Below are 144,179 nucleotides of genomic sequence, written 5' to 3' on the forward strand. Positions count from 1 at the left end.
TTGTCAATCCAAGAATGTAGTGATAGACACTAAGCTATGTGATCAGTTTCTCAATTCTAGTAAACAGGTGAGGTTTTGATTGGTTAATTACAACTAAGAAACTTAAAACAAGATGAATGACTAAAGAAGTGATTAAACAAGAATTAAGCAAATGACAAGTGATGTGAATGTGAAATGATTGAGGCATGAGATTGTAGACATGATAGTTAGCTAGGGTGCTTTGGTGCTAAACTAGAAATACTAATGACAATGATGAGACATGATTCAAATGATTAAGAACTCTAATCTAGATTAATCCTCTCATGAAGGTATCAACCCTTACACTAATCCATTTTTAAACCAAATCATCATTTGTGAAATATGAATCAGTGAGCATTAATAAACAGTTCTAGAAGATCATTCAAGCAAATAACAATACATCATCATGCAGCAAATGCTTAAACCTCTAATACAGCTCTTTCAGGATTTTCATCAAACATTTTTGGTGCATGAAATTCCCAGAATCTAGATCTCAAGTGATGTGCAAGGATCTAGCCTAGAGAACAGCTGTTTAGAGAGATGAATTAATGAATCTAGCCCTAAGCACTCCTAATCTAACACTTTAGCACCCTAACCTACACATCTAGAACCTCATTAAGGTGACTACTCACTAATCATACTAATCTCTCTTAAACCTTTGCAAGTTGAGAAGATTGGCATGATTAATGATGAGAAATGGAGATGTGGAAGATGGATAATGATGGATTTGCAGCTTTAAACACAATGATCTCTCAAACTCTCTTGATTAAACACTTAAAAATCGATATTTCTCTTCTTAAGTGGAGTCTTTTCACAAAAGAGGCAAGAGACAAAAGGAATAAAGCTTAAGTTCTTTGGGAAAAAACCCTAAATACTATATATAGTCTTTAAAAACAAACCGGGTACTGACCTGGCTTTGGTGGGTAAAGATGAGGTTTGCCACGGTCTGGCAGGTCTTGGACGAACCGTGGCATGTGACCGTGTCAAGTCCCGAAGCTTCTGTTCTTGGATGGATCTTGGTGCCACAGGTTCCCTCTGGTCGTGATGCATGGCCGTGTCAAACGCCGAAGGATTGCATAAAGTTGCCACGGCCAAGTCCAAAGTCGTGATGCATGGCCGTGTCAAGTTCCGAATGCCTAAAGGATCCCAAGTGTTGTCTTGCCACGGTCAAGTGTAGACCATGGCATTACCTCGTGGCAATTCCCGAATGCACATATGATTTTGCTGCAGCCAAGTGTTATCTTGCCACGGTCAAGTGTGGACCGTGGCAGTTCATCGTGACTTGGACCATTCGTCTGTTAGAACGCTTCAGAGGTTGCCACGGCCAAGTCTAAAGCCGTGGTGTGGAGACCGTGTCAAACCCCGAAGAACTGCAATCAAGTTCCACGGTCAGATGTGGACCGTGGCATTCCACCGTGCCATCCTTACACTTAGCACAATTTTCATGCTCTTGATGCTCGAAGGATATGTGCGTCTCTATCCTTCCGGCACTCACGCCTCACAACTCCAAATGGAACGATCTCAACTGTTCTGGAAATAGGACTCAGTTATCTCAAATCTTGATGAAGGAGATGTAGACTGAATCGGTCTGGAAATGCGTCGTCCTTTGCAATCTTCGGAGCTCATCGAGTCGGTCTAAAATGGCAGCGAGACGGGCGTGCCTTCCGACGAGCTTAACTCTCTGCTGCCGACTCCAAATCATATGATTCCAACTGTTCTGGAACCATGATCCAATCTTCTCCACCTTTGATGAAGCACCCGACAGCTGAATCGGTCTGGAAGGTTCCCCGGACAGGCGATCGTTCAGGAGTATCGGATTGCTCCGGAATGGATGGGAGAGAGGTCTATCTTCCGGTGACCGTATCTTTCAGCTCAGTGATCCAAATGCCCTGATTCAACCTGTCCTGGGTTCTTCACTCAATTATCTCCAACGTTGCAGAAGATCCTGTAAGCTGAATCGGCCGGCAAGATCTTCCGGTGACGCGATTTCGTAAATGTATCTGCACCCGGGATTTTTGGCCGAGAGACTTGACCGCTGGTATGTGTTTTTGGCCGAGAGCTCTACCCACGGGAAGGATTTTGGCCGAGAATCTTCGACCATCAGTAACAGCATTTTGCCGAGAAACCCAAAATTGCTCCTTTTTTGATCATTTCAACCCCATTTCTTCATCTGAATTACATCCTCCACTCCAAATAGGCTCCAAATACACCTGATAAACACTCCAAAAATGCAGTACATTCTAGGACCTAATGCAAATCCTAGACATGAGACTCAATCTTTGGACAAAAATGCAATCCTAAATATGAAAAATTATGAATATATCAACTCCTCCACACTTGTCCTTTGCTTGTCCTCAAGCAAACAAGAACAAATGAGAGAGAGAGGTTGGATGCATGGGAGTTCATATTATTTTAAAGAGAGATCATCATTAAAAGAGTTCAAAGCTCATTGTTCAAATTACCAAAACTGGACTGCAATGCAAACTGGTTTACTCATAAAAATTAGCCTTACTTGTCACCAAATGAACCAAACTCAAGCACCAACCTTCACAAGCACTCCTAACCTCAACCTTTTGACATTCATTTAAAGTATCAAGTGGATCATGTTCATGCAAATCAAGTGAATTCATTGGCTTGGGACTGGGTTTTGAGATTAAAATGATCTCAATCAAGTAACTGGTACTCCATGCAAGGGGATCACTAAAAAATTAGCAGACTTTAGTAAAATGCTAAGGGTAAAAAGCAATGGATGCATACAAAGATAGAACTACATCTACCCCACACCCAAAATGCTTTTCAAACTCAACTTTAAACCTCTCAAGACTCTTTCTCTAGTCTACTCACCCCAAATGGTATTTTACCGTTGACACTCAAACAGCTCTCATCACTCTCTTCATTTCATCTCTTAGGGGAATGCTTTCTTTAACAACCACTTAGTGAGTTTCTTTTCTTTAACACACAAGCTCTTCTTTAATTCAGCCTCTTTTTGAATCTTTCCTCTTTTTTTTTTATGAGACTTTTTTCATTTCAACACATAAGCTTTACATTTCAGCACACACTCACTTTCTTTCATTTTAGCATTCATTCCCCTAACCAGTCCGGTTCTTTCCACTTTCCTCACTCAGATTTTTTTTTCTTTTCAGCTCACACACTCAAAATCAATGCTCTCACTTTCACCTAAACCTGGACTATCCCTTGATGTTGGACTAGTATCTACATGCAGCACTATCTTTGTCGCTCTAAACCCAACACTTTTTACCAAGTCTACTAGAAACAAGGCCTCACAAATCATGCACACAAGAAGGGTGTTTAGGCTTCAAAGAAAGGTTTGGCTAAAGGCAGGGAACTGTCTCAAGATGAGAGATCAGCTATTTGAGCTAGCAAGAGTGATAAAAAGGGATAAGAAAGCTCAAATATGTAAGTGGTAACCATGAATTCACAATGATATGCACAGACATGATAATTGGATGTCAAATTCAAGGGTTCTCACTTAAGCAAGGTTGAGACTATTCACAACTTGATTCAGCTAGCACAGAAGTATTGAGACACCAGTTCAAAGCATGGTTCACACTTGATTTCATACCAGTTTTGCAATGCCTTAAGGGACCCAGCTCTTAAAATGATGCTCTCTTCAAGAAAAAATCTATCATTACTACCATTTGCATATGATGCAACCTATATGAAAATGCAAACTAGACTCAATCTAAAAGGTGAATGCAACTACATTAGCATTTTTTTGTGAAAATTTTTCTGATTTTTCCATTTTTTTTTATATGCACTTAGATGAATCTACATGAATGCATGTATGCAAGAATGTGACTCAAGACTCAAAGCATAAAATAAGAACAGAGAAAACATGATTAGTAAAAGATAAAAGATGAAACTCCTCCCCCACACTTAAATAACACAGTCCCTTGTGTTATAAAAGCATGAGAAAGGAGTTAAAGCAAAGCAAAGCAAAGAGAAAAAGAAAATCTATATGCATATGTACAGAGTTTGGAGTGTTTACCTCAATCGCTGAGGTCTGATCCCAGGTAGTGGGATGGGTTGGAGGTGTCGCAGGATGGAGTTGAGTGTCTAGGTGGGCTGCTCTCAGGTGAGTCTGGTAAGAACACTCTGGCCGGGTTGATCCAGTCTTCTTTTCCTGGTCTGAACACAAGGTCCTGAGCTGCTGAGCTTTCTCCCACCTCTTCTCTTGTATCTCGTTTTGGTGAGGTGGCTGGAGCTGTGAGTTTCTTCACCTTCTTCTTTAGTTGCCTAACACAGTTAACTAGCTTGTGGATCGTTTTGTCTTGCCATTTGCACCATTTCTGAAGGCTGTTAACTCTTGAATACAGCTTCTTTGTGTGATACTCAGGTTCACCCCAAACATAAGGATCAAAATGGTACCGGCCTGCTCCCATCCTTCTTTCAAGATCTCTTGGCTCCTCATTCTCACAACCGGCAGCCCTAGCTGTGCTCTGCTCTTCAACTGGCTCTTTACCCTTGGATCCTGCGGTCCTCTTGTATTTGCGAATTGGAGGGTCAATGGCTAGGTTGTAGAGCTGATCCTTTAGAACAATAAAGGAGACATTGTGTCTTTCTGTGAGAGTGGTGATGGCTGGGTGTGGCAACAGAACTTGAACTTTCTCATTTTGTAAGAGCTTGAAGGTGTACAAGAAGTTTTCACCATTGATTTCTGTTAAAAACCCAACCTTGGTGAAGGTGGCTTCATCACTCAACTCAGGCTTGACCTCAACACCATCAAAGACAAAACCTCTTGCTTTAAAAATCTTTGTCACTAACCATCCATTGTGAAACTTAGTGAGCTTCTGCCTTTTACCCTCACTCCAAGCAATGTCTTTGTATATCAGCATATGACGTGCCAAGAATGCACCACCAGAAGGGATGTAGTGTGGGAGATGAAATTCTCTCTTGCTCTTCAAGTGACTGATGAGAGGATGTAGACCCATACCAAGTAGCTCCATGTCAGCTAGATGCACCACACCATCATTGTGTTTGGTAAAAAACATTTGGCAAAGAACTTTGTGAGCATAACAGATGGCTGGGTTTCTTATCCATGAACTCTTGCATCTTCCTCCTCTGAAGCTCCCAAAAGCAATTGTATCCCACAGGTCAGTAATCATGTGATCAGGGTATGTGAACTTCAATGTCTCATCCTGTGCAGGTCATGGAAAGGCAAAGATCTCATCTAGTTCCTTGAAGCTTACATGGAATTGTGTACCATTGACTGTGAACTCTATGTGCAAAAGACCATTTCCCTCTTTGATCCTCTGATCTCTGGGGCCATATCCACAAACTTCAAGGGATGCAAGAAACTCTTGTGTTACTCCATCATGAGCCACATCTTTCATCTCAAAGAATCCACCAAATCCCATGTTGTTAAAAATGAGCTGAACTTCTTCAAGTAGCCCCATCTTTTTCAGCAGCTCCGTATCAGGGAACTTGGTTTGCAACACCTTTACATCCTTGAACATAGAAAAGTAGTCATCAAAAGTTGGTTCTTTGTCTTCAGGTTCTGGTTTTGTCTTTGCTTTCTTAATCGGCTGCAATGCTACTTTAGGATCACTCTCTGTTTCATCTTCATCCTCAGCAACAGCCACCTCTTTTCCTTTCCTTTGAACATCTCTAACCAGCGCCAGTTCTTTACCAGAATTCCTTGAAGCAGAAGCCTTGGTTTTCTTTGGTGCAGCCACATTCCTTACTTTCTTCTCAGCTGGATTCTTTGGCTTTCTTGGTTTCTTCTGTTTCTTAAAAACTTTATGCCCAAAAGGTAGAATCTGATCCTCTGAAGCTCCAGCTCTCTCTTGTTTCGATTTCTCCATGGCCGCTGTTCTTTTTGTTCCTCCCATCCTGCTTTTTCTCAAACAGCTGTGAGCACCAAGGCAAGAGAACAACAAAATTTTTCCAAAAATTCACCAAGTTCAGGGGTGGTACAGATCGATCTCACTAGAAAAGAATGTGTCTTTAGCCGGTTAAAAACTCAACAAACCCAAGTCAATGGCTAGAAGCAATGCTCACGAAGAGTTCAGCTTGAAACACAATTTCTAAAAAAAAATCGAAATAGTTGATGAGTTTAAAGAAATTTCTCAAAAATTCCAAGAACAGGTCATTCTCAAGCAAGATCCATGCATTTCCTATCCATTCTACTTGCACAACACTCACAAAATGATTCCAAGGTATCAAGCGGCCTATTAGAATCGATTCCATGTATTTCAAGTTCATGAACAGTACAATAAGACATGGAAAAGGTGAGTTTTAACAGACAAAAATACCTTGGAATCTTCAAAGTTCGAGTGAAAAACGAATGTGCAGCAAGAAACTAGACAGGATTACAAGTTCAATGCAGTTGGAATTCCTCAATTTGGTTCAAGAACGAGAGAGATATGAGTGTTTCAAGTTCAAGAAATGAAGAGAAGAAAGCAAACTCGTGTGAGGAAGAAGACCACGGTGGGGGACAGCTGTAAAGGGCGCGTCTTTGACCGGTCAACGTCCGTACGGTCAAGGCCTTTCAAAATTTTTGCCGCGCCTTTGTTGACCGTGGCACGTGACCGTGTCAAACACCGAAGACTCGCATGTTTCTGCCGCGGCCAAGAGCATCCCGTGGCACCGTCCTCGTGTCAAATCCTGAATGAAGTCTTCTTTGTGCCACGGCCAAGTCTTTTCCCCGTGGCAAACTCACCGTGTCAAGCACCGAAAGATTGTCCATCCATTTTTTTTTCTTGCCACGGCCAAGTCTTCTACCCGTGCAGGATGACCGTGTCAAACACCGAACCTTGGTCAATCCATTCCTCTTTTGCCACGGCCGGCTTCCGTCCCGTGTCTCTTGACCGTGGCAAACGCCGAGAGTATGTATCCTCTGCCACGGTCACTCTTCAAGACCGTGATTCCTCTCTCGTGGCTTAGCTAAAAAGCTTGCCACGCTTGATATTTGACCGTGGCCGGTGACCATGGTCAAGAACAAGCATAAGCTTTTGCCCACTCCTTCATTCTTTTTCATCTTGCATTCACTTTCCAAGGGTTCAGACTCAAACCTGTAACCTGTAGACACTAAACAAACCCATCAAAACATCCTAAACATAAAAAAAAGAAAGAAAGGAAAAGATTAAAAGCATATTTACAAAGGATAAGCTTGGGGTGTCTCCCAAGAGCACTTTGTTTAAAGTCTCTAAGTTTGACTTTGGAAACCTGCTTCACAGGCTGGTGGTGGATTAAGAAGGGGAACTGATGTAGCTTCCTCCTTCCCTTGTGAAACTAGGTAGTGCTTGATCCTTTGGCCATTTACCACAAACTCTTGACCATTCTTGCCCTCTAACACAACAGCTCCATATGGCCTGACCTCAAGAACCTTAAAGGGACCAGACCATCTAGACTTAAGTTTTCTAGGAAACAACTTAAGCCTAGAGTTGAACAGCAACACCAGATCACCTTCCTTGAACTCCCTTTTCAGAATCTTTTGGTCATGCAGGGCCTTGGTCTTTTCTTTATAAATCTTGGAGCTCTCAAAAGCCCCAAGCCTGATCTCTTCAAGTTCATGGAGTTGAATGACCCTTTTCTCTTGAGCTGTGTTGATATCAAAGTTCAGAAACTTAACAGCCCACAAAGCTTTGTACTCCAGCTCAACAGGAAGGTGGCAGCTCTTCCCATATAGCAGATTGAAAGGTGATGTCCCAATTGGAGTTTTAAAGGCAGTTCTATAAGCCCACAATGGATCATCTAGCCTTTTGCTCCAATCTTTTCTGCTTGAGCTAACAGTCCTCTCAAGAATGGCCTTAATCTGTCTATTAGATACTTCAACTTGGCCACTATTTTGAGGATGATAAGGAGTAGCCACCTTGTGTTTCACTCCATGCTTTCTCAGCAATCCCTCCAAGGTCTTGTTCACAAAATGAGATCCTCCATCAGAAATGACAACCCTGGGTACTCCAAATCTTGGGAAGATAATGTTCTTGAACAACTTCACTACTACCTTGGAATCATTGGTAGGGGAAGCAATAGCCTCAACCCACTTTGACACATAGTCCACAGCCACTAGAATATACTGATTCCCATAAGATGAAATGAAAGGCCCCATAAAGTTAACTCCCCAGCAATCAAAGATCTCAACCTCTAGTATTGGGTTTTGAGGCATCTCACTCCTCTTTGAAATGTTCCCATGCCTCTGACAGGCATCACATGATGAAACAACTAGCTGAGCATCTTTGAACATTGTGTGCCACCAAAACCCACTCTGAAGAACCTTGGCCACAGTCTTGAATGCTCCCATGTGACCCCCAAAAGCTGAACCATGACACTCTTGCAACACAGGTTGCATCTCCTCCTTAGCAAGACACCTTCTATACAGCTGATCTTTGTTCAGGACATACAAGTAGGGCTCATCCCAATGGTATCTTTGGACATCTCTGAAGAACTTCTTCCTGTGGTAAGCATCAAGTTCAGGTGGTTCCACTCCACAAGCAAGAAAGTTCACAATATCAGCAAACCATGGCATTCTCTTTTCTTGGATGCTATCCACTTCTTCAAACTCTAAATAAGAGTGGAGCACCATCAGTGATTCCTCAGGAAGACTATCATTAAGAGGGACTTCAGAGTCTACTCTTAACCTAGAGAGATGGTCTGCAGCTCCATTCTCTATACCCTTTTTATCTTGTACTTCCATATCAAACTCCTGAAGTAGAAGGACCCATCTCAATAGTCTTGGCTTAGCATCTTTCTTGGTCATCAGATACCTGTGGGCTGCATGATTAGTATATACAATGACTTTTGATCCCACCAGGTAGCTTCTGAATTTATCAAAGGCAAAGACTATTGCCAACATTTCCTTCTCTGTGGTAGCATACTTCTCTTGGGCAGAGTCAAGGGTTCTACTAGCATAGTAGATGACATGAAGCTTCTTATCCTTCCTTTGGCCAAGTACTGCTCCAACTGCAAAATCAGATGCATCTGTCATAACCTCAAATGGAAGGGACCAGTCTGGGGCTTGGACAATTGGTGCACTGACTAATGCCTCTTTGATCATCTTGAAGGTCTCTTCACACTCAGCATCAAAGATGAAATCAACTTCTTTACACAACAGCCTTGTCAAGGGTCTGGCTATTCTTGAGAAATCTTTGATGAATCTTCTATAAAACCCTGCATGCCCAAGGAAACTCCTTATCCCTTTGACTGAAGTGGGAGTTTGCAGATTCACCATCACTTCCACCTTTGCTCTGTCAACCTCTATGCCCTTCTTAGATATCTTATGCCCAAGTACAATTCCTTCCTGCACCATGAAGTGGCATTTCTCCCAATTCAACACCAAGTTATGCTGCTCACATCTCTCCAAAACCTGTGACAAATTAGAGAGACAATCCGAGAAGGAGGAGCCACAGACACTAAAATCATCCATGAACACCTCCACCTTCTCTTCAATTATGTCATTGAATATATGCATCATGCAACGTTGAAATGTGGCAGGAGCATTACAGAGACCAAAAGGCATGCGCCAGTATGCAAATTTGCCATAAGGGCATGTAAATGTTGTTTTCTCTTGATCTCGGGGATCTATTGGGATTTGAAAGAAACCCGAGTACCCATCAAGAAAACAAAAGAAGGGGTGGTTTGCAAGCCTCTCTAACATCTGATCAATGAAAGGCAAAGGAAAATGATCCTTTCTAGAGGCTGGATTGAGCTTTCTATAGTCTATACACATTATGTGTCCTGTTACAGTCCTAGTAGCTATCAGCTCATCCTTCTCGTTTTTAACCACTGTGATCCCACCCTTCTTGGGCACAACATGAACAGGAGATACCCATCTTTTGTCAGAGATTGGGTAAATTATCCCTGCCTCAAGAAGTTTGAGTCTCTCCTTCTTAACCACCTCCTTAAGGTTTGGGTTAAGACGTCGTTGATGCTCAATAGAGGACATAGATTGGTCCTCTAGGTGTATCATGTGGGTGCATATGTCAAGAGAGATCCCTCTAATATCAGCCAAAGAGTATCCTATGGCTCTCCTGAACTTTCTTATCTCACAAAGCAATGCACTCTCTTGATGCTTTAATAAGCTATCATTGATGATTACTGGATATGTGGAATTTAAGCCCAAGAATGCATACCTGACCCCTGTTGGTAGAGGCTTGAGCTCAACAGGGGGTGCATCAGCCTCATTCCAATCCTTGTCCAAGCTGCATTGGCTGGTATCTGATCCTTTGATAGCCAAAACCTCAGAGCCACTTTGTTCCAGTTCCAAAAACCTTGTCTCAGGACCAAGTTCTCTAGCATTGTCCAATACAGCTTGTACCCTCACTTTCTTCTGCTAAGAGCCCATTGTCTCCTTGTTCTTGAAATAGAGCAGCTTGAAGAGGGTCCTCGAAATTCAGTTCCGCAAGCAACTCATCGCCAACTGATCCATTGTCTCCACATAGAAGCATTGACCTTCAATGGGGGGTTTCTTCATCAGCTCATTCACAGCAAACTTTGAGCTTCTCAGACCCAAGTTGAAGCTCTATTATCCCACCTCTCACGTCAATAATAGCTCCTGCTGTGGCCAGGAATGGCCCTGCCTAAGATAAGAGGATCAACTGCTTCCTCATCCATTTCCAGCACAACAAAATCAGTTGGAACCTCAAAACCACCATTCTTGACAGGCAGATCTTCCAACATCCCAACAGGCAATCTAACTGATCTATCTGCAAGGATAAGAGAGATCCTTGCTGGTTTGAAGACTCTAAAGCCCAGCTTCTTTGCTATGGAAAATGGAATCAAGCTGACTGATGCTCCTAGATCACAAAGACATCCAGAGAATAGAAGAGGTCCAATGGCACAAGGGAGTGTGAAACTCCCTGGATCAGTCAACTTTCTTGGAATGGACTTCTTCTGAATGATAGCACGGCATTCTTGACTTAGTACCACCATGCCTTGAAGCTCTTTAGTCTTGTTCAGAATGGCATCTTTCAAAAACTTACCCATCTTTGGCATCATTAGAAATGCATCAATGAGAGGCATTGTGAGGGGTGTCTCATTGAGTGCCTTCTCAAATACAGCTCTTGCCTTGTCCACAAGTTGCTTCTTAAATCTCCCTGAAAATGGGAGCTTGGGTTGGTATGGAGGTGGTGGCACATATACCTTTTCTGGTTCAGGTTCCCTTTCTACCTCTTTACCCTTTTCTTTCTTTGATTTCTCAGCAACTTGATCATCTTTTAAGGCTGTCTCCCCCTCAGTTTGATCATTGTCCTCAATGATCACATTGTTGTTCTCAATACCAGGTAGCTCCTTTCCACTCCTCAGTGTATTGGCTTTAGCATATTCCTTGGGGTTGGGTTCAGGTTTTCCAGGTAGATGGCCTTGGTTCCTTGAGCTTGAGGCCTGGTTTTGCTTCAATTCCTTGATTTCCTGCTGCATGGCTGCATTCTGGCTTGCAAATATCTGTTGACCCTGAAGCAGTTGTTGTAGAATCCCAACCATATCTGACCCCATCTATGGCTGCTGCTGAACCGGTGGTGGCTGAAACTGGTGTTGAACCGGCGCCTGCTGTTGGAACTGCGGTGGACCAAACCCTGGTGGTGCGTTTTGCTGTTGCTGTGAACTGAAACCAGTACCCTGAAATGGTTGCTGTTGCTGACCAAAACCCTGATTCTGAGCAAACTGATTCTTGGGTTGGAATGACCCTTGAAAGTTGTTCTTGGGAACAAAGTTCTTTGGAGCTTGAGAATTGGGATAGACCTGGTCTTGTGGGTTAGCTACATTGGGATTCCTGTAAGAGAGGTTCTGATTTGCATTGCCATACTGATATCTTTGGAACCTCTGATTCCCAATGTAGTTAAGCTCCTCTTAGGTTAGACCTTCTTCACTTATGTTCTCAAAGATCTGAGAAGGTTCCTCATACTCTCCTACAAAGTGCATTGGCTTTTGAGTGGTGAATTTCAACTTGTCCAATTCACTCCTCAACTCCTTAACTTCTCTACTGAGCCTCTGTTCTGAGCTTGAACCTTCAGATCTATTTGATCTGTCATAGTCTTCACCATAAGTGTCATTGCTCATTGCTAAGTTCTCCACTAGCTCTAAAGCAGCATGAATCTCTGATGTGGTGTGTGACTTGATGTGTCGAGGGTTGTCAATTTTTACCCTAATTGAAATCAATAGCCGCAAGTGCACAGCTGATCAATTGTAGTACTTAGGGATCGAATCCACAGGGAAGGAGGATCTTTTCCTACAAAAAGTCTTTGAAATAAGTTAAAGTAAGGACGTCTAGAACAAAAACGGTTTAGTGGGGGTTTGGTAGTGTGTTTAAAATGTAAAAACGAAATATTAAAAAAGAATACGAGAATTAAATGACGTAATAACTAAACTTAATGAAAATGACTAAAAATGATAAAAACGGATATTCTAATGCTTATATGAAAATGAACTAAAAAGGAAAGACAATATTGAACTAGAGCTTTAAAGAAAATCGGTGTAAATCAATGGAAAAGAAAGCGTTGGGGTTCAGGGAAGTTTTCTCAGGGGTACGAACGATTCAAAACATTGCTAGAGAGTAAAATTGATAAGATCTTAGCTTAAACTTTTCGAACTGGAGTCACGGACGTATGAATACGTCACTGTCGTGATCATAGACAACTATCTCTCTCAACCCTGACCAGTAGGTTTCCACTCTGGCCCTGGAAGAGAAGAGATGCATTATGTTTGAGACTCGTCCTAATTCACAAATCGCCCATAGGTAGGTTTCCACTCCTATGTTTGTTTTGCTCTCCCAAACTAGATCTGATACCTGATGAACACTTTCGTGTCACCAAGCATCTGGATCAGATTGTAGTTCATGACGCTACTCTCATGCAGTAAAAACGAATTCAGAAGAAAAAGTTCTAAGATTCGGCTCAAAAGCTCATGGAATCCTCATCGAACATATAAATCCCCATCGAAAATCCCTTAATCCCAACAATAAAACTAGTCAGACATAATGAACGAAATTAAAAACATAGTATTAATAAGTAGAATAGAAATCGAAATTGAAAAAGAAAGGGTTCAAGAGAACAAATCTCTCTCTCCCTAAAAGCTGAAGCAAAAACAATAAAAATATGAAGTAAATATTTCGGTGGTGATAGGTTATACAATTTAGGGTTCCTAAGACATGTATTTATAGTGTTCAAGACCTCCCTGGACGTCACTTAGGGTTTCTCTAAATGTGGGCTTCAGAAATGGAATTTTTGGGCTCGGAGGTTGATGGCCGCGGTCGGGAGTGCTCTGACCGCGGGGAATGAGTGGTTTGCCGCGGTCGGGATGCTCCTGACCGCGGGAAATTGCTTGTTGGCCGCGGGTGGAAGTGCTTGCCGGCTGGTTTACGGGACATCTTGCTCTTCGTGTATCTTTTGATTGAACCGTTGGATTGCCAAGCTGTAAAGTGCACTGGAACTACATATAGTAGAAAAGCGTGATAAAAGTACTTAAAAGCAATTAAAAACATAGAAAAATTATTTCAAAACGATCCATAAAAGTGGTCAAAATACGGTGTTATCAACTCCCCCAGACTTAAACCTTTGTTTGTCCTCAAACAAAGCAAAAACTTAAACTGGTTAAGTGAAAACAAAAATAGGAAATGCACAAATCTCATAGACGTGAACTCCTAAACTAGGACCAAAGATAGTGCATCAATCCACAACTTAGTCTAGAAAATTCTCACCAATGCACAAGAGATACTAGTCCACTTTTTCCGTCATGCAAAACTTAAACAATCTAAATCTTGATTCCAGTCAACTAGCTCTCTACATTCATTAAGTTCAATAGTGAGTTCTCATTAAAGACATCATCCAGGGTAGACGGCGTTTGGCATTAAGGGGCTATTTAAGTGGTGGAGTTAAAGTGTTTCGGGTTACCTGAAGATCTGGAGGATGCAAGATAATATGCAAAACAGCAAGAGAGATAAGGACCCGTTGATGACCACAGTTTTCAGTCACTTCTTCTTGCCAAATGTTGTTGCATAATCCTTCCTCCTTTGTTGTAAACAGCTGTTCCCCCAGACTTAGATTCTTTCCGGGAATCAGAAAACAATCTCCAAAACTCCATAAAATCGAACTCCAGTTGCCTTGGGACTTAAAATTCGACCTCTCTAGACTCTCTAACGCTTTTATTTCCTTTCTTTTCTTATTTTCAGATTTTTTCTTTTTTTTTTTTTTTTTTGGAAAGGAAATGCGTTTTAAAGAGAGAGAGACTAGAGAACGAGATTGTACCCAAATTTGAGATTTTTCTAAGGCAAACTAAGCTTCCTCTTGTGTTGGATCCTTCTAGGAAATCATGTGGTGGAGGGTGATGAATGAGGTGGAGGGTGGAGTCCTGAATGTATGATTCGTTTCCCTGGTCTAATGCTTCAATGAGAAAATTAAGTCCAAGTTAAGTCCAAATAAAACAGAGCTAGTGTGTCCCTTCATCTAAATCGAAATCATTCAAATTCCTCTAGGGTACTTCGTTTCAAATGTGCTTAGCTACCGCCTAGTCTAGTCCTAAATCATGAATGAGCAAGTCACTAGGAACAGTCTAAAAGCACACAGTCAACTATCATTGATTTATGTTCACCATTCCCTTTTAAAACGTATTTTGTTTTGAAAACCGATTTTGAAAAACTTTAAGAAAAATGCAAAAAGTGTAGATAATGCAAGACTCATGAAAGAAAGGTGGTTAGAAAGGGATGAAATCCTCCCCCAGACTTAAATCACACTGTCCTCAGTGTGAAACAAGTCGAGATTGGATGAGAAAAATGCATAGATAATCGAATTGGTAAGGACAAAGAGAACTTACCTGGATCCGGGATGCTGGTGGAGATGAACCGGATTCATTCGAAGGGGTTTGGGAAGGTGATTAGGTGGTGATGAAGGTGGTGGAGGGTGATGAATGAGGTGGAGGGTGATTGGTGAGGTGGAATGGGGTGAAAGGGGTGGTTTGGGTCGGGTTTGGATCTCAACGACCAAGTGCCGCGGTCAGGGGCCATACGACCGCGGCAAACAAGCACTTGGCCGCGGTCATATTCACGCGACCGCGGTCGATGGGTAGTTTCCCGCGGTCAGAACATCTGCGACCGCAGGGGCTTATTTCGCGGCCTCTTCCTGCTGCTCCTTGGTTCCTGCTGGGCCGAGCAGTCAGGTACCATCCTTCTTTTTGGTTTTTTCGGGTTTTTTGATTTTTTTGGCTTTTTGTTTTATAAGAAACACCTGAAACTAAGAAAAAGAAAAAGATCAAAAGAAAAAGAAAGAAAAATTCTAAAGAAAGCAATACCTAATGGGTTGCCTCCCATTAAGCGCTTCTGTTTTAAGTCGTGTAGCTCGACTTTTGGTGTTGGACGTGACTTATTCCAATGAAGAAGACCTTGTCCTGAGACAAGTCTTTTTCGACATCTCTTTGCTTTGCTTAGCAGGTTCTTCGTCACTCCAAAGTTCTTCTTCAAACTCTTCTGCTGCAGAACGTTTTCCTGCTTTGCTGTTGTATGGAACAGCTTCTGTGAAGACATCTTTGTCGATATTAGCAAATGAAATCCTCCGGTTTGGCCAGTCCATTATAGCTCCGGAAGTTGCTAGAAAATACCATCCGAGAATCACTGGATATGTTGCATCTCTCGTTTCGACAATGTAGAAGTCGACAGGCACTATGCAATCTCCTATTCTCAAAGGAATTTCATGAGCTATTCCTTGAGGTGTTGCATTTGAATCATCAGGTAGGCTAATCTTTGCTCTAGTCCTGCGTAGGTGTCTGATACCAAGTCTCAAAGCAATTGCCTTGGACATCATGTTAAGACAAGCTCCAGAATCACATAGCACGTTTTTAAACATTTCTCCTCTAATAGAACAAGAGATAAGAAACTGACCTACACATTCGATTTTTTGAAGTGTTCGAACAGGTTTACCTCTTCTAGCATGATTGAACAAGTCTTCTATCTCAGGGATTGATTCTTTGCTCTCACAGAAGTAGTGGCCTATCATAAAGTCCTTGCAAGCTTTGGCAAACGTGATTCCTTCAGGTAAATTTTGAACCACATCATTGAATTCGTCGAGCTTTTCCTTGCTGATTTTGTTGGTGTAGTGGCTGCACTCTTCCGGTCTTTGGAGGTGGATTGAATAAACAGCAGCATCAGGTGATGTCCTGGGAAAAGTCAGATGTCTGGCCCTCCCAAAATAGGTTCTGATATCCTCCTTTGTCTCCTTGCTGTACCTAAAGAAAACTTGCAAACAACTAAGATGCCATATATTATCGAAACCTGTGTAAAGAGGGATCGATTTCACTAACTTGTTATTCAACGAGCCTTTCTCTGGAGATTGGTGCTCCTAATTCCATCATTTTGTCTGGATTTCCTCCTTCTATGAACATACGATAGTCTTCGTCCTCGAGGTAGTGCCCTTCATATTCATCCTCATATGCTAAAACTATGTTTCAAGGGAGTACCTCATTTTCTTCTTGAGATGTTTTGAAGCTGATAGCATACACCGTTTGTTCCTGAAGAGGGGTTTTAACCATCCCAGCAGATGTATCAAATGAGCATTGACCTGTAGGGGTGGAAAAGGGCTGAAAGGTATCTAAAGGAGTGCTGGCCGCGGGTAGAAGCTTCACGACCGCGGGTGAAGATGGTTTTGCCGCGGTCAGGAGGCTCACGACCGCGGCTGGAAGCTTGTTGGCCGCGGTCACGTGAGTTCCGACCGCGGGAATGAGGCTCCGAGTTGTTTCCTCCGTTTCTTCTGCTCCTTTGCCATCTGAACTGATTTCTGCACCTTCTAACTCTGTCTCCTCCTCTTTTAGGCTAAGATCTTCGATGAGAAGCGTCGAACCATTCATTTCACGTCCATGCATAAGTTTTTCGACCTTCTCTTTGATTTCATCGAGGGTATAGACTACTTTGTCCACGGTTGAGTCTATTGCCTCTGCTTTCTCTTGAACCTTATGTACTCCATCCCAAATCTCTTCCACGTAGGAATAGGTTTGGTTGTTGTGGTAGTTAATAGTCTCTTCTGCTTCACCAAGTTTGATCTCTAAGGTGCGGATGCTCCAACCGGCTTTGCGAATGCGAACTTCGTGTGCTCCAACTCGTTCTTCGATTGTTTTCATCCTCTCCTGGACGGTTTCAGCACCTTCGTTTAGCTGGCTTTCGATGGTCTTGACTTGAGCTGAAAGATCTTCAAGCTTTCTGTTAAACCGTATAGACAAGTTGTCAATTTTCTCGTCGATTGTGGATCTTGCTTAAACGTCGAGTAAGTGCGAGACCTCCAATTCTAGAAGTTCCAATCGGTGAATGGGTCGGACGTTTTCATTCTTGTGAGGTAAACGACGAGCAGGTTGTTCAGGGTTGGTCATTTGAGGTGCGTAGGGCTCCTTCTGGGACGTTCCGTGGTCTTCGCTTTGAGTTTTTTCGTAGAGATCGCGTAGATGCTTCTCTCTGCGTCTGGTGGCTTGAGGAGTGTTATAGAAACCTTCCTCATTTTGTATATTTCGATTTATAGGATCCATATCTTCTGAAATGGAAACAAAATAACCGAAAAATGGAAAATTGCAGAAAAATGGTTCTAGAGTCGATTTACTAACCTTTCTCGGGGTTTTGTAGAAAAGAAAACGCGTGCCTTCCCCGGCAACGGCGCCAAAAACTTGATGTGGTGTGTGACTTGATGTGTCGACGGTTGTCAAGTTTTACCCTAATTGAAATCAATAGCTGCAAGTGCACAGCTGATCAATTGTAGTACTTAGGGATCGAATCCATAGGGAAGGAGGATCTTTTCCTGCAAAAAGCCTTTGAAATAAGTTAAAGTAAGGAAGTCTAGAACAAAAACGGTTTAGTGGGGCTTTGGTAGTGTGTTTAAAATGTAAAAACGAAATATTAAAAGAGAATACGAGAATTATATGACGTAATAACTAAACTTAATGAAAATGACTAAAAATGATAAAAACGAATATTCTAATACTTAAATGAAAATGAACTAAAAAGGAAAGACAATATTGAACTAGAGCTTTAAAGAAAATCGGTGTAAATCAATGGAAAGGAAAGACAATATTGAACTAGAGCTATGAATACGTCACTGTCGTGATCATAGACAACTATCTCTCTCAACCCTGACCAGTAGGTTTCCACTCTGGCCCTGGAAGAGAAGAGATGCATTATGTTTAAGACTCGTCCTAATTCACAAATCGCCCATAGGTAGGTTTCCACTCCTATGTTTGTTTGCTCTCCCAAACTAGATCTGATACCTGATTAACACTTTCGTGTCACCAAGCATCTGGATCAGATTGTAGTTCATGACGTTACTCTCATGCAGTAAAAACGAATTCAGAAGAAAAAGTTCTAAGATTCGGCTCAAAAGCTCATGGAATCCTCATCGAACATATAAATCCCCATCGAAAATCCTTTAATCCCAACAATAAAACTACTCAGACATAATGAACGAAATTAAAAACATAGTATTAATAAGTAGAATAGAAATCGAAATTGAAAAAGAAAGAACAAGGGTTCAAGAGAACAAATCCCTCTCTCCCTAAAAGCTGAAGCAAAAACAATAAAAATATGAAGTAAATAATTCGGTGGTGATAGGTTATACGATTTAGTGTTCCTAAGACATGTATTTATAGTGTTCAAAACCTCTCTGGACGTCACTTAGGGTTTCTCCAAATGTGGGCTTCAGAAATGTGCTTTTTGGGCTCGGAGGTTGATGGCCGCGGTCGGGAGTGCTCCTGACCGCGGGAAATTGCTTGTTGGCCGCGGGTGGAAGTGCTTGCCGGCTGGTTTACGGGACATCTTGCTCTTTGCGTATCTTTTGATTGAACCGTTGGATTGCCAAGCTGTAAAGTGCACTGGAAAGCTAATACTTCCATCTTTAAGGTCTCCAAATGTGAGCTGGATCAGACGGTGAGAAGGCCTTCAATCAGGGGTGAACTTCTGACGGTTTGACTCTGAGCTGAAATCTGGTTTTCTATCCATTTTGTTAAGCTTTTCCCTAAGTTACCTGAAAAGAGTCTTGGAACTACAAATACTAGAAAAACGTGATAAAAGTACTTAAAAGCAATTGAAAACATAGCAAAAGTATTTCAAAACGATCCATAAAAGTGGTCAAAATACGGTGTTATCAACTCCTCCAGACTTAAACCTTTGTTTGTCCTCAAACAAAGCAAAAACTTAAACTGGTTAAGTTAAAACAAAAATAGGGAATGCACAAATCTCATAGACATGAACTCCTAAACTAGGACCAAAGATAGTGCATCAATCCACAACTTAGTCTAGAAAATTCTCACCAATGCACAAGAGATACTAGTCCACTTTTTCCGTCATGCAAAACTTAAACAATCTAAATCTTGATTCCAGTCAACTAGCTCTCTACATTCATTAAGTTCAATAGTGAGTTCTCATTAAAGACATCATCCAGGGTAGACGGCGTTTGGCATTAAAGGGCTATTTAAGTGGTGGAGTTAAAGTGTTTCGGGTTACCTGAAGATCTGGAGGATGCAAGATAATATGCAAAACAGCAAGAGAGATAAGGACCCGTTGATGACCACAGTTTTCAGTCACTTCTTCTTGCCAAATGTTGTTGCATAATCCTTCCTCCTTTGTTGTAGACAGTTGTTCCCCAAGAGTTAGATTCTTTCCGGGAATCAGAAAACAATCTCCAAAACTCCATAAAATCGAACTCCAGTTGCCTTGGGACTTAAAATTCGACCTCTCTAGACTCTCTAAGGCTTTTATTTCCTTTCTTTTCTTATTTTTGGATTTTTTTTTTTTTTGGAAAGGAAATGCCTTTTAAAGAGAGAGAGACTAGAGGACGAGATTGTACCAAAATTTGAGATTTTTCTAAGGGGATTACTACACTAACCTTAGAAAGTATCTATATTACTTGTTTGGCGCACTTTTATTTTTTTTACAAAACTAACCTAGCATACCCAAAACACCCTTTTAGCCTTTGTTAAAAAAAACATAATTACGAAAATGCCATTACTTTTTAATGCCACGTAGGCAAAATATAGCGCTGAAAATTTGATAAGTCTACCAAGCTTTGACGGTAGACTTATCAAATTTTGGTCAACGCAAAAATTTTGTCGGTAAAGTTATTAGGTCGATGGTAGATTTATTCGAGAGTTGGTAGAGTTTACAAATGTTGGTAGACTTATCTTGGTAGAGTTTTGATGATGAGAGGTAGATTTATTATGTTTTGGTAGATTTGTTGTTATGAATGGCAGACTTGTCAAACGTGTTGGTAGATTTGTTAAAGAAAGCGCTGACTTTGTCGCATAGTTGACTTTATCGGTAGATTTATTGACAATGAGGTAGATTTAATTTCTAAGTTGGTAGACTTATGTCCTTTGGCAGTAGACTTATGTGAAAAAAGTTGTCAATATGTGACGGTAGATATATTTGTTTCATGGTAGAGTTATATTTAGTTGGTAGATTTTATGCTTTTGTGGTAGATATGTTTGTTTTGTGGTAGATTTAAATTCAAGTAAAATTCCTTCCGGTGAGTGGTAGATTATTTGTTACATGAGGTAGACTTACAAAATGTTGGTAGATTTATTTGTTTTGTGGTAGATATGTTTGTTGTGTGGTAGATTTAAATTGAAATAAAATTTCTTTCGGTAAGTGGTAGATTATTTGCTACATGAAGTACACTTACAGAATGTTGGTAGATTTGTTTGTCAGTTTGGTAGAGTTTATGTAATCTGGTAGAGTTATTGTACGTATGGTAGACTCCTTATAATAATCATGTGGTAGATTAATTAAGTTTAGTATTTACAAAGATAACCTCGATCTGGTAGACATATGAGGTGCTTATGGTAGACTTGTTTCTATGGTAGAGTTATTTTCAATGCTTGAGGTAGACTTAGTTGTTAATGTTTGGCAGACATTTGACTTTTTAGATTGAAATTACTTTTTTGTCCTAAATATATTCTCTTATCTACGAAAAAACCAGCGGTTTGGTAGACTTGTTTTGGAATGTTGTATGTTAAACAGGTTTTGTACATATGGTAGACTTGTTCCATGGTTATATTTGACTTGGTTTTGTTACCATTGAAGTTTTCTTTGCATGAGTTTGCTAAGATTATGTCAGTTAACTGTGATTCGATCACAGATGAGTATTGTTCTTTACGATATAGATGCCATAATCAATGATCAAAAATTTCTAACATGAATATTTTTTCTATGATATATCTTTTCTCTAAGATAACTTTGCTTTTCATATTAACTTTGAACATATGTGTCATATTTGTAATAACCATCTCTTAACTTATCATCTTTTGATTTTTATTTTTGAATATTTGTTACATTTAACTCTATTTAGATAAACTTTTACAACATCACAATGTCAAATGATTTCAGTTATGATATACATCATAATGAAAGTAAAGAAATAAATTAAATTGAATAATAACATTACTAGCAAATGTGATAAAAATGTGAAATGTCTGGATCAATGTTTTACGACAAATATAATTTGAAAACAAAAATATTATCATTCAAAATCTAATTATCATTTTTGCAAATTCAAATATAGATATACCATCAATTTAATAATAAATCTACCATCATTTCAAAACAAATCTACCAAATGTAAATCTATAATTCATAGTAAAACATGTCGGATCGGTGTTGGATATCCCATCAAAGATTTGTTCACCATGGCAAAGCCCATAATCTGTCAGAAAAAAACAAATATTGTTATTCATATATAAAATTCAAATATAAACGACTGATAAATCTACCATAAATAACTAATAAATCTACCAAACACATATCATTTTTCAAATAAGTTATCATTAAATGACTAATAAATCTACCAAACCACATCGTTTTACAAATAAGTCTATCATTCGATGACTAATAAATCTACCAAACGACATCGTTTTTTAAAATAATTTTACCATCAAATAACTAATAAATCTACCAAACCACATTTCGTTTTCTAAATATATCTACCATCAAATAACTAATAATCTACCAAACTACATACCGTTTTTCAAATAAATCTACCATCACACATTATGAACTTTACAACCAAAAAAATACAAAATCGATTTCCAAATATATCTACCAAACGTACCTGAAAAAAAAAATTTATGCCGCCGACAACCTCCACAACACCACCATTCCATCAAAACAACGTCTATCCACTGCGGTTGTGCGCGACGCGGCGAGAATGCTGCTTAAGAGTCACCGCCAACCGCCATATCTCCATAGTTTATCGTTGATATTAGATCCAAAAACCCAGATCTAGAAAAAAATCAAAGAATTCGAAAAAGTGAAAAAAAAACTCACATAATAGCAGAATGAATTGTAGAAACCATAGGAAGATCTAGATCTCCGAGCTTGGAAACGTTGGAGGCTTCTTGATACAAAAAATCGGTAGAACTAGTTGTGTTTTTCTCGATCTGAAACATCGAAGCTTTGAAGTTCATAAAGAATACATCTTCATACAACAAAATTTAACAAAACAAAAGAAAAGATAAAGAGGAGAGCAAAAGAGGAATGAAAAGGTTAAGAAGAAGAGCAACTCCATGGGAGAAAAAAAACGGCGCAGGAGAAAGAGAGAGAGAAGAAGATGAATTAGGGTTTACTTTTTTTTTTAGTTTTTGGTTTTGTATTTTTTTTTTTGCTTTTTTCGTTTTAAAAAAATTTTTTTTTTCGTCAAAAAAAATTTCGATTTTTTAAAAATTTTATTCGAAATGAAAGTTTATTCGAAAAAAAAAATCATAATGGCATTTTCGTAATAATATTCAACATCTGGATAAAATGGACTTAAACCAACTTTATAAGGTTAGTCTAGTAAGTCCTTCAATATGTTAGGCTAGGTTTGTCATTTCATTAACCTTAAAGGCTAGTCTGAGGAATTTTCACTTTTTCTAAGGCAAACTGAGCTTCCTCTTGTGTTGGATGCTTCCGGGAACTTTTCCGGCAAATCGTAGGTTTCTGTCCTTTGTGACTGAAAACTGCGTCGTTCCTCTTTCTCTCCAACGTTTTTACATTTATCTGCATATAAGACAATAGAAAACAAGAGTGCATGTGGTTTGAAAGAGGATTGGTTAAGGTGGGGAACTAGCTAAAGATGAACTAGCCATTCAGGATCAACAGAGAGTGGTAAAAGGATAAAGGAGTCCTGAATGTATGATTCGTTTCCCTGGTCTAATGCTTCAATGAGAAAAATTAAGTCCAAGTTAAGTCCAAATAAAACAGAGCTAGTGTGTCCCTTCATCTAAATCGAAATCATTCAAATTCCTCTAGGGTACTTCGTTTCAAATGTGCTTAGCTACCGCCTAGTCTAGTCCTAAATCATGAATGAGCAAGTCACTAGGAACAGTCTAAAAGCACACAGTCAACTATCATTGATTTATGTTCACCATTCCCTTTTAAAACGTATTTTGTTTTGAAAACCGATTTTGAAAAACTTTAAGAAAAATGCAAAAAGTGTAGATAATGCAAGACTCATGAAAGAAAGGTGGTTAGAAAGGGATGAAATCCTCCCCCAGACTTAAATCACACTGTCCTCAGTGTGAAACAAGTCGAGATTGGATGAGAAAAATGCATAGATAATCGAATTGGTAAGGACAAAGAGAACTTACCTGGATCCGGGATGCTGGTGGAGATGAACCGGATTCATTCGAAGGGGTTTGGGAAGGTGATTAGGTGGTGATGAAGGTGGTGGAGGGTGATGAATGAGGTGGAGGGTGATTGGTGAGGTGGAATGGGGTGAAAGGGGTGGTTTGGGTCGGGTTTGGATCTCAACGACCAAGTGCCGCGGTCAGGGGCCATACGACCGCGGCAAACAAGCACTTGGCCGCGGTCATATTCACGCGACCGCGGTCGATGGGTAGTTTCCCGCGGTCAGAACATCTGCGACCGCATGGGCTTATTTCGCGGCCTCTTCCTGCTTCTCCTTGGTTCCTGCTGGGCCGAGCAGTCAGGTACCATCCTTCTTTTTGGTTTTTTCGGGTTTTTTGATTTTTTTGGCTTTTTGTTTTATAAGAAACACCTGAAACTAAGAAAAAGAAAAAGATCAAAAGAAAAAGAAAGAAAAATTCTAAAGAAAGCAATACCTAAATGGGTTGCCTCCCATTAAGCGCTTCTGTTTTAAGTCGTGTAGCTCGACTTTTGGTGTTGGACGTGACTTATTCCAATGAAGAAGACCTTGTCCTGAGACAAGTCTTTTTCGACATCTCTTTGCTTTGCTTAGCAGGTTCTTCGTCACTCCAAAGTTCTTCTTCAAACTCTTCTGCTGCAGAACGTTTTCCTGCTTTGCTGTTGTATGGAACAGCTTCTGTGAAGACATCTTTGTCGATATAAGCAAATGAAATCCTCCGGTTTGGCCAGTCCATTATAGCTCCGGAAGTTGCTAGAAAATACCATCCGAGAATCACTGGATATGTTGCATCTCTCGTTTCGACAATGTAGAAGTCGACAGGCACTATGCAATCTCCTATTCTCAAAGGAATTTCATGAGCTATTCCTTGAGGTGTTGCATTTGAATCATCAGCTAGGCTAATCTTTGCTCTAGTCCTGCGCAGGTGTCTGATACCAAGTCTTAAAGCAATTGCCTTGGACATCATGTTAAGACAAGCTCCAGAATCACATAGCATTTCTCCTCTAATAGAACAAGAGATAAGAAACTGACCTACACATTCGATTTTGTGAAGTGTTCGAACAGGTTTACCTCTTCTAGCATGATTGAACAAGTCTTCTATCTCAGGGATTGATTCTTTGCTCTCACAGAAGTAGTGGCCTATCATAAAGTCCTTGCAAGCTTTGGCAAACGTGATTCCTTCAGGTAAATTTTGAACCACATCATTGAATTCGTCGAGCTTTTCCTTGCTGATTTTGTTGGTGTAGTGGCTGCACTCTTCCGGTCTTTGGAGGTGGATTGAATAAACAGCAGCATTAGGTGATGTCCTGGGAAAATTCAGACGTCTGGCCCTCCCAAAATAGGTTCTGATATCCTCCTTTGTCTCCTTCCTGTACCTAAAGAAAACTTGCAAACACCCAAGATGCCATATATTATCGAAACCTGTGTAAAGAGGGATCGATTTCACAAACTTGTTATTCAACGAGCCTTTCTCTGGAGATTGGCGCTCCTAATTCCACCATTTTGTCTAGATTTCCTCCTATGAACAGATGATAGTCTTCGTCCTCGAGGTAGTGCCCTTCATATTCATCCTCATATGCTAAAACTATGTTGCAAGGGAATACCTCATTTTCTTCTTGAGATGTTTTGGAGCTGATAGCAAACACCGTTTGTTCCTGAAGAGGGGTTTTGACCATCCCAGCAGATGTATCAAATGAGCATTGACCTGTAGGGGTGGAAAAGGGCTGAAAGGTATCTAAAGGAGTGCTTGCCGCGGGTAGAAGCTTCACGACCGCGGGTGAAGATGGTTTTGCCGCGGTCAGGAGGCTCACGACCGCGGCTGGAAGCTTGTTGGCCGCGGTCACGTGAGTTCCGACCGCGGGAATGAGGCTCCGAGTTGTGTCCTCCGTTTAGTCTGCTCCTTTGCCATCTGAACTGATTTCTGCACCTTCTAACTCTGTCTCCTCCTCTTTTAGGCTAAGATCTTCGATGAGAAGCGTCGAACCATTCGTTTCACGTCCTTGCATAAGCTTTTCGACCTTCTCTTTGATTTCATCGAGGGTATAGACTACTTTTTCCACGGTTGAGTCTATTGCCTCTGCTTTCTCTTGAACCTTGTGTACTCCATCCCAAATCTCTTCCACGTAGGAATAGGTTTGGTTGTTGTGGTAGTTAATAGTCTCTTCTGCTTCACCAAGTTTGATCTCTAAGGTGCGGATGCTCTAACCGGCTTTGCGAATGCGAACTTCGTGTGCTCCAACTCGTTCTTCGATTGTTTTCATCCTCTCCTGGACGGTTTCAGCACCTTTGTTTAGCTGGCTTTCGATGGTCTTGACTTGAGCTGAAAGATCTTCAAGCGTTCTGTTAAAGCGTATTGACAAGTCGTCAATTTTCTCGTCGATTGTGGATCTTGCTTAAACGTCGAGTAAGTGCGAGACCGCCAATTCTAGAATTTCCAATCGGTGAATGGGTTGGACGTTTTCATTCTTGTGAGGTAAACAACGAGCAGGTTGTTCAGGGTTGGTCATTTGAGGTGCGTAGGGCTCCTTCTGGGACGTTCTGTGGTCTTCGCTTTGAGTTTTTTCGTAGAGATCGCGTAGATGCTTCTCTCTGCGTCTGGTGGCTTGAGGAGTGTTATAGAAACCTTCCTCATTTTGTATATTTCGATTTATAGGATCCATATCTTCTGAAATGGAAACAAAATAACCGAAAAATGGAAAATTGTAGAAAAAGGGGTTCTAGAGTCGATTTACTAACCTTTCTCGGGGTTTTGTAGAAAAGAAAACGTGTGCCTTCCCCGGCAACGGCGCCAAAAACTTGATGTGGTGTGTGACTTGATGTGTCGAGGGTTGTCAAGTTTTACCCTAATTGAAATCAATAGCCGCAAGTGCACAGCTGATCAATTGTAGTACTTAGGGATCGAATCCACAGGGAAGGAGGATCTTTTCCTGCAAAAAGCCTTAGAAATAAGTTAAAGTAAGGAAGTCTAGAACAAAAAAAGTTTAGTGGGGGTTTGGTAGTGTGTTTAAAATGTAAAAACGAAATATTAAAAGAGAATACGAGAATTAAATGACGTAATAACTAAACTTAATGAAAATGACTAAAAATGATAAAAAAACGGATATTCTAATGCTTAAATGAAGATGAACTAAAAAGGAAAGACAATATTGAACTAGAACTTAAAGAAAATCGGTGTAAATCAATGGAAAAGAAAGCGTTGGGGTTCAGGGAAGTTTTCTCAGGGGTACGAACGATTCAAAACATTTCTAGAGAGTAAAATTGATAAGATCTTAACTTAAACTTTTCGAACTGGAGTCACAGACATATGAATACGTCACTGTCATGATCATAGACAACTATCTCTCTCAACCCAAACCAATAGGTTTCCACTCTAGCCCTGTAAGAGAAGAGATGCATTATGTTTAAGACTCGTCCTAATTCACAAATCGCCCATAGGTAGGTTTCCACTCCTATGTTTATTTTGCTCTCCCAAACTAGATCTGATACCTGATGAACACTTTCGTGTCACCAAGCATCTGGATCAGATTGTAGTTCATGACGTTACTCTCATGCAGTAAAAACGAATTCAGAAGAAAAAGTTCTAAGATTCGGCTCAAAAGCTCATGGAATCCTCATCGAACATATAAATCCCCATCGGAAATCCCTTAATCCCAACAATAAAACTACTCAGACATAATGAACGAAATTAAAAACATAGTATTAATAAGTAGAATAGAAATCGAAATTGAAAAAGAAAGAACAAGGGTTCAAGAGAACAAATCTCTCTCTCCCTAAAAGCTGAAGCAAAAACAATAAAAATATGAAGTAAATATTTCGGTGGTGATAGGTTATACGATTTAGGGTTCCTAAGACATGTATTTATAGTGTTCAAGACCTCTCTGGACGTCACTTAGGGTTTCTCCAAATGTGGGCTTCAGAAATGGGCTTTTTGGGCTCGGAGGTTGATGGCCGTGGTCGGGAGTGCTCTGACCGCGGGGAATGAGTGGTTTGCCGCGGTCGGGATGCTCCTGACCGCGGGAAATTGCTTGTTGGCCGCGGGTGGAAGTGCTTGCCGGCTGGTTTACGGGAAATTTTGCTCTTTTGATGCGTGCTCGCTACGTGAGGGAACACGTTTTACCCTTAACAAAACAAAAGAAAGCCGCAAGTGCACAGCTAATCAGTTGTAGTATTTAGGGATCGAATCCACAGAGATTTGTGTGCCTGGTATTCTTCTACGGTTTTTAACTTTATGTCTAGACTAAATTGGTTTTAAAGGTTGGTTGTTTTTTCTCGAATTAAACTAAAGCAATAGAAAGCAAATAAATCTATCCTAAAAAGCAAGTAACAAAAATCGAATGAAATGCAAATGGAATAAGTAAAATATCGAACTAAACAAAAATAAGGCAAGTAAAATATCGCATGAAAGGTAAATAAAGCAAGTAAATAACGAACTAAAGAAATTGAAATGCTGGTCTAAGAAAGCAAGTAAAAATCGATGGAATTGTAAACTATGGCTAAAAACGCTGAGCTTTTGGGAACTCTAAGGGATCATAATAGGTTTTGACATTAAGGTAGATAGATTGGGATTGACGGATAACAATATATGGGTTCTAGAGCTAGAGTACGGCGGTATGAATACGTCACTGTCGTGATCATAACCAACTGTTTCTCGCAACCCTGACCAGTAGGTTTCCACTCTGGCCCGGGAAGGGAGAGAACGCAAGAGCTGCACAAGACTCGTCAATACTCACGATCTCGCCGCAGGTAGGTTTCCACTCCTACGGAAAAATCGCCTGTTTCATTCTAGGGCTGATACTTAATGAAAACTTTCGCAACACTAACTATCTAGATCAGATACTAGGTGAACAATCAAGCATACATGCAATAAGAACAAGAATAAACAGAGAACAGGTCGAAATCCCAGATCTATAAACCTAGATGTCTTAATCGATTATGAGAGCCCCTTTCGGGAACCCTAAGCCCAACTCGGGATCTACTCAGACATGGCTTAGTTCGACATCATCATTGGTTTTAATAAAAGTAATGAAAAACAGTAAAGAAAAGAGATAAAGAAAGCTTCTCTATTGGAGAACTCGGACTTGAACAATCTTCTACAAAAATCTCATAAAAACGGCTAAAGGAAAAGGGTTTCTGTAAAGTGTGAAGGGTCTGCCTAAAAACGACTTAAATGACATGTATTTATAGTCTCCAATACTCCATGGTCTCTAGGGTTCAGGAATTGAGGCTGGGAATGACTTTGGGCTTCAGATAAGTGGGCTTTAAGTCGGAGCTTGAATGCCGCGGTCGGGAGTGTTGTGACCGCAACAATTGGCTTGTTGGCCGCGGTCGGGAAGCTTCTGACCGCTGCAATTAGCTTGTTGGCCGCAGTCGCGTGAGCTGCTGGCCTACTTCGAGTGGCTCCGGGGCTAATGAAATATCTTGAGATCCAACCGTTGGAATGTCTCCAAACCAAGTGCAATTGAAAGCTGGTTGATTCTTCTATAAGTTGTCCAATTTTGAGGGTGATCAGACGGTGAGAAGGTCTTCGTCTCTCCATGAGAGTTCTGACGGTCTGCATTTACCCAAAAGAGTCTTTTTGTTCCATTTTGTGCCTCTTTATCCCAAATTACCTGAAAAATCTTTTAAAATCCGGAAACATAGAAATACTTTGAAAACCTTTGAAAATGGAGTAAAAACACCTGTAAAAGATATTAAAGTGATCCATAAAAATGGTCAAAATCCGGTGTTATCAACTCCCCCAGACTTAGTCTTTTGTTTGTCCTCAAACAAAACAAAGGCTAATCTCGGCGAGAGGTTTGAAAACGCAAGAACTAAAAAAAATCTCAGAGACCAAACTTCTAGACCAATATTAATCGGTATGCATCAATCGGGAATAGCCTAGAAAATTCTCACTAGCAATACAGGCATAACTAGTCCGTTAATCCGTCATGCAGAAATCTATGCTCTAAGATCTAACTTCCAGTCAACTAGCTCTTAACATTCATTAAAAATCTCGGTGGTTCTCATCATAGAAAATCTAGGCAAGGCAATCTAGGCTAGGTGTAAAGAAGGATTATTTTGGGGGTATGGCTTAAAGTGTTTAAGGGTTACCTGAAGATCTGGAGGGTGCAGAACATTATGCAAAACCGCAAGAGAGAGTGAAGCTGTTGGTATCCACAGTTTTCAGTCACTTTTTCTTGACATAGATTTATGGTCTTCTTCCTCAAGTTCTCTCCAAACTCCCCCAGACTTAGATTTTTGTAAATCTTTCAAAACAATAGCTCCTTAAACGAATAGTGGTTGCTTATTGCTCCACAAACTTCGACAATCTAAGACTCATTAGGCTTTTTGTTTCCCTTTCTCTTTTCACATTTTTTTTTTTTAAAGAAAGGGAACGCCTTTAGATATAAAGTCTTAGAGAGCACGAATTTACCAGTTAATATCTGTCTTGTAAAGCTTTATTATGCTTCTGATACTCTTCCTTCCCAATTCCATTCAGTCTCTTTTGCGAGTGACTGAAAACTGCGTCGCTCCTCTTCTCTCCGACGATTTTGCACATATCTGCTGATATAAACTAAAGAGAGAATGCATGAGGATTGAAAACAAAGGTTTTGGGTTTAGGGTATGGTACCAGATAAAGATAAACTGGTCATCTAGGACGACAAAGAGTGGTAAAAGTGATGGTGAAAGACGTCCTAGATGTGTATGTCGATGCCTGCCTAAAATCAATGATGAGAAAATTAGATATCAATATTAAGTCCAAATAAAATGAGCTAGTATATCCTGTCAGAAAGAATCTCCATGAATAGAAGTCCTTTGGTGGGAGTTCGTAGTGCAAGTACTCTAGCTACCGCCTAGTCTAGTGCTAACCACAAATGAGCTATCATGCATAGTGTAGAAGTGTGCAGGTCTAAATCATCATAGTTTTGCGTCAAACATTCCTGAAAAATACTTAATGTCGAATAGGTTACATACTTAGATTTAAAAAGTACTTGAAAATTAAAAACAAAGCAGGAAAATGATTAGTACGGATAGACATCCTCCCCCAGACTTAAATCACACTGTCCCCAGTGTGAAAAAGTTGGTGAGAAGATGGTGAATAAAAGCGAAATAAAATAAAATAAAAGAAAAGAAAATGATGATAGAACCGTGATGGTAGTGAAGTGCTGATCAATCACTCATCCTCCGAAGTGTCGTCTGCGAACTGGTGCTGCTCCTGTAGGAAGGTGACAACGCACTCAAAGCGTCGTCCCTGTCTCTCAACTCTGCGCTCCAGATCGGAATGAGTGTGAGATGATGTAGATGATGAGGTGTGGCCGGTCGGAATGGATGGCTGAAAATGAGCACGGGCCGCAGCTGCATCACGCCTCGCCTTGGCCACTATGTACTGGCCAATGGTGAATGGTAGACGAGGTACGGATGGCAGAAAATCATCGGATTCCGGAGTCCATCGAGGGCGTCCTCCGTTGCTCAATCTCGGGATAGATGATGAAGGTAAGCGGACTCGGTGCTCCTCAGTGCCAGTGCAATACTTGTAACCAAACCTGTCTGGATCGAAAGCGGCACGAGAGATAGTGTGATTGCGAGAGAGATAAAGTAGATCATACCAGACATCAGGAAGTGGATCATCAGACAGCCTGTAGTATCGCTGTAATAGCACGGCCGAAAGCTGGAGTAGCGTCATCGCAACCTGTAAATCATGCTTTACCTTTGCCATATTCTGCGATATGATCCAGGCAAAGCAGGCAAGTCGTGGATCATCCATAAACGGAATCTGAAGTGTAATGAGCTCAGTCTTCAAAACACCTCCCATGTTGGCTCTAGAGAAAATCGTGTGTGCTAAGAGTTTGTGCACAGCTCTCACTGCTGGGTGGCTAAGAAGGGCTGACTTAGATCTCCCACTATCATAGGCTCCATGACCCATCTCTCTCCACATGTTAAGATCAGGTTCATCTTCAAGATAAATGCCATCAGTGTTTGGAAGCTTAAGAGCTTCACAAACCTCGGAAATGGTGAGAGAATAAGGCTGTCCACGGATAGAGAATGACAAGATGTCATCTGATGCTCTGGGGTTCCTCCTCTTCGTGTAGTGGAGTGTAACGGTCCCTAAAAGCTCACGGACTAGCTCAGGATAAGTCAGAAGGTTCAGCTCCAAGTAGGATCTCAGCCTGAGTGCATCGATGTACCAGATTACATCCTCTCTGATTCCAAGCATCTCGAGTGTATGATAATCAATGCAAGGCATGGGTTTGATGTTCAGCTTCTTGAAACGCCTTGCATAGTCCACTCTCGGGTTCGTCTCCCTCCCAATGTATCGAATCTGTGGTGGCTCGGGAGGTGCTCGTGTTTCTCTTGAGTGCTGGAGCAATCTCATCACATAGCTTCTTCTTCTTGGTCTGGCTTGGTTCAGCATGTACTCTCCTAGAGTAGCATCGTTGGGAATGTCATCGGAGCTGCCACCAGTTCGACGGCTCCTTCGGGATCTGGTTTCATCCATTTTCTGCAAAATGAAATGATTCTTGGAAAAAGAGTGAATTTGGGTGCTTATTTTAACACATTAAGATCTGTTATACTAATAATAGTATAAAGAGATTAATTAAAATTATTAGCAAACAAAATTGATATTAAATCAGAGAAATCAAGTAGTTCATGACTAAATTCGGATTTTTTATGTTCTCAACATAGAATCTTCTAAAAATCGGTTTTTATGAGCAATTTCCATGTGAATTCTAAAGATTACCCAATACTAATCACTAATCACACAAGACTAAATCAAATTCATCAATTTTGCTGTTCCAAATTCGATTTTTATGAAGCATGTAGAATCCAAATTTCAAAAATTTCAATTCCTCTTAAGCTAGGTGCTAAAATCGATTTTTAGATAACCTAAATGGGTAATCTATCATTCTTAAGCTATTTCCACCATCAATAGACCAAGATTTGGGTTTTTAAAGAAAACCCTAAGTTCAAAATCGAGTAAGAATGGTGAGTTTGAGGTTCATACCTTGCTGGAAAGAGAGAATTGATGGTAAAATTGAAATCAGCTTCGAAAAAGAGTGAGGTTTGAGCCAAAAATCTCTTAAAAAGCTTAAGAATTGAAAATGCGTTCTTTCTCCTAAATCTCTAAGTCTTTTGGAAGAGAAGAGAAGAAACAGTTTTGATCCAAAAAGTTTGTTTCTTTTCTTTAAAAAGCGTTTTTGAAGCAAAAACGGAAAATTTCTGAAAATTTTTTTTTTAAGTTTACGGGAACTTACCTTTTCTTGTTTGCACACCAAGCAACACCGGGAATCACCAGGCAAACACCAGGCAACACCGGGAATCACCAGGCAACACCGGGAATCACCAGGCAAAACCGGGAATCACCAGGCAACACCGGGAATCACCAGGCAACACCGGGAATCACCAGGCAAACACCAGGCAACACCGGGAAGCGGCAGAAATCCGCAGAATCATCTCAACGACCAACGGCCGCGGTCAGGAGACGCGCGACCGCGGTGGTCGAGTGTTCGACCGCGGTCACATTCACGGTGCCACGGTCGATGCACCTTTGGCCGCGGTTCCATCATCTGCGACCGCGGGTCTTCCTCCTGCGGCCTATTGTCCAATCTTCTTGTCTTTGCCGGGCCGAGCAGCTAAAGACCTACCTTTTTCTCCTTGGTTTTTCTAATTTTCTGATTTTTTTGTGTTTTTGTTTTATAAAATACCTAAAACTTAAAAAGAAAAAGAAAGCATAAATTCTAAAAGGAAAAGAAAACTAAAAGAAAGAGTACCTAAATGGGTTGCCTCCCATTAAGCGCTTTTGTTTTAAGTCGTTTAGCTCGACGTAAGCATGAGGAATCAGGCTGATTTGAATGGCACTCCACTTGATGTGCGTTTATCACTTCCGGTTGGTGGAGGTTTTACTTCTTCTCCTTGAAGAGAAGTCTTCTTACCTTTAATCTTCTTTTGGACTTTAATGTTGTTCAGAACCCTTTTTGTGTTTTTGATCAGCTCCTGGATTTGGTCCTCACTAGTTTCTGTTGCGTCCGGTGGAATGATGATCTTGATCTTTGCAAAAGCTTTCGGCTTCTCCTTTTCTTTCTCTTTTGGCCTGTTTCCTTTGTTTGGAAATTCATCTAAGATAGTAGGATAGTACCTTTTTCTGTCCACATTGAGGAAAACAGCATGCCGGTTTGCGTGATCGATTATTGCTCCTACTGTAGCTAGGAATGGTCTCCCAAAAATGAGTGGCCTCTCCTTGTCTTTATCCATTTCCAGGACTTGGAAATCTGCTGGAACGATCTTATCTCCCACTAGAACTTGTAGATCATCAATCGCCCCTTCAGTATCTTTTTGGGATGAATCTCCAAAGATAACCTTAACCGTCGATGTCCTTAAGGTTTTTATGCCCAATTTTTCGGCAAATGTCTTAGACATGATGTTGACATTGGCTCCGGAATCGCACAAGCAGTCTGTAAACTTGATTCCTGAAATGAAACACTGGAAAACAAAACGTCCCGGATCATTGGTTTTGGTAAGCCTTTGAAACGGTGATCGTTCAGGTACCTTAAACGGTGGCTGCTTGGGATCGGTATCCGTGTACAGTGGTACAAAGATTGGGGTTTCTTCTTTCTTTCCATCGGTTCCGGACTCTTCTTCGGGCAATGTGGTTATGGCGTTGCAAAACTTCTTAGGGTTATCTTCAACTCTTCCTGGAAGAACTCCACTTTGCCTCTTCATATAGTCGGCTGTTTGGGCGACTTGCACATCTAACTTTTTTACGTGCGAAGATAAAGATTCAAACTTACCATTCAGATCATTGTACATGCAGTCCACTTTCACGTTCACGTCTTTAGATGCTTTTTCGTTCGTCATAACGAGCTGTTGGATTGACTGCTCAAGTCTACCGATTTGTGAAGCTAGCTGGTTCGTCGTAACTCCCTGCTGTTGTACAAATTGATTGTTAAAATTCGTACCTTGGTAGTTATATGGCTGTCGCGGTTGATATGGTACTATTCCTCCAAAGTTTCCGCCTTGAAACTTGTTTTGGAAGGATTTTTGCTGAGGTGGGTAGTATTGATCTTGAGGATTCTCCACATTTGGATTGCGGTAAGAGAGATTGTTATAATTTGCATTCCGGAAGTTGTTGTTGAAGTTGTTGTTGGAGCGATTTTGGTATGGCACCAGTGCTCCTACATAGTTCACATCTTCTTCTTGAAATGCTTGATTAATGTGATCGATATCACTAGGTCCTTCCTCTTCTGCGCCACTGTTGGTTTCACAGGCATGGATCGGGCGATTGTTGCTCTTCAGAAGCTGGCTCACCATGTTCTTCAACTCGGTTATCTCCTTGTTATCTGTTCCGGCTTGCTTCATCGATCGATCGTATTCAGGACAGTCATTGCTATTGGCTTGAGCCAAATTTTCGATGAGAGCTCTTCCTTGGGTTATCGTCTTTTGCCCAAAATCTCCATTGCTAGCTGTATCAAGTGAAAGTTTGTATTTTGGTTGCAAACCAAGGTAAAATGTGCTCAGCAGGCTTGATCCATGAAATCCATGATGAGGGCAATCATGTTCATACTCCTTAAAACGTTCCCAAGCTTCATAGAAAGATTCAGTTGGCCCTTGTTGAAAGGTTGAGATCTTCGTTCTCAAATTGTTCGACCTTGACTTAGTGTAGAAGTGGTTCAGGAAAGCAGTTCTACATTCTTCCCAATTAGTAATCGATCCTGCAGGCAAAGACTTCAACCAACGGTGAGCTTTATCTGCTAATGAAAAAGGGAACAACTTACACTTTAAATAGTCAGGTGGAACTTGGTTTGTTCTCATCATGCTGCAAATTTCTTCAAAAAGCTCGATATGGTCCATTGGATGCTCAGAAGTAACTCCATGGAACTGGTTTTGCTTCACCAATGAGATGATTTGAGGCTTGACTTCAAACTCATTCCGGTTTGGAAATGGTACTTGAATCGCAGATCGATTCTGAAAATTTTGAGTAGGTGCATCAAAATCAGCTATGCGATGGTTCCTAGCTTGTCTTCGGTGTTGATTTGCTGGCGGAATGGGGCGGTGAACGCGTTCATTCGGTTGCATTGCTGGGTGGTCACCATCGGCTACATTGATGGGTGGATCTAGTTCTTCACGTCCTTCTCTCTCTCGGTTCTGGTGGTTTCTTGGAAGAACCTCATCCTCCTCTCCATCTTGTCGAGCATGATCACCTTCTATGTGATCATTCTCTTCGTTTTCTCCATGTTCGGACCCGTCTTGGTCCATATTTAAATTTCGATTAATAGGATCTCCAGGCTGGTCGTCGTTGGCCATTCCTTGCGTTCGTCTAAGTCTTCGAAGTTCTCTTTCGTGTCTGTCTATCTCAATTAGAATTGGAATGTCTCCTGCAGGTCTACGCCTGGTATTCATGCAATTCAGAGAAACACAAAAGAAGGGAAAGATAGTTTAGAAAAACTTTAAGAAAGAACTAGAGATCAGGTGTCTAGAACAGAAGTTAAAACAAGAAAAATAGCAAAAGGCAGCGAAACAAATCCCCGGCAACGGCGCCAAAAACATGATGCGTGCTTGCTACGTGAGGGAACAAGTTTTACCCTTAACAAAACAAAAAAAAGCCGCAAGTGCACAGCTAATCAGTTGTAGTATTTAGGGATCGAATCCACAGAGATTTGTGTGCCTGGTATTCTTCTACGGTTTTTAACTTTATGTCTAGACTAAATTGGTTTTAAAGGTTGGTTGTTTTTCTCGAATTAAACTAAAGCAAAAGTAAGAAAATAAATCTATCCTAAAAAGCAAGTAACAAAAATCGAATGAAATGCAAATGGAATAAGTAAAATATCGAACTAAACAAAAATAAGGCAAGTAAAATATCGCATGAAAGGTAAATAAAGCAAGTAAATAACGAACTAAGGAAATTGAAATGCTGGTCTAAGAAAGCAAGTAAAAATTGATGGAATTGTAAACTATGGCTAAAAACGCTGAGCTTTTGGGAACTCCAAGGGATCATAATCGGTTTTGACATTAAGGTAGATAGATTGGGATTGACAGATAACTATATATGGGTTCTAGAGCTAGAGTACGGCGGTATGACTACGTCACTGTCGTGATCATAACCAACTGTTTCTCGCAACCCTGACCAGAAGGTTTCCACTCTGGCCCTGGAAGGGAGAGAACGCAAGAGCTGCACAAGACTTGTCAATATTCACGATCTTGCCGCAGGTAGGTTTCCACTCCTACGGAAAAATCGCCTGTTTCATTCTAGGGCTGATACTTAATGAAAACTTTTGCAACACTAACTATCTAGATCTGATACTAGGTGATCAATCAAGCATACATGCAATAAGAACAAGAATAAACAGAGAACAGGTCAAAATCCCAGATCTATAAACCTAGATTTCTTAATCGATTATGAGAGCCCCTTTCGGGAACCCTAAGCCCAACTCGGGATCTACTCAGACATGGCTGAGTTCGACATCATCATTGGTTTTAATAAAAGTAATGAAAAACAGTAAAGAAAAGAGATAAAGAAAGCTTCTCTATTGGAGAACTCGGACTTAAACAATCTTCTACAAAAATCTCATAAAAATGGCTAAAGGAAAAGGGTTTCTGTAAAGTATGAAGGGTCTGCCTAAAAACGATCTAAATGACATGTATTTATAGTCTCCAATACTCCATGGTCTCTAGGGTTCCGGAATTGAGGCTGGGAATGACTTTGGGCTTCAGATAAGTGGGCTTTAAGTCGGAGCTTGAATGCCGCGGTCGGGAGTGTTGTGACCGCGACAATTGGCTTGTTGGCCGCGGTCGGGAAGCTTCTGACCGCGGCAATTAGCTTGTTGGCCGCGGTCGCGTGAGCTGCTGGCCGACTTCGAGTGGCTCCGGGGCTAATGAATTATCTTGAGATCCAACCATTGGAATGTCTCCACACCAAGTGCAATTGAAAGCTGGTTGATTCTTCTATAAGTTGTCCAATTTTGAGGGTGATCAGATGGTGAGAAGGTCTTCGTCTCTCCATGAGAGTTCTGACGGTCTGCATTTACCCAAAAGAGTCTTTTTGTTCCATTTTGTGCCTCTTTATCCCAAATTACCTGAAAAGTCTTTTAAAATCCGGAAACATAGAAATCTTTTGAAAACCTTTGAAAATGGAGTAAAAACACCTGTAAAAGATATTAAAGTGATCCATAAAAATTGTCAAAATCCGGTGTTATCATCTTCGCGTATCTTTTGATTGAACCGTTCGATTGCCAAGCTGTAAAGTGCACTGGAAAGCTGATACTTCCGTCTTTAAGGTCTCCAAATTTGAGCTGGATCAGACGGTGAGAAGGCCTTCAATCAGGGGTGAACTTCTGACGGTTTGACTCTGAGCTGAAATCTGGTTTTCTATCCATTTTGTTAAGCTTTTCCCTAAGTTACCTGAAAAGAGTCTTGGAACTACAAATACTAGAAAAACGTGATAAAAGTACTTAAAAGCAATTAAAAACATAGAAAAAGTATTTCAAAAAGTGGTCAAAATACGGTGTTATCAATCTTCTTTCCCAGAAAGTTCCCATTGGAAGCAGTATCCAGCTGGTTTCTAATCTTGGGAAGAGCTCCTCTATAAAGTGTGCTGAGAAGAGAAGCCTCACTAAACCCATGGTGTGGGCATTGGTTGGTGTAGCTCTTGAATCTCTCATATGCTTCACCAAAACTCTCATTGCTGTGCTGAGTGAAGCTAGAGATTTGGTTTCTCAGTTTAGCAGTTCTAGAGGTGGAGAAGAACTTAGATAGAAAGGCTTGCTTGCATTGCTCCCAGGTTTGAATGGAGCCTCTTGGAAGATTCTTCTCCCATTGGTGAGCTTTGTCACCAAGACTGAAGGGGAATAATCTGAGCTTGAAACTGTCCTCAGAAACTCCATTTATTTTTGTCAGGTCACACACTTTATCAAATTGATCCAAGAGTTCCAAGGGATCTTCCATTGCTAGTCCATGGAACTTTGAGTTCTGGACCATATTCAACAAGGATGCCTTCACTTCAAAGTTGATGTTTGGCACAGGTGGTGCCTGAATTCCAGCTCCATACTGATGAGCATTGGCCCTGTCATTCTCTCCAACATAGACCTGTGGCTGCTCATATCTCCTTTGCTGGTGTTGGAAGGGCTGATGTTGGTGGTGCACCTGTTGTCTTTGTTGTACATTGGCCTGATGCCTCTGCTGATGAGCTGGAGCTTGTCCCTGGTGGACATAAGCTTGCTGTTGATGCACCTATTCCTGATGAACATTACCCTGATGTAACCCTTGACCAACTCCATTACCAGCTGCACTACCAGCTCCATTACCAGCTCTATTACCCTGAGCCTGCTGCTCCTGAACCGGTTGTTCTATATCAACCACATGCTCTCTTTGATCTTCCATATCAGCCTGATCAATCTGTCATCCACGCCTGTCCCTTCTCCTCCTTGGTACCAAAAGATTAATGTTGTCGTTTAAGGGGAAAGGTGGACCACAGCTTCTTGATCTGGACCTGGTGTTCATGCACCTGAAATCACAAACAGAACTTGAAAGTAATCAGTAAAAACAAAAAATAAATACTTGACCTCAAGAACAGATCAGAGCTTAATGCTAAACACTCCACAATTTGGCAACGGCGCCAATTGATAGACAAGAGTTTTTAGGTCTCAGGGCTATCAATCCCCTTGTCAAAGTAGCACAAAAGAGGTTGTCAATCCAAGAATGTGGTGATAGACACTAAGCTATGTGATCAGTTTCTCAATTCAAGTAAACAGGTGAGGTTTTGATTGGTTAATTACAACTAAGAAACTTAAAACAAGATGAATGACTAAAGAAGTGATTAAACAAGAACTAAGCAAATGACAAGTGATGTGAATGTGAAATGATGGAGGCATGAGATTCTAGACATGATAGTTGGCTAGGGTGCTTTGGTGCTAAACTAGAAATGCTAATGACAATGATGAGACATGATTCAAATGATTAAGAACTCTAATCTAGATTAATACTCTCATGAAGGTATCAACGCATACACTAATCCATTTTCAAACCAAATCATCATTTGTGAAATATGAATCAGTGAGCATTAATAAACAGTTCTAGAAGATCATTCAAGCAAATAACAATACATCATCATGCAGCAAATGCTTAAACCTCTAATACAGCTCTATCAGGAATTTCATCAAACACTTTTGGTGCATGAAATTCCCAGAATCTAGATCTCAAGTGATGTGCAAGGATCTAGCCTAGAGAACAGCTGTTTTAGAGAGATGAATCAATGAATCTAGCCCTAAGCACTCCTAATCTAACACTTTAGCACACTAACCTATACATCTAGAACATCATTAAGGTGACTACTCACTAATCATACTAATCTCTCTTAAACCTTTGCAAGTTGAGAAGATTGGCAAGATTAATGATGAGAAATGGAGATGTAGAAGATGGATAATGATGGATTTGCAGCTTTAAACACAAAGATCTCTCAAACTCTCTTGATTAAACACTTAAAAATAAATATTTCTCTTCTTAAGTGGAGTCTTTTCACAAAAGAGGCAAGAGAAAAAAGGAATAAAGCTTAAGTTTTTTGGGAAAAAACCCTAAAAACTATATATAGTCTTTAAAAACGAACCGGGTCAGCCCGAAACAAACCGGGTACTGACCCGGCTTTGGTGGGTAAAGATGAGGTTTGCCACGGTCTGGCAGGTCTTGGACGAACCGTGGCATGTGACCGTGTCAAGTCCCAAAGCTTCTGTTCTTGGATGGATCTTGGTACCACGGGTTCCCTCTGGTCGTGATGCATGGCCGTGTCAAACGCCGAAGGATTGCATAAAGTTGCCACGGCCAAGTCCAAAGTCGTGATGCATGGCCGTGTCAAGTTCCGAATGCCTGAAGGATCCCAAGTGTTGTCTTGCCACGGTCAAGTGTAGACCGTGGCATTACCTCGTGGCAATTCCCGAATGCACGTATGATCCTGCTGCAGCCAAGTGTTATCTTGCCACGGTCAAGTGTGGACCGTGGCAGTTCATCGTGACTTGGACCATTCGTCTGTTAGAACGCTTCGGAGGTTGCCACGGCCAAGTCTAAAGCCGTGGTATGGAGACCGTGTCAAACCCCGAAGAACCGCAATCAAGTGCCACGGTCAGATGTGGACCGTGGCATTCCACCGTGCCATCCTTACACTTAGCACAATTTCCACGCTCTTGATGCTCGAAGGATATGTGCGTCTCTATCCTTCCGGAACTCACGCCTCACAACTCCAAATGGAACGACCTCAACTGTTCTGGAAAGAGGACTCAGTTATCTCAAACTTTTATGAAGGCCCAGTAGACTGAATCGGTCTGGAAATGCGTCGTCCTTTGCAATCTTCGGAGCTCATCGGGTCGGTCTAAAATGGCAGCGAGACGGGCGTTCCTTCCGACGAGCTTAACTCTCTGATCCCGACTCCAAATCATATGATTCCAACTGTTCTGGAACCATGATCCAATCATCTCCAACGTTGATGAAGCACCCGACAACTGAGTCGGACCGGAAGGTTCCCCGGACAGGCGATCGTTCAGGAGTATCGGATTGCTCCGGAATGCATGCGAGAGAGGTCTGTCTTCCGGTGACCTTATCTTTCAGGTCCGTGCTCCAAATGCCTTGATTCAACGTTTCCTGGGTTCTTGACTCATTTATCTCCAACTTTGCTGAAGACCCTGTAAGCTGAATCGCCCGGCAAGATCTTCCGGTGATGCGATTTCGGAAATGTATCTGCACCCGGGATTTTTGGCCGAGAGACTTGACCGCTGGTACGTATTTTTGGCCGAGAGGTCTACCCGCGGAAAGGATTTTAGCCAAGAATCTTCGACCATCAGTACAGCATTTTGCCGAGAAACCCAAAATTGCTCCTTTTCACCATTTTTGATCATTTCAACCCCATTTCTTCATCTGAATTACATCCTCCACTCCAAATATGCTCCAAATACACCTGATAAACACTCCAAAAATGCAGGACACTCTAGGACCTAATGCAAATCCTAGACAAAGCTAGAACCAAGGACAAACTATAACAAAACTAGCTAAATGTATGCATGCGACTCAAGCTTTGGACAAAAATGCACTCCTAAATATGACAAATTATGAATATATCAATTATGGGATATGGAGAGTTCGAGCCTAAGAAAGCGTACCTCAGCCCTGTTGGTAGAGGCTTGAGCTCAACAGGGGGTGCATCAGCCTCATTCCAATCAGCATCGAAGCTGCATTGCCTCGGAACAGCTCCCTCGGCCTTTTCTTTCTCGCGCGGTTTACCACTGACCTCGGCATAAGATGTCGCGGCCATGATACCCCGAGGTGTCTCCCCAACGGTCTTGGACTCCCCGATGTCTGAAATGCCGAGGCCACTCCTCCTGAGCTCCAAAAACCTCGTTTGAGCTTCAAGTTCTTTCGGTTGGTCCAAGAGACGCTTATACACCTCGCTTTCGTTGTTCAAGAACCCGTGCTCGCTTTGTTCCCATGTTAAGACCACTTGTAATGGGTCTTCTGCGTTTAACTCTTCAAGGAGCTCATCAGCTAGCTCTTCCATGGTTTCAACATAGAAAACCTGACCTCCAATGGTCGGTTTCTTCATCATTTCCTTCACATCGAACTTCATAGTTTCAGAACAGATGTGCAGCTCGATCATGCCTCCTCTCACGTCAATGATTGCTCCTGCGGTTGCCAAGAAGGTTCTTCCCAGGATGATGGGTTCAACAGGCTCCTCATCCATCTCAAGAACTATGAAATCCGTGGGGATCTTCAATAGAGAAGCTTTCTTCATCTCTTTTCTTTACTGTTTTTCATTACTTTTATTAAAACCAATGATGGAGGCCAAAATTTTGAGCTTTAGACCCTCTTCCGGGCGTTTTTCTAAAACATAAGCCCCGGTTTTAGTGGAGGCTCCTAGATCACACAAGCAACTTGAGAATGATAGTAGGAATTTTTCAATCCTTGATCAATTCCTCAACTACTCATGTCATTGTAGCACTTGAGGTATCAATCCAAATGGAGAGATTCTAGACACTAGAACTATGAGGATCAATTCTTAATCCAAGTCTAATAAGCAGATGAGTTGGTAACCAAAATTATCTAAAAGCATATAACAAAACAAGCAAGAACAAACAGTAATTAAGAATTAAACAAGCAAGAGAAACTAAACAAACACTCAAATTCAAATAAAAAGAAAGCTAAACCTCTAGATGTGATCATTGATTAGGGTGCTTTAAATGTGAATTCATGATGCTAAGCAAACAATGCAACACTTGCAAATCTTTAGTCTAGACTTCCAATTCAGATTAATTCATTCTCATGACAGAAATCCCTTTGTTAATTACCAATTCAAGACTAATTCCCATTAGTGAATAAGCAATTAACAAGCATAAGGTTCCAAGTCTAACATGACCAGACAGCCTCTTTGTGCATCAAAATAAGAGCTAAGAAAGACTGAATCTTATACAGAAAGATAAAGCAAGCATCACATGATCTCAAATTCCAATTAACTTAGAACTCTAATCTAGATTAATCCTCTCATGAAGGCACTAACCTCTACACTAATCCATTTTCAAACCAAATCATCATTTGTGAAATATGAATCAATGAGCATTAAGAAACAGTTCTAATATGCCATTCATGCATTTAACAATCATTCCCATGACATTAATGCATAAACCCTTAGTTAGCTTTCATTCAGGCATTTCATCAAACACTTTTGGTGCATGAAAAACCCAGATTCTAGACCCAAGTGATGTGCAAGGATCTAGCATTAGGATCAGCTAACTAAGGAAAGGAGAAGAGAATCTAAGCTTAAACAATCATTAATCTACATCTAAGCACCCTAATCTACACACCTAGAAGCTTAAAAGATGACTACTCACTAATCATGAAGAACACATCTAATCTTTTGCAAGAGATGATGTTAATCATGATTAGAAGCAGAAATGAGATGATGAGATGATAAGAAACAGACTTGGAATGATCAAATCCCTTCAGATATCTCTTAATCAAAAACGTTTTTACACTCAAAAGGAAAGAAAACTAGAGAGAAACTAAGAGAGAAGATGATATACTTGGGTTTTTCTCCCAAAAAACTATATATACCTAGTGCTAATGGACCGGGTCAGCCCAGGACAAACTGGGTACTGACCCGGCTCAGTTGGGTCAAGTGGAAATCCTGCGGGTCAGTCCAGTATGTCCCAGGTCGCACACCTAAGTCGCAGTAGATGAAGACTTGTCTTGTGAAGCCTGAATCGCCTTGTCTTAGCCGCACGCCTAAGTAGGAGTGTTTTGCGAGTGTTGCTGCGGCTTGGTCTCCTTCCTCTCCAACTCGCAGGGCTAAGGCGGTTTCTGGGGAATGTACAAACTCTGCGGGTTGGTCTCTATTGCACCTAGGTCGCAGGCTCAAGTCGGAGTGATTTGCGAGTGTTGCTGCGGCTTGGTCTCCTTCCTCTCCAACTCGCAGCATCCAGAGCAGCTTAGACCACTTCGCATTCCGGAGAGTGTAACTCCTATGAGACTTGTCCGAATTGAATGATTTCGGTTGCAGAAGACAGAGGACTCATTTATCTCCAACTTTTGTGAAGAAAGCTTCGGTGCTTGGGAAGTGTAAGGCTTCCTGGAGGGCACATCTTTGCAGTGCATGTACACGACCAGAGAGAGGCGTCTAGACATGTGTCCATTCCGGAGACTGTATCTTTCTGCTCATAGATCCGAATTGAATGCTCTTGGACGTTCTGGAAAGAAGGCTCAAATGTCTATGGTTCTCATGAAGGACCCGGAAACTAAATCGGCCTGGAAGTGCACCGTCCTTCGCATCCTTTAGAACTGATCTGCTCGGTCCGGAATACCTGCGAGACTGGGGTTCCTTCCGACAAGCTTATCTCTCTGCTCACGCGTCCGAATTCCACGATTCTACTTGCTAAGAGACCGTGATGCAATGCTCTCCAACTTCTATGAAGCACCCGCCGTCTGAATCGGACCGGAAGGCTCCCCGGACAGGCGATCATTCAGGGGTATCGGATTGCTCCGGAATGAGTGCGAGACCTGTTCGTCTTCCGATTACCATATCTTTCAGTTCTGTGGTCCAAATGCCTTGATTCCAACTGTTATGGACTCTTGACTCAATTATCTCCAACCTTTATGAAGACTTCGACAGCTAAATCTGACCGGAAGGTTCCCCGGACAGGCGATTTCGGAAACGTGTCTGCACCCGGAGATTTTGGCCGAGAGACTTGACCGCGGTACGTGTTATTGGCCGAGAAAGCTACCCGCGGGAAGGATTTTGGTCGAGAACCTTCGACCTTCAGTACACCATTTTGCCGAGAAACCCAAAATTGCTCCTTTTCACCATTTTTGATCATTCCAACTCCATTTCTTCATCTGAATCACATCATCCACTCCAAATTGGCTCCAAAAGCACCTGTTTAACACTCCAAAACATGCAAAACTCTCTTGGACCTAATGCAATCTCCTAAGTCCTAAAACAATGCCTAAAGACCTAAAATGCATGCAAATGAGACATGATTTTGACTAGAATATGTACATTAAATGATGCAATTTATGAATATATCAACTCCCCCACACTTATCCTTTGCTTGTCCTCAAGCAAAAAGAACAAATGAGAGAGAGAGGTTGAATGCATTGGGAGTTCATATTTCCTTTGAAAGAGAAAAGTGACAACTAAGAGAATTCAAGTTCATGCTCAATATGCAATGCAAGACCATACTCTGATGTATCAACTCAACAGTAATCTCCACAAGTTCTCTTATTCCTCAACTCTTTGACATTCATTAAGCTCTTTACCAAGTGGATCAAATGATGCAATGTTCAAACAAGCAAAGTTTGGCTAGGGTGAGGTAATGAGACTAAAATGATCTCATCAGCGCCTGAGTGGGTTCAATGCAGCAAGGGGATCTCTCTATGAATGATCAAACTTTGGCAGAATGCTAAAGGTAAAAAGCAACCTATGCATACAAGGGCAAGGACTCATCCCACCCCACACTCTACTCAAAGCTTTCTCACTTGCTCAACCTCTCAAGAACCTCACTTTCCACACTAATTTCCTCTCACTAGGGGACTCACTTTTCATTTTCACACTCAATCTTGGAGTTCAAACTTTACATAGCTCTTTTTCACTTTCTTTTGTAACTTCTAGCCTCTTTTTCTTTCTTTTTAAAACATTTGAGCTCTTGGGCTTCTTTTCTTTTCTTTTCATTTAGAGGCTAGACTTTTTCTTTTCAAAACACTAGAGCTCACTTTCTTTGACTCAAAACTCCAAGACTGATTTCTTTTCCTTTTCTATCCCCTAGTTCTCACCATTCTCCTTTTATTGCCACTCATCTCTCCTTTTTCCACTCACCAACAAGTATTCCCCCACACTTAGTTCTCACCAAATCTCTCAGCTCCTTGATGATGGAACTTAACACTCAATGAGACTTGCCCTTGTCGCTCTAAACCTAACACTTTCTGCTAAGTTTGATCCAAGGTGGCCTTTCAATCACACACAAACATTTGGCTTGAAGGAAGGATGGGTTCAAGGTGAGGAAAACTGATCCAGATGTGGACTCAGCTATTTGAGCTAAGGAAGAGGGTGGTAAAAACAGGATTCTAGCTCAAATATGTATATAGGTATCCACAAGCTTATTCAAACAATGCATCACAAGATAATTTCATGTCAAGTTCAAGGTTTTCACTTATTAGAGTTGAGTTCAATTCAAAATTGCTTCTCAGATTCAAACCATTTCAAGCCTTGCAAGCACAGAAGTCATTTCACAAGCATATTTAATCCAAATTCTCAAAGTGATGTACTCTCAAGGAAAGAACCTATCATTACTCCTTGCAAGATGCAACCTACATGCAAATGCAATCTAGACTCAATCCTAAAAATGAGAATGCAACTACATGCTCATTTTTTTGTGAAAAGTTTTCAGATTTTTCCATTTTTTTGGTTTTTATATGCACTTAGATGAATATGCACTAGAATGTGACTCAAGACTCAAAGTGTAAAATAAGAAAATAGAAAACATGATTAGTAAAGGATAAAACTCCTCCCCCACACTTAAATAACACAGTCCCTTGTGTTATAAAAGTATGAGAAAGAAGTGAAACCAAAGCAAACAGGCAAAATGCAAAAGAAAAAGAAAGTCTACATGCTATTTACAAGGTTTTGAGTGTTACCTAGTGGCTGTTGAAATCAGACCCCAATGAGTAGGAGGGGTTCGATGTCTGGCCTGGTCATCCTATGTCTAACCCGCACTCCTATCCCGCAGCTTCTGTTACTTAGGCATTTTGGCCGTTCATCTTTTTGCTGCGGCCTGGCCATCCTCTGTTCTGACCCGCACAACCATCTCGGAGTAAATTCCGAGTCTTGCTGCGGGTTGGTCTTCTTTACTCCCAGGTAGCACGCTTATCTCGCAGGTTTTGGGACTTAATCTCTTTGGGTTCCCTTCTTTCTGTGCGGCCTGGCCTTCCTCTTTCCAGGTCGCACGACCATCCCGGAGTAAATTGCGAACGATCGTGCGACTTAGACTCCTTGGGTTTCAGGCCGCAGCACCAGGTCGCACGGTTTTGGACTTAGAACCCTTGGCCTTCTTCTTTCTGGTGCGGCTCAACGTCTACGCTTCTAGGTCGCACGCCCCAGCCGGAGTAAATTCCGAACCTTGCTGCGGCCTAGCTCCCTCTCTTCTGACCCGCACGCCCATCCTGCAGTAAATGGGACTTAAACATTTTGGACTTCTCCAGGTTTTGTGCGGCCAGGGTTATTTCACACCAGGTAGCACGCCCAGGCCGGAGTAAATCGCGAGTCTTGCTGCGGCCTGGACTCTTTATGCACTGACCCGCACACCTAGGTAGCACTGAGGCCTTCTTCAAGTTTTTCTGGCTTTAAACAGTTCTCTCAGCTCTCTCACATGATCCATTCCATTCATCACTGAGCTATGTCCTCCAAAAATCACCTAGAACCTGAGACCAACTCACAAAACCCATCAAAAGATCCTAAAAAAGGAAAAGAAATGAGAGAAAAGAATAAAAAGAGTATATACAAGGATAAGCTTGGGGTGTCTCCCAAGAGCACTTTGTTTAAAGTCACTAAGTTTGACTTTTTACACTCTTTTTAGTAAGGGAGAGGAGGAGCTTTGGTGCTCCTGGTCTTGTCCATGAATTCAAGTTTGAGGTCCTTGTTCATCATCTCTTGGACACCATCAGATCCTTTGTCTATGAACTCTGGTGTGAGGATAGCTCTGACTTTGGCAAATGGTCTTGATCTTCCATTGCCTTTAACCTTGTATTCAACAGCTCCACCAACAAACTTCCAAGGAGTGAGAGTTAAGACCTGAGAAGATGACTCAAGAGTGAATGGTCTGGTTCTTGGTGGGTTCTTGTCTTGAGACCCTGAGCCATTGCCTTTGTTGCTGCTGATCTCTTTCTCACTCGGTGTAGGAGATAGAGATTCCAAGCAAGCTTCATCATCACTAAAGAAATCCCCTTCAAACTCAAGATCAGGTCTTATTAGGGATTCTTTCTTTTTCTCAACAGATGCAAGGGGTATAGCTTCTTCTATAGTTCCAATACTCCCCACATACATCATCCCATAATGTTTCAACTCATCAGAATCATCAGATATAACTCCACAAAACCCAGCAAGAGGAGGCTTAAGAGGATAAGATACTTCATCATCTACCTTAGCAAGCACCACTCTTTGAGTATCAAAGTCCATCCTTGCTCCTGTGGTGTTCAGAAATGGAGTTCCAAGCAAAAGAGGTAGCTCTTTTGTCTTCTTCATCTTCATAACTACAAAATCTGTTGGAACTGTGCATTCACCAATTTTCAATGGGTAGTCTTCAAGGATTCCATATGGTTTCTTTGAGGATGAATCTCCAAAGGTGATTGACATGGGGTGATGCTTAAGACTCTTGATCCCTAGTCTCTCCACCATGTCTAAAGACATTACACTGATGCTTGATCCAGAATCACACAAAGCATTGTCCACTTTCAAATTTCCAAGAGAGCATGAGATGGAGAACTTTCCTGGATTGCCTAGCTTGGGAATAGATTTGGGTTTCACCCTTGTTGAGCCAGTGCTAGAGACTCCATCAGATGTCCTTCCTTGAACCATTCTCTGATCCTTTCCTTCAGCAATCTCAGAATCATTCTTTTTCATATCAAAACAAGCTGTCTCCCCACCTTCTTTCTCAATGTCCTCATTGAGATCACAGAACAGGAAGTCAAACTCCTCTATGATGGCGTCCTCATCATCTTGTGTTAGGCACTTTGCACTTGAGACATTGCCATGGAGAAGATCCTCAATTTCTTGGACAGCAGCATGATTCTCATCATTTGAGAGGATGGCATTGCAGTATTCTGTTGGATGTGCTACTGATGTCCCTGGTAAAGATCTTTGAGCTTGAGAACTGCAGTGGCCCTTGTTGTTCTCTAGAGTCTTGACTTTGGAAGCCAAGGTTGAAAGCTGAGATAAAAGATCAGAATAACTGCAATCCACCTTGTTGTTAATCTCTGCCATTTTCTTGTTAAAGTCCATGGCACCACTTGCTTGACCTTTGAGGATTTGCTGGAGCAGGTTCTGCACTTCTTGATCATTATTCTCTGAGTTATGTTGGAGACTTTGTTGTTGGGGAGAGACAAAACCTTGTTGTTGAGTGTTTTGAGGATATAAGTTCTGGTTTGGGGGATTCTTGTAGTAGGTAAAGCCCTTTTGGTAACCTTGTTGGCCACCTACAAAGTTCACCTCAGCTGTGATGTCTTCCCTTTGAAATGTGTCTTGAAACACATGATTCACATCTCTAACAAAGTTGGCTGACTGATGAGAAGCTAAAAGAAGTGTGTCTAGCTTCTCATTGAGAGACTTGATGTCTTTCCTTGTCCTTTCCTCTTCAGCACTCACAGCCCCTCTTGAATTCCTTTCAAAGTCTGATCCATAAAGCTCATCACTCTGAGCTACGTTCTCCACTAGGGTCATGGCATCATTGACTTCCTTGGTCATGAAATTACCATTAGAAGCTGTGTCCAAGAGAAGTCTGACCTTTGGTAAAGTACCTCTGTAGAATGTACTTAGCAGCTGACAATCTGAGAATCCATGGTGAGGGCATTGCATGGTATACCCTCTAAATCTTTCCCAAGCCTCACAAAACGATTCATGGTTCTTCTGAATGAAACTTGAGATTTCATTTCTTAACCTTGCTGTTCTTGATGAAGAGAAGAACTTGGTTAGAAATGCTCTTTTGCATTGCTCCCAAGTTGTGACTGATCCTTGAGGTAGAGACTTTTCCCACTGATGAGCTTTGTCTCCTAGAGAAAAAGGAAATAGCCTCAACTTGAAACTGTCCTCACTAACTCCATTCATCTTAGTTAGATCACAAACTCTATCAAAGTTGTCAATGTGATCTAATGGGTCTTCTAATGCCAAGCCATGGAACCTGTTTGATTGCACCATGTTGATCAGGCCAGATTTGATCTCAAAATCGTTTTCAGGTGTTGGGGCTTGAATCCCATGTCTTTGACCCTGAGCATTGGCCTCATCACCAGCTCCCACAACTTGTCTTGGACGTGGAGGTGGTGGCTCTTCCTGATTCTGGTGGTTTCCATTACCACCATGAGCCTGTTGCCCTTGATCCATACCCAACCTCTCAATGTGCTCAACTCTTTCTCTTTGTCTCCTTGCTTGACTTCTGGTGTTCATACACCTGAAAACAAAGACAGCACTTGAAAGGTAATCAGTAAAACAAAAGAAAATGACTTGATCTCAAGAAGATCCAAAGTCCTAATGCTAGAATGAACTCTCCAATTGGCAACCGCGCCAAATTGATAGTAGGAATTTTTCAATCCTTGATCAATTCCTCAACTACTCATGTCATTGTAGCACTTGAGGTATCAATCCAAATGGAGAGATTCTAGACACTAGAACTATGAGGATCAATTCTTAATCCAAGTCTAATAAGCAGATGAGTTGGTAACCAAAATTATCTAAAAGCATATAACAAAACAAGCAAGAACAAACAGTAATTAAGAATTAAACAAGCAAGAGAAACTAAACAAACACTCAAATTCAAATAAAAAGAAAGCTAAACCTCTAGATGTGATCATTGATCAGGGTGCTTTAAATGTGAATTCATGATGCTAAGCAAACAATGCAACACTTGCAAATCTTTAGTCTAGACTTCCAATTCAGATTAATTCATTCTCATGACAGAAATCCCTTTGTTAATTACCAATTCAAGACTAATTCCCATTAGTGAATAAGCAATTAACAAGCATAAGGTTCCAAGTCTAACATGACCAGACAGCCTCTTTGTGCATCAAAATAAGAGCTAAGAAAGACTGAATCTTATACAGAAAGATAAAGCAAGCATCACATGATCTCAAATTCCAATTAACTTAGAACTCTAATCTAGATTAATCCTCTCATGAAGGCACTAACCTCTACACTAATCCATTTTCAAACCAAATCATCATTTGTGAAATATGAATCAATGAGCATTAAGAAACAGTTCTAATATGCCATTCATGCATTTAACAATCATTCCCATGACATTAATGCATAAACCCTTAGTTAGCTTTCATTCAGGCATTTCATCAAACACTTTTGGTGCATGAAAAACCCAGATTCTAGACCCAAGTGATGTGCAAGGATCTAGCATTAGGATCAGCTAACTAAGGAAAGGAGAAGAGAATCTAAGCTTAAACAATCATTAATCTACATCTAAGCACCCTAATCTACACACCTAGAAGCTTAAAAGATGACTACTCACTAATCATGAAGAACACATCTAATCTTTTGCAAGAGATGATGTTAATCATGATTAGAAGCAGAAATGAGATGATGAGATGATAAGAAACAGACTTGGAATGATCAAATCCCTTCAGATATCTCTTAATCAAAAACGTTTTTACACTCAAAAGGAAAGAAAACTAGAGAGAAAACTAAGTAGAAGATAACCTCCTTGGGTTTTTCTCCCAAAAAACTATATATACCTAGTGCTAATGGACCGGGTCAGCCCAGGACAAACTGGGTACTGACCCGGCTCAGTTGGGTCAAGTGGAAATCCTGCGGGTCAGTCCAGTATGTCCCAGGTCGCACACCTAAGTCGCAGTAGATGAAGACTTGTCTTGTGAAGCCTGAATCGCCTTGTCTTAGCCGCACGCCTAAGTAGGAGTGTTTTGCGAGTGTTGCTGCGGCTTGGTCTCCTTCCTCTCCAACTCGCAGGGCTAAGGCGGTTTCTGGGGAATGTACAAACTCTGCGGGTTGGTCTCTATTGCACCTAGGTCGCAGGCTCAAGTCGGAGTGATTTGCGAGTGTTGCTGCGGCTTGGTCTCCTTCCTCTCCAACTCGCAGCATCCAGAGCAGCTTAGACCACTTCGCATTCCGGAGAGTGTAACTCCTATGAGACTTGTCCGAATTGAATGATTTCGGTTGCAGAAGACAGAGGACTCATTTATCTCCAACTTTGGTGAAGAAAGTTTCGGTGCTTGGGAAGTGTAAGGCTTCCTGGAGGGCACATCTTTGCAGTGCATGTACACGACCAGAGAGAGGCGTCTAGACATGTGTCCATTCCGGAGACTGTATCTTTCTGCTCATAGATCCGAATTGAATGCTCTTGGACGTTCTGGAAAGAAGGCTCAAATGTCTATGGTTCTCATGAAGGACCCGGAAACTAAATCGGCCTGGAAGTGCACCGTCCTTCGCATCCTTTAGAACTGATCTGCTCGGTCCGGAATACCTGCGAGACTGGGGTTCCTTCCGACAAGCTTATCTCTCTGCTCACGCGTCCGAATTCCACGATTCTACTTGCTAAGAGACCGTGATGCAATGCTCTCCAACTTCTATGAAGCACCCGCCGTCTGAATCGGACCGGAAGGCTCCCCGGACAGGCGATCATTCAGGGGTATCGTTCATACCCGGAGATTTTGGCCGATGCACTTCATTCGCGGTACGTGTTTTGGTCGACAAAGTTCACCCGCGGTACATGGAAATGGCCGGTAAAACCTTCCTGGCCAGCGAGAATGGCCGATAATCTCCCAGGACCCAATTTTCCACTTTTTTCACGGACAGGCGATTTCGGAAACGTGTCTGCACCCGGAGATTTTGGCCGAGAGACTTGACCGCGGTACGTGTTATTGGCCGAGAAAGCTACCCGCGGGAAGGATTTTGGTCGAGAACCTTCGACCTTCAGTACACCATTTTGCCGAGAAACCCAAAATTGCTCCTTTTCACCATTTTTGATCATTCCAACTCCATTTCTTCATCTGAATCACATCATCCACTCCAAATTGGCTCCAAAAGCACCTGTTTAACACTCCAAAACATGCAAAACTCTCTTGGACCTAATGCAATCTCCTAAGTCCTAAAACAATGCCTAAAGACCTAAAATGCATGCAAATGAGACATGATTTTGACTAGAATATGTACATTAAATGATGCAATTTATGAATATATCAGAGAACTTCAAGTGACCTATTGCACACGACAAAGTAAAGCTTCCCGGATCCGATAGCTTTCTTGGTATAGACCTCCTCTGAATGATAGCGCTTCATTCGGACTCAATATTACCATACCCTGGAGCTCCTTTGTCTTGTTGAGAATGGCATCCTTTAGAAACTTTCCAAGCTGTGGTATAGCTAAGAAAACATCTATGATCGGCAAAGTCATTTGCGTAATCTCCAAATGCTTCTCAAAGACCGCTTTGGCTCTGTCTAGGATTTGCTTCTTGAAACGCCCTGTAAATGGTATTTTAGGCTGATAAGGAGGTGGTGATACGTATGGCTTTTCAAGCTCAGGTGTCTTCTCCACCTCTTTACCTTTGTCTTTAACCGGTTCTTTCTCCAAAACTTCATCTTCTTGCGCATCATTTAAGGCTGCCTAGCCACCAATTTGCTCATTTTCCTCAATGAGCTTTGTTTTAGGTGATGGAGCTTGTAATTCCTTTCCATTCCTCAAAGTGATGGCGTTCACATACTCTTTTGGGTTAGGTTCCGGCTTGCCTGGTAAAGCCGGACCTCTTGACGATGTTGAAGCTTGATTCTGCTTAAGCTCTCGTATATCATGTTGCATTGTCGCGTGCTGGCTCTCAACTCGTTGCTGACCTTGTAACAGCTGCTGTAGAAGACCACAGAGGTCAGGTCCCATCTGATTCTGAGTCGTTCCTTGGTTCTGTTGCTGATTACCCATCGGCTGTGGACTGAACCCTGGTGGAAACTTATGCTACTTCGGTTGGCTGTTGAAGTTGTTGCTTTGAGCCGGTTGATTCTGCTGACTGTAACTCTGTTGTTGCCCACTGAACTGTTGCTTGGGCTGAAAGTTGTTCTGAAATGGAGCTTTAGGAGCATAGCTTTGTTGGTGTTGTTGTGCAGGGTACAGTTGATCTTGAGTATTGGCTACATTTGGGTTTCGGTAAGAGAGGTTTTGATTGTTCCCAAAGTTGTTAAAGCGCTGATACCTTTGTTGATTCCCTATGTAGTTGATCTCTTCTTATGTGAGACCATCTTCATTTACATTATCAAAGCTCGGCCCTTGCTCATCAAAATCCCCTACGTAGTGTATTGGATTTTGTGTAGCCATGAGAACTTTGTCAAGCTTGCTCTGTAACTCTCTAATGTCTTTCTCCATTCGCAACTCTTTACTAGATCCTTCAGATCGGTCAGCCCTGCCGAAATCCTCTCCATAGGTATCATTAGACATCACAAGATTCTCCACAAGCTCCATTGCTGCGTTTATCTCCTTCCCAAGAAAATTCCCATTTGAAGCTGTATCAAGTTTGTTTCGTATCTTGGGGAGTGCACCTCGGTATAAAGTACTCAGGAGGGAGGCCTCCGAGAAGCCGTGGTGTGTACATTGGTTGGTATAGCTTCTGAATCTTTCCCAAGCTTCACTAAAACTCTCGTTGGTGTGTTGTGTGAAGCTGGAGATCTGATTTCTCAGCTTGGCCGTGCGTGATGTGGAGAAAACCTTGGACAAGAAGGCTAGCTTGCATTGCTCCCACGTTTGTATAGAGCCCCTCGGGAGGTTTTTTCCCATTGGTGTGCTTTATCACCAAGACTGAATGGGAACAGGCGTAGCTTGAAGCTGTCTTCTTATACGCCATTTATCTTTGTCAGGTCGCAAACTAGATGCTCTAAAGGGTCTTCTCCGGGTAGACCGTGAAAATTGGTGTTCTGCACCATATTGAGCAGGGAAGCTTTAACTTCGAAGTTGTTGTTTTGCACAGGTGGTGCCTGAATCCCGGCTCTATACTGATGCGCGTTTGCTCGGTCATTTTCTCCAACAAAGACCGGAGGAGGTTGTCTCTGAGCTGGTGGTGGAGGCGGAGGAACTTGGTGTGCTTGCTGCTCATTTCTGTTAGCCTGATGCTGGTTTTGTTGAGCAAGCCTTTCATTTTGCTGAGCTTGTTGTTGATTAACATAGGCCTGCTGTTCGTTCCTCTCGGCCTGAGCTTGATTAGCCTGAGCCTGGTACTCGGCATCTTGAGCCTGTTGCTCAATCCGTTGCTGTTCTGCCATGCCTAACCTTTCAAAGTGCCTTTCTCTCTCGTGTGCCCTCCTTTCAAGTCTGTTGATGTTGTTGTCGTAAGGAAGAGGCGGTTCTGTGCTGCGAGACCTGGTTTTCATGCACCTGAAAGCAAAGCCAGAACTTGTAAAGTAGTCAGTAAAACAAAAGAAAGTAAAGTCTTGATCTCAATAACAAGCAAGAAACTAATGCTCCCACAAGCCAGCAACGGCGCCAATTGATAACTAAGAGTTTTCAGGCTCTTTATAGAGGTATTAATCCCCTGTCTAGTAGTACAAAGGGTTATCAAACCAAACTTGTGGAGAGGCACTAATCTATGTTATTTGTAACCTTAAGTCAAGATGATTAAGCAAGGTTTTGATAACTATCTACTTGAAATGCAAGAAAGAACAAGAATAAAAGAAAGCGATGATATCAGATTAGATGAAGATGCAAATGATGAATAGTAAGCAAGCAAATGATCGGATGATGATAATAGATGATAAAGGCAGAGGCTTTAGACAGGATAAAGGACTCGGGTGTCTCCAAGCTAAACTAGCGAGTTAATGAATCAATATTATCAAGCACTTTCATTTAACATGAACTCAAAATATGATAATCCTCTCATGAAGGCATTAAACATCTACACTGATCCTCTTTCATACCAAAATCCCTTTTGAGAAGCATGAATCAGTCAGCTTTAAGATCCAGTTCGATAAGTCATTTAAGAAGAACAAACTATCACTCTCGCGATGAAAGACTCTTAAACCCTTAACCGATTGGTTCAGAAATTTTCTCAAACACTTTTGATGCGAGGAAAGTCTTAGATCTGGACCGCAAGTGATGTGCTTGGATCCGGCTTAGAGAGCATGATCGGCTAAGGAATGAAACATGCAAGCTAGACCCCTAAACTCTTTAATCTATCTTGGAAAAACCCTAATCTACCTATCTAAAACCTCTTAGATGGACTACTCACTAATCATAACGAGCTCACTAAGTCCTTTGCAAGACGTGTAGCTGGTCATGAGTAGAAGCTTTGATGCTGGCGAAATAAAGAAATGAACAAGAACAAGATCTTCACGTGAAAACGAGATATCAGATTAGATTCATCAGGTTTCACAAAAGAGGCAAGTTCTTAAAGCTAAAACAGGCAGGAAATAAGATAAAAAAATATATCTCTTAGGTTTCTGGTCCTAAAATCTATTTATAGTGAGGGATAAGTGTTGCGGGTCAGCCCGGAACAAACCGGGTACTGAACGCTCTTCATGGGTCGTCGGGTGAGCACTTCGGTGTGTGAGAGAGTGAAGCCGAGGTCTTGATGCCGAGGGGTGCATGTGAGCAAAATCAAGATGAAGATCTCAGGAAGAACACGTCAAGAACATGCATAAACCCTAGTCTTCAATCCATCTTCACGTGCATTCTCCGAGTCAACTTGTTCTTGAATCTGGGTTTGTGACAAGGGATCTCGGCATGCAATGCCGAGGGGCTTGGTAGTTGATGGGTTCAAGCAGATGAAGTCCGGCATGCAATACCGTGGTCTTTAAACCGATGTTCACGTCCAACACTTAGCCGTTTTCAGCTTCGCTTCTTCAGCATGCATGCCTCGATCTTGACAAAAGAGGTTCAGGGGACGAGCCTTGGCCTAAGCAATGTCGAGGTAATGATGCCAAGGCCCGTAGAAATACTTAGCGCGTATCACAACTCCTTGGGCTCGTACTGATCAACTTGTCTTCCGGTTGCAATAACTTTCAGCACACGACTCCAAATGTCTTGAAACCAATTCCACGATCGAGATTACTCATTCAGCTCAAACTTTGGTGAAGAAACCATCGGAGCTTGGGAAGTGGAAGTCTCCCCGGATTGCTCATCTTTACGACGCATCAGATTGACCGGAAAAACAGCTTTTAGACCGACGTCTCTTCTGGAGACGATATCTTCCAAACTACCGCTCCAAATTGGATGATCTCAGGTGTTCCGGAAATAGCGCTCAGAGATCTCGAATATTGATGAAAGCCTTGTAAACTGACTCGAGCTGGAAGGGCATCGTTCCACATAATCTTTGAAACCCATTGGATCGGCTCTTGAATGCATGCGAGACAGGTGTGTCTCCCGGCGGCGATATCTGTCTACTCACTGTCCCAAATTCTGCGATTCCAACTGTACTAGGATCTTTACTTGATTATCTCCAAATTTGATGAAGACCTCGTCAACTGATTCGGACCAGAAGATTCCCAGGATTTGCAATCTTTGACGTGCCAGGCGAAAAATAGGTTTTAGCCGAGAAATGCTTCCCGTGGTAAGGAAAATATCCGAGAAACGTGTACCATGGTAAGCTTTTTAGCCGATAAAAACTTCCCGCCTCGGCATAAAACTTCACCCGATGGATTTTTCACCCGGTAATGATTTTTAGCCGATTAAGACCACCCGATAGCGATTTTAGCCGATATTATGATCCAGCCGGTACGAGTTTTCGGCGAGAAATTCATCCAAGCGGTTTTCACCATTTTTGAACCTCTTCTTCACCGTTTCAACTCCTGAACACTTCTCTTGAGCTCCAAATAGCCTCCAAAGCACCTGATAAAGACTCCAAACAATGCAAAACTCTTTGGGACTTAATGCAAATCCTAAAGCCTATTTTGATGCCTAAAAACCTAAACTTAATGAGAGAACACATGATTTGGACCCTAAAGTGCAGTTTAAATGATTCAAAATATAGACATATCAGCGTTGATAAGCTCGCCTATTGTGCAGCCCCCTGACTGGAATTTACCTTTTGAGGTGATGTGTGATGCCAGTGATTTCGCAATAGGAGCTGTTCTGGGACAGAAAAAGGACAAGAAGGGAGTAGAGAATGGTGTCGCAGATCATCTCTCATGCATCAGGGTTGAAGAGGACGTACCCATAGATGATTTTCTGCCAGAAGAGAATGTAACTATGTGGAAACTGGGTTTCAGAGCAGATTTGACAAAGAATTGCAGGCTTTCCGAGTTGGAGAAACGTTAGTGTCGAGCGAGACCACCACTAGTGTCGCGCGACACCTTGCGCAGCAGAACACAGAGACTTCTCAAATTCGAAGTAGACTTCCTGAGATCAGTTCAGCTGTTGTATCTGCTACCAACCGTCCATGGTATGCTGATATTGCCAATTATCTTGCTGCAGAGGCCGAGCCTGAGAACTTTAAGGGCTATTGAAAGAAGAAGTTCCTGAGAGAGCTAAGGAGATATCACTGGGACAAGCCATATCTGTACAAACACTGTTCTGATGGGATTTACAGAAGATGCTTTGAAGAGTCAGAAGTTTCAGAGGTGATGTTTCATTGTCATGGATCAGAATATGCTGGACTCTTCGCGACCTTTAAAACGGTGTCTAAGGTTCTTCAAGCAGGCTTTTGGTGGCCTATAATGTTTCGCGACGCGCATGCCTTTATCTCGCAGTGTGATGCTTGTCAAAGGAGAGGGAAGATCAGCAAGCGATATGAGATGCCACAGAATTTCATCCTTAAGGTTGAAGTGTTTGATTGCTGAGGTATCGATTTCATGGGTCCTTTTCCCTCTTCTTATGGGAATAAGTACATCTTGGTTGCTGTTGATTATGTTTCTAAGTGGGTCGAAGCCATTGCCAGCCCCACCAACGATTCTTCAATGGTTCTCAAGATGTTCAAGACCATCATCTTCCCTCGATTTGGAGTGCCTCGAATTGTTATAAGTGATGGTGGTTCTCACTTTATTAACAAGGTTTTCAAAAAACTCCTAAGGAAACATGGAGTTCATCATCGAGCCGCAACCCCTTATCACCCTCAGATGAGTGGAGAGGTTGAAGTCTCGAATCGACAGATCAAGGAGATCTTGGAGAAGACAGTGGGTAAAACTCGGAAGGACTGGGCTGCGAAGTTGGACGATGCACTCTGGACGTACAGGACAGCGTTCAAAACACCTCTAGGTACCACGCCTTTCAACATGCTCTATGGAAAGCCCTGTCACCTTCCAGTGTCGATCGAACACAAGGCAGCTTGGGCGATAAAGATGATGAACTTCGATATTAAGTCTGCTGCAGAGAGGAGACTAATACAGCTGAATGAGTTAGACGAAATCAGGCACCATGCCTATGAGAATTCGAAGTTGTACAAGGAAAGGACCAAGGCTTATCACGACTCGAAAATCCTCTCCAGGCAATTCGAACCGAATGACCAGGTACTCCTGTATAACTCTCATTTGCAATTGTTTCCTGGTAAACTGCATTCTCGTTGGTCAGGTCCTTTCATAGTCAAGGAGGTTCGACCCTATGGTGCCATCGTCCTCCTCACACCAGATGGCAGCAGGGAGTTCACAGTGAATGGACAAAGGGTGAAACATTACTAGGCTAAAGCTGAAATTCCAGATGGACATATCTTCTGTCGAACCTTATGACAATCTATCTCGATATGCTTGGTTCTCTCATGGAAAACTGAATTGTTTTCAATGTGAATAGCCGCCTGGTTGTCACAGTGGAATGTCATGGGGCCTGGAGACTCGATATTAAGGTCTTGAGCAACGCCTTGAGCCAAGTAAGCTCATTTGCAAGTTTCTTCATGGCTCGGTATTCTGACTCTGCACTTGAATCTGACACCACCTTCTGTTTCTTTGTCTTCCAGGTCACCAAGTTGCCTCCAACGAATGTACAATAGCCTGTTGTAGACTTTCTATCATTTCTATCCCCAGCCCAATCAGCATCGCAGTACCCAACTATCTCAGTGTTGTCGTTCCTTCCCATCCATATGCCTTGACCAACTGAGCCTTTGAGGTATCTGAGAATCCGTTCCACCATGCTCCAGTGATAAACAGTGGGTTTTTGCATGTGTTGGCTCACCTGATTCACAGCAAAGCACAAGTCAGGTCTAGTAAGTGTCAAATAAATTAGCTTACCTACAAGCTTGCAGTATAGTGGAACATCTTTGAACGGCTCATCTGGTTTCTCCCCCTGTCGAGAGACCTTGTATCCTTCCTCAAGTAGCGTCTTAACCGGTTCTGCTTCAAGAAAACCTGTGTCATTCAAGAGATCAAGTGTGTACTTTCTTTGAGATAAGAAGAGGCCATCTTCGGATCGGCACACTTCTATCCCTAGAAAGTACTTTAGTGCTCCAAGGTCTTTAATATCAAATACAGACTTAAGAAATTTTTTAGTAGACCGAATACCTTCAGTATCATTGCCAGAGATAATGATATCATCAACAAAAACTAGAACAACAACAATACCTTGAGGGCTTTGAAGTGTAAAGAGGGTATGATCCGATTCTGATTTTCTAAAGCCATGGTCTCTAAGAGTGAAGCTCAGCTTGTGGTACCAACCTCTAGGTGATTGTTTAAGACCATAGATAGCCTTCCTAAGTCTCAGAACTTTACCGGGAGCTATAGACTCTTCAAGACCTGGTGGTGGTTTCATATAGACCTCCTCTTCAAGCTCCCCCTGAAGGAATGCGTTCTTCACATCCATCTGCCACAACTCCCAATATAGGTTAGTAGCTAATGAGAGTACTACCCTTACTGTTTTGAGGTTGGCCACCGGAGCAAAGGTATCGGTATAGTCGTCTCCATAAGTTTGTGTGAAGCCGCGAGCTACTAGACGAGCTTTGTGTCTTTCTATGTCACCATTGCTCTTGTATTTGATCGTGAAGACCCATTTAGAGCTAACAGCTTTCTTGCCTGGTGGAAGATCGGCCTCATCCCAAGTATGATTACGTTCCATTGCCCCCTTTTCATCTCCAATGGCTTGAATCCATTCCTTCTTATCTTTAGCTTCTTCATAATCCTTTGGAATAAAGTCGAGCTCGACTTTTCCAAGAAACACCTGATGATTGGCAGGAACAAGGTCTAGAGAGCATTGCAGTTGAGCCGGATGAGCAACAGCTTGGTTATTATAGTAGACTCGAGTGTTGATCCAATTTGAGGGATCTTTGATCAATCTTGTACTACGTCTAAGTGGTGGAGCTGGCTCCTCTTCTTGTTGAACTGGTTTCTCTAGTACCTCTTCGTCTCCTGATTCAGAAGAACCTTCATCGCCTTCTTGCACTGAGTCTTGCTGTGGTGGAGTTGAGTCGGGCTCTTGTTCTTGAGTTTGAGGAGCGATGTCTACTGACTCGGTTGCATCGCTTGGATTCGATATAGGCGCACCAGTGTTACCAAGATGATCAAGAAGAAATCTAAGGCTAGTGGCACGGTCTCCAGGGGATCTTGATAAATCCTTGAGGCTTTCCCAATCTTTGTTGGTGTAGTATCCTTGGTGCTCAAGAAATTTCACGTCCCGGGACACAATGGTTTGATTTGAAGTGGGATCATAGCACTTGTAACCCTTTTGAGTGGTTGAATAGCCTAGAAACATACACTTAGAGCTCTTGGCTTCTAGTTTGTTTCTTTGTTCACCTGGAACTAAGACAAAACAAACACAGCCAAATACGCGTAAGTGATCTATAGATGGTCTAGTTTTGTTTAGTACCTCAAATGGGGATGTGTCTTTTAAGACTTTTGTAGGAATTCTGTTGATAAGATAGCATGCGGCCATGACTGCATCTCCCCAAAACCTCTTTGGAACGTTGGTGTGAAACATTATCGATCGTGCAACCTCCATGAGATGCCTGTTTTTCCTCTCGGCCACACCATTTTGTTGTGGTGTGTATGGACAGCTCGTTTGATGCATGATGCTGTGCTTTGCAAGGTGTTCTTTGAATCGATGGCTAGTATATTCTCCACCATTATCTGATCTTAACACTTTAAGCTTTGCATTAAATTGGTTAGTAATATAATTTTGAAAGTTCAAGAATGCATCAAACACTCGATCCTTTGAAGGAAGAAGAGTAACCCAAGTATATTTCGATTTTTCATCAATAAATGTGACAAAATACTTGTTGTTATCTCTAGACAAACAGAGTGAGGTCCAAACATCAGTATGAACTAAATCAAAACAGTTCTCATAGATGGTAGCAGATTTTGGAAAAACAGTTTTACAATGTTTACCAAGAATACATGCTTCACAGCTTGAATGATCAAAGGAAACATGAGGTAACATTAACGCTAACGCTCTAGAGTGAGGATGACCGAGTCTAGCATGCCACATTGCATTTAAACAAACAGAAAAACAAGAACTAGTAGATAATGAATCAGGTGTGCTTGTAGATAAGTCCTCAAGAACATAAAGCTCATCTTAACTCCACCCTTTCCAAGAACTTTGCCATTCTCAATATCCTGAAAATGAACATCATTAGGCCCAAAAATAGCTTTACAATTTAAATCTTGAGTGGCTTTCCTAACCGACAAAAGATTAGATGTAAACTTAGGCATCAAGAATGCTTTAGAGCTCTTATCAAATAGGTTCAAGTTACCAATACCCTCAACAGGAATTTTATCACCATTTGCAATAACTACATTACCTAAAGCCGGTTTAATATCTTTAAGCAGATGTGAGTTACTAATCATATGGTGTGAAGCACCCGAGTCTATAATAAGATCATTACTAGAATTTTGAGTAAAGAAAGTGATACCAGACTCCTTCAAGGAGGCAATGGCTTTGATCACAGCTTCCAAGTCGGCTTTCCTCACATAGTCACTAGCATCTTGGTGCAGAGATGGAGCTGCTTGCTTTGAGGTACCCGAGTGTTCATAGGCTACATTCGCCTTTGAGTCTTTAAACTTGGTGGGTTTAAGGTGAGGGTGCAAGATCCATCACTTGTCTTTGATGTGCCCCTTCTTCTTAAAATGGTCGCAGACCCATTGTCTCTTGTCTTCTGGCTTGTAAATCCCCTTGTTGGCCGTGAGAAGCTCTCCCTTGCCTCCAAAGAGACCGGATGACCCCTGCTCCTTCTGAATGCGAGCACAGACTTCATCAAGGCTTGGGAGCTTGTCCTCACGCAGTATATGCTTGATGAGGTCGTTAAAGATAGGGTTCAGAGTAAGAAGGAGTCCAAAGACTTTGTCTTGCTCTCGACGAGCATTGAGCAGCACTGGATCGGTTGTAGCTGGCCTCAGCATCTCAAACTCAGCCCACAAGGATCTGAACCTCCCTAAGTGATCTTTAAACTCCATGTCTCCCTGGATCAGGTCGTTGATAGCTTTCTTGACTTCAAAGACACGGCTCAGGTTAGTGTCATTTCCATAAACGTTCTTGAGAGTTTCCCATAGAGCCTTTGCGGCTCACAGTAGGAGTAAGCTTCAAGAATCGCCGGATCTAATGAGTTTTGGATGAGACCGAGAACCGTCTAATCTTCTTGAAACCACTTGGTCTCCTCGGCAGTGAGTTCTTCGCTCTTCTTCTCATCGCTTGCTCCTTCCTTTGGAGATTTATCTTCCAGATATGGTTCCAAAGGCCGCGACCGCAAAGGGCCGTCTTTGTGGTTCTAGACCACAAGAGATAGTTTACTCCCTTGAGAGTAACTGGAATCACCACTGTTTTGGTGTTCTCCATGAGAAAGATGAATAAAATTACCCAGAAAAGGTTTGGACCGCTAGGTAAAGCTTTTACCCGGTGAATAAGAGAAAGTCGAGAATGAGAAAAAGAAGAACAGCAAGAACAGTAAGAGCGGCGAGAATAAGAGATTAAGAACTAGAGATTATGTAGAGTTTGTAAAGAGAAAAAAAGATTAAAGGAAGAGAATATGGATCAAACGCTCTGATACCATGTGAGATTATTAAGAGATTAACGATAATAGTTTGCGGAATAGAGAGAAATGATGAACAAGAATGAGAGAATAAAGAGTCTCCATTATCTTCTCGTCTTAGGTAACAGTTACAATACACATATAGACCGACAAAAAGAGGCTGGAAGCCCTAGCTAGGTGACCGTTAGAGAGAGACAAAGGGAACTAGATCCCAAGACTGAAAGTGACAGCTATGCGCTGGAGTCACATGTCTAAATAGGTTCTAACCACTTTTCTGTTGACTTTTATCTTCCCTCCATTGGTTCCTTTGACTTGAGAACTCATTCTTGGACACTTTGATGGGCCTGAAGCTTCTTAATGTCGTTGGCCTTTATTATTCTGGACTTAGCCATTTATTAGTCTCGGTATAGATATTAAGAGGTCAAACCGAGACTTATAATGTCTAAGCCTTTTATTAGTCTTCTCAACAATTGGTTGCCAAACTTCTGACAGCCTGAATTTATCCAAAAATGTATTTTTGCTCCAAAATGCACTCCAAAGTCCCAAGTTTCCTGGAAAGCCTTTTAAAACTCCAAAACATGGAAAACACTTATAAAACCTTTAAAACTGAGTAAAAACACCTGCATAAGATATTGAAAGTGATCCAAAGTGGTCAAAATCAGGTGTTATCAACTCCCCCATACTTAAACCTTTGTTTGTCCTCAAACAAAACCAAAGATCTTAACCTAGAAAAGAGGTTTGAAAATCGCAGGAACTAACAAAATCTCAGAGACCATGCTTCTAAACCAGAGTTAGTCATTATGCTCAAATCAAGGATAGTCTAGAAAATTCTCACCAAAGCACAAGCATAACTAGTCCGTTGATCTGTCATGCAAAAGTCTACACACTTATACCTATCCTCCAGTCAACTAGCTCTTGACATTCATTTATAGGTTCCAATGGTTCTCATCAAAAGGAGTTTAGCAAGGCAATCAAGGCTAGGTATTCAAAATGGCTGTTTAGAAGGTGAGGCTTTTAGTGTTTAAGGTTACCTTTTCTGGAGAGACAAGACATTATGCAAAACAGCAAGAGAGGGTGGAGCTGTTGATATCCACAGTTTCTAGTCACATTCTTCTTACTTTAAGATCCTTGATCTCCCTTCTTCAGGTTCTCCTCATAACTCCCCCAGACTTAGATTTTTGTCCAGGTCGTAAAACCAATGCTCACCAATGAATACTTGCAGCCTTTGCTTCAAATAATTTCGGCTACCCTAGACTCTTTAGGCTTTTAGTTTCCTTTCCTTTCATTCATTTTCTCTTTTTTGATTTTTTTTTATTATTTTTACTTTTTTTAGAAAGGGGAAACCGCCTTTGGATTGAGAGTCTTAGGAAGCATGAAATTTACCTTTAAATTCAAGCTTTTTGAGGCACACTCGAGCCTTGATCGATTCTTGATGTTCCACTTTCCCAAATTCTTTCAGTCTTCTTCTTGAGTGACTGAAAACTATGTTGCTCCTCTCTCTCCGGCGTTTTTGCACATATCTGTCAACATAAACTAAAGAGAGAATGCATGAGGTTTAAACATAAAGGTTTGGGTAAAGGGTGTGGTACCAGCTAAAGATGAACTGGCCATCTAGGACAACAAAGAGTGGTAATAATGATGTAAAGATGTCCTAGATGTGTATCATGATGCCTGCTAGAACCAATGATGAGAAAATAAGGTGTCAAGATTATGTTCAAGTAGAATGAGCTAGTATATCCTTGGAGAAAAGATCTCCATGAATAGAAATCCTCTGGTGGGAGTTCGTAATGCAAGTACTCTAGCAACCGCCTAGTCTAGTACTAACCACAAAGAAACTAGCATGAAAAGTCTAGAAGCACATGGGTCTTACTCATCATCTTTTTGTGTCAAACATTCCTGAAAAATACTCAAGGTCTTTTAATAAGCATAGAAAATTTTAAAAATTGCAAGAAAAAGATAAGAAACAAAGAAAAAGATTATTACGGATAGACATCCTCCTCCAGACTTAAATCACACTGTCCCCAGTGTGAAAAAGTTGGTGAGAAGATGGTGAAATAAAACCAAAAGAGTCTAAAATAAAAGAAAAGAAAAATGGTGATTGAACCGTGGGCATGAGGTGGTGATGGATAGGTGCCTATGTCTCATGGCTGTCATCTGTCTCTGTAGATGAGGAGTCATCAGACCGGCGTATCTTCAGTAGTCTCTTCATGCGCCTGTTGATCTTCTCTTGCTGGTCAAGCTTCTTCTTCAAAGCTGCAAAGTCTGCATCACTCCTAGTGGATGCTCTGAAATGAGAAGAACTGGCTCTGAATGAGGATGGTGCAGGCTGTAGTCTCCTGCTGTTTGCAGCTACCTCTCTCTTGGATTTTGCAGTCAGAAATTGCTTCATGGTCAGAGGTAAGAGTGGCAAAGATGGTAGGAAGTCGCCAGTCTCTGGTTTCCATCCTGGGTCTGAACCATCTCGGAGACGAGGCATTGAATCCAATGGTAGTAGTACCCTGTACTCGGTGGAACTGGTGGAGAACTTGTAAGCAAATCCAATTGGGTCCATCTTGGCCCTGGTGATAGTCATGTCTCTAGAGAACTGAGAAAGATCAAACCAATCCTCTCTAAGAGGTTTCTCAGCAGAAAAATCAACTCCTGCTGCTATCATAAGCGAAGTGATGATGCTCCCAAAAGCTGGTGAGTAGTCCTGACAATCAGATGTAAGCATCTCATGCTTAATCTTCACTAGGTTCCTTGCAATGATACAAGCAAAGCAAGGAAACCTGGGGTGATCTGCGAATGGTAGCTGTAGTCTCACCAACTCTGGCTTAAGGACATTCGCTTGATTGGCTCGCGAAAACATAGTGTGTGCTAGTAACTTATGGACATAGCGAACAGCAGGATGGGAAAGTAATGAAGCCTTGGACCTTCCTTTGTCATAAACTCCATAACCCATCAGGTTCCAAAGATCCTCATCTGGATCCTTCTCCAATGCAATCTCATCACAATAAGGTAATTTCAAAGCATCACATATCTCTAAGATGGTAAGAGAGCAAGGATGACCTCCAATAGAGAAGGAGAGTGTGCCATCAAGAGAGATCCATGACCTGCAAAAACGAGATTCTCGAGACAAAGGATACATCAAGCTGCTTTGATATCGATTTTTATGAACAAGGTGTTTATAAAGAAATCACAAACACATTATCATGACAAACAGGCTGTAAATGCATCAATCATTACAAAATCTGAGAATTTCTGGTCAAGTTTGATATACTGATGTTCAACACATGAGATTTCTGAATCAGGATGTTTTTTATGCTCACTCACATGTAATCTAATCTAGTTTTCTATCAACAAGAACCAAACAATCCAGATTTGCAAAGTTGAACCAAACAGATCTCCAAATTTTGATTTGCTCAAAGTTCAAATCTCAGATTTTCGAAAATTTCAAATCTCTATGGTCTAAGTGTTTAATCATGCAATTAAACTACCCAGTAGTCTAGCCTTAAGTCCAAAGACAGTTTCCAATCATCTTAAGGTGAATTTCTACTCATTCTAAGAAAACCCTAAATCTGAGTTCTTAAAAAAAAGTGAAAAATTTGAGCTCATACCTTGATGAAAGTGTTATGTGATGATAGATTTGAAATCTCCTTGGAAAAAGAGTGAGATATGTTCGAAAATTTGGAAGCGATTTGTCAAGTTTGAAATCTGTCTTTTTCTCTAGATCTCCAAACTTGTTGGTGAAGATGAAGAGAAAAGACCCTTTTGATCTTTTAAATCCTCTTTTTTTTTAAAAAAGGTGTTTTCCTAAGGAAATTTTTTTTTTAAAAGTTTAGAAGACTTACCTTGCATGTTTAACACGGAAATTACGCTTCAGGAACTTCCAGTTAAATCCCGGAATAAAACGGGAAATTAAAGTTCCGGTTTACGGGAAACAGGGAAAACTCGTCTGGTGATCAAACCAAGGCCGGCCGCGGGCCTGGCGTGCGCGCCCGCGGTAAAGTCGAGTCGTGGCGCGGCTGAAGTGTGCGGGCCATGGCTGGGTTGATCGCGACCGCGGTAGATGTCTCCGGGAGTTCCCGGTTTTTCCCGTTTTCCTGCTTTTTCACTCTTTTTTTTGTATTTTCTGGTTTTTTGAATGTTTTTGGTTTTTTTCTGGGTTTTATGAAAGCCTGAGATGCATAAAAAGAAAAGAAATCAAATAGAAAAAGAAATACAAAGAAAACAAAATCATACCAAATGGGTTGCCTCCCATTAAGCGCTTTTGTTTAAAGTCTTTTAGCTAGACTCTTGGCAGGATTAGGATTGAGAAGAACAGACAGGACTTGAATTAAGAGTCCTTGTGGTCCTTCTTAGCCTAAACTTTGGATTTCCTTCATCTTGAATCACAATCTCTTTTCCTTTCTTAAGGATTTTTGTATCCTTGAGAACATATTTTGTCTTCTCAACAATTCCTTCAATATTTTTCTCCTTTTCCTTGCTGATGTCTGGTGGCACCACTATCTTGATGTTCCCAAATTGCTTAGATGCAAGTGCTTTTAGTTCTTTCTTATCCTCCAACACCTTCTCCTTGTCCTTGTCTTTTTGATTTGGAGCTGGGTCTGGTGTGGTCTTATAGAACTTTCTCCTGTCCACATTTAAGAAAACTAAACAGCGATTTGCATGGTCAATAACAGCACCTACATTAGCTAAGAATGGGCGATCAAATATCAAAGGTCTGTCTTTGTCCTTGTCCATCTCCAAAACTTGAAAATCGGCTGGAATTGTTTTGTTTCCAATGATCAGTGGCAAACCCTGGATCATTCCTTCTGTTCTCTTTTGAGATGAATCACCAAAGATTATCCTTACTGGAGATGGGACAAATGCACCTATACCAAGTTTCTCAGCAACAGATTTTGACATGACATTCACATTAGCACCAGAATCACATAAACAATCTGAAAATTCAATTCCAAAAATTGAACAGGTGAATGAGAAACGCCCTGGATCCTTAGACTTTTTGAGTCTTTGGTCAGGTAAGCGTTTGGGTACCTTAACTGGAATGACTCGGCTTCTCTCATGCTCGGTTTCAGAGTCCTTTATGAGAGGTTCATGCGTCAATCTTCCCTTAGAGTCTGCGACAGGTTCTTCTTCCAAAACTGCTGTCATAGCATTGCAGAACTTCTTTGGGTTATCTTCTACTCTTCCTGGTAAAACTCCTGGTTGTCTCTTCATTGAATCTGCAGTTTGACCTATCTGATGTTCCAACTTCTTGACATGGGTCGCAAGAGATTCAAACTTCCCATTCAAATCAGTGTAGATACAATCGATCTTCACCCCCATTTCCCTGAATGACTTCTCATTGCCTTAAGTAGTCTGCATCATAGTTTGTTCAAGCGATTTTACCTGATTACTTAGCTGGGAAATGGTTGCTTCTGATGAGCTGGTCTGTGCTTGTTAAGGATTGAATGCTGGTCTTTGTTGGAAGTTTCCTCCTCCATAGTTTCCACCTTGAAACTTGTTTTGAAAACAACTTTGTTGCTGTTGATAGGGCTGATTTTCGGCTCCTTGATTTCTGTATGAGAGATTGTTGAAGTTGGCACCAGAGTTCCTAAAGTTGTTGTTGAAAGCTGGACTAAATCGATTATGATATGCCTGGGCTCCCATAAAATTGATTTCTTCCTCTTGGTACATGCCATCTTCTTCATATCTTCCATCTTCCTCATTTCCTACAGCAATATCACAAGCAGGTATATTCTTGTTTTGAGACTTAAGAAGTTGACTTACCATGCTTTTTAGCTCAGAAATCTCCCTTGATTCATGACTAGTAATAGTCTTCTTTGATCTGTCATATTCAGGGTTGTTGTTGCAGTTAGCTACAGCCAGATTTTCGATGACTGCTCTCCCTTGTGGTATGGTTTTTGAACTGAAATCTCCATTGCTGGCAGTATCAAGAGAAAGTTGATACTTCTGCTGAAGTCCTCTGTAGAAGGTGCTTAGCAGATTTGCTCCAGAGAAACCATGATGAGGGCAGTCTCTCTCATACTCCTGAATCGCTCCCAGGCTTCATAGAATGATTCTATTGGGCCTTGTTGGAAACTTTGTATCTTGTTTCTCAGCTGGTTCGATCTCGACTTGGTGTAGAAGTGGTTCAGGAAAGCTGACTTGCATTCTTCCCATGAAGTAATAGAACCAGATGGCATAGATTTCAATCATCTAAAAGCTTTATCACTTAGAGAGAAAGGAAAAAGCTTACACTTCACATAGTCCACAGTTTCTGGAGTTGTTCTCACCATTCCAGAGATTTCTTCAAAAAGATCAATGTGGTCCATTGGATGCTCAGTAGAGATTCCATGGAATTGGTTCTGCTTCACCAAAGAGACAATCTGAGGTTTTATCTCATGATTTTCTCTTGGAATAGGAATTTGAATAGCTGATCGATTTTGAAAGTGTTGGTGAGGTGCATCAAAATCGGCAATGAGTCTATTCCGAGGCTGTCTTCTCGCAGGATTTGCAAGCTGTATTGGGCGATTTGCTTCTCTAACAACCGGTGGATCAATGTTTTCATCGTTCCTTCTTCCTTCAGCATCGGCCTCGTCTTGTCTCCTTTGATTTTCAGCGATTTGAGCAGGATTTAGAGGAAATTGGTTTCCCTCTTCATCGAGTTGTGGCTGTCCATCTTCTTGATGAGCAGCATCTAGGTCTTCACCATGAACTGAATCACGGTCATCATCTCCAATGTGATCCTCCTGATCACGGTTTAAAAGATTTTCCCGATGGGCATTAGGATTGGCCATCTTAAGCGTTCTTCGTCTGAGTTTCCTAAGTGCTCTTTCGTGTTTGTCAATCTCGTCTAAGGGCAATACGATTTTGTCAGGATCTCTCCTAGTTTTCATGCACCTGTGAGCAAAGAAAGCAAATATAAAAAGAGAAGTTAGAAAATCTCCAGCCGAACTCGAAAATCTTGAGGTTTAGGATTGAAATTAGATTAAGAAGTCAAGTCAACAGCGACAGATCCCCAGCAACGGCGCCAAAAACTTGGTGTGAGTGCAGTGGGCAACACAAGTTTTACCCTAGACAAGCTGCAAGTGCACAGCAAACACAGTAGTACTTAGGGATCGAATCCACAGAGATCTGTGTGTTGAGGACTTCTAACTGATGCTAAAAACAATCGTAAACCTAATCTAATAAAAAAAAAAGGTTTTGGTTTGTCATTAAATCTAATTATGCAGAGAATTAAAAAGAGCTTTGAGTAAAAATCGGTTGAAAAACAGTAAGGAAAAAGCGCTGGTTTCAAGGTTCATCTTTAGGGTTCATGTTCTAAACACAAGGATTTTAGGCAAGGATTTTCTATGACTCTGAAACTAGGATAGACACATGTAAGATTAGCCAACTCTCGTCCCCCTAATCATCTAATCACTTGTTCATGGCAATTAACTCTTGCTCTCATGCCAGAACAAGATCATGCTTTGTAGATCGGAATCCATCTCTGCTTACGTATCCTCCGTAGGTAGCTATCGTCTCCTACGACGGGGACATCCATAAGATCCAGTTCAGGCAACCCAGATACAACACTCTCGTGCCTTGGATTAAACCTAGGATCGGATTCTGGGTGATCAATCCAGAATTACCACTTTGAGATTTGGATGAATGGGAGAATCATGTTTAAAAATTGAAATCCGTTTTCCTAAAAACCTAGATTTCATTCGAACATGGGGCCCTTTCAACTAGGTGACTACTCAGACATGGCTGAGGTAGACATCATCATCGGTTTAGAACTAAGAAGAAGAAAAAGTAAAAGAAACAAAGTTGCAGAAAAACTTCTCTTATTGAAGACAGAATGGCGATGGAGAGCTTCTACAAGTGCATAAAAATAAAACCTAAAACTACAAATGAGTTCTCTCTCAAAGAGAAGAAAGAGGCTCCTCTTACAAAAGACCTAAAAATGAGTATTTATAGTGTTTCTGCAAGTCTTGGGCGTCTAGGGCTTGTAAAATGGGTGCAGGAAGTGTCTTGGAACTTAGTTGGGCTCCTGAGGTTTGGAAATACGTCCACCGGGGGGTGAAAACTCCTGAGCCGCGGTGGGAAGAAGGCTGGCCGCGGGTGAAAGCACTTGTGCTTGACTGGGCTTGTGTTGATCGGCCTTCAGTGCATTGATGATATCTTGAGATCTAACCACTGGATTGCTTTGATTCCAAAAATTGTTGGAAAGCTGGTTGTATCCTCTATAATGTCTCCAAATTTGGGGATGATCAGACGGTCAGAAGGTTTTCATTGGTTGCCAAACTTTTGACGGCCTGAATTTATCCAAAAATGTACTTTTGCTCCAAAATGCACCTGCATAAGATGGAAAACACTTATAAAATATTTAAAACTCCAAAACATGGAAAACACTTATAAAATATTTAAAACTGAGTAAAAACACTTGCATAAGATATTGAAAGTGATCCATAAAAGTGGTCAAAATCAGGTGTTATCACATACCAACTAGACTTACCATACACTTTGAAGATCCACCCAGTGTTCCATGTGAGCCTGCTGAAACCTTACACCAGGATGAAGAGGATCAAAGTCGGAAGGTTTGAAGGAGAGCACCACCAGTTGTGACTAAGTCTTATTCCAAGGAGATAGATGAAGTGCTCAGTAAGAAGAAAGTAAGGAAGCGAGGTATTTCACGCCAAACCCATTTCCTGATCAAGTGGAAGGATCTACCCAAGTCCGAAGCACCGTGGGAGCTTGAAGAATACTTGTTGCAGATCCACGACAAGCTGGCTGAGTACACGGCGACGAGGTCGTCACCGAAATAGGTGGGGGAGGATGTCACAGTCTAATTTAAGCCCAAATGTTTACCTGATTAATTTAAGCCCAACTAAAAACAAGGGATTAAATAATTAGTTGGTAGTTGAGACAATATAATAAATTTGATAGTTGGAAAATATAATATATAGGATAATTGGTAGGTGGAATGATCTAGAAAAAGGAACTTGTATAAATAGGGTAAAACCTCATTTGTAATCATCGAAGCATTTATTCAAGCAATTCAAGTTCATTTTCCACTTTCTCTCTCTAAAATCTCGTGAGTTTCTCTCTAAACACCAATGTTCAAATTTGGATGAGGATGACTTAACTTCTGTAGGAGGAGTTAATAACATTGTATTTTGACCACTTTTGTGAATCAATTTTAAATGCTTTTCAAATAGTTTTTATTTCTTTTAAGTGTTTTTACTATTATTTTATAGTATTTGTAGTTCCAAGACTCTTTTCAGGTAATTAAGACAAAAGGTGTGCATTTTGGAGCAAAAGATCATTTTGGATAAATTCAGGCCATCAGAAGTTTCACATCTGATGAACACCTTCTCACCGTCAGTTCTACCCCAAAATTGGACCTAATATAAAGCAGACAACTAGCTTTAAAATAAAATTGGTTTGGAGACAATCAAATGGTTAGATCTCCAGATATCCTTGATTCACTGAAGACATGTTTTTCAGTCTCGCGAAGGAAGCAAGTGAAGAATGAAGATTCAACCTCACAAGCCAATCTCCGCGGGTCCAGGCTCCACGACCGTGGAGAACACACTCTCGACCACGGTTACGAATATCTGGCTGCGGGCAAACCCTCATTCACCACGGATAGAAGCCTCGCAGCTAGGGCCGACTAAAAGGCTGGCCCGTGACCCTGTTTCAAGCCCAATTCGTCTTCTCTTCAAAGAAAACCCTAAGGATGACTGGATAGAGTTGAAGACCTATAAATATGTATCTAAGAAGACCTATTATCGTGTACCTCAGAAGAATCCCTTTTGGGAGCCACCAAATTTAGTTTTTAAGGGTTTTTATGTTTTTATGTTCTTAGTTCTTAGTTTAGGGAGATAGAGATTTCTCTTGAACCCTCTTTATGTTCTACCTTTACTTTAATTCGGTTTTTACTCTTATGCATCTTTCAATTTTGTTTTTATCTTCTTCATATTAGATTAGTTGTTTAAAGGATTTGAAGAGAAGTTATATATCTCTGAGCCGAGCTCTCGAAATCGAGATGCCACTACAAGAAAAACGAGTATTGATAGCACATTAACATAGCATGATTTCTATAACTGCTATTAAAGAGGATATTTCGGATTTGGATATTCTATTATAGCATTTTAAACATGTTATACCGAAATTTCATTAAGCGGGAACAAAAAATTAACATTTGGAACCTAAATTCTGTGATGAGCGCCAGTACTTAGGCAAAAAGAGAAAAAAATACTAAGTATCCCAATTATGACTCTTCTTTTTATATTGTTCGGAGAAGAACAAAAACAAGTTCTTTGGAAAAAAAAAATTATCTTTCGAGAAAGCAGCTCGTTGTCCCTCCATCTCCGATTTCCCCCTCCACCGTCTCTGGCGTTATGGCTGAACCATCTCACCACATCCTCCTTCCTCGCCTTCTTCTCAGCCTCCTTCTCCACCTCCCGTTCCCCCCGACCCAGCTAACCTAAACCCTAACTCATCTCCGATTGAACCCACCTCTCTCAATTCGCCGCCGCCGCTTCCACCTCCATCCTCCATAAAGGGTATTGAAACAACTCACCCCTTTTTTTGCCTCTCCTATTCTCAAGAGCTGATTAGGGTTAACTGTAGATTTTGGGTTAGGGTTACTGGACGGCTATGACGAGTTTCCTCTCATGAGCTTTCTTCGATCCTGTTCAAGAGGTATGGTTCTCAACACTTTGTGGGCTTTTGACATTGGGATTCTTAAATTATTCAAACCGAAACTTATACCGAGGATTTCGAGACAGACCACCCAATATTCAGCCTAAGGCAAATTCTTAAAACCTTCATTATGATGGCCAGTTGTTGTATTTCTCGCTAATAGCCTAATAATATGCATTATTTTCATTTTTCTTTGTTGGTGTTGAACACAAAGCGTTGGCAGTTGATTCAAGTGCGAGATTTATTCTTAAATGATCGCCTAACAGATCTTTTTAGTAGCTTGCAGAGAATAAACTACTCAACATCAACTCCTTCGAAGTCCCTTGCGACAATATTATAGGACGTTTGGGTTTAATTAGGGCAGGATTCATTAGTTAGAAGCTTTTAATCTCTGGATTCAAAGTAGTGATACATAGATTGTTTAAAGCTATTTGATTTCAGTGTATAAGCGAGCAAAAGCATAGAGATTTAGTGTTTATACACATATATGAGGGTTTGATAGAAAAGCTTTTTTGATATTGGTTTGGCTTTGTAGGGACTATTTGAAGATCTCAAAGCTGACAGGACAGAAGACGACCAGGTTAGGCTGTTCCGGCCTGACGAAAACGCTCTTAGTATGCAAACATGTGCTGATAGGCTTTGTATGACACCACCTTCTGTGGAGCGATTCATCGAAGCAGTTAAGAAAACTGTACGTGCCATCAAGAAATGGGTATGGACTATGGACCAATGTGTATCTCTATTCCAATCGATATGATTCTTGATCATAGTTTGCTCTCATCTCTAGAAGCTCCTCACGGGTTTTATGGCTTTAATTTTTTTTTGTGTTTTAGGTTCCTCCGGGTAAAGGAGTTTTGTATACAAGGCCTCGGCTAATAGAGCGTGGCGCTATCCTTGGAGCAGCTCCAGCACCTGGTACACGTTCCTCATTTACGCATCTCCCGTAGGAGATTACCATAAGGTGAGTTAGTGTTCTGCTGTTTTATATACTTGGTGAAATAAACTCTGCCGAAAGACTCTCTAAAGCTGAAATGGTAACGCCAGTGTTTCTTTGTTGTAGGTAAGCACAGGCCTGAACTTTAAAGTTGATCATAAGTATCGCCGAGCCCATTCACTTGTTTTCAGAAGCATGGATGCTTATTACTTTTGTTTCCATGAGATGCAGGTCACTTTAACACTTTTGTTGGAGATCGGTCTGCTTATGTGTTCAGTTAGATTCTGATTTTGCTTGTGTATTGGATTAGGTGATCTGGTGAAGATTCTTTTGAGACTGCAAAGAGTTGACGTTTCTTCTTCTCCTTAATCTCATTAGCTTTTGGTTTAAGTTCTTATTCCTTTTCTCTGTTCTTGAGAGTTTATTAATTTTCTGAATTTTTTTTTTGCAGAAAAGAAGAATGGTTGCAATATTTTGACCACGTTTAAGCAAAACGAGAGACTTGAATCAGTTTCAGTTACATCTCATCATTACAGGTTTGATTTCTTGGTCCTTTACATGAATAATACTTTGTTTAACACTCTTAGGACGATTATTATTTGCACAGTTCATCAAAACAGGTTTTGGTTACAATAAACTTTTCTCTAGAACAATTGGAACATGTTTTGGATACAAGATCAAATATGGTGGAGTTTTATATTGGACAAAAACAGAAGAGGGCAACAACTGCTGCAAAAACCGGTTGCAAGATGATCAGATCTTTTTGAGGTAATTTGTTCATTTGGATTTTGGTGCAATTCTGAAATTATACCTTTTGCTTGATGACTTTGGAGAATTTACGTAAGCACAGATTCCCTATACATCAATATATGGTTTTGGGTTTGTTGCAGTTACTGTGTGTGTTTGTTGCTTGAAACTGCAACTTATGGCATTGATTCTCTCCCAGGCTAGGCAAGCTCTTCTCACTCAAAGAATTGCTTCAGCACTTCAAGCAGCCATGATGTTAAGACCACGTTTTGTAAGACATTTGGTATGATGTTTAAGACTTGATGTTTTGTAAGACTTGTTTTTAATATGATGTTTGTCCTTGTGATGTTTTGTGTAAGACATGTTTGGATGTTTAATAAAAATAAGAGTGTTTTAAATGCAAACGCTGGTTTCTTTATAGTTTTGGAAAACAGGTTTCTAAAAATAATTTTGCAAAACTACAGGTCGTAATAAAAAAAAAATACTAGAACACGTTATACAATAGCCCGAGAAAAGTATTATAAAACAATATACTATAGCCTAGAAAAAGGGCTACAATACGTTATACCGTAGCCAAAAAAAAACTACAAGAGATTAGTCTATAGCAACAAAACCGAGCTACAAAAGTCCATATTATAGCATGCAAATAGTGCTACTAGACGACATAGAACAGCGTCTAAAATGAGCTACTATATCGTCAATAACAACACAATTTCAATGCTATAATAAAAGTACATATTATAGCACAATCCTAAAACGCTATTGTATAGGGGTCACCCTATTATAGCTCCGGGGATCACAGCGTTCATCGAAACGCTATTAAATCGATATGATAGCGCTAATCGTGAGCTAACAATGTACATCTTTTTTGTAGTGTGCTTCTTCTTCATCTCTTTGTCTCTTTTTCTTTACTTCTTTCTTCTTACTACTTTATGCACGTCTTCTCTTATTAATTTATGCACGTTTTTGAATGATGAGGTATGAGTTTAAAGGCTCGATCGAAGGGAATCGACTATGTTCGGTAGGGATCTTCGCGAGATAAACCAAAGCCGAATTCTAGAAATCTTTTAAAATTATACTTAAAGCATGGATGTAGCGTCGCGAACTAGAGACTGATCTTGGTCTTGGGTGTTGCGAAAGTTTTCATTCGGGGTCAGATCTAGTTTGAAAAGAGCAGATCGACCATAGGAGTGGAAACCTACCTATGGGAGAGCTGTGAATATTGATGAGTCTTAAGCTTACTACATCTTTTCTCTTCTAGGGCCAGAGTGGAAACCTACTGGTCAAGGTTGAGAGAGATAATTGGTTATGATCACGACAGTGGCGTATTCATACGTTCGTGACTCGAGTTCTAAGAATTTACTAGGATCGATATTAAGAGCTTTGTTCATCCTTTAGACTTATTATCGATTTATTCACTTCTAGTTTTAAAACCCTTTTTAAAATCCTTTTTAAAAACCCTCTTTAAAACCTTTTTTTTAAACCCTCTTTAAAACCCTTTTTAAAAACCTTTTCAAACCCTTTTTTAAAACCTACTGGTCAAGGTTGAGAGAGATAATTGGTTATGAACACGACAGTGGCGTATTCATACGTTCGTGACTCGAGTTCTAAGAATTTACTAGGATCGATATTAAGAGCTTTGTTCATTCTTTAGAGTTATTATCGATTTATTCACTTCTAGTTTTAAAACCCTTTTTAAAATCCTTTTTAAAAACCCTCTTTAAAACCTTTTTTTTAAACCCTCTCTAAAACCCTTTTTAAAAACCTTTTCAAACCCCTTTTTAAAACCCTTTTAAAATCCTTTTTCAAAATACATATATAGAAATTGTGACAATCTATCCAAAATCCTGTTTTTCGTCTTAGACTTTGTTTACTAATTCTGGTTCGAAGGTTCTGTAGGTAAAGTGTGGATTCTCTGTGGATCGATACCCTAAATACTACAACGCACTACTGTGCACTTGCAGATATTTAGGGTTATAAATTTAAAACATGAAGCTGTGAAGTCAACCCTAGCAGCATCAGTACGAGCTAAGGTCACACGGTTTGATTTAGGAGGAATCAGCCCATGATACTAAGCAATGATAATATTTCACCATATTTTTTTATTTGTATAACCTTTGCTAATTCTTTTTTTTCCTAATATCCTTCTAATTTATATTAAACTAGATAACTATTTTTGTATATGCAGATTTATAATTTAATATATTATAAACTGTGAAAAATAAAATAAAAAATAGAAAATAAAATTAGGTTTTCGTGAAAGTAACCTAATACATAAATTTAGAAATAAAATATCTGATAAAATAAATATATACCTTCAATAGATTTTGGTGAAGCAAATACAGTAAATAGTTTTAGATATAGTTATTGGATTTTTCATTTTTTTTTGGTGTGAAATTAATATAGTACCAAATATGGTTTATATGCGAATATGATTGGATAATGAAAATTTGAATGTATTGATGATATAATATATGGAATGATATAATAATGTGAAGTATATTGATGTAATATATATATATATAATATATACACTGAAAAATTCATATTGTGCATAGGAAAAATAGACCATAGTATAGGTAATGTATATTATTGGATGATTTGATATTTAGAAAAAAAAAGTAAGTTTTTATCATACGTATAACCTAACCGATTATGAAAGTTTCTGAATGTTTTCCATGAAATGTTTATATACTTTCAACATGTCACACACCACATTTGTCTCAACTCCAACTTAGCTCTAGACTTAAACTTGTCTTTCCTTTATTCTTGTTCTTGTAAATAGCTTTTGAGAATCGAAATATTAAGTCTAATTTGCTCCGTAAAAACTTTGTCCAAATCGTTTAGGAATCCTAAGCAACAAATTATTATTTATTGCTCAATTATCTATCTATTCTTCTTTACTTAAAGATTAGCCAAAACAACTCAATTTTCACCATTTACAAATTTTGACGGTTGTCTTTCTAGCTATAATAATTATCATACACATATGAGGTAGAATCTATACCATTATTTGTGAAGTGATTTGCTGATGTGTCGGCTTCCGAGCGAATTACATAACGTTTGTTTACTTGTCATTATTTAAAAGAGTTTCGTGTCAAAATTCAGTTAAAATTAAGTAATTTTTTTCCCAAACGAACTGAAGTTTACGTGTCCAATTGACTAAAACAGAGTCGACTTTATTTAAAATGAATCAAAATCGAAATAGTGTCCAATTTACATAAAACTGCATGGTTTGATCTCCTTGGTTTTGATTAACTATCAAACTGCATAAGCTGTGAAGATTTTTGACCTGGTTTTTGAACGTACTGTCCAATTTATTTAAAACCACATGGTTTGTTCTCCTTGATTTTGAATAAAGATCAAACTGCATGTACCCTAAAGATTTTTGACCCGGTTTTTTTTATCATGTTATCTCGTTTAACCCAATAATATAATGATCATGTGCTCTAATTATTTTTGATCCAGTTGTTGATCACATTATCCTAGTTTAACCCTGTAATAAAACTTGACAAAACCCTAATCGTTTTCTTTCTATATGGCTCTACTTATCCGGTTGTTGATCACATTGTCCTAGTTTAACCCTAAAGATTTTCGATCCACTTGTTGATCACATTGTCCCAGTTTAACCCTAAACTTGACAAATGGCTTGTGGTCCTCACGTTATAGTTGGTTGTGAATCTTGTGATAAATCTTAATCACTTGTGCTATAATTAGCCTTTGTCGTCTCTTATTTTCATCATTCGGTAATCGCTATAGTGCAATATTGAATTTCTATTTCCTTTTTCATTGTTTTTCTGTGATTTTGTTTCTGTTTCTATATCTAAACGATGCTTCTCATATGCATGTACATGGATGTAGTTTTCATTTTCCTTTTCATATCGTCTACTCTTGGAGTTTTCATCTGAACTGAACGGTATGCTTCTAGTTCATGTACATGCATATGAGAAAACAAACTTGATGAATCACACGGGGGAGCATGTATTGGTTGTTTGCTTCGAAAGTGTATATGAGATTTTATGTATTAGGTATGGTGAAAGATTGCCTTAGTAAATGGCTCACTCAAACTTATATAAATAGATCACATAAATAATTTGTGACTATATCTTGATTTTAAATTTATTTTTCCATACAGAACTTAATATAAATTAATAAATGAAATATTATTTAAATTTTAACATCTTACTTATTAAACATTTATAGCCTGCTCAGCCTGCTCACGGTGCAGACCCACTAGTTGATAGATTTGTATAGTTCATATGAAACATTTAAAAATCTGAAAGTAGCCCCATTTGCGAGAAAGACAACCAATAAAGCCCAATTTTGGTATAGTAAATCGAATTGTTTCTTGGCATCCATCCGTTAGATATTTTTGCGATCTATTAAATTTTAAGCGAAATAAGAAAACATAGAGAAAACAAAATTTATCTAAAACGAGAAGTCAACATTCGGATATATGGTATAAAGAGTCAAATTTATTATTGGAAAACCTTAGCAAAGATTCTCTGTTCTATTAAATCTCTCAACCTTACGGGGGTTTTCATGGCGGTTTTATAACGGAAAAAACAGCGTTCTCACATCTTATTCTGAGGTTGTCTTTGTCGTTCTTGTTTCATCGTAAAACATCTCCCCTTATCTGATATTAAGAACGGAATATAATCATCTTTTAAGTCCTGCAGATTGAAAAGTAAAACAAGGAATTTATAACCTATTTCTAGTTTTGTTAAGAACCTGGAAAACTAGGATAAATCGCAATAGAGATCCTACAAAACTAAGTTTTAGCTTTAGATTTTGGATTTTGTAGAAATGAGTTGTTTCATGGGGTCATCCACACTAAACAAAAGTACAGAGAACGAAGGAGCATCGATCGCTGCCTCTTATGAACCGAACCCGCCGTGTAAGCTCTTGTTATAAAAACTCCTGAAAATGGGTCAGCTCGTTGCGTAATTTCATCAACCTTTTCCAAATTTGTTAACAGGGAATGATGGGAGACAGATAACAATATGGGAAGCGGTGGCACGTAACAAAGAATCACCAAACAATATCGAGGCAAAGTGTTTCACATTCCGTGAATTAGCAGCCGCGACGAATAGTTTCAGGCAGGAGTTCTTGATTGGGGAAGGAGGGTTCGGGAGAGTTTATAAAGGAAAGCTGGAGAAGACAGGACAGGTAAAAAGAAAGTATGAAACATAGAGCTGTTTGATTAACAAAAGGATTTTGTCTGAAGAAACAAAGACAAGAGATCTTACATATTCTTGTTGATTGGTTAGGTGGTGGCTGTGAAGCAACTTGATCGGAATGGTTTACAAGGGAACAGAGAGTTTCTGGTAGATATCTTCGTGTTAAGTACTCTTCATCATCCCAATCTTGTCAATCTTATTGGATACTGCCTTGACGGAGACCAAAGACTTCTTGTTTATGAGTTTATGCCTCTTGGTTCCCTTGAAGATCATCTTCTAGGTATATTCTTGTCAATCCCTTGACCGGTTTCATTTGTTCGCTATATATATAAAAATCGGATTGAACCGGCTGTTTTATGATCTAATTGAACCAGATGTTGCACCGGAACAAGAACCATTGGATTGGAACAGTCGGATATTGATAGCCTTTGGAGCTGCAAAAGGACTCGAGTATTTACACGAAAAAGCTAACCCTCCGGTGATTTATCGAGATTTTAGATCGTCAAATATTTTACTCAACGGCGATTTCGATGCAAAACTGTCAGATTTCGGTTTGGCAAAACTTGGTTCGGTTGGAGATACACAAAATGCATCTTCCCGAGTTATGGGAACCTACGGTTATTGCGCTCCCGAGTATCAGAAAACCGGTCAGCTCACGGTTAAATCTGATGTATATAGTTTTGGAGTCGTTCTGTTGGAACTCATAACGGGTAGACGAGTTATCGATACAACGAGACCGAGTAATGAACAAAATCTGGTTACTTGGGTAACTCTCTTTAACTTCAAAATTCATTTTCATATATTTAAAATGTTAGGTAAAATTGAAGCTTCTTGATTCCGCCTGGACCAACAATAACTATTCAAACCTAACCGGTTTAGTTTTTCTTGCATTTTATTTTAACTTTAGCATCTATAATTGTGGTTTAGGCACAACCAATTTTCAAGGAACCGAATAGATTCCCGGAGCTAGCGGATCCACTTCTTCGAGGCAAGTTTCCTGAAAAAAGTCTAAACCAAGCCGTAGCAATAGCGGCAATGTGTCTACATGAAGAACCAATAGTTCGACCAATAATCCGCGATGTCGTTACCGCCTTAAGTTTTATGAGTACAGAAACCGGTTCGCCTTCCGGTTTAACCGGTACCATCCTTAATTTTCAACCTTCGTCTGGTAAGACTCACACCGTGGAGGACCTGCTTCAATATGAATCAGCTCCAAGAGATGTGAACTTGTTACGATAAAGCCTTTTACAAAACGATTGCAAAGTAATTTATCGTTTTTACAAAACTATTCACACCACGATACGATTTTTTTTGGACGGAGTTGCTCGGGCTCCGCGTTTCAAGTTCGTTATCCTAACCGTCCGAGTGGCGGAGGCAGAACATTTTGTTTACTGGGGCTAAAAATTCATGTTGTCCAAATAATTATGGGGACAGAAAAAAATGATGAGTGGGAGCATCTATTAATGTATTAATAATTTGCATTAATCTAACAAATTTGACTGGGGGCAGTTACCCCCATTTTGGATTAAGTAACTCCGCCATCATGTTCTCTATATTAACAAATTGAATAATTTTCTGTTGCGATATGATATCCTTATGTAGTTTGATAAATCTATCTCCAGTCAGCATATTGGTTTACACCTTGGGATGGTATAGATCATTTTTGGATTTAGTATGTATACAGTTATTTGCAAATATCAATATATAGGCGATAAATCTAATATAATAAGGTTTATGACAGTATCATAGCTCTAAAACACATGATTAGAAGCTTCTACCTCGTTTTTTCTGTTAAATTCTTTAAATTATTAATATTTTGTCGATTCTCAGAATGGTGAATACTCATATCGGTTCAAACATCTATGAATCTGGCAAAATCAAACTCAATAGAAATAGACCAATATGATTTGGTTTCTATATAAAGTTGGATTCCTCAAAACGTGTCATGTAAGAAAATTATAACTCACGAAACTGTAATATGTGTTATTATTAATTAAGATCGAAACATGTGTAAATATAATAATATATAACTTTTTAGTTATTTACTTTAAAAAATAAAAAATGAAATATATTTTTTTTAATAGAAATCACCAAATATAAAAGTAAAGTAAGTAAAAGAATAAAAACTACCATGAAAATTATGTATTTAGAACCTTAATATTTATTTGGAGAGATTATTTATCAGATTTTTGAATAATATGAATCAATTTTTAATTTCTAAACATATGTGAATGGTTTAACGTAATTCTAATTACTAGGTGGACACCTAGCGCATGCATAAAGTTTATAACATTTATTAATGAAATATTTTTTATTTATGGTAGAAATTTGAAATTGTAATAATCTATTAAAATTTTAAATGATTAATTTGTACATAATTATTATTAGAAAGGTACATTTAAAATTTCATAATAGATTAAAAGGAAAAATGATAATCAACTACACAAATTACACCTTATCATATGACTACACATATAGACTAGATTTATATATCTCTAACTACACGAACGATATGATATACATGACAACATGTATCAATTAACAAAAATTATATGATTAACATTGTAACCTTTTTGAGAATTGATGAAACAGTGTACTGGAAGAAAGACTCCAGCACTGTGTAAATTTATGTATCAAGAACTATACGTTTGTGCAGCCTTTTATTATTGATTATTGATATATTTATAAAATAATTCGTAATAGTACTTTTTAATTAAAAAGAATGATTATCATGTTTCCAAGATGCACTTATTCTCTCTCTCTTTCTCTCATGAACGCAACAAATTGAACCACATACTATATTTTGATCCAATTTAAACTTAACATTCATTATCTTCCTCTCATTTTCCCTTTTTCTAGTGAGTTTTGGTGTCTTCTTTCTGGTTTGAGCATTAGGAAAATGTTTGGGAGAACTACACCCATTCGTCCTCTCAATAATTGCAACATATTATTATTTTAGGGTAGCAAACTTCACTTCTCAAACCATCTTCAACCATACTCTAAATTTTACTCCAAAATAGAGTTTGAAGCAAAAATTTCTCTAATCGTACTCCATATCTCACTCTAAAATAGAGTAAAAATGGAGTTACTCCAAATATGGAGCACAAATAGAGTTACTCCAAATATGGAGCAAAAATAGAGTTACTCTATTTTTGGGTCATAACTCTATTTTTGAAAAATAAATGGAGTAGGGTTGGAGTAAAACACAACTCCATTTTGAAATTACTCTAAAATAGAGTAAAATATGGAGCTATACGTTAAAGATGCCTTCATAAAATGCATTCTTACATACTCCTCAAAAGTTCAAATAAACTTTTAAAATTAACAAATGAGTTGATAATATCCCATAATTTTAAAATATGAGCTCATGATGTGTTATGATTTAGATCCGAAAAATTGTTTCTCGGATTTAGCACCAAATTCAACTCCGGGTATCCTAAAATTTTATGGTTTACTTTCCATATATGTCTACTCATTTAGATAAAGTACATTAATTCAACAACAATAACATATCAATATATAAGATATCTTTATAAAAATGTGTTTTCAAATTCTAGTTGAAACTATTGTATTAATAGTTGTTAGTTATCATGAGAATTAAAATGTAATAACACCAATATAATAATATAACATATAAAAAATTTAAAATTAACAAAAAATGATGATGTGTCACAAATTTAGACTCTGAAAAGATGATGTGGTTTCATAAGAAGAGAGTTTATTCTACTTTATATATATATAAACATAGATGATATAGCTTTGCGCGGAATTATTGATTGTGTTTACTAGCATATTTAAAAGATAATTTGATGATATCATATTTGTTCATTGGATTGGATTATGTATTCTTAATTTTTTTTAGAAATACTCAATTTTAATATTTATAGTGTTAGAATGATTTTATATCTAATTATATATATACAACATTTAATAAAACTTCAAATCAAATTTAGTTTAAAATATAAATATATTTATATTTATGTAAGTTTATTATTTCTAAATACACCAAATATCTCGATTCTCTAATATGTTTCTGATATACTCTTTCTTTCTCTCTTTCTCCCTTTCTCTCTCTCTCTCTCTCTCTCTCTCTCTCTTTCTCTCTTTCTCTCTCTCTCTCTCTCCCTCTGCCTCTCTCTCTCTCTCCCTCTCTCTCTCTCTCATCAATGCGACACGTTGAGCCACATACAACATATTGGACCGATTTAAATTTTTATCTTCCTCAGGTTTTTCTCTTTTCTGACCATTTCTAATGTCACTTCTCCAACTTGAGCTCTGTATAATGTTTTGGGAGGACTTCACCTATAAGATTAGGTATAACATATTAACATTTTGGGATACCACAATTTGTTTTACATTATATGCATTATCACATATCCATTAAAAGATCAGAGTTTTCATCTGAGCTTCTTGAAACTTGCGCGAATAAATAAACCAAAATAAATAATTTAATTACAATTATACTAGTTATTATAAATTTTTTAATAATTATCTATAATCTGTAATTTGCACCGCTTTATTCTTATTCACCATTCAAATACCGCAAACTGGTTTTTCACCAATCAAACATTATTTTGTATCGTTTATTATACACTAACCGCACTTGTCCCACAAATTTTCCCGCACATACCGAAGTTGAATTATACCATACTTTTAAACTGTTTTCTCGCACAGCCAAAAATATTGTCACCATTCGGACCCTAAGGACTTGAATGGTGACATACAGCGGTGCGGTTTTTTTTAGTAAAATTACTAATTCTACTTATTTGTCACCATTCAACAATTTTTAACAATCTGTACTGCATTTCTGTTTTTTTAAATTAAAATATTAACATAACATATCAGTTTTTTGTGAAGAGAAAATAAAATACGCATTGCACGGTAATTATACACCAGTTTTGGTGTGTTTTGGTGTATTTAATGTGTTTTTAATTAAAAATATTAATTTTAATTTTTAAAACATCTAACAATATTAATTTACACAGTTTATTACTTTATTAATTTCAACAATCAAACATTATTTTTTACCGCTTATTTAGTGCTAACTGCACTTATCCTGCAACTACATTTTTCCCGTGCATACCACTGTTAAACTGTACCACACTTTTAAATTATTTATCCCGTACAACCAAATACGTGTCAACATTCAGACTCAAAATTTCCCTCACCGACATATACAGAATCACACTAAATTTTACAAAATCTATATAAAACTACGAACCAAAGTAAGATATCTGAATTTATCTGAATTTGAATAAAAATTTCAGTTACTTTGGTTTGAAATTTAAAACCTCAACTAAGTGTTAAATAAACCAAACAATATTTTACTACGGTTAGTTTTGGAATTCTGTTGAAAACCTGAACTACTTAAAGAATCAACTAACTTGATATGATCCTCTCAAGGATCGGCACTCAGAAGCTTGGTAAGAGATAGATTAGAGACAGACATTGCGGAATAGACTTCTGTTTGAAGAGATTAGATCAGGTTGATGTTCAGAGTTAATATTGATCACAAGAGAAAGAAGAGAGATGAAAAGATGCGGCAGAAGCAGTGATTCACTCTCAAGAGAAAACAAAGATAAGAGAGATTATAAAGATTCTGCACAAAGCAGTGAATCACTCTCAAAGAGACAAGAGAATTTCGTCCAGCTTTGATAAATGAAAGAGAGAGTTTTATTTGATAAAAATTTTGATGATCCAATCAAGGATGAGTTCCCATAAGAGATTACAAGCTTATCTAAAGAAAAAGATGAGTAAAACCTAGTCAAACTCGAAAATTACAAAGAAATAAATGCAATGTTTGAATAACTCTTAAACTACTCCATGCCATGCCCCTTCCACTTCTTGGTCGAAATCTTTATTGGGATTAAGTCCTTGAATCAACAATTGGGCTTTGAAAGAAGTAGACACCATTGTCTCCTTAAAAAACTTCATTTGAAAAACCCATTGGGACAAAACCAAAGGTAGAGAAAAAAGAGTACAACTGGGTCACTTACCCAATTGTTTTGAACACAAAGGAATACTTGTCGGTGGAGTCATCATGAGTCACTTGTCTATCATAATGCCATGGCCTTCCCAACAGAATGTGACTGGCCTCCATAGGTAGAACATCACACATAATAAAGGGTTAGAGAAACCGTTACTTGGCTGTTCACTCGCATTTCATCTTTATCATTGAGCCAGTGCAGATTGTATGGCTTGGGATGCTTCTTCATGGTCAATCCAAGCTTATTGACCATGTATTCACTTGCTACATTGGTGCAGCTTCCTCCATCGATGATGAGATTGCACACTTTGCCTTGCACATGACATCTTGGGTGAAACAGGTTCTGTCTTTGGGCTTCCTCTTCTGCCTTAGTTTGCACGTTTAGTATCGTTTTCATCATCAAAAGATCTCCTGTAGAAGCATACTCCTCATGCTCTTCCACTGAATCCGAGATCTCTTTTTCATCTGTCGATTCGTACTCACCATTGTCTAAGAGAATCAGAACTCTCTTGTAAGGAAATTCACTAGCAATGTGTCCTCTTCCTTGACACTTGAAGCAGACTATCTCACGAGCTCTAGTAGTTGATGCTTCAGTTTTGACCCTGACGTCTGGTTTAGAAGAGAATGATTTAGCAGACACCACAGGCTCAGCACTTGGTTTTTCTTCTTTGACAAAGCTTGTTCTAGCTGTAGATGAACCACCTCCAAAAGTTGATCGAGATCCTCTCCGCTTGAGCTGTTGTTTGACCATAATTGCTTTATGATATATCTCTTCTAGATCAGCATAGCTTTGCATCTCCACTCTGTCTTGAACTTCTCGATTTAGCCCACTCAAGAACCTAGCAATGGTTGCTTCTTCATCTTCTTCAATACCAGCCTTGATCATCAGAGATTCCATTTCTTGAAAATAATCTTCCACACTACTAATTCCTTGAGTGAAACGCCTAAGTCTCTGGTATAGCCCTGTGATAGTGACTAGGGACAAATCATTTCCTCATCACTGCTTTTAACTCATCCCAAGTATCAACAGGCGGCTCTCTATTGCGTTTGCGGCTTGTGATGATCTGATCCCACCAGTTTATAGCATAGCCATAAAACTCTGTAGCAGCTAGCTTCACCATCTTGAGATCTGAATACTCTTGACAATCATAGATCATCTCGATCTTCTTTTCCCATTCCAGATAAGAGTCTGGATCATTCTTGCCATGAAAAGGAGGAACTTTCAGCTTCATGCCTCTCATGTCATCATCAACAAATTCCCTTGTTCCTCTTCTACGTCTTGGACTGCCTTGTGAAGAAGTATCATCACCACCATCATTTCTAGGCTGTCTCTGCTGGACACGATCTCCATTGGCATTTCTTTCTTGAACTCCCCTTGGATTAGGCTCTCCTTGTAGTTGATCAATTCGTTGATGTAGTTCTTCTGCTTGTGTTTTCATCAGTTGCTCCAAACGAGCCATCATTGCTTTCATAAAGAGTTTGTTGCTGTTGTCTCCTTGCTCTTCACTCATTGTGACCTGAAAAACAAAGCACAAAACAAAACCAGTAACTAGTTCTCACAGTAGGTCAAAATGCAAAAGTGACTCTTTGTGTGCCACAAAAAATCAAAAACCCTAGAATATGATCGGTTTATTTTTAAACAAACACAGATATGACCAATGATGAGATCTGATGATAGAAGCTGAAGAGTCAAACTATTATGAGCAGATCGAAACTAAACAAACAACAAAATCTGAGAGACAAACTAATATGAGCCGATGTGATGCAGAGAAGATGAAAAGACAAAAAAAAAAACAGGGATGAAAAATGTGATGTAGTGGCAAACAAACACTAGATTTAGAGGTTTATGATGCAAACTAAACATATCTAAAATGATTTTTATGGGTTTTCTTTTTTCTGCAGAGAACTAAAACAAAAATAGAAGATGAACAGATGCAGAAACGAAATTAAGAAGATGAAAAGATAAGAAATGATAGAGACTACCGAAGAAGCTTCTACGTGTGTTCTGATACCACTTGATGTGATCCTCCCAAAGATCGGCACTCAGAAGCTTGGTAAGAGATAGATTAGAGACTGAAGTTGCAGAATAGACTTCTGTTTGAAGAGATTAGATCAGGTTGATGTTCAGAGTTAATTTTGATCACAAGAGAAAGAAGAGAGATGAAAAGATGCTGCAGAAGCAGCGATTCACTCTCAAGAGAAAACAAAGATAAAGGAGATTATAAAGATCCTATTCATTCCGTGGTCCTTCCAAAGTTTTATGGCGCACTGTTTGCAGGTTCGTACGAATCGATTTTCTCATCTCCAATTGCTGATTTTAGTGAAAAATTTGGAATGTGGAGGTTTTTTTATTGTCTGTTGGAATTAGGAAATGTAAGAATCATTATGATTAGAAAATGCCAATGCGTTTTTCTGTGTAGTTCATTTGTTTAATCAAATTACGGATTTTTTTTTTCATTGTGGTGCCTGATTCATTTGTACTTATGTATTTATTTGTGCATAAGATGTTTGGCAACTCAATTGTGCAATACTTTTGTGTGTTTTTACACAATTTTAGTGGAGAAATTTTTACCTTTTAGAAATAGAAAACGTCCCTTTAATCAATCACTAAGATTAGTTTAGAATAAATGATTCAAAGAATATGATCTGATTAAAGGTCGCTTAGTCTGCTAATGAATTACGTCCATGTGCAAGAGAAAATAAGAAATTACATGATTAAAAAGGAAGAAGAAAAAAGCTGCTAGTAAAATGATGCACAAATACATGACGTTGTTGACGATTATCATGGAGAGCATGAGATGAGCCGAAGCAGAATGTGCAGCGTAAAAAGCGAAAATTCAGAGTTCCATTTGAGACAGGTTTGCACATGCTAATTTAGTTGGAGGCCTAAATTTATAAGCAGGAAAAAAAAAATTTGTAGGGGGTAATTTTTTTTATCACTAAATTAAAAATAATTTGAATAAATTTACCTAAATATTTTAAAATAAAATACAAAAAGAGTAGGAGGCACATGACCCATTACTCCTTTACTACTTTCGCCCCTATTTTTAGAGCTTGTGATAAATAGTTAACAGAAAAGATTTATATTAATCGATAGAAGGAAGAAGAAGAGGAGATTAGAGAAAATCTCTAAGTCATTCCCGATTTATATTAATTCCCGATTAATAATGGAATATATGTTCGGGATTCCGTCGAGAATTCATTAAAAAATTTCTTTAATTTTATGTGGTAAGTTTGGCGGTCTAATTTCCAATCGAGTTCCAATGAAAATGAAATTTTTCATTATTTTGTCTGCTGTCAATACGTATGTACACGTGTAAAAATTTATAAGTTCCGTTGGAAATCGGTCAAAATTTCTGACAGATTTCTAACGAACTACGTAACTTTCAAGATTGCATAGGATAACGGGTATCTTTTTTCTAAATTCCGGATACCACCTATTGTAAGTGATCTCGTGCACAGATCTCGGAAGAACGTACTGGACAGAAAAATACTTAAAATAATTATTATATATATACATATATAATCAATTAATTATAAATATATAATTTAGTAGTAACTAAACTTACCTGCGATAGTTCCATGAATGTTTTTAGGTAGAAGACCGGAAAACGCAAATGGAAGGAGGTATTGCATAAAAACATGGTAATCATGACTCTTTATCCCACACAACTTATCTTCTCCACTATCAACGCAATTACGCAGGTTAGATGCATATCCACCAAGGAATTTGACACTTTCCTTAATCCAGTCGAAGAATTCTTCTTTTGAAAGGGCATCTAATCGGAAAGTTGGAGGCAATGATTTCCCGTTTGCCATTACGTGCAGGTCTTTACGGGAACAAATATTCGGTAAGTCTAATCTTGACTTCAGATTATCTTTGGTCTTCCCTTGAACATTAAATACAGTATTCATGATGTTGTCGAAAACATTTTTCTCACTGTGCATCACATCATAATTATGCCGAAGTAGATGGTCCTTCCAATATGGCAAATCAAAGAAAATACTCTTCTTGTTCCAATTGTGGTACTCTCCACACCCTTGAATAGGAACATGGCCATTCCCACCCCATGAAACCATCTTGTCAGCACCAAAATCTCATAACTGTTGGATTATATCTAAACCTGTAGGCTCTGGAAATGGAGCATCATAATTTTTTTTATTCTTCCTAAACAATGTCGTGCTCTTTTGATATGGATGATCGGGGGGTAGAAATCGTCGATGACAATTGAACCAAGAAGTCTTTCGTCTGTGTCGTAATTGGAATGCAGCAGTGTTATCTTGACAGTACCGACATGCTTATCTTCCGTGAGTGGACCATCCAAATAGCATACCATATGCCAGAAAATTACTTATCGTCCACATAAGTACCGCTCGCATTACAAAATTCTGTTGTAGAGAAACATCGAACGCTTCAACGCCATATTTCCATAACAGCTTCAACTCATAAATTAGTGGCTGCAAGAAAATATCAAGAGATCTCTTGGGGTGCCCTGGTCCAGGACAAGTATCGTGAGGAATAAAAACTCTTGTTTCATGCAGAAACTAGGTGGCAAACTATAAGGTGTGATAACTACTGGCCATAAAGAATATTGCCACCCATGCTTACCTAAAGGGTTGAATCTATCCATAGATAACCTAAGGTAGACGTTTCTTGGCTCAGACGCAAAACTAGGATAGAGCTCTTGAAATGTTTCCACGTTTTTGCATCTAAAGGATGCACAATCTCTCCATATGAGTTGTGTTGTGCATACCATCTCATTGAACTGCTGTTCGCTCGGATTGATAGAACCTTTTTCAACCTCTCCTTTAATGGCAAATACCACATCTTTTTATCTGAAACATGTACTCTTCCACTTGATTCCTGATACTGAGGTTTGTGACAATATTTGCACTTCAAACGATTTTTTTCGTTCCTCCAGTTTATCATATAATTGTTGATGCAGACATCTATTATTTCATATAGTAATCCAAGCCCGCCTACAAGTTTCTGAATCTCTCAATATGAAGCCGGTGAGATAGTATCTTCAGGTAAAATCAGCTATCGCATCCACGTAATCTTCGGCCAAATTAAAATCCGTTTTTATAGTCATCAACATGCTTGCGGTTGATAAAGGCGACATACCTTCTCTACATCTTCCATACAAAGGTTGCTTAGCTACCTAGCATATCAAAAAACTTTTGGGCTTCTAAATTAGGTTCTTCTATTCTATAACCATCCTGAATATATGATGCTATGTTTTCTTGAAACACATCATTCACCATCTGAACAGTACTACCTAGGTTTGCATCATTCACCATCTGAACTTCTGGTGTTGGTTTTTCTATCGCACCAGAAGCACTGCTATAATAATGTACCATTGAATCAGTTTCTCCGTACGTATACCAAATCTTGCATTCCGGAATAAACACATTCCTATACAAGTGATTCCATAGTCCCCTAACAGAGCCTAGTATGTTATTCCACATTTAAGACAAGGACAATGGATTTTATTATTTCTAAGTCTCTCACTATTCTTTGTCGCAAGGGTAATAAATTCTTGAACACCACTTGCATACTCATCGGTTTGTTTTCCAGAATTCGGATCAAGACGGAGTTTATCCATCCATGATCAAAAGTAATTATAGGTGTTTGAGTTTATTGGGGATAAATTCAATCCTTCTTACGTGGACCAATCACGTGCTAGCACATGGCGTCCATGGTTTTTTTTGCAGGTACGGCCCCCCTGGGCCAAATTAGGACTTGTATTGGGCCTCCGGCCCAATACGGCCTAATCTTATAGCACCAGGCCTCGAATCTAGTTGGATTCAGGAGATCCGGTATGATAGGCCACCTGTTCTCGGATTTCTCGTGTCTGACAGAAACAAGGAAGTTGAAAACTGAGTGGTCAAGAGGAGGAAATGTCACATTCTCTATGTGCTAAGCTCGTTGATCCGGAAGGGTCGGGACATAAAGAAGAGTGGTCCGTACAGGTACCTGGAGAGCAAGGCCTTCTAGCATCGAAGGATCCGAACCTGGTATGAACAATCCATTCAAGCAGGAAAACTATTCGAATTTCACTCCCTTTGACAATAAGTCTGATATGATTGCCCATACTCTTACAAACCCACGAGAATGACATTGAATTTGTTTTTTCTTACGCATGTCAGGTGATAGGAACATCTCGCAGGAGTCAGGGGAAAAGCAGAGGTTCAGCGAAGAACCATACCGCATCTGAGCCAACCCAAACACCCAGAGCAAAAGGGATGCGCCAAGGGGCGGCCTCGTTGCAGGAAAAAACACGCAAAAAATAGTTGGTGAAACCATCAAAAGTGTGACGCCATCATAAGATTCGAATCCAGACAAATCAGGTCATGGGCCGACCCACCCGATCCACCATCCATGGTCCAACCCGGTATACTCCGGGTCAGGTAATTCCCTATAAATATTCTATCCTTCCCTACGGGGAAGGGGTTCACATTTTTCAGCCATCTCAAGTCTCACAATATTTCTCTAGATATTTGTGGTCCTTGAGCTCAGGCATTTTACACAATTTCGACTATCTTTCCGGTCATCTCACTTCATCTCTCCTCCACAGCGGTTCATAAACCGTGGAGCTCCATCATCTTCAAATTCTTCTTTTTCTCTCTTTTCACCGCAAAAAGTCAATTCTCACTCTGAGGCCCGAGTAGATCCTACCTTTCTCAAAGACTTTCTGCCCACCTTTCTTCTTAGTTTTTTTTCTGACTTTTTTCGGCTCTCCGAACAGCTATATTGTGTTCTTTTGATCTGTTTTCTGACATGAGCGTTGGAGTGCCCTCGGAAGACACACCCCCATCGTGTTTTCTGGTCCCTGACGTCTTTTCTGTTTTGCAGGAGATATGCCTTCTAGTGAAGGAATGAAAAACCCCTAAAAATTTGGCGCTAGAAGGAGAGGGGCAACACTCTCAAAGGCAAAAAAGATCTACTTATTCCAAATTCAGAAATCTGCCATAAAACTCAGATACGGGGGGCAACAACCCGGGGACACAAGCAGGTGTGGTCATCAACGGAGAATTAGGTGCAACTGAGCCAAGAAACCTGAGACAGGCAAGGCCAGAAAAGCGTTGGAAAGAAAGGAAAAAGCGCACAAGGGAGTATGCAAAAAGAAACATGCCAACACATCCGATAAACTCCGGATTTACAAGAAAAGTCGAAAAGGTCCAAACAACAACAACATAACAAAAGGAAAGAGGAAGCTGGAAATAACGGTGCTGCCTCTTGGGGACCCTTGAATTCTTGCTTCTTGGTCGTGGTTAGGAGCACTCTGACTGTTGTGAAGGCTCCACCAAATGACCTCAAGGTAGACACGCAAAGCTGAAAGACGAGACTCCTCCATGGTGATTGTCATAACAACATAAGCTTCTTCATAAAGAAGACCATGACGGGTGGCAGAGAGAGCGTGCAAATCCAGCTGGGAAGTGAACCTCCTTACCGGTGGGATTCCACCTCCGTCCCGAGAAACAGTATCCCCTCTCTCATCAGGAATCGAGGGAGTCTGTGACAGACATGGGGAAATAATTAACACACCATCGCAAAGGAATCAAAACAAGAAGACAGTCCACACCAGCCAGAAACCAAGGGATACACTCACACGAAGAGGCGCAAGAAGAGTTAGGCTCAAAGCGGTTGGCCGAGAACCTCCGTCAGAAACCCCGAATCCAAAATAGGGGCATCCGGGAATGGATCAGCAGACAAGTAGCAAATGTCGTACCTGAGACAGGCTTCCATTAAAGCACTTGGAGATTCTGAAGAAGGATGAGAAAGAGAAATGGGTCTCAGCAAAAGAATGACCAAGAGGACAGAAGGGATAACCCGAAGAAATAAGTGGTGTTACCTGGAGGCATGAAGCGTGACCTGGGAGACGAGTTGAGGGAAGTGTTGTCGATGATGTGTGGGTGAAGAAGAAAGACTGAATCCCTCAGATTCTCATCCAACCCGAATAGAGTGTTTGGAAAAGCCACAGTGGAGCCTCAAACCACCGAGGAAAACCTGTGAACGCTCTCGGTCAGCTAGTGCCATGGAAGAGATAGCAACGGCACGAAATAAAAAATATATAGAATGGAACCTTACCGGTGGGCGCCTAGTCGGACCTGACCACCCCTACGCCAGCGTACGCCACATAGATAAAGCTGCTAAAGTCGGGACGGTCGTCCATCCATTCCGGAGGGCCAATGGGTGAAAGCGCACCCACGCAAAGGTACAAGTCGTATCTCTGGAGGTCATCGTCCCAACGGATCGGGTAGAAAGCGTGCAGAATCATCTCTACAGAGATAAAAATTCCAGAGAGGTCAGACAGGACTTGGAAGACATGAATCAGGCCCCAAGAGTACAAGCCGAGTTGGCTTGGAGCGATGGACAACAGTCAGCATACGTCGATCATGAGCCAGGCCAAGTTCGCCCTGAAGCCGACCGAAATAAATGACCGAAAAATGGTCATGAACCCCGGCAGAGGGCGAGCCGGACCCCTTCGGACCCCCAAGACAGTGTGATCGTGTCTTCATGAAGCACCGAATCACCAGCATATCGATAGCGAAAGGGAGTGTCATCGCGAGAATAGTCGCTAGACGAAGACATTGTCATAAGGGAAACAAGAGGCAAAGCAAGAGGATTCAGAGAAAAAAATTGTTCAGAGTTGCGAGAGATAAAACAGGGGAAGACAAAAGAAACCCCTCATAGATAAAGGAAACCGCTGCAAAAGGAGCCGCGAGAATAACCATAGAAGTGGTCCATGTGAATAAAGGCGAAGAAGAAGGAAAGATGAAGTGTTCGGAAAGCGACTCGCAAAAGAGGAGAGTTTCAAATCTATCATCCCAACCAGACACGTATCAGAAAGGTCGGCGGAAAACGAGAAGGTAAAGCGCAACGAAAAGACGTGGAACGGACAACGAGGCAATAGCCAGTGAGAGTCTTGCCACACGTAGAAGGTCAAAGGATGGGAGAAATACCTATCTGGAGAAGGGAAAGTGGTCACCTCAAACTCAGGGGGCGAGAGAAAAGGCCCATCATGAAGTGATACGGAACGGGCCGAGGGCCCATCCATCTTTTGGCTTAATCGACGAATGAACCGCGTTCGAGAAGGAGTAAATTGACCGAAATACGGTGAGGAAACCCCAGAGAGCCAAGAAGTGTAGGAGGCCCGAGGAGGTCCAACCCAGACGAGACCCGACAAAATATTTTTCCATGAAGGAAGGACCCGTTGAATAGTCCAGGATCTGAGGAAAAGAGAAGCCCTCAGGAGGAGAAAAACGAAGAAGGCGAAGCCGAGATAAGAGACGAGAACCCAGTGTCGATGAGAGAAACAATGAGGAGAAAGAAGAAGAAATAAGGGAGAAGAATTAGTCAGAGAAATGAAAGAATAAATTCTCCTAAAAGATCCTCTCACCACCAAACGTTTATCCCGACTCTCTTGAAGAAACATGTTACGTCATTTGGGGTGTTTATCCCGACGAAGCAAGCGCAGTAGAGAGTTAGCCTGCCCGTTGATGTCGTGTCCCCGGAATGGTATCCCTTAATCGGACCATCCGGGAGCATACTGCTCTGCGGACAGTATGACTGTCCACTGAGAACCTTGTCGGAATTGCATTTTGCAGCGTAAGTCTGGATCACTTTATGGATCGGACTGTTAGTTCAGTATATTTTCGCGGTGCAGGGCTCTCCCTTAGAGAACCAGATCTCTCTAAGGGAACGGCCGCGAGATATATTGGGCTGGCAGGACAGCACCCCCTCTAGGATCTGACCGATGGCCAGGCATTGTGCCCTTCACGTTACAAGCCCACGACTCCACGTCACTTCGCCCACGGCAGGTGACTCAAGCATTGTGTCATTCATGATCTACGGTCCCAGGTCATTTCACCCACGGTGTGTGACTCAGGCATCACGTCTTTCATTTTAGGCTCACGGCCTAAGGTCATGTTGCTCACGGCGGATGATTCAGGCATTAGGTCCTCCATCAAAAAGGCGTCACGCGCCTCAGGTCAAAAGGATGACTCAGGCAACGCGTCCTTCATCGAAAAAGCAAAACGCGGTTCAGGCGGATGTCCACTCAGGTACGGCTAGTGAGGGGGAAAATCGTTTGTTCCCGGCAAAGATAACTTCCACATCACAGGTTAGCTTTGCTAAACCGCAAAGTGGAGAGCAAATTCATAGGCTAGCACGTGGCGTCCATAGCTTTTTTGCAGGTACGATCCCTCTGGGCCAAATTAGAACTTGTATTGGGCCTCTGGCCTATAGTACTGGACCTCGAATCCAGTTGGATTTAGAAGATCCGGCATGATAGGCCACCTATTCCCGGATTCTTTGTGTCTGACTGCGCAGGCCACACTGCCAAAACAAGAAAGTCGGAAACTGAGTGGTCAGGAGGAGGAGAATTCTCTATATCCTAGACCTAAGCTTGGTGATCCGGAAGGGTCAGGACATAAGAAAGAATGGCCCGCACAGGCACCCGAAGAGCAAGGCCTTCCAGCTGCAGTAGCCGGCTCTAGTATATAGGGATCCAGGCCAGGTATGAACAATCCATTCAAGCGGGAAAACTATTTGAATTTCCTTCCCTTCGACAATAGGAATATCTGATTTGATTGCCCATACTCTTATAAACCCACAAGAGTGGCATTTAATGTGTTTTCCTTACGCGTGTCAGGTGATAGAGACATCTCGCAGGAAGAGGAGGAAAAGCAAGTTCAACGAAGAACCATACCGCATCTGAGCCGCCGACCCAACCCGTACACTGAGACCGAAAGGGATGCGCCAAGGGGTGGTCTCTTTGTAGGCAGCACACGCCAAAGATAGTTGGTGAGACCCATCAGAAGTGTGACGCCATCATAAGATTCAAGCCCAGTCAAGTCGGGTCATGTGCCGACCCACCCGATCCACCATCCATGCTCCAATCTGGTATACAAATCCGGGTCAGGTAATTCCTTATAAATATTCTATCTTTCCCTATGGGGAAGGGGTTTACATTTTTCAGCCATCTCAAGTCTCAAGATATCTCACTAGATACTTGTGGTCCTTGAGCTCAGGCTATTACACAATTTCGACCATCTTTCCGGTCATCTCACTTCATCTCTTCCTCCATGGTGGTTCTTAAACTGTGGAGCTCCATCACCTTCAAATTCTTCTTTTTCTCTCTTTTCACTTCAAAAATTCCATTCTCACTCCAAGGCCCGAGTAGATCCTACCTTTCTCAAAGACTCTCGGTCCACCTTCCTTCTTTGAGTTTTTTGACTTCTTTCCGCTCTCCGAACAGCTATATTGTGGTCTTTTTGAGCTGTTTTCTGACTTGAGCATTGGAGTGCCCTCGGAAAACACACCCCCATCGTATTATCTGGGTCCTAGCGTCTTTTCTATTTTGTAGGAAACTTGCCCTCCAGTGGAGGACTGAAAAACCTCTAAACAGAAGGCGAAGAATAAGGGACGACAAGGAAATCATAAGAGATCTGGGAAAGCATATGGGAAAACAGTACCGGGAGGAACAAAAGGAGACTCAGGAGAGGAGTTGAGCGAGGTGTCATCAACCACGCAGGGGTGCAGCAGAAACGCCGAATCCCTCAACTCCTCGTCTAAATCAAAGAGAGCCTTTGGGAATGGGGCGACAAAATCGACATGCTCGGGTGTGTTTTCCGAAGGCAATTCGACGCTCAAATCAGAAAAAAGCTCAAAAAGACTACAATATAGCTGTTCGGAAAGCGGAAAGAAGTCGGAAAACTCTACAAAGGAAGGCGGGCTGGTAATAAATTCTTGAACACCACTTCCATACTCATGGGTTAGTTTTCCCGATGTCGGATCAAGACGGGGTTTATCCATCCATGATCAAAAACAATTATAGGGGCTTGGGTTCTAAGAAGACTTGTTCTTTCACCTTTGTTTTGTATGTTTTGGATGAAAATGAGGAAGAATTTATAGAAAAACCTGATTTTCGACCGAATTTCAAACGGCTATAAACAGCTAATTCAACGGGTACATTGATAACAGATCTATTAAATCCGTCGGAAATCTGTCAGAATATTTAAAATACTTCCAATGGATTTCCGACAGATTTAGTAAAAATATTAAGAATTAAATACGTATAATATTTCCGACGGATTTTTGATGGAACTAATAAAAATGTCTGCGGAAATATGAGTTTTCAAACGTATAAAAATGTATATTATTTCCGTTGGAACTTTATGATTGATTTCTGACGGAATTAATAAAAATGTTAAAATTAAATATGTTATATCCGACAGAATTAATAAAAATGTTAAAATAAATCTGTATAGTATTTCCGTCAGAAATTTCTGACGGATTTCCAACGACAGCTTAAAAACCGACAATTTTAAAGACCATCAGAAAACGGTCAGAAATTTTGACCGATTTCCAACAAATATCAAATTGTCTGTATTTTTGAGATTCTCTTCGGTATTCCATCAGAAAATTTCCGACGGCCTTTTTTACCGTCGGAAATTCTTTAGTGTTTTTTGTTGTGCTGATGTAAGTTGCGAGGAAGTTGAGAAGTGATGAAATGTTTGTAGGCTACATAACCAACTTTCCTATGCAATCATATAAACCTTTCTCCACTTCCTTGAAACTTACATCATCATGAAATGTAAACGGGATTGTCGATTAGAATATAACCGGATTCATGCAATGGTCGAAGCTCGATATTCCATTTTTACATCAATGATCTCAAATAACTTTTTGTATTTATCTTGTCTCATGTTGAAACTCTTTGAGATTGCTCTCTTAGCCCTATCCATGGCTATATAATTGTATCGCATATGAGGTTTTATCTCTCCATCACCTAGCTCTAGCACTTTTACAAGAGGACCCATTAACTTAAGAGCATAAGTAACACTCCTTCAAAAATTCTCTTCCATAAGATATCATCTCACTTTATTTCCTCATGCTTCCTTTGGACATTTAGACACATTTCTTTTTCATTAATTAATTGCTCATGCTTCCTTTGGTCATTTAGACACATTTCTTTTTCATTGATTTAACCAGCTACATCAAGTTCTCATGTTTTTTTTTTTAAAACTGTGAAAGAGTTATGTAATTAAGCAGGAGCTGCTTCGTTACAGCTCGGATCGATGGCTAAACTTGTAACAGACGTCGTCATCTTAGTCTTCAAAGCTAACGAGCTGGGGGGCTAACTGTTGGGGTCGGTTTCCACCCCTAACAAATTTATCCACCTCTAAAAAGACTAAGTGTTTGAGATATTATGTCTAGCTATGTTTGATCCGAGCTTGGCTCCTTTTTTGATGGGCCGAGCCCTGTTGAGGTGTAAGTTGGGCCGAGCCGCGAGAAAGAGCAAGTGGGCCGAGCCCTGTTGAGGTGCGAGTTTGGCCGAGCCGCGAGAAATAGCAAGTGGGCCGAGCCCTGTTGAGGTGTGAGTTGGGCCGAGCTGCAGGAAAGTGCAAGTGGGCCGAGCTGAAAAGGAAATGGAGGCGAGCTGCATCGCAAGACGTGTGGGCCGAACTGATTGATGTTCGATGGCTAGCAGGCCTAGCCGTGTAGGATGAAGCCCGTGCAAAAACCCTAGGCAAAATGTTAAGGCGACGGCCGCGCGAGGCGATAAGGAAATATTCCGGAAATCTTTCACGAGATTCTCGGCTAGACAGTTCATAGACTTTGTATAAATAGTGGACACACAATTCATTATGTAACTGGGACCAATTCGAGAGCAATAAGACTTAAACACTTTTCCAGCAAAAATCTTCTTTGGATCTTACTGTTCTTGCGATAAACCCTAGAAATTTCGGATCCCTTAAGTTTTCCTTAACAAATTTTTGGTTGTGCGAGTTTCGGCTCACACAAAAACATTCATGAAGATGGACATCTTCAATGGATTCTTCACCGGTAGGAGTTCTCCAATGCACTCTAACATTAGTTCAATGCAATATGCAGCACATAATAAAGTTGTGTTTTTATAGCCTCTAGTAATGTTTCTTAAATTTTCTTAATTTCACGAGAAAATAAAAATTTGTTTTATACTTTTCTTATCATTGGGAAAGTATGAGAAGAGTAGATATCTGTATATCTTACCAGCTTTTATATATAGTTAGATGCATTGTCTGTGACAACTTGGACAACATTTGCTTCTACAATTTTTACAACCATATCATCAAGCAATTGAAAACAAATTTGCGTCTTTCACAACTTTTGAAATATCTTTGATTTGATGAAAACAAACCCCTTAGAGAGTAAACATGAAAGTTCACAATATCCTTCTTAACAAAATCATGCCATCCATCTGACAAAATTGAGCAGCCTTTAGACGCCCACTCTTTGTTGTGTTACACCATTTGGGTTTTGTGAAATGGAATTTATGTTTTGTGGTAACTGGTAACAAATTGATTTAACCCATGAATAGTTTGTTCTTATGTATTCTTTGTGTTTGTAAAAGAATAGGTGTTCAGCTGTGTAATTTTGTATTGTAAATGGAAATGTAACATTCAGATGGAGTCAATTTGACCCACTTAAGTTTTTTGAAGTTGAGTATTTGTGTTGTTGCCTGATTCATTTACTCTTATGATTCTCTGTGATTATAATAGAATTGACATTTCACTTGTGCAATTGTGTTTTGTATTTCCTGTGTCTGTAGGAGAAATGTAGCATGTGTACAAAAATGAAGTTTTCTCTATTAGAGTTATGTGACATTGATATTTTTGTTTTGTGGTCATAAGATGATTCCACACAAAACCAAGCGTGGTGGTACTACTCTCGCTCGCTTGAATGTCAAACGAAGGAGTCCCGCCTCCGTATGACAAGGTTAAGATAATGGTTATACTATGCTCTTAAGTATTGTGTCTGCTTTGTTCTTATGATTAATGCAGAGAGTTATCAGCTGATTTGGTGAACACATGTTTTGAGGCTACATAGTGGGCACAAGTAATGCTTGTTGGGTCGTCTATCGTCTGAGATTGGCTGGAACCATTACGATACCATTAAAGTGAGTCTATCTTTCTCTGCCTGTGATAGTGTTTGCAACTGCGATCTTCCCGAAACACCAGCTTTATTGAATCTCACTATGAAATACAAACAAGGAACAACTAAGAAAAAGGATAAGAGAATTCTAAGCTATGATCTCATGTTGATCACAACAAAGAACTCTTGATCATGATCTTATATCGATCTTGATCTCACAGAGACTCATCTCTTCTCACCGACTCCACAACATCAAAAGCATGAAGATGAAAAATACCAGAAACGTTCTTATATAAAGAAGATGATCAACGGCAAAGCCTCCTCCTATTGTAGTCGAGTCTTTGCCTTCCCCTGCCACGTCAGTTTTAGTCAACGACTCACTTCCTTCTTGGTCATAAGGAACGTATCAGCCTGAATATCTCGTTTGGGTTTGTTACTACTAAATTGGTACCAACTCTGTTTACTTGAAGAACCCTCAAGAGTTATGTTAATGAAGCTTTTCACTAAAACTGATCATTGGAGTTTCTTTATTCTAACAGAATCTTGAGGTGACGAGAAAGGTAAGGTCACAAGTGACGTATGATCCTAAGAAGCAACTTAACAAGCTCAGGATCAAGGCAGAGAAGCTCGCAGAAGAGAAGCTCGGATCACAGCTCTATGTATTAAGCCCATTTTATCAAAAGCTAGTCTTGATTTTGATTCTGCCACTGAAATTTTGTTTTGTGAGTGTCAAGCATAAACATCTAAAGAACCCTCTATTTTCATCGTTGTTGATTTATGTTATCTATATTTGATTTCACAAACTTCTACGTTGATATTCACAACTTAAACCGAATCTACATAATAGATTCCACAACACACATTCAACAAGAAAAGGCAAAGACTATATAACCAGAAATGCGAAACTTATGAGAAATAAGGAGAAGATGAAGAAGGTGATGATGCTGATGAATCATGATCCTTCGACATATTTTCCATTTGCTTCAACTGATCATCAGCTTCCCTCTCTTTGTGTTCAGACGCATCATCATCCTTCTTCTTAGCATCATTCTCATCCTCGATGACATGAACATCATAAACAATCTGTTCTCTATCATCAACCTCTGGATCATCTTCATCAGTGTGCTTGTAAGTCTCAAGTTCCTTCTCAAGAAAATGCTTCTCTCTCTCCCTTTTGAAAAGAATCTCCTTGAGGATATTCATCTCTTCTTCATCATATGCGAATTTCTCCTCAATCATTCTCTCGTATTGCTTACCTTCCATTTCAAGCGAAGCTTTCTCCGCTTGTAACCTTAGAATCATAGCCATAGCTTCATCAGCTGCTGATGCTGAAGCTGCTCTTTCTTCCTCCAACTCCACTATTAGAGCAGCTCTCGCTAATTTCTCTGCCTGAACAACTTCTTCAAGCAATCTAACCTTATTCATCAGTTCCAAGATCTTATCTTTATCAACCGAATTCGTCCTCTCTTCTTGTTCTTGATGATGCCGAATTCTTGTTCTAGTGGTAACGGCCATCTTCTGGATTATGAGTATGATTTCGAATGGCCAATCAATGAGAAGCTTATGGACGTTTTGGTACTCAAGAAACCCAGAACAGGGACAAGGCAGATAGACTAAGAACTTGGATGCAATTAAGACGAAAGCTGATACACACAGAAGACAATAAGCAAATGCTAATTCAAGAAAAGCAACTAATATTCCAGAAAATGTTAAACTATAATTTTCAGGGTAGTCCATTTTTTCTCTCAATCAATAGCCAGATCTTGCTTGAATCTGCAATCTCAGTATGTGAATATGAACTTAAATCTGATGATCTGTAGAGAGAAACCTAAAACCACAAAAGAAAAAAAAAATGAAAAAGGGATTAGCTTGTATACACTTGAATCAAGATTTCAATAAAACTTCGTTTCTACAATCTTTTGTGCAAATTTTTTTTTTTAGTGTGCTAGAACCAAAAAAAAAGAATTAGCATGCTTTGAATCTGAGATAGATTTTCCCAGATTTTATGAACTCATTTTCAATATTTTGTTCAGCCAAAGGAAAATTCATAATTTCCAAAACAATATTTAACCAGGAAAATGAGTAATCTTGAATCAGAAAAAAAATCCAAGATGTTGTAAAAGAACAGACAGAAACCCACACGAAATTTTTACTAGAAAGATTGATTGCGTAGTTCAGAAGAAAAATCAAGAACATCAAAGAGAAAAGAGGAGAAAAAAGAAACAAAGAAGACAAAAGTGGATAGAGATGAAGCTGAGGTCAGAGCAAAGCACCTGAAAGTAGAAAAGTCAAAAGGATGGAGAAAGAAAAAGGAGGAGCTCCGCCTTGTAGCTCCGGACAGAGAATCTTCGTTGTGTTTTTTTTTTCTTTCTTTTTTTGTCGTTGTGTTTTTTTTTTTCTTAAATTGATTAGTTACATAAAAAATAAGAAAATAAAAAGAGTCGGCATAAAAAGAGGTAAGTAAACCCCACCAAAAAAAAAGAGGTAAGTAATATTTTGTCGCTTTGCTTACAAGTTCTCCAGATAATCAAAAGGATCGATACACGTAGCAGCAGATAATCAAAAGTCTAAACCTAATACAGTATTGTGTTTTTTTTAATGTTCTTAAAAATCATCTGAAATAGGCCTCAACAAATTACTCAGAACCAAGAGAATCTTTTATATAAAAGAGGACCAACTTTCTCCAGCTGAGTGACACATCAGCATTTGAGAATTAATATGGGATGACATGTCACTTTTTATAATTTAAAGTTACAATTTCAAAAAAAATAATAAATTATTAACTTTTAATATCAAGGTTTAAACCACTCAAAGAAAATGAACAGTTTTTTCATTAATTGATTGATATTGATTGATATTTATTTTATTTTTATATAATTATCATTTATTTAATGATATTGTATTTTAAATTGATTTCTAAAATTATTTTTTGGATAAAATTTTTAAAATTATTTATAATAACATACTAACACGCATAACAAATAATAATTTTTTTATTTTTTTATTATATTGCATTTTAAATTGATTTCTAAAATTATTTTCTTTTTTGGATAAAAGTTCTAAAATTATTTATAATAACATATTAACACACATAACAAATAATAATTATATTTGTTTTTATATTTATGATATTGTATTTTAAATTAATTTTTAAAATTATTTTTTTATATAAAATTTCTAAGATTTTTTATAATAACGTACCAATACACAACAACAAATAATAATTATATTTGATTTTATATAAAATTTGATTAGTTAAAAAGAAAAATCCGCATGTTATGTGCGGATATTCACCTAGTTAAACCAAATTGAACAGAATTAAAAGAAACTCAACTAAACTGGATACAGTAGAAACTCTACTAATTAACAAGATTAGGGTCCACATTTCATAATTAAATTTTATAACTCGTGAAAAAGTTCAAAACCAAAAAAAGTAAAATCACTTACAAAACTAATCATAAAATTAAATTTCGTTAATATTTTATGTTATAAAAATAAATTAAATATGTGTCAGAATCTGATGAAATGATATAACATGTATCATAACCAAATGAATTAGCAGTTTTGAAATTTTTTATATAAAAATAAGATATTCTAAATTAATATCTCGATAATTCAATAAATTTATTTGATTTTAAATTAATTTTTTGATTTAATTTATTTTTATATGAATTAATAACTCATTAAATTAATAAAATATTTTAGTTCTAATCTATTATATAAAATTTGACACTCTTTTCATTTATTTTTTCATTTAAAAGGTTGACATGTTTTCATTTATTTTTCTTAACTTAAAAAAAAATGAAAACTAAATGACATTTCCTTTTGCTAAATAAAAAAACTTTAAAACTTCCTCTCATCAGTTCAATCCAGCGGTAAGAGCGAACAAATAGAAGTATTCGAACTAAGAGATGTCAAAGAAACTCCATCTGAAATTCGATTCCCCATAAACTGAGACCCATGTGCCATCGATAAGTATGACTTCCGTCAATTATGTAAGTGTTTCTTCTCTTAATCGCGTCGATTTGTTTTCGGCTATCCTGAAAATGTATTGAGTTTGTGATAATCGGAAATCAACTAATTGGTATTTTACTCATTTTGTTAAATTTGCGTTTGGTAGTCTCTAGGGAACAAAGCTTTGATTCAAGAGTTATTCACTTCTGTGTAATATCCCCTTGCAAACTATGTGTAATTTTTTAATCATTTTGTTCCGTACTAATTAAAAAATGGGACCGATGTTTAAATTTTTGTACAATTGAATTGTCTCTGGTGATTTTAATACAATTTGTTTATTCATGTTTCGCTTTGATCATAATTGATTGATTGGTATCAACATTTGTCGGATTTAGATGAATATCCACGCTAAGGAACCAGGGACAGAGCAAATGTATGTCCTTTCCCACGGTATTTATCTCATTGTTATGGATTTAGGTTGACACTATGACTTTAAAAAGTTTATATGTTCTTTCGTTTTCATTCTATCTACACCATCGTACAACTAAAAAAAAAAAAAAGAGAAGCATGTCAAAGTTGATACTATTTCTATATACAATGGTAAATTGCTCTGTCAGTTAGCAGAAATGATGTAGCTGTTAATGGATGTAGAAAGTGGTAAAAGAAGAGGAGGAATAGCTAAAGATGCTAAAAGAAGAATGGAGAAGAAATGCATATTTCTGTTAAGTGGTTGGTACTGTTGGAGGTAAAAATCGCATCTCCAGTTTTCTCCAGTATAAACCAAAATAATAAACCCGGTTAACGATGGAAGAGTACCAGAAGAACTGGGCCAAACAAACTCCTGGACCGATCTAGGCTCATGAACACGGAGTCAGTGGAAACTTTCTAAAAGAATAAGGAAAATTTCTGCTTTCGGCCTAAAGAAAAAGAAACTCTCTTGAGTTTCACACCTCAAAGTGAGAAAGAGATCTCGCGGAAGACCGACTTAAGATCTATATAAAAGAGAACGACACATAGAATAATCACAAGAGACAGAGAGGTTGAGAGCTAAGACATTCTAAGAATATTGATTTCAAATCCTAGTTCGTTTGTAATCTGCTTATAAACGAACTAAATTGTATTTTCCCAATCTAATTTTAATAAAACCGAACTCCGATCTAAATTACTGTTTTATTTTCTTTGTTGATTTTTACATTGTTGGGGTTGGTTTCCATCTCGACCGGTTTAACCATCTCTGAAATGATTAAGTATTCAAAAGATGATCTCCAGCCGCGTTCTGGCCGAGCCCCATCCTAACCAGAGTGAGCCGAGCCCTGTTTGGACACAAATGGGCTGAGCCCTGCCTGAATACAAGTGGGCCGAGCTGGGTTGAGGATAAGTGAGTCGCACCGTAGTGGGCTTAACCGTCACCATCTGAAGGACGAGCCGAATTGGGCCGAGCCACGTTCCAAAAGACATGGGTCAAGCTGCGAATAGAGAGGAGATGGGCCGAGCCGGTTCCTCTCTCATTGGGCCGAGCTGAGTCTTCTTTGGTGGGCCAAACCGGGTGGTAGTCGACGACTAGCAGGCCTAGCCGTGAAGGTAAAGCCCATGTAAAAACTCTAGACGAAGTGCAAAGACGGTGGTCGCGCGAGGAGTTAAAAAAAAATTCTGAGAATCTCTCTCCGGATCCTCGGCTAGGCGGTTTGTAGAACTATTATAAATAGTCGATGTATCCGATTCATTATGTAACTTTTCACAGCAATAAAAATCTTCTTTTGATCTTTGTGTTGTAATGATAAACCCTAGAAATTTCGGATCCTTCTTAGTTTCTTGCGAGTTTTGGCTCACACAATTTGGCGCTGACTGTGGGGAATTGAAATCTTCTTACTCGAAAATCGACAAGATCCTAAGATCCGAAGAGTATGGCGAGTAACACCTCTGACGACGAGAAAAAAACAATACCAACAACAACGGCACGGAAAAGGATGCTCCCCCATCAAGTACGACAACAACAACCACCGAAGCACAGGGCGAGATGTGGAACGTGCTGACCACGTTGATGAAGAAAATTGAGGAGCAGGATAAGAGGAACAAGGCGATCACGGAGCGACTCGACGCAATAACAACCGAAAGACGGCATCCGACTTGGAGAGCTAGGATATCTGATCCGATAGATGGAGTCAGGAGTCTCTTTGACTTCTCGATGCCTGCAGGAGCAACCGGTAATGGTGCGAGACATCCCATGGCTCCGCCGATGTTTCTCCCCCTTGACGAACAAACTCCAGCGGCAACCGAGTCAACATAACCGAGCTGCCCCCATTTCGTCAGAGCTCCAGACGGTTAGGCGATGAGGACGAAACCAATGTAATTGACGTGGATGCCCAGCAGAACGATGGTACCAGAGACCCGCAGCAGAACAGCTTGGCTTGGCGGATAAGTCGCGAAGAACTCGCCTCGGCATTTAATGGTATCCAAACTGGCGGAGGACCGACCCGACCCACGACAACAATCCGACTGAAGAAGAAGAGGACCTCCAATGGGTTGAGCAAGCGGAGTACGGCGACGAGACGAGGAGAAAAAATCATGACCGACCTTGCACACCTAGGAGAATGACCTGTGCTCAGACCCAAGAGATGGAAGAGCTCCGAGTCTCCATGGCTCAGACAGTTACTGAGATCGGCGCCATGAAATCCCAGGTGCACAATGCATTAAGCACCGCGCTAGAGATTGACCGAATGCTTGAAGAAATTCAAAGGACGCCATTCACGATGAGGATCAGGGATGCTAAGATTCCCATACCGGGAAAGGTCAGAATCTCTTTTTACGAAGGAACCTGCGATCCGAAAGCGCATATGACGGCTTTTCGCATAGTAATGGGACGAGCCTTCACAAGGAACGCTGCTAATCTAACCGAGCAGGAGAGAGATGCTAGTTTTTGCTTACTGTTTGTACAACACCGCAAAGGAGCCGCACTGGAGTGGTTTTCGAGGCAAAAATGAAGTTCAATTAATAGCTTCCAACAGCTCTCCGCTTTATTCCTGAAGCAGTACTTGATGTTCATGGACCGAGGAACTTCTGATGCCGATCTATGGACGCTGTCTTAAGGACCGAACGAACCGCTTCAGGACTACATGGCTAGGTTCAAGGCTGTCATATCCAAAGTAGAAGGAATAAGCGATAAATCCACCCTCACTAAAAAGCGATCTCTATGGTATAAATCCGAGTTTTGACGGGAGATGGCGCTGAATACGCCACAAATGATCCAGGATGTCCTACATCGATCGTCGGATTTTGTGGTGAACAAAGAAGAAATGAAATTTTCGGACGAGCAATATGAAGCAACGAAAGCAGCGATTGGAGCTCGATTCTGATGCGACCCGCAAGAAAAGGGAACCCCGTAAATAACTCAACACTGCAGAGCTCGAAAAAACCGAGAATCGGTGGTATCCATAATTACTGAGTAGGTACTGGTCGAGGAAGAGGCGAGCCGCGCAACAACACTTAGATAAGAAAATCTAACAACTATGAAGAAAAAGCATATTACGAATATCATGAAACACATGGACATTCAATAGCGCAATGCAAAATCCTTGGAGCCAAGCTTGCAGCCAAAATGGCAGCTGGAGAGCTCCAAAACGCAGTTAGTGTCAAAGACCTCGCTCCCACCAAACTAAAGGAGAGAACCGAGCCGAGCGGCACGGCGGAAGCGACAGATCATCCCCGACGAGGCAATAGGACTAAGCGAGATAGGAGAGGCGAGTCCGAAGAACGATCCAAGCCAAGACAAAGGATCAATATGATTATGGGTGGGTTACAGTATTACCAAGACACGGTGTACTCTATCAAAGCTTATCAACACAAGGCCGAGGCCAAAGAGAACTAGACCGAACCGACGGATTTCCCAAATACAATGATCTCAATTGCTGAAGAGGAGACATCGGGAATAGACAGAGCACATACTGATCCGCTGGTGATCGAGATGACGATCAGAGATCATAATGTGGCAAGAGTGTTAATCGACAATAGGAGTTTGGTAGACGTCATCTTTAGGGAGACACTCAAAAGAATGGAAATTGACCTCTCCGAGGTGACCACCACTCCTAAGCCGGATTTTCGGGAGAAATGATAATGACTATGGGAACGATCAGGCTTCTCGTATTAGCTGGAGGGGTCACCAAAATCGTTGAATTTTTTGTAGCAGATCATCCCGCAATTTACAATATGATCATGGGAACCCCATGGATTAACGCCATGAGAGGTATTCCCTCCACCTATCATCTTGTATCAAATTCCCAACTTTGGGAGGCATCAAGACAATCTGGGGGAATCAGAAAGAGTCGTTGATGTGCTTCCTACGAAGCACAAGCTAAGGAATCCCGTTACCAACACACACGCAGATATAGATCGCAAGAAGCTTAAGACAAACTTGGAGCCCGCGAATGAGCTCTCCAAACTCTTATAGCAATTACAGATAGCGGAGATCCGCAAAACCTGCACCGAGCCAGTATGTGATCTGTTAGTATTGGTGTGCATAGACAAAACGCATCAGGAGAGGTGTGTAGAGATCGAAACCAAACTTGACGAACCTTTCAAAGACGAGCTCATTTCCTTCCTCAAGGAAAACATAGGCACTTTTTCTTGGAGTGCAGAAGACATTCCGGGAATAAGCATCAACATAACTTGTCCGAGCTGAATGTGGATCCGACTTTCAAACCAGTCAAGTAGAAGAGGAGGAAGCTCGGTCCCAAGCGAGCTAAAGTGGTCAGTGACGAAGTAAAGACTGATCAAGGTAGGCTCGATTGCCGAGGTGAGGTATCCAGACTGGCTCGCAAATCCCGTGGTGGTGAAGAAGAAGAATGGTAAATGGAAGGTTTGCATAGACTTCATGGATCTCAACAAAGTGTGCCCAAAGACAGTTTCCCATTGCCGCATATCGATCGACTTGTAGAAGCCACATCAGGGAATAAGCTACTATCATTCTTGGACGCCTTCTCCGGATATAAAAAAATCTTCATGTATCCCGATGATAGAAAAAAATGGTATTTATAACCGACTGCAGAATATACTGTTACAAGGTGATGCCTTACGTCCTCAAGAATGCTGGGGCAACTTATCAATGGCTCTTCAACAAGATGTTTGAAGACCAGCTCGGAAAAACCATGGAGGTATATATCGACGACATGTTGGTCAACTCGCTGGAGGAAAAAGACTACGTCACACATTTACGAGAATGTTTTAAGCAACTGAATATGTACAACATGAAAATAAACCCGGTGAAGTGCCGATTTGCCGTGACCACAGGCGAATTTCTCGGCTACTTGGTGACGCACCGGGGTATTAAAGCAAACCCCAAACAGATCAACGCATTAATCGAGCTGCCATCCCCAAGGACAAAGCGAGAAGTTCAACGACTTATAGGAAGAATCGCCACGCTGAACCGATTCATCTCGCGATCAACTGATAAGTGCCTCACCTTTTATGATACTCTTCGCGGAAACAAGAAATTCAAATGGGACGACAGATGCGAGGCAGCTTTTCAGGAGTTGAAGGCCTATCTGGCAAGCCCACCGGTTTTAGCAAACCAGCAGCTAGAGAACCGCTCTTCCTTTACATTTCCGTATCCTCAACAACAGTTAGTGAGGTGCTGAGAAGAGAAGAGCACGGGGAACAAAAGTCAATCTTCTACGTCAGCCAGATATTGACCGACGCCGAGATTCGTTACCCCAAAATAGAGAATGTCGCCCTAGCCGTGGTGATGTCGGCTCGAAAATTACGACCTTGTTTCCAATCCCACTCGAACATAGTACTCGCAATAGTGCCATTACGCTTGATCTTTCACAGCCCGAGCCAAACGGGCCAGCTCGTCAAATGGACAGACAAACTCTGCGAGTACAACGTCGAATATCGGAATAGATTATCCGCAAAGTCTCAGGTGGTCGCAGAATTCCTCGTCTAACTTCCCCCCGACGCAACAGTTGAATCAACCTCAGAAAATATTTGGATGTTGCACGTCGACGACTCGTCATCAAAACAAAGCTCTGGAATAAGAATTCACCTCACATCACCAACAGGAGAAATCTTGGAAAAATCATTTCGTCTCAACTTCCATGACTCGAACAACGATACGGAGTACGAAGTACTGATCGCTGGTTACGATTGGCACTCGGAATCAAAGTTCGGAAGATAAGAGCTTTCTACGATTCCCAGCTGGTAGCGAATCAATTCAACGGGAGTACAAAGCAAAGGATGGGAGAATGGAAGTCTACCTCGGGGTTGTCGAGATCCTGGTAAAACAGTTCGACGAATTCGAACTCACGCGGATACTCTGAGGCAAAAACGTTTCGGCAGACATTCTAGCAGCCCTTGCCTCGACTTCAGATCCAGATTTAAGAAGGAAATACCTGTCGAATTTATCGAACGGCCAAGTATAGAAGTGGTGGAAGGAATTCGGCTGATTAACCCCCTAGAGGAGGAACATGAGCCCAAAAACGGCAACGAGGCGACACCAATGGCGGAAGACGCATTGTCAGCCGAGCCGGAGTACGGGTGCGACAACGAATGGCTCAGGGCATCGCCGACGGCGAAGTCCCATCAAACAAATGGAAAGCTCGGAAACTAAAGGCCGAGACCGTGCGATATGTTCTCATCGTTGGGGAAGTTTTCAAGTGGTGCTTTTCGGGATCATTAATGACTTGCGTAGAAGGAGCCGAGGCAGGGAAAATAATGCATGAAGTGCATGGTGGCGCATGCGGAAAATATTCCAGCCGAAGATCCTTAGCAATCAATATAAAGCGGCACAAATATTATTGGCCGACTATGGTTATATAGTGCAAGAAATTCACCACAAAGTGCAAAAAATGCCAATGACACGCGCCGACCATACACTAACCAACCGAGCTGTTGTCATCAATCTTATCGCCCTACCGCTTCATGAGATGGTCAAGGAATATAATTGGACCTCTTCACAGATCGAGGCAGAAGCAATTCCTATTGGTTCTCACCGAGTACTTCTCAAAGTGGGTGGAAGCAAACTCTTATGCAAGCATAAAGGACGCTGAAGTCGAACACTTCGTCTGGAAGAACATCATCTGTCGACACGTGGTCCCCTACAAAATAGTCACCGACAACGGATCTCAATTTATATCTACCCGTTTTGAAGCTTTTTGCGAGAAGTGGAAAATTCGCCTAAGTAAACCCACGCCAAGGTATCCCCAAGGGAATGGACAGGACGAGGCGGCCAACAAAACAATTTTAGATGGATTGAAGAAAAGGCTCGATGCTAAAAAGCGACGATGGGCAGACGAACTGGAAGGAGTCATCTGGTCGCACCGAACAACTCCGCGCCGAGCCACCGGAGAGACCCCATTCGCCCTTGTTTATGGAACATAATGCGTGATTCCCCCAAGGTGAATTTCTCCAGAATACAACGAAGACTTTTTCCTAGAAAAGAAGAACTAAACCACTTGATGATGCTACAAGCTCGACTTAATCTTCGAAAATCATGACCAAGCCCTGATTCTGATTCAGAACTATCAACGAGCAACAGCTCGGTACTACAACAAGAATGTTCGAGACCAGAGATTCCAGCAAGGAGAGCTCGTCTGATAACTAAGATTTTTCAGGTCTTAGATGGGTTATCAATCCCCTTCTCAAAGTAGTATAAGGGGTGTCAATCCATATGTGTGGTAGTTGGGCACTAGTTTATGTGATAAGCTCTTAAGTCAAGTGATCAAAGATGAGTTTTGGTGTGAACAAAGTAACAAAAAAGCATAAAGCAAGAAACAAGCAAGCTATGATGAATGAACTAAACAAAGCAAGCAAACAAAACAAAGTGATGATGATTAACCTCTAGATGTGATCATTGATTAGGGTGCTGTAGATATCAATTCATGATGCTAAGAACAATAATGCAATGCAAGTTACTCTTTAGTCTATACTTCAAAAGCAGATTAATTCATTCCCATGACAATAATCCCTTTGCTAATCACTTAATCAAGTCTAACAACCATTAGATATAATCAAGCAATCAACAAGCATAATGCATCAAGCCTAATAAGTGACCAAACAATCTCTCAACCAAGAAGACTGAATCTTACACAGAAAGACATAGCAAGCAATCACATGATCTCAAACATTTCAACTTAGAACTCTAATCTAGACTAATCCTCTCATGAAGGCATTAATCTCTACAGTAATCCACTTTCAAACCAAATTCCCATTTGTGAAATATGAACTAATGAGCATTAAGAAACAGTTCTAATATGTCATTTATGCAATTAACAAACATTCCCATGGCATTAATGCATAAACCCTTAGTTAGCTTTCATTCAGGCATTTCATCAAACACCTTGTGGGTGGAGATTTGCCTAAGCTCTAGACCAGAGTGATGTGCAAAGATCTAGCATTAGGAACAGCTAACTAAGGAAATGAAATGAGAATCTAGTCCCTAAACATCATAAATCAAACATCTAAGCACCCTAATCTACACACCTAGAAGCTTAAAAGATGACTACTCACTAATCATGAAGAACACATCTAATCTTTTGCAAGAGATGATGTTAATCATGATTAGAAGCAGAAATGAGATGATGAGATGATAAAAAACAGCTTCGGAATGATCAAATCCCTTCAGATATCTCTTAATCAAAAACGTTTTTACACTAAAAAGGAAAGAAAACTAGATAGAAAACTAATTAGAAGATAAGATGTTTCTAGGTTTTTTTCCCAAAAAAGTATTAATACTAAGTGTTATGGAACGGGTCAGCCCGGAACAAACCGGGTACTGACCCGGCTTTGGTGGGTAAAGATGAGATTTGCCACGGTCTAGCAGCTCTTGGTCAAGTCATGGCAAGTGACCGTGTCAAGTCCCGAAGCTTCTGTTCTTGGATGAATCTTGGTGCCACGGATTCCCTTTGGTCATGATGCATGGCCGTGTCAAGTCCCGAAGCTCTAAAGGATCCCAAGTGTTGTCTTGCCACGTTCAAGTGTAGACCGTGGTGTGGAGACCGTGTCAAACTCCGAAGGATTGCATCAAGTGCCACGGTCAGATGTGGACCGTAGCATTCCACCGTGCCATCCTTACACTTAGCACAATTTCCACGCTCTTGGTGCTCGAAGGATAGGTGTGTCTCTATTCTTCCGGAACTCACGCCTCAAAACTCCAAATGGAACGATCTCAACTGTTCTGGAAAGAGGAATCAATTATCTCGAATCTTGATGAAGAAATCCTCAGCGCTTGGGAAGTGGAAGGTTCCCCGGAGGGCTCATCTTTGCAGTACATTGACATGGTCAGAAAGAGGCTTCTAGACCCATTCCGGAAACGTTATCTTCTTGCTCATGGCTTCAAATTGAATGATCTCAAACGTTCTGGAAAGAGGACTCAAATATCTAGAATCTTTATTACGGACCTGTAGACTGAATCGGTCTGGAAGTGCATCGTCCTTCGCAATCTTCGGAGCTCATCGGGTCGGTCCAAAACGGTAGCGAGACAGGCGTGCCTTCCAGTGAGCTTAAGTCTCTACTCACGCCTCCAAATTCTATGATTCCACCTGGTCTGGAAACATGATCCAATCTTCTCCAAATTTGATGAAACACCTGACAACTGAATCGGACCGGAAGGTTTCCCGGACGGGCGATCATTCAGGAGTATCGGATTGCTCCGGAATGGATGCGAGAGAGGTCTGTCTTCCGGTTACCGTATCTTTCAGATCAGTGCTCCAAATGCCCTGATTCAACCTGTCATGGGTTCTTGATTCAATTATCTCCAATTTTGCTGAAGACCCTGTAAGCTGAATCGGCCGGAAAGATCTTTCCGTGACGCGATTTCGGAAATGTATCTGCACCCAAGATTTTTGGCCGAGAGACTTGACCGCGGTACGTGTTTTTGGTCGAGAGAGCAACCCGCGGGAAGGATTTTGGCCGAGAATCTTCGGTCATCAGTACAGCATTTTGCCGAGAAACCCAAAATTGCTCCTTTTCACCATTTTTGATCATTTCAACTCCATTTATTCATCTGAATCACATCCTCCACTCCAAATAGGCTCCAAAAGCACATGTTTAACACTCCAAAACATGCAAAACTCTCTTGGACCTAATGCAATCTCCTAAGTCCTAAAACAATGCCTAAAGACCTAAAATTCATGCAAATGAGACATGATGTGGACTAGAATATGTACATTAAATGATGCAATTTATGAATATATCATCGTCCTCAGGAAAGTATTCCAGAACACCGCCGAGAGGAACGCAGGAAAGCTCAGACCAAACTGGGAAGGACCCTACAAGATCACTAAGGTGGTTTGTCCAAGGGTCTATGAACTCGCAATGATGGATCATGGAACGCCATGCATTTGAAGAAGTATTATAACTAAGGACACACAACGATTAACATGAAATATGGGACGGCTTGATCCCTGTTAAGGGTCTTTGGATGGGTTCAGCTGTCCCCCCTCCTAAAAAGGGGGAGAGAGGGTGCGTATACATTATACTTACGCATTTTCTTTAAGATTTCGGCTCATTCACTTAGCTATCACTAGTTTTCATTTTACTTCGGCTAGTTTTTCACTTATCTTAAAAGTTTCTTTATTCTTTATCTTTTCTTCGGCAAAACACTCATTATTATACCACGTCGGCAAATTTTTGATATCTTTCCATTTCACTTCAGTATCTAAACACTAAAACACCTCGTCTCGTTGCTCGCCACAACACACACAAAGTTCTCTAAACAGATTTTTACCACCTTTCCTAGGACGATGGTGCAAGTTACATCCTCTACGGATAAAAAAGCGCGCTATATAAATTCCAGACCAAAAAAGCATGAGTCGCATCAATTCACTATCGTATACGAGATTATAAGTCGAGACTACACCGCATTCTCTAAAGACCGCTGTGAATTCTAAAAACCCAGCTAAAACATACTTATCAGCTCGGAAACGCCGATCCTGAGTCATACTTTGCAAAGAATAACATGTCCTCATCACAGCAACTTTTACCTTAATTCAGGCATAATGCCTCGTTATTCCTATAGCTTAATCATGCTCGAGTTTAAACACCTAGGTTACGCCTAAAGCCTATCGCCTCGTCACAGATGATCAATCTATAGTGACAGACGTTGCTTAGAAACATATTCACCTTCCCAGGAAAACGAGACATAGAGTTGTCACAACTCAGAAAAATCCATCTAACACCACTCTCATTCGGAAGGAAAAAACAATCCAAAACGGTTTGTCACAATAAGGATCCATCTTGAAACGGTTCAGAATAAATAAACACCAAGAATTAACTAAGGCAAATAAGCAAGATCATTACCGAATAAAGCCGTTCAGGCTTAAGGTTCAACAAATAGAGAAAGCAGATATAGCAGATAAGGCCGCCCAGGCACAAGGTTCAGAAGCAAAGACAACAGAAAGATAGTATGGATAAAGCCATTCAGGCATAAAAAAATTCAGTACATAAGCAAAGTAACCAGGAACTATCCCTCTTGGCGCGGTTCGGAGACAGCCTCGGCGGCGAGATCACCAGCTCTAGGGATGTTGTTGTTAGAACTCGTCGGATCAGTAACTCCAATCGCAGCAGCAGTGACCTCCAGTTGCTTAGTTCCCAAGTGGGAATCAACAGAGTCCGGTGAAACTGGCGTGACGACCAATTTATCCCTCAAATCCGTCGCAGAGCGTTCAAACGTCTCCTCTGCTCCGATTAGCTCGGCTTTCCATACCTTCAGCTTCTCCTCGTCGGTGTCGAGACTGGCATCTGCTTTCCGGAGATCGCCGATAAACACGAGGTTGCTCCTGATTTGGCCGAGATCGTTTTCATCTCTCTTGGCTTTCTCCAATTCTTCCATTTTCTTCTCAATCTCATAGAGACGCTCCTAGAACTTAGTTGTTGCCTCACGTCTGGTTTCCTTTCAGGCAAGTGTAACCCGCGACTCGAGAAGGGAGTCTTTTGCTGTGTTTTGCCTATTCAGGGAAGCGATCTCGTTGTTCTTCCTTACCCGCGAATCTTCGAAGCGAGTGGCCATTTTCTCATAATCTACCTTTAAGGCCCATTTCTCCTCCTCAAGTGCATTAATCCTTTCGCATTCTCATCCGAGGCTCTCTCTAGCTCGGCCATTTGCTTAGCCTTTTCAAGGCGGCGTCTTGCTTAACTTTTTCAAGGCCGCGCTCGTCCTTAAGCGCGTCAGCCTCATAGTCGGTCATCAGCTCTATGATTGCAGCGTAAAATTAAATCCAAGAGAGTAACGGAGGATCAGAACCAAGTCCAACACTAAGAAAAAACTATCAAGATAAAACGATGAGTCATACCTTGGTCACGCATTTTGCCAACGCGACGTAGGACTTCGAGGAAGAGTGATGCCAAAGCCTGGGCATCGTCGACGACAAGCTTCTTGGTGACCACCTTCTGCTTCTTCCTTGGCACCTCATCCTTTGCGGAGGTTATTCCCTTACCCTTCTCCTCGGCAGATCGTTTGCGGTTCATCGCCTCGTTCTTCACAAGATTGGAAGTAGGGGGCCTCGCCGATTGTGGAAGCGCGAGTATCGCCAAGGCAGTTGGCTTGGAAGGGTTCCTCAGCACATTCGGCGTTATGGAAGACGCCTCGGGGATAATCTCCCCCTGTTCAACTTCATCTGCCTTGACTTCATCTGAGCCAGCAGCGAATGCCTCATCACCTGGTTTCTCAGAGGTAGGCGGTTTCTCCCGGGTCAACGCCTCTCCGTCAGGCTTGGCACTCTCATCAGTCTTCTCGGCGTTCGCCTCGCCTCTCTTGGAAGCCTCCTCGGCTTGCCTTTCAGCCTCATCGGCCTCCCTTCTCTTTCGCTCTCTGAGGGTGATTATAATCATCTTCTCTCTCATATCGCCTGAGTACTTAGAAGATCCTGAGCTAACTGGGAGTCCGGCTAAAATGGATTGGGCTCTCTTTATTCTATTAGATCGAGAGAAAACTGGTGTTTCCAGTTGACCTTTCTAGCTAATAAGGCGTCTCGAACAGTAAATAGATTGTCGGAAATTGGAGGAAGAATATTCCAAACTGTGAAAAAAGAAAAATAATCATAAGTCAGAAAACCAAAACAAATTATGCAAAGGTTCTGAGCCAAGGCAATGCTTCAGGTCGACTATCAAGTGGTCCCCAATATGTTTTGATCCTGTGGACAAAGCCTTCGCCCACTGACGCCTCATTCACTTGAACGTAGAAAAAACGCTTGGTTCAAAACTATCTTTGCTCGAGAACCGTCGATAATCTGATGTTTCGACTTGTTGGAGATATAAAACTTATTCCCTCCCAGGGCCTTACGGATCTCCAACAAGTTGAGCAGGTGGTTCAGCTCGACATCAATCCCGCCCTCAAAACTTCAAACCAAGATACTGATCATATGCCGTAAACCCCTCGACATGATTTGCCCAATCGAGATCAAATGTTTCCATAAGTACTCGAGGATTACTTTGGGGATCGGGAACAAGAGGAAGCACAGTTCAAAAAATGCTTCGTATATAGTAAAGTGATTCGCAGGAGGTCAGTCAGCCCTGTCGGTTTTTCTAGGAAGAATGAAATCAACTGTCTCAGAAATTCTGAAGCGGTATTGTAACGCCTCGAGGGATTCTAGGGTCATGAGAATATAACCGGATGGATCAGGTGTTTGCCTCTTTCCTCGGTGAACTTTCTTCTTTCCTGAAGAAGAAGCACCTTGGCTCGCCATCAGACGCTCCAATTCAAGCTTTGCTTTGACTGGATCGAATGGGAAAGCTTCCTCTTCGGCTTTCACCACGACGAAGTCTATGGTCACATATCATATCGGTGAGAACCGGGACCCCAAAGAGACTTCGTCGAAGCATCCACTTCGTTATTTACAGAATAAGCATGAGAATGGCTCGTCAAATCGGGTGCCTCGCCTTCTATAGAACGAGCACCAGAGGGTGTCCAATGAATCATCAGAAACCTCGTCATCAATGGAACGAGCTAGGGAATAGCTCGTCGAGTTAGTCGCCTCGTCATTTGAAAGAAGCGTTTCGTAATTAAAGAGGGTGTCCAATGAATCATTAGATCGGCTCGTCATATCTTACGCGATGATACAGAAGTTACAGCTCGGTAGAAACTTCTACACCAGGCTCGATGGTTATGAAATAGGCGGCACGAAATAAGGTATAGGCGCGGCAAGAGAACAGCGGCGGCAACAAAAAACCCTAGCCGGAAAATAAATAAGTTAGAGAGAGAAAGAATAGAGAAGGGAAAGCTACCTTTGTGTCAATTTGGAGATCTGAAGTTATGAGGAAAATGAGAGTTGAAGACCCTTTATTAGACGTTTCAAAGCGCGTGGGGTTCGCATAAACCTCAGGAATCAGAAAAATCTTAAATACGTTGCGTGGAATCCGTAACGGTCTCATTTGCAAGATCCGTAACGGTCTTATTTGCAAGACGAACCAGTGACAGGGTGCATCCAACACACGCACCTCGAGTTATCAAGAAAATAAAATAGAACAGAACGGCTGAAATCTTCGCTTCGCACACGCCTCGGCATTATACCTTATGAAAAATGCTTCGGCGTTACATATCTTTCACACGCTTTGGCGTTATATCTCGTAACAAACGCTTCGGCATTATTCGTCATGTAACTATCACAATGATCGAGCCTCTTCGCTATCTCCTAGATAAATGGCTCGGCACTGTCTTCGGCAAAAAGCCTTGTCGCTATTACATAATATGGCTCGGCAAAAACCATGTCGCTATTGCATAATGCGGCTCGGCAGAAAAGCCTCGCCATTGTTTCACGACTCGGCAATAAAGATGCCTTGTCATTGTTGGCTCAAAGTGGCTTGGCATCATTTCACGCAAAATGCCACGTCGCTATAAACCCTACAAGCCTCGGCATCATCGGGACATGTCTTGGTCAATAGGCCCCTTTAGAGATCCCACGACATTGTAAGGTATAGCTCGGCACCGTTAAGTGTGGAGCACGCCTCGGCATTGGCATAGCCTTTTACAAATGCCCCAGTGCAACCTTGCGGAAAACGCCTCGGTATTCTAAAAAAACATACACACCATAAAAGCAAAAACTTCGAGGAGTCTTGCCTTCTGTCTTCAAAGCTTGGTAAAGACGTGAGCTTGAAATCTCTTCGCAACGGCTTGGCTCGATGGCTAAACTTATGGCCAGGAGTGATGAACCTCGTCACTCTCGTATCCAAAACTGACGAGGTGGGGGGGCTAACTGTTGGGGTCGGTTTCCACCCGACCGGTTTAACTATCTCTGAAATGAGTAATTATTCAAAAAACAATCTCAAGCAGCGTTCGGGCCGAGCCCCATCCTAACCAGAGTGAGCCGAGCCCTGTTAGGACACAAATAGGCCGAGCCCTGCCTGAATACAAGTGGGCCGAGCTGTGAAGAGGATATGTGAGTCGAACCTTAGTGGGCTTCACCGTCACCATCTGAAGGACGAGCCCAGTTGGGCTGAGCCGCGTTCCAAAAGACATGGGCTGAGCTGCTTACAGAGAGGAGATGGGCCGAGCTCGTTCCTATTTCATTGGGCCGAGCCGGGTCTTCTTCGGTGGGCCAAGCTGGGTGGTAGTCGATGACTAGCAGGCCTAGCCGTGAAGGATGGAGCCCACATAAGAACTCTAGACAAAGTGCAAAGGCGGTGGCCAGGCGGTTTCTAGAACTAGTATAAATAGTCGATGTATCTGATTCATTATGTAACTTTTGCAACCCTAAGCAATAAGACTAAACACTTTTCACAGCAATTAAAATTCTCTTTTGATCTATGTGTTCTTGTGATAAACCCTAGAAATTTTGGATCCCTCTTAGTTTCTTTACAAGTTTTGATTATGCGAGTTTTGGCTCACACATACATATCAACAAGTACACATTCGAAGACGTGTGTGACTTCAAAAAACAAAGAAAATCAACATTGTAGTAAGTCAGTACTTTTATTTCCAACGATATCAAATGTCTGAAATACAGAATGATCTAAAGGTATGCTTCTTCTTTAGTCTGAACATGTTTCATTGAAAAGCTTATATATGTAGTGTCATTATTTAAACCTACATACACTCCATAACCTTGAGATTGACGACCCTTGCAAGGACTCTATAAGGTAAAGGCTTTATAAGGTTTTTTGTAAACCAGTTTACTTCAGTTTTGTAGGACAGTAAGAATCCAATGGTCTTCTACTTTAGTTGAGGACCCAAAAGCTTCAAATTCAATGATGTGAAATAATCTAATGGTCTTCTAAATGGGTTTTAAATTCAGCTACGTAAAGAACGATATTGAAGGCGTCTAGAAGATTGTTAGAAAATGTTAGTTATTGTTCTTTTTATGCATCTTGCATATTTTGTGTACATGGTTTTGACTACAATTCGATCATTTTGATCAATGTGCAAAAGGAGATGAATTAGCGAATCATCAATTAAAATGGTTTATCCTCTTCATCTCCCATACACTTAAATTCTCATATTTACCAGTCTTTACAGCTCAAGTGTCATAATAATATAACGATTGAATAATTTGGGGTTTTCAACCATCTTCGTGCAAATAACTTGGATCATTTTGGAGAAATCTTTATTATTTGCTCTTTCTATTGAAGTTAAAAAAAAAATAAACAATTTGTTGGAGGTGAGCTTACCACCCCCAATTAGCTAGGTCTATCTTGAATAATAAAAGCCCATTGACCAGGTCAAACCAAAGTCAAACGGATCCAGTCAGCATGGTCCTGCCTAATCGTCATCATCACAACGCTGATCTATAGTGGGCGGAACCGAGCAGAAGCTGACACGTGTAGGAGTAGTTCATCTACAGTAACCTATCTACGCAGATAGCTCGGCGACGAGCTCATCATCATTCGCCGCAGAGTGGTTTAAACGCGTGGCTCGACACGCCATACCCGCGGGGTGCGCTGAAGCTGCCACGTCGTCTCGGTTTGGAGAAAACTTGCTTCCCAACCCCCGCTGTAAATACTTCCCAACGATCATTTATGAGGGGATCCCGATTTTACTACTCTCTCTCTCTGCTTGTACTTTCCCTCTCTAAAGCTTAGGCTATTTTGTATTCAGTCCGAAAGACCCGAACTGACCTTTTCTTAGCTTTGGTCCGAGTTTAACACTTCAGTTCTATATATTTACTAGTCAACGGTCCCCGACCTGACTACCTTTTCAACCCAGTTCTTTTTAAGCCCAAATCATTCTTATATTATGGAATTCTTGCCCTTTTTATATCTTAATCATCATTATCATATCTTAAGTATACTAAGTGATCACCAGAATCAACAATTAGCGTTAGAATGAGGGGAGTTTAGAGATTTTCTACACGCAGAAGAATGATTTTGAAATGGCAGGAACACCGACCTCGACCTCAGGAGTGCCAAAATTATCACCAGCAACAGTCCAACTAGCGGTGTGATAACACTGGATTATGACCATTTTTATGGATCATTTTAATATCTTTACAGGTGTTTTTACTCCATTTTCAAAGGTTTTCAAAGGATTTCTATGTTTCCGGATTTTAAAAGACTTTTCAGGTAATTTGGGATAAAGAGGCATAAAATGGAACAAAAAGACTCTTTTGGATAAATGCAGACCGTCAGAAATCTCATGGAGAGACGAAGACCTTCTCACCGTCTGATCACCCTCAAAATTGGACAACTTATAGAAGAATCAACCAGCTTTCAAATGCACTTGGTTTGGAGACATTCCAACGGTTGGATCTCAAGATATTCCATTAGCCCCGAAGCCACGCGGAGTCGGCCAGCAGCTCACGCGACCGCGGCCAACAAGCTATTTGCCGCGGTCAGAAGCTTCCCGACCGCGGGAAACAAGCCAATTGCCGCGGTCACAGCACTCTCGACCGCGGCATTCAAGCTCCGACTTAAAGCCCACTTATCTGAAGCCCAAAGTCATTCCCAGCCTCAATTCCGGAACCCTAGAGACCATGGAGTATTGGAGACTATAAATACATGTCATTTAGGTCGTTTTTAGGAGAGCTTTTTGATACTTTACAGAAACCCTTTTCCTTTAGCCGTTTTTATGAGATTTTTGTAGAAGATTGTTCAAGTCCGAGTTCTTCAATAGAGAAGCTTTCTTTATCTCTTTTCTTTACTGTTTTTCATTACTTTTATTAAAACCAATGATGATGTCGAACTCAGCCATGTCTGAGTAGATCCCGAGTTGGGCTTAGGGTTCTCGAAAGGGGCTCTCATAATCGGTTAAGACATCTAGGTTTATAGATCTGGGATTTCGACCTGTTCTCTGTTTATTCTTGTTCTTATTGCATGTATGCTTGATTGATCACCTAGTATCTGATCTAGATAGTTAGTGTTGCGAAAGTTTTTATTAAGTATCAGCCCTAGAATGAAACAGGCGATTTTTCCGTAGGAGTGGAAACCTACCTGCAGCGAGATCGTGAGTATTGACGAGTCTTATGCAGCTCTTGCGTTCTCTCCCTTCCAGGGCCAGAGTGGAAACCTACTGGTCAGGGTTGCGAGAAACAGTTGGTTATGATCACGACAGTGACGTAGTCATACCGCCGTACTCTAGCTCTAGAACCCATATATTGTTATCTGTCAATCCCAATCTATCTACCTTAATGTTAAAACCGATTATGATCCCTTAGAGTTCCCAAAAGCTCAGCGTTTTTAGCCATAGTTTACAATTTCCATCGATTTTTACTTGCTCTTTTAGACCTGCATTTTAATTTCCTTAGTTCGTTATTTACTTGCTTTACTTGCCTTATCTTTGTTTAGTTCGATATTTTACTTGTTCTACTGCCTTTCATTCGATTTCTTTACTTGCCTTTTAGGATAGATTTATTTGCTTTATTTTCATTTAGTTTAATTCAAGAAAAACAACCAACCTTTAAAACCAATTTAGTCTAGACATAAAGTGTAAAAACCGTAGAAGAATACCAGGCACACAAATCTCTGTGGATTCGATCCCTAAATACTACAACAAATTAGCTGTGCACTTGCGGCTTTCTTTTGTTTTGTTAAGGGTAAAACTTGTTCCCTCACGTAGTTGACACACACACACCACCCCATCACGGTGCCATCAGTCACAACACTCGCGGCACCCTCACTGCCTGCACCAGTCCCCCAATGCAAGGAGACCACCAGGCCGGCAGAGGCTAGAGTGTCGCCACCACAGCCATCAGCTCCTCGCAGCCACCAGCACTGCCGCCCACCCTGGAGCCCGTGCTAACAAACAGCCCACCCCACCAGATCCTGGAGCCGATAACATTTCCAGCAAGCCCGGTACATGCCACCCTGCATACGCCGACCGAGCAGAACACTCCAGCAAAGGGAGAGCACGCCCTGGCTCCTCTTCTTCACTCCTTGCTCAACCGAATGGACGAGATGACCCGCCAAACTGACCAAAGATTCGCCGAGCTAATGGCAGAGCGCGGAGACCGCACAGATTAACCGGGGAACCCCAAGTCCTCGGTCGAGCGTAATCGGGAAGAACACCATCGTTCAGAGGTGCTGCACCTACAAAGAAACCTCTTCGGCGACTCCCCAACTGGTTCGGCAGGACCAAGGCGGAGGTCCGCCCAACTAACCAACCTCTCAGCCAAAATGCGTCCACAGCTCTCCAGCCCGGGAGCCTTCCGAATGATGGCAGCAAAGCGGGAATGACCTCCAAAGTTCATCAGGCCACGAGCTCAGCCCCCGAGATTGCCCGTGTTTTGCAGGAGAGGCAAAACACTCCATTCACTCACTGAATAGCCTCCACCCCGTTCTGCCACGTCAGTAAAGTGAAACTCCTCCTATATTCTGTGAACACTGACCCCACACAGTACCTAACAGCAGTCACTTCACCCCGGAGGAACGTGAGGCCGGCTACTGCCAGCTCTTCGTTGAAAATTTGGTCGGTCCCACCCTGACTTGGTTCTCTAGGTTAGAAACGCATTCTATCAATAACTTCAAGGCACTCTCGACCGCCTTCCTCAAACATTACTCTATCTACATCCGACGGTCCGCCTCCAGTGCTGATCTCTGGGCCCTGAGCCAGGGATCAAAGGAATCACTCAGATCGTTCATCGAACACTTTAAAGCAATGGACTCACGCATCATAGTGTCAGACAAATCCACTATCCCAGCCCTGAGGAAAGCACTCTTCGAGTCGTCGTTCAAGGACGAACTGATGCTCAACGAGCCACAAACTCTGGAAGACGCCTTGCACTGCGCTGAGCTGTTTATCAAAGTAGAAGAAGAAAATACGAGCTTCAGGAAACTCGCTCCCCAAAGGTTGGCACAAAAAGAAAAAGTTCAGGATGAATACCACAAGCCCGGCCAACACTACGACGAAGAGTATCAGCGCAGGCAGGCCGCCAACGCGCCTCGTGCCTTGTCAATGAGGCCCCGGTCTCCGTTCACATAAACAGCCAACCCCATCAGTCACTCCCGTCGAACAAATGGTTCCGCACTGTCGAAACAGCCCCCCCCAGAGCAGGCTGCCACCCCGCAGTAGCGTGCTGCAGCTTTGTCCCCGACCACGAGAGACAACCAAACTTTATGCGATTACCACTAAATGAGAGGACACCCTAACGAGCAGTGCCACAAGCTTCAGGAGGCTCTCTTAGCTCAGTATCAGAAGGGGGAAATAAGATTCCCCGACCAGCAGCCAGTGTGGGGAAACAATAACAGCCTCAGTATAACGATCGTTGTGGTTAGCAAGACAACCGATGCTGCCCTGAAAACGGGCTCAGCAAGATGACAGACGTCAGCGGTCTCCCTCTCGCAAAGATAACATGATACTGCCTGCACAGCAGCAAGCTGCACAGCAGCAAGCTGCACAGCCAAGATTGATATCCCTGCCCCCAGCTCGGACAATTATCGGAATGATCATGGGCGGCCTCTTATCTTGTAACGACTCAGTTCGGTCGATAAAAGTGCACGAGCAAAAGTCGACCCCAACGGAGATGTGGGTGGCCAAAATAAGAGAAACCAACGAAAGGGGGATAACGTTCTCCGAGGAGGACACTGAGGGCGTCGACCAACCTCACAACAACCCCCTCGTCATCTAGATTCGGTAACCCAGGTTCTCGTCGACACAGGCAGCTCGGTAGATCTTATCTTCAAGGAAGCCCTCGAGAAGATGGACCTGCGCGGCATCGAGATGAAGCCATCCATCACTCCCCTAACTGGCTTCGCCGGAGATACCATCACAGCTGTAGGCACCATCAAGTTACCGGGTCTATGTAGGCCGTGTAACGAAGATAGTCAAGTTTAACGTCGTCCACAGACCGGCCATCTACAACATAATCCTCGGAATCCCTTGGCTGCATTCGATGAAGGCGGTCACCTCGACCTACTACCAATGCCTTAAATTCTCCAACCAGGCGCGAACGGTCTATGTAGACCGGATAACGAAGATAGTCAAGTTTAACGTCGTTGGTATCATGGCCGCGATCTCGCATCCAAATGAACATCAACCCTAATAATCGCGATCGTTGCATTAGTATCATGGCCGATCTGAAGGAAAGCATCAAGATCGAGCTTGTCGAGTTCCTCAAGCAGAGCGTCTCTAGTTTTGCCTGGTCAACCAGTGACATGCTTGACATCAGCCCGGCTATATGCAGCCACGAGCTCAACGTGGATCCGACATTCTGGCCCATCAAGCAGAAAAGGTGAAAGTTAGGCGCCGAACGTACTCAAGCCGTGAACGACGAGGTGGATAGGATAACGGCAGCTGGTCAGATCACCAAGGTGAAATATCCGGACTGGCTTGCCAACCCACTCGTGGTGAAGAAGAAAAACGGCAAATAGAGGGTTTGCGTGGACTTCACCGATCTATATAAGACCTGCCCAAAGGACTGCTTCCCCCTTCCAAGGATCGACCAGGTCGTCGAAGCAACAGCGCGGAACAAACTGCTCTCATTCATGGACGCCTTCTCATGCAACAACCAAATATTCATGCGTCCGGACGATAGGGAGAAGACAACATTTATCACCGACCGCGGAACCTACTGCTATAAGGTCATGCTGTTCGGGTTGAAGAACGCTGGAGCCACTTACCAACGCCTTTTCAACAAAATGTTCACCGACCAGCTTGGCCGCACATGTTGGTCAAATCACTGATGGCGAACGATCACGTCGGCCATCTCAAGACTTGCTTCAAAACCCTGAACGAGTACGACATGAAGCTGAATCTCGCAAAGTGCATTTTCGGAGTATTCCTCGGCTATGTCATCACGCAGCGCAGGATCGAGGCAAATCCAAAACAAATCCAAGCCGTTCTCGAGCTCTAGTCGCTAAAGAATACTCGCAAAGTCCAGCGCCTCACCGGGAGAATCGCCGCTCTCAATCGATTCATCTCGCGATCCACAGACAAGTTTCTCCCTTTCAATCAATTGCTCCGAGGCAACAAAAATTCGAATGGAATGACAAGTGCGAGCTGGCTTTCCAACAGCTCAAGGAATATCTGTCAACGCCTCCCGTCCTGGCAAAACACGAAGAAGGAGAAATCCTCTACCTCTACATCGCTGTATCCACCTTGGCGGTCTGTGGTGTCCTTGTACGAGAATACCGAGGCGAGCAAAAACCTGTGTTCTACGTCTCCAAATCGCTCGACGGAGCCAAGAGCAGATATCCAACGATGGAAAAGCTCGCACTAGCTGTCGTTGTCGCAGCTCGAAAGCTTCGCCCTACTTCCAATCTCATACGGTCGCCGTCTTGACCACACACCCTCTACGGACAGTCCTCCACAGTCCAAGCCAATCAGGGCGGATGATGGAGTGGGCGGTGGAACTCAGCGACTACAACGCCGCCTAGTCCCAAGTTCTGGCAGATTTTCTGGTCGAGCTCGCTCCCGAACTAGTAGGTGAAGACCCCGATGAGAAATGGATTATTGGCGCTGATGGTTCTGCCTCCAAGCACGGTTCCGGCATCGGCATTCGGTTGGAATCACCGACTCATGAAGTACAGGAGCAATCATTTTGTTTGGCTTTCCAAACGTCAAATAACCAGGCCGAATATGAGGCTTTAATCGCTGGCCTGAGACTCGCGAAGAAGATCTGCGTTCAAAAGATTCAAGCCTATTGCGACTCCCAGCTCGTTGCAAATCAATTCCGTGGAGAATACGAGGCCAAAAACGACCGCATGGAGGCGTACCTCAAAGTTGTCCAAGGTCTGGCCTCTGAGTTCTCAGAATTCAGCCTCACCAAAATCCCCAAGAGAGATAACACTTCCGCTGACGCCTTAGCCGCCCTAGCCTCTACCTCGGACCCAACTCAACGACGCGTAATCCCAGTCGAGAGCATCGACTATCCAAGCATCAAATGCCAAAAGTAGTCTTCCTGATCAACGAGTTTCTCACCGACGACTCCAATGAGGATCATGAGGACGCCAAAGGCAACGATGACTTGCCACCTCCTCCACCCGAGTGCAAGCAGCCTGACTGGCGAATCGATATCTTACTGTATATCCTGGACGGCACCGTCCTGGAGGATTGCTGGGCAGCGCGGAGATTAAAAAAAAAGGTCGCCAAGTACTTCCAAATCGATGGTAACCTGTTTCGGTGGAGCGAGACAGGTGCCCTGCTCAGTTGTCCCCACGAGGATGAAACGATCGATGTAATTAAAGAAATGCACGAGGGTGCCGGAGGAAGCCACTCTACCGGCTGATGTCTCGCACTTCGAATCCCTAACCAAGGGCATTAATGGCCAACCATGATCGAATATTGCAACAAGTTCGCAGCTCGGTGTGAAAAATGCCAGCGCCATGGCCCCATGATTCATTCACCGACTGAGCTCCTCACTACCGCATCACCGCCCTATCCGTTCATGCAGTGGGCCAAGGACATCATAGAACCACTACCCAAATCATGCCAAAAGTGCTTCTTCCTAGTGATGACTGAGTATTTCACTAAGTGGATCGACGCCGAATCATACGCACGGGTCACTGTGAAAGACGTCCGCAAGTTCGTTTGGAAGTTCATCATCTGCCATCACGACCTACCATACGAGATCGTCACAGATAACGGCGCCTAGTTCACGTCGGTCATATTCGAGGACTTCTACGCGAAATAGAATATCAGGTTAAGCAAATCCACGCCGAGAATCCCCCAGGGCAACGGTCAAGCTGAGGAAACAAATAAAACAATCCTTGACGGCCTCAAAAATCTTTTAGACGCAAAAAAGGCCTCTGGGCGAACGAGCTCGATGGATTATTGTGGTCCCACAGCGTTACACCTTGGCGCCCAACTGGTCAAAATCCCTTCAGCCTATCAGACGACATGGAAGCGATGGCCCCCTCGGAAGTCGGACTCCAGACCATCCGCCGGTCTATGCTCACACAGAAACCCGATCTCAATAGCAACATGATCCACAGCGAAGAAGAGCGCGACCAGTCCTCGAGGAAGAGCGCGACTAGTCCCTGCGTCGTATGAAGTACTACAACAAAAAAGTGAAAGGAAGGTTCTTCACTTGAAAATACGGCCGAGCTAAACGCAGACAAGGTCGGGGCCAGCTGGGAAGGTCCTTACCTCTTCTCAAAGGTCGTCAAACCCGGGGTGTACGAACTAGTTACTATGGAAGGCGAATCAACCCGCGCTCATGGAATTCAATGAATCTCAAGCGATTTTACTTTTAAGCTCCCGACCTCTAATATCCAAATCCATCTATGTAAACAACTTCCAAAGGGTAGTAGGCAGCCCAACCCGGGCTTAGCTATTAATTTAGTAAACATCTATCATCAAAATTTTTTGTACTTCCGAGCTAAAAATACAGACGGGTTCCTACTCTTATCCGTTAAACACAAACTATTAAGTGTTTCAGCCAAGTTCCGACTCGCATCCATAAACACACAAACTATTAAGTGTTTTCAGCCGGATTCTGAACTGCATCGTGCAACACACAAAATATAAGTATTTTTTAACCGAGTTATCTGCTCGCACCTACAATACAATTTCAAACAAATAAGCCGAACTCTATCTCGCAATGTACAGAAAACCGAAAGTTAATTTTCATTTAATAAGGAAATGACCCGCGACATACATCTGAAATCAAGACACTTCAGCCTACAACGTAAAAAAAAGAGGGGCGCGAAGAGCTAAAATTTAGGGCAAATCAGCATGCAGGCTGCCTACATCTTCCTGGCTCAACATCCGCGCATTTGTCCAGTGCTGACCTCGGAAGGGCTGGTTCGATCCCACCACTCCGCCTCCATCTCCAGAAGTCTGGTCGGGGTTCAGAGCATCCAACACACCGGAAGGGTCATGCCTTGGCTGGGCATCGTAGCCGAAATCGGCGTTTTTCCCGCGGCCGATGGGGCCACCTCAGCACCAGTCGACGTCTGACCGGTCCCGATTCGTTCCACCACTATAGTAGGAAGAGTCACCTTGGGACGAATCACCAGAGCAGGCCCACTAGGGACAGAGAGATCCTCATCTTTTAGCTAGGGATAGACAATCTTTTCGAGCAGAACTTTGAGCCAGCCAGGTGAGCTCGGACCTTAGCCATTTTCTCTTGCCACTTTTGCGTCCTCGCCGTGTTCACATTCTCGACACGCTGATTCTCCTTGTCAAGATGAGCTTTGGCGTGTTCGATTTTTGAATTCAACTGCACATACATATCTCTTTGCCGCGCAACTTCAGCCCGTTGTTTATCCCGCTTCGAAGTGACAAACCCAACCACAACCATTAACTTGGCTAACTGCTCTTCAAGCCCAGCAGATTTTGTCCTCTCCGAGTCCAGCTCAGACCGTAGCGCATCCTGTTCGACGGCCGCATCGTTTGCCGCCCCGCCTGCAAGAGAGATCTGCTCCTCTAGACTGCTCGACCTCGCCTTCTCCTTCTCCAGCTCGGAACGAAGCCTCTCTACCTCGGTTGAGACTTCACTTAGCGAGGCCGAGCGAGCCTTCTCTTCTGCCAAATCCCGCTCGAGCCCGCAAATCTTTCATGCCGCTGTGTCCTGCTCCTGCTCAAGAACCCTCACTCGGCCCTCCGCCTTCTGAATCTCTTCAAAGGCATCATCGAGCCACTTTTTGTAGTCCTCAGAAACCGCGCTCAAACACAAGCCAACCTACACAAAAAATATATGTTCAATCGGCTAAAATAGCAAAACAAATAAGATCCGCAAGCTCCTAGACTCACCTGAACCAGATCCTGATAGGGCTCCTACCTCCTGTGAGCCACTGCATAGATGAGCTCGGCGCAATGCCGTTTGTTGAAGTGGATGCTCCGATCCGCATCCTGGTAGGAGAAGTCAAAGCGGTGATCCTCCGGCCGACCTGGCTTGTCGGTGTGCATCCTGGACTCCCAAACCTCAGGATCCCCGTCGACCCTCCGCTGCTGAACTTCCCCACCCCCTTGGTGTTGGGGAATAATCTCACTTCGGCGTCCGCCGACCTCTGGGTTCTCGGACACCTCGTCTCCCCGAACCCCTTGGCTATCAGGCAGCTCAACTCTCTGAGTATCAGCGACCCTGCCTTCCCGGTTCTCGGGACCAGTCCGCGTCTGGTTGGATGTCGCGACTCCCTTGTCTCCCCAACACCCTTGGCTCTCACAGGCAGCTCAACTCCGTGAGTATCAGCAACCCCACTTTCCGAGTCATTGGGGCCAGTCCACGTCTGGTCGGATATCGCGACTCCCACCTCGTCATCCGTCCTCCGTCTCTTGGATGCCGCATTGGATGCAACACTATCACTCTGCTCCCTCTCTGCAGCCATCCTCCTTCCCAGAGGGGGAATATTGTCGGTATCGTCCTCCTCATCAATGACCACGCCAGCATCGCTGCCCTGAACGCCCTCGTCCCGATCCGAGGATGGCACGGCGGTTGGAGTGGCCAGAATTGAGGCCGCATAAGAAGGAATAACAAATCAGGAGGGACCTGAAAAATCGTGTCAGCCTCGCAACAGAATCATAGCTAATCACAACTTAAAATATTTGCCTAATTCACCAGGCCTCGGAGCTGGGATCGATATCCGCGATGATGCAGACTGAGTTGAAGTCGAGACCAAGGGCGGAACCGACGGAGTTAACGTCGTCGGTCTCGGGCGTAACAAGGACGGACTCGCAGCAGCGGCCGGCCTCGGACACAGAACAGACACCATTGGAGGCATAACCGGTCTCTTGCAAGACGAGGACGTAGCAGTAACAACAACCAGCCTCAAGCGCTGAGCAGATGCCATTGGGGGCACGACCGGTCTCGTGTGAGATGAGAACGGAGCAGTAGCAGCGACCGGACACGAGCGCTGATCAGAACTTCCGAGGCGCAACCGGTCTTGGCAAGGATTAAATATTTTTACCAGACACTATCAAACAGAATGCCGCAGCCACCCGTTCGATTGTAAAATCTGCCCACATATGCCTTGGCACCGACCTGAGCCTGTTGAGAGTCGCGTCGTAGCTCCTGATCGTGACTCCACCTCGGTGCGGAATTAAAAAAAAAAGACGTCAGCCCAAGCAAAAACCGGAGCGGTTAACAGAAATCCGGATCTGAAGCCTTACCAGGAGAGAAGTTTCAGTCATCTCGATAATCCCGACCTGGAACGAGGCCCACAGCTTTATTAGCCCGCACATAGAAGTAATTACTCTCCCAGTTGCCAACCTTGCTCGACTTGTCAGAGGTAATACCTAACTCCGGCCTGAAGGAAGCATAATAGGTGTTCAAGATAGCGGAATTGTTCTTGTGAAGAGTGAGATCTTCGAAAAGAACACGCGTTACCTCGACACCGCTCTCCGACCCCAAAGTCAGCAGTACGACCATGTTCTGCACTGTCGTCGGGCAGATCTGTGAGAACGCCAACTCTCGCCTCTCGCAGTACAAGATAAACAGATCAGGGAGAGGGGATCGTAGCCCGCACTTCGTAAAAAAAGCCTCGCACAAGCATACGAACCCACCAGGAGACGCCAGGGACGATCCTCCTTGGCAGGAATCCTGACCTCAACATCTGAGGGAAACCCGCACTCAGAAATCATGGCCGACACAGACTTTGGATCACTCCAGGTCTCCAATCCTCCGTCTGCATACGGAACCCTTGGAGGCTTCGGAGCTTTGGATCTTTGAGATTTCGGATTTGGGGCACCACCGCGATCGCCGCGTTCACCTTGATCGACGCCACGACCACCTGCTGCTGAGCTCCCGACCTCTGGCACCTTCTGACAAACCCGGTTGATCAGCGGAACACGCTCCACTTTGTCTTCTTCCTCATGATGAGGAGAGTTCATGTGCTCGGAACTAGCCACCGGCAAAGAACTTTTCGGGAGCACTTCACCGCGATTCTCACGAGAAGCAGATTCGGTTTCGGATTCAATCGAAATTCCCTCGAGAAGATACACCATTAGAAAACGCGAAGGATCGAAAACGGAAAGAGAAGAAAATGGAGAAGCGAAGTCAAAAAAATGCAGAAAAAAGGAGGACCAGAATCTCAGTGACCAGACGAAATCAAAGGAGAAAGGAAGAACTTATGCAGTTGTCACTTAGAAAAGTGAAAGTGAGAAGAAAGGCGAAGGAGAAGGAGAAGACTTAAATAGAGAAAAGGGGGAAGGAGAAACAACCCAGAAACGGTTGACACTTGGCAAAACCTAATGATGACGCCGCTTCGATGCCGTCTTCGAGAAGCACAAAAATGAAAAGCAGCAAAAACGTCACCTCATCTCTACGTGTGCTGACCACGCAGGGGAGTTCCAAGGGTTTCCGCAGGAAATTTATGTCTATTTCCCGCCTAATGCCAGAACACGATGAGTCTGCCCTAAACTCCATCATAGCACCGACCTGCGATGGGCCGAGCTAATCAGAACCACGGACTTCGGCTCATTCGACACCCTCTCTTGCACCGAACTAGGAGGGAGGGGAGGGCTATTGTTGGAGGTGGGCTTAGCACCCCCAATTAGCTAGGCCTATCTTGAATAATAAAGCCCATTGACCAGGTCAACAAAGAGTCAAACCAAATTCAAACGGATCCAGTCAGCATGGCTCACCTAATCGTCATCATCACAACGCCGATCTACAGTAGGCGGAACCGAGCAGAAGCTGACACGTGTAGGAGAAGTTCGTCTACAGGAACCTTTCTGCGCGGATAGCTCGGTGACGAGCTCATCATCATTCACCGCGAAGTGGTTCAAATGCGCGGCTCGAGACGCCATACCCGCGGGATGCACTGAAGCTGCCACGTCGTCCCGGTTTGGAGGAAACTTATTTCCCAACCCCCGCTATAATACTTTCCACAGATCATTTATTAAGGGATCCTGATTTTACTACTCTCTTTGCTTGTACTTCCCTTCTCTAAAGCTCAGGCTATTTTGTATAAAGTGCGAAAGACCCAAGCTGACCTTTTTTTAGGTTTGGTCCGAGTTTAACACTTCATTTCTATATATTTACCAGTCAACGGTCCCTGACCTGACTACCTTTTCAACCCAGTTCTTCTTAAGCCCAAATCATTCTTTAATTACAGAAATCTCACCCCCTTTTATATTTTAATCATCATTATTATATCTTAAATATACTTAGTGATCACCAAGATCAACACAACTGAATAAGAAAATTAATTTTAATCACTCTATAAAGAATTATAATTCCATCTAACATTTCTAATTTTCTGTCACTTGAACTTCTCTTTGTTAGTAGTAACTCATCAAGGGACAAGCATTTAACATTTCATCAAACAGTAACCAATATTTAATTCAATGATAGTTCCACAAAAAATGAATATCATTAAATTTAATAATATAATTAAAAATCCACTCATAGTGCAGGTACTCACCTAATGTTATTAATTTATAAAACTTTTTGTTTTTCTTTCCTCGAATATCAGCTCTAGCAAATAAATAATTATATTTATTTATAAAAAAAAAAGAAAAAAAAAACCGCTTCATCTCTCTCTCGACGATTCTACAGGTCTGTAAAAACAAAATCGTTTTCTGCCACAATCTCCAGCCGACGCCGGCTGTACTTTTGTTTCTCTTCCTTATATATTTTAGTTTTCTCTTCTAAATAAATTCCAGAATGTTGATTACCCAGAAGATCTTTTTGGTGATTCATCTTCAATATCTCTATTTTACTCTCTCTATTCGGGAGAGTGTTCCTCCGACCATAATCCGGCGATTACCCAGAAGATTTTGTGTCGGTTTCAGTCCGTTAGGGGTTCCCCAAAACGGTTTATGTCGGTTCATCTTTGTAACCGTTCAAATATGGGATCCAGGCATATCTACTATCGGTGTAGATGATGTGATTCTATAGATTTGGACGATTAAACTCAGATTGCTCTTGCATCTTATCGACATTGACCCTATCAAACACCTATCCTCCAAAACAACGACAGATCTGAAGCCCATAGTTGATTGGATCACTACGACATCAAAATCCATTTCACAATCTTCATGTTGTGTTATTGAAGAAAAACTGATTACGTTTTTGCTTTATATTATCTTTGGAGTTGGTGAAAAAATGAAAAGCCTTCAATATGATGATTGTATGAGTCAGATGAATATAGCGGAAGAGATACAAGAATGTTGGCGTTACATGTTACCAATAATAATTATGGAAAAAGAAGGTACATATCTTCAGGATTGTATAATTGCAAGAGGAATGCAGAGACCAAAACGTGAATATGCATCACTCAACAGGAGGACAAGGAGGACAAAGTCAAAACTAAACCCTGATAGAAGGACTTGGATACGGAAGTCTAGGTATCTGACTGTAGAAACAGAATTTCAAAAAACGGAAGCATTGGGTTTTATCATGATGTGTGTAATTACGAGTTTTAGCCAAAAGTTGCTAGCCATACACACAATTCGCATAAAAAAAGAAAGAATACAGAAAAGAAAAATAACGAATTTAATCATTCGTTAGCGAATAAGGCTTTACTTCAGAAAGCATCGTCAAATTCACTTTTTATGTTATATCTTTCTTAACATATGGCACATATATCTGCATATGTAATAATTTGTTTTTCGGAAGTTTTGTATATTGACTTTATAATCCTACTTTGATATTAATGAAACTGTTTTGTCGAAAAAAAAAAAATCAGCTCTAGCAAAAACCTATTCGTGTATTCAATATTTTGTCTCAAATTCATCTTTATCTTTAGGTAATTGATTGTTGACTTTCATTACTTCATATCATTACTTTATATCGTTATTTTATATGAAGTATTGTTACTTCATATCATTACTTAATTTATACTAATGCCCATATAAATACTTAATTAATACTTGCTCTCCATAAAAAAAGAAAAACGCTTGTCTCGTCTCTCTTCAAAAACAACGACTCTCACAGAACTTCTCCATTTTCTGATCCTTCCTGACTGGCGCCGGCTTCTCTAGCGTCAGTCAGCCTTCTCTTAGATTTGTATATTTCTTTCTTCTTTCATAGTTTAAGATAAATAGTAATGGGAGTTCGAAAATCCAAGTCGACGCCTTATGGATTTCGATGTTTTCAATTATCCAATCTTTATGTTGACCATATTTCCAGTTTGGGTGGCACTTCATAACACTTAGATTTCATCATGCTATAGGAGATATATGGTTCCGCGAGCGTCCATTGTTATCCCCCTTCATTGCCTCTAAATGTATCATTATCAAACAATGGGTTTGGAGAGTTCTTCTCAAAATCAATTCATGTGTCTCTCCTTTTGGGAAATTATATTTCTGACCATATCCTGGCCACAGCCTAAGCATATTTGTGTCGGCTTCATTCCGTCTCGGTACGGTGTATGTCATTTCATCTTTGGAACATGTTGTTTACAACAATCAAAGTGTCTGCGACTTTAATTTAGATCTCTCCAATTTGAAAAGTGAAGAGCAAGTTTGGATTTGGAATCCAAGAGGAAACGATTGCGTTTGTATTTTTTGTGGGTTAGTGTTATGGATGTCTCATTTTGCTAGCCGAGTGTGATTTTGATTCTTCTTTTGGTTTTTCAAAAACAACAAAGTGAATCCTGTGGAGCGATTAGATGATAATGGGTTATTATATCTCAATATATCATTTGGAAAAATATGTTTTCTGGGTGGGAATTTGTGTCCACCAAGGCATATAGTTGGATTGATTATTGGTGTTTATAGCGAATTTTGTCATGGACTAGCGACAATCTCTAGCTAGCATTTATCATAACTGGCGGTTAAGGTTTGCATCACTGACTTTCATCGTGGAAACTATCGCTATGATCGGGCCAGATAATTTTGAGTATAGGCAAATATGGCAAGTTCTATGGAGTTTTAGAAAACATTCAGAATCATCTCCAACAACAATTCAATTAATTCCTTTAATCAGAGTAATGCGAAAAACATTTTGGAGTTTTATTCAAGATGTGAGACCCCGATCCTGCCTTCCTTTTGGAGAATTGGACAGACCGGCTATCAACTCCTAACGTACCAACTGCTCCTTCTAGTGAGCCCAACGCCCTCTCTCTATCCCCATGGACCCAACATCCTCTTTCAAGGCCCGTTGGCCCACCACTGTCCTATGGTCGGTGCGTTAGTCTAGGAGGCTAGTAAAACTTGTCTACTGTCTCTGCAATCACCATGTGATATTTTCCCGAGTTTTGTCCTCACTCACACGGTACCGTAGACCACTTTTTAGTAAAACCATTGTGATCTCGTACAATCCATCCACCCTTAACTTGCTTTGTGAACGAATCAAATAAAACATCATAATTACACTTTACCATTCGTGTTCCGGGTTTTGACCAGTTTGAGGTTGTTTGCTTACCATTCAAAATTTGTCGTTGCAGAGTTGGAATGGTGTCTTCATTTATATTTTTAATCCACTCGTTGACATCAGAGACAGTTGAAATTTTGATGTAAATATATAAGTGAGATAATCTACTAAAATATGAAATTAGTGAGTATTTTTATTTACTTTAAATTAATGTCTTTTTGGAACAAGATTCTGGTTTTTTTTTTTTTCAACCACGACATAAGAGTATTTACTTGTGAATTATAGCTGGTGTATTTGTGCGAGAGATGACTGATAAACAAGAATTTTGGACTCTTTGGGTTATCAGTCCCCTTATCAATGTAGTATAAAGGGTATCAATCCATAATGGGTAAGATAGACACTAGTTCATGTAAGTTCAAGCTTAATTCAAGCAGAAATAAAGAGTTTTGGTTTACAAACAAGAGACGAAACAGTTCTAAACAAGATTAAACACTAAACAAGCAATAAACAAAAGCAAGTAAACAGATGATGATGAATGTAATATGATGAAAAAAAGGCCTTAGACAGGATAATTGATTAGGGTGCATCAATGCTAAACTAGGGAGCTAATGACAAACAGTCACACAAACCATTCAACTTTGAACTCAAGGCTAGATTAATCCTCTCATGAAGCTCACAATCTCTATACTAATCCAATTTCAAACCAAATTCCCATTTGTGAAATATGAATTAATAAGCATTAAGAATCAGCTCTAATATGTCATTTATGAACAAAACAATCATTTTCATGGTCTTGATGCATAAACCTCTAACATAGCTTGGTTCAGACATTTAATCAAACACTTTTGGTGCATGGAATGTCTAGAATCTGGGCTTAAGTGATTATCAGAAACCCAGCATTAAGAACAGCTATTTAGAGAAAGGAAAATGTATGATCTAACTCCTAAACTCCCTAATCTAACATCTTTGCACCCTAATCTACCTATCTAAGACCTTATAAGATGACTACTCACTAATCATAATGAACACACAATTTTCTTTGCAAGAGGTGATGTTGGTCATGAATAGAAACTTGATTTGATGGAAAGAAATGATGAGAAGATGATTAAAGCTCTTAAACTCTCTTGGATTAAACAGAAAATGAGAGATATCTCTCTCAAAATAGGTTCTTTCACCAAAGAGGCAAAAAACTTAAGGGAAAATGAGATCCTTAAGGGAAAACCCCTAAAAGGTATTTATACTGGGTCCCTAAGTCCCTGGTCAACCAGGACAAACCGGGTGTTGACCCGGAAAGAAAACAATAAAACGCCTAGGAACTTGGCACCTGGATGTGTTTCGCCGATGTTGTGGTCGGTGTTGATGTGTCCTGAAGCTTGTCTTGAATGTGTGTGCAGCACCGGGATGTGTCTTTCTGATGTGGTGGCCGGTGTGGAAGAACATGTTGGGACGATGGAGCTAGCACCGGGATGCATCTGGTCGATGTTCAAGCCGGTGTTGAAGAAGATGTTGGAACATGAGTGCTGGCACCTGGATGCATCTGTCCGATGTTCAAGTCGGTGTTGAAGAAGATGTTGGAACGTGAGTTCTGGCACCTGGATGCATCTGTCTGGTGTTCAAGCCGGTGTTGAGGAACAAACTGAACGATGGAGATTACACCGGGCAAGCTTTGGCCGATGTTGTGCCTGGTGTCAAAATGAATGGGTTTGGTGCAAGGTTTGGCTTACTCTGAGCTGGAATATCACGTTGTAGACCTCAGTGTCAGGTTCAGAGAACAAAAATCCTCAAAGTATGTCACACACCGAGCACAGTCTTCCCGGTGTTCATCTCGGTGTCAGGGACCTATCCGCACTTAAACCATTATAACTTTATTCTCAGTACTCCAAATGACACAAGATCAAGTCCAAAGGAAAGATGACGCAACCAGCTCAAACTTTGGTGAAGAACCCAATTGCATCCAGGGAGAGAAAAGATTCCCGGAAGGCTGATCTTTTAAGTGCATTGCACAGGTCCAAATTGGCTTCTAGATATGTCCTTCTTCCGATTGCAATATCTCCCAGCTCACAGCTCCAAATTTCCTGATTCTATGCGGTCTGGAAACTAAACTCAATTTTCGCAAACTTTCATGAAGACCCCGGAAGCCATATCGAACAGGAAGGCTTTCCGGTAACAGCGTCTTTGAGGCTATCAGATTCCTCCGAAATAAATACGAGACAGGTTCGTCTTCCGATGGACATATTTTTCATCTCGCTACTCCAAATGCATTGATTCAAACTGTTATGGAACTTTGACTCAATTATCTTGATCTTTGCTGAAGACCTCGGAAGCTTAATCGGCCGGGAAGACCTTCCGGTAACGTGATCTTTGAAATGTGTCAGCACAGGAGATTTTTGGCCGATGGTTTTAGCAAGCGGTACGCGTTTTGGCTGAGAGATCCTGCACACAGTATGGATTTTATCCGAGAAACATCAACCTGTGGTACAATGTTTTGCCGAGAAACTCCAAACTGCCCTTTTTCACTATTTTTGATCATTCAAACACCATTTTTTCACCTGGTTCACTTCTTCCCCTCCAAATAACTTCCATAATACCTGTTTAACACTCCAAACCATGCAAAGACTCACTTGGACTTAAAGTCCTAAAAAAAAATGCCTAAGGACCTAAAATACATGAAATAAGACATGATTTGGACTTAAATATGCAAACTAAATGATGCATTTTATGAATATATCAACTCCCCCACACTTTTCCTTTGTTTGTCCTCAAGCAAAAGACTAAAATGAGAGAGAGGATTGGTGTTTGAGAGTTCACATTTCTTAAAGGGAGAGAGAGAGAGTAATCATCAAAAGAGTTCAACTCATGGTCCTAGTTACTAATTCTAGATTGCAATGCAAACTGGTGTACACATAAAAACTAGCCATGCTCATCACCAAGTGAACCAAATTCAAGTGTCAACCTTCACAAGAATTCCTAACTCCAGCCCTTTCAAGGCATTCATTGTCATCTCAACCCACTTCTCACTCACTTTCACTCTTTTTCTCACTAGGGGATTCAACTTTCATTTCCAAACTCTGGTTTTGGGGTCCAAACTTTACACTTAGCTCTTCTCACTTGCACTATCTAGCCTCTTTTCTTTTTCCTTTAAGCACTTGAGCCATTTTGGCTTCTTTTCTTTCTTTCTTTCTTTTCCACACTACAAGAAAACAGAGATTTAGCGACCTCATATACAGTTGCTAATTAGTCGCTAACACTAAATTTACGACCGAGTTCCGACTAATAGCATCAGTCGCTAATATTGAGTCGCTAAATCAATTAGTCGCCTATCAGTCGCCAAATACCGACTGAATAACGACTAAATGTTGACGAAGTTAATCAGTCGCATAGTAGTCGTTACCTTAGCGACTGATTGACGACTGTTTTTGCGACGTATTTGCGACTGAATGGCGACCATATGGTTCGATAATTGAATGATATTTGATGCAATTTAACGACTGTTTTGCGACGTATTTATGACTGTATTCCGACTGATTTACGACTGCATTGCGACGGCTTCAATAAATGAAAACAAAATCTGGTTTTACGATTAGATTCTTCCAAATCTGATAATTTGAATCCATTCTACATTTTAAATAATAATTTAACAGCAAAAAAATATTCAAATGTAAAATGCAAAAAGTCATTATATTACATAATACCATTGTTTTAAAAAAAGACATAAAACCATTGTTCCAAAAGGGGTACTAAACAAAGATCAAATGGTTACATACTTAACCATTGAGATAAGTTCAAAAGAGTGAGCCGAGATACTTAAAAAAGAGACATAGAAAAACCTTAAGAGTGAGTTTGATCACTTGGAAGAGTTTGATTTGCAGCCAAAAAATCCATGAACTTTGGATCAGTTTCAGTCAAATACTTCTCCACCATAGATAACTTGTCCAGCTTGGCTTGTTGCTCTGCTTCACGCTTGGAGTTCTCAGCCGCTTGTTCTTCTATTTTGCGGTGAGCTTCTTGTTGCTGCTCTTCCAATCCCTTGTATGTTGAAGAGCTTCCTGGGCTTTTCCTCTTTCCATTGACATGTGTCTCTGAAAGACTTCCAATTCCATAAGGAATACCTCGCTCATTTATGAAAGTCGACTGCAAAAACAAAATAAGGATCAAAGCATCAATGCATATATATTAACATCAAAGCATCAAACAAAATAACAACTTGAAAGCTATAGAAGCAAAGCATAATATAAAAGAACACATCAAAAATAAAAAACGAAGACTTTACCTGAAGAAAAATCTCATTCTCCTCTTCTATGGTTAGCCGCAACGATGGTGAAGTACCATCTGAAGTCTCTGAGTCTATCCCGCGAATTGCCAACTTGGATTCCAGGTTCTTCCTATAAGCCTCAGCCACAGTCTTGGACTTTCGGTCAACAAACGTTCCATCTCGTTTTGTATGAACCTTGATGAAAACTTCACCAAGGCTCACCGGTCTTCCCAACTCTTCTTCCTGAAATGATAACAATATAAAGAAAGAGTTAGTTCCCATCTGACCAAAGATGATATATAACTTATGAGAAAGTTAAAATTTGATATACTTACCATTTCTTGTTGGATTTGGAGGCATGACTTCTGCCATGAGAAGTGAACATGAGGACCAAGTCCATTACGCTCAGACATCCGAGCAGCTGATGTGGTGGAACTCTTCTCTTTGGCTTCTTCAGTGTCCCAATACTCTGTCATTTGTTTCCAAAGAGTGTCTCCAATCCAGTTTGGTTGTTCTCGAGAAGCCCTAACCTTGCTGACCATGTCTTTCATCCGGAGGAGACATACTCTCTCAAACCTTTCTTGAACCACACCGGTTAATAAAGGATCCCAAGTGTGGGTTTTCTACCAAAAAAATAGAGAAGATGATGTTAGTGAGCAATAAAAAACAAATGGCTCATATGTATCAACACAAAAAAGGAGAATATGGATAGAGAACCTTACCGCGAATTCAACAAAGAATCTTTCCTGTCTCTCCCGAGGCACACATGTCCAGCTATAAAATGGGCCATCGAACTTGTTACAGAAAATTTTTGTTATCTTCCGAGTAAGGGAAGACTTGTCACGCCCAAACCTGCAAGCACACAATAAAGTAAAGAAACAGTTACAATCCTAAACCCAATACTAAGATAAGAAAATAAACAGTCCATAAATCCAAGCTAACAAAAGTTATACCAAGTCCATAAATCTAAGCTAAGTACCATAACAATTCTAACAAATCTAAGCCAAGTACCATAACAACTCTAAACCCTAAATCATAACAATTCTAAGCCAAGTACCCTAACAACTCTAAACAATCATACAAATTCTAGCCAAAAACCCTAAACTATGCAATTAGATTACTTGATCATACCATATTGTGTTCGGCTTCTTTATAGGAGAGAGGAATGTGGTGTATGCTTCCCTGTCAGGCTGAGTGAGCAAGGCATTGAGAATTCGTTGCTGTCTTCCGCGAGATTCACCGAGAATAGAGCTTCTTCTTCTTCTTCCGGAAATACACTTTGAGCGTCAGAAGCTTGCTCGTGCTGTTGTTGACAGACAGGTTGCTGTTGACCGCGTGGAGATGGTTGCTCG

At 41.2% G+C, this 144,179-nt stretch overlaps 4 protein-coding genes, 1 long non-coding RNA gene and 5 other non-coding genes across 10 annotated transcripts; 9 read left to right on the forward strand and 1 right to left on the reverse strand.

Moving 5' to 3' along the window:
* The first annotated feature begins 35,082 nt into the window (after positions 1–35,082).
* LOC112082465 lies at positions 35,083–35,189 on the forward strand. The gene has a single exon (XR_002897139.1). It is a non-coding gene; the product is annotated as a small nucleolar RNA R71 (small nucleolar RNA).
* Positions 35,190–38,160: 2,971 nt separating this feature from the next.
* Positions 38,161–38,267, forward strand: LOC112082530. Its single transcript, XR_002897203.1, has one exon. It is a non-coding gene; the product is annotated as a small nucleolar RNA R71 (small nucleolar RNA).
* Positions 38,268–49,615: 11,348 nt separating this feature from the next.
* LOC112082641 lies at positions 49,616–49,722 on the forward strand. Its single transcript, XR_002897306.1, has one exon. It is a non-coding gene; the product is annotated as a small nucleolar RNA R71 (small nucleolar RNA).
* A 4,633-nt stretch (positions 49,723–54,355) lies between these two features.
* On the forward strand, positions 54,356–54,462 carry LOC112082460. The gene has a single exon (XR_002897135.1). It is a non-coding gene; the product is annotated as a small nucleolar RNA R71 (small nucleolar RNA).
* Positions 54,463–58,559: 4,097 nt separating this feature from the next.
* On the forward strand, positions 58,560–59,381 carry LOC112082124 (uncharacterized protein K02A2.6-like). The gene has a single exon (XM_024149225.1). It carries the CDS (start codon positions 58,560–58,562, stop codon positions 59,379–59,381), a length of 822 nt encoding a protein of 273 aa, XP_024004993.1.
* A 10,245-nt stretch (positions 59,382–69,626) lies between these two features.
* On the forward strand, positions 69,627–69,731 carry LOC112082524. The gene has a single exon (XR_002897198.1). It is a non-coding gene; the product is annotated as a small nucleolar RNA R71 (small nucleolar RNA).
* Positions 69,732–74,001: 4,270 nt separating this feature from the next.
* LOC112082412 lies at positions 74,002–74,964 on the forward strand. The gene is made up of 3 exons (XR_002897081.1): positions 74,002–74,160; positions 74,228–74,299; positions 74,835–74,964. It is a non-coding gene; the product is annotated as an uncharacterized LOC112082412 (long non-coding RNA).
* A 5,822-nt stretch (positions 74,965–80,786) lies between these two features.
* Positions 80,787–82,399, forward strand: LOC18029969 (probable serine/threonine-protein kinase PBL24). Its single transcript, XM_006414899.1, has 5 exons — positions 80,787–80,877; positions 80,959–81,149; positions 81,251–81,440; positions 81,535–81,926; positions 82,088–82,399. The coding sequence occupies exons 1-5, from the start codon at positions 80,787–80,789 to the stop codon at positions 82,397–82,399; spliced, it is 1,176 nt and encodes a 391-aa protein (XP_006414962.1).
* Positions 82,400–89,115: 6,716 nt separating this feature from the next.
* Positions 89,116–102,863, forward strand: LOC112082125 (60S ribosomal protein L13a-3). The gene is given in 7 exon segments (XM_024149226.1): positions 89,116–89,144; positions 89,374–89,416; positions 94,130–94,138; positions 101,829–101,882; positions 101,884–101,933; positions 102,004–102,094; positions 102,609–102,863. Coding segments are annotated over 7 exon segments (531 nt in total).
* Positions 102,831–104,475, reverse strand: LOC18029970 (myosin-binding protein 3). Its single transcript, XM_006414900.2, has 2 exons — positions 104,343–104,475; positions 102,831–103,897 (listed from the first exon to the last, which is right to left on the reverse strand). The coding sequence occupies exon 2, from the start codon at positions 103,804–103,806 to the stop codon at positions 102,976–102,978; it is 831 nt and encodes a 276-aa protein (XP_006414963.1). The 5' UTR covers positions 103,807–103,897; positions 104,343–104,475; the 3' UTR covers positions 102,831–102,975.
* Between the last annotated feature and the right edge of the window lie 39,704 nt (positions 104,476–144,179).

Source organism: Eutrema salsugineum, unplaced genomic scaffold, assembly GCF_000478725.1.
Source record: "Eutrema salsugineum unplaced genomic scaffold, Eutsalg1_0 scaffold_1, whole genome shotgun sequence".
Taxonomy (NCBI): Eukaryota; Viridiplantae; Streptophyta; class Magnoliopsida; order Brassicales; family Brassicaceae; genus Eutrema; species Eutrema salsugineum.

Coding starts and splice junctions, on each gene's coding strand:
- LOC112082124 (XM_024149225.1), top strand. CDS start 58,560: ATGGGTCCTTTTCCCTCTTCTTATGGGAATAAGTACATCTTGGTTGCT.
- LOC18029969 (XM_006414899.1), top strand. CDS start 80,787: ATGAGTTGTTTCATGGGGTCATCCACACTAAACAAAAGTACAGAGAAC. Junction 81,150..81,250: donor AGCTGGAGAAGACAGGACAG/GTAAAAAGAAAG, acceptor TTGATTGGTTAG/GTGGTGGCTGTGAAGCAACT. Junction 81,441..81,534: donor CCTTGAAGATCATCTTCTAG/GTATATTCTTGT, acceptor TAATTGAACCAG/ATGTTGCACCGGAACAAGAA.
- LOC18029970 (XM_006414900.2), bottom strand. CDS start 103,806: ATGGACTACCCTGAAAATTATAGTTTAACATTTTCTGGAATATTAGTT.